The 144179-nt window shown below is 45.6% G+C and overlaps 3 protein-coding genes and 1 pseudogene across 6 annotated transcripts; 3 read left to right on the plus strand and 1 right to left on the minus strand.

Annotated features, from left to right (window-relative positions):
- The first annotated feature begins 7314 nt into the window (after nucleotides 1-7314).
- Nucleotides 7315-88453, plus strand: RIPOR2 (RHO family interacting cell polarization regulator 2). 3 transcript variants are annotated; one of them, XM_075540736.1, is made up of 22 exons: nucleotides 7315-7436; nucleotides 8776-8931; nucleotides 10066-10144; nucleotides 12661-12684; nucleotides 14032-14085; nucleotides 22697-22846; nucleotides 31874-31937; nucleotides 40781-40824; nucleotides 41787-41912; nucleotides 47779-47927; nucleotides 48644-48773; nucleotides 49154-49303; nucleotides 52936-53586; nucleotides 57128-57309; nucleotides 62526-62694; nucleotides 67563-67698; nucleotides 71277-71438; nucleotides 72870-73028; nucleotides 76584-76786; nucleotides 80912-80995; nucleotides 85028-85118; nucleotides 88057-88453. In XM_075540736.1, the coding sequence occupies exons 1-22, from the start codon at nucleotides 7336-7338 to the stop codon at nucleotides 88155-88157; spliced, it is 3165 nt and encodes a 1054-aa protein (XP_075396851.1). In that variant the 5' UTR covers nucleotides 7315-7335; the 3' UTR covers nucleotides 88158-88453. The 3 variants fall into 3 exon arrangements, with proteins under 3 accessions (XP_075396851.1, XP_075396852.1, XP_075396853.1); XM_075540737.1 differs by lacking the exon at nucleotides 49154-49303; XM_075540738.1 differs by lacking the exons at nucleotides 49154-49303; nucleotides 57128-57309; nucleotides 62526-62694; ... (5 more) ...; nucleotides 85028-85118; nucleotides 88057-88453 and adding an exon at nucleotides 55937-56620 and having other exon boundaries at nucleotides 7318-7436.
- Nucleotides 88454-97754: 9301 nt separating this feature from the next.
- ARMH2 (armadillo like helical domain containing 2) lies at nucleotides 97755-101748 on the plus strand. Its single transcript, XM_075543500.1, has 2 exons — nucleotides 97755-98025; nucleotides 101321-101748. The coding sequence occupies exons 1-2, from the start codon at nucleotides 97755-97757 to the stop codon at nucleotides 101746-101748; spliced, it is 699 nt and encodes a 232-aa protein (XP_075399615.1).
- Nucleotides 101749-112009: 10261 nt separating this feature from the next.
- LOC142442173 (N-acetyltransferase ESCO2 pseudogene) lies at nucleotides 112010-113309 on the plus strand (annotated as a pseudogene).
- A 5174-nt stretch (nucleotides 113310-118483) lies between these two features.
- Nucleotides 118484-127665, minus strand: GMNN (geminin DNA replication inhibitor). 2 transcript variants are annotated; one of them, XM_075540739.1, is made up of 7 exons: nucleotides 127513-127665; nucleotides 124525-124604; nucleotides 122355-122432; nucleotides 121082-121229; nucleotides 119921-120003; nucleotides 119509-119619; nucleotides 118484-118749 (listed from the first exon to the last, which is right to left on the minus strand). In XM_075540739.1, exons 2-7 carry the CDS (start codon nucleotides 124573-124575, stop codon nucleotides 118624-118626), a joined length of 597 nt encoding a protein of 198 aa, XP_075396854.1. In that variant the 5' UTR covers nucleotides 124576-124604; nucleotides 127513-127665; the 3' UTR covers nucleotides 118484-118623. The 2 variants fall into 2 exon arrangements, with proteins under 2 accessions (XP_075396854.1, XP_075396855.1); XM_075540740.1 differs by lacking the exon at nucleotides 127513-127665 and adding an exon at nucleotides 127000-127178.
- Between the last annotated feature and the right edge of the window lie 16514 nt (nucleotides 127666-144179).

Below are 144179 nucleotides of genomic sequence, written 5' to 3' on the forward strand. Positions count from 1 at the left end.
AGAGTGTGCACAGACAATTGGAAAAATGGCGCTGATAGAATTAACTGGGGTGGGGGAAGGGGGCTGCCACAAACCTTCAATTTGCAATATTTTTAAAAGCAATATCAGTAGAGTGCAGGGAAGCAAAGCACAATAAAACGAGGTATGCCTGTACATTATTTCTTGGAAATTGTTTTTCTCTTCTGAAAAAATTCTAAATATGAGCAGGCATATATATACAAGACTCTCTTATATATAGGTTCTTGTGTGTGAAGGTCCTACTCCCTACTATGAATAACTTCAAATGTCTACATTTTCATAGAATAATTTCTGGTTGCCTACGCAATACATGAGTCTGTTCCTTGACAAAAATTAAAATAATGCGCATCCTATAAAAGTCTGCTGACTACCATTCAATCCCACCCCTCCCCAAACGTGGTCTGAGTAAAATCCTGTGGGGTCCTGTACTGTCCTCCAATCCGTTGAGGAGCTAGTCATTGTGGTCCATGAGGTTTTCCTTAGAGGTATGAAAGTGAATCACTGGGCCTTTCTTCCTGACCTGACTCGGGCCTGGAGACTCTGCTAAAACGTGATTAGTATCATAGCAACACGACATTTCTACCAGTAGACACAGCAGCTCTGCATAAGCTTCACTGGCTGTGATTCAAACCTGGGTGAATAGAAGGCAGGCATTCCACCACTGAGATGCCCTGCTTTCATTTAAGTCTGTAAAATCAAACCAAACCAAACCCATTGCTGTTACATGGATTCTACCTCACAGGGACCCTCTTAGGGTTTGCACGGCTGTAAATCTTCATAGCAGCAGGCAGCCTCCTCTTTCTGCCATGGAACAGCTCAAAAAACTACCGTATATACTCATGTATAAGCAAAAAATGTGCTGAAAAACTGGAGTTTGGCTTATACACGGGTCAGTGGCATGAATGGATGTCATCTGGTCAAGCCCCACTAACAAAAGGAGGAAATCTCATGAAGCCTGACACAGAGTTAATAGCAAAGTGGGTTCCAGATGCATGGAAGACATTCCAGAAGACAGTGCAACGTGCCTTCTAGAAATGTAGTATTAGCAATGCTGTGGATGGCAGTGAAGACTGCACTTTGTATGAAAATGACAGCAATGCAATAATGGCGATCTCAGTGAGGATAGCGTCTACGATGACCTCACACCAGCTGAAGCTCTGCATTGGGATACGGATGATGAGGAATCCAGTTTTGAAGGATTTTAACTCTTTACATTTTAGCTTGGTTGCTGATTGAGCTCAGGGAATAGTACTCTTAAGGTATCATTGTTGATACCTTATTGTTTTTTTTGAACCTATTTTCCACTTACTGTGCTGGTTTACTAATGTTAAATGACTTGTCCTTTTATTTATGTTTTTCATTTAAAACAAATATTTAAATACATTACCCCACTGATGTCTCAATTTTTAGTAATTTTATTTTCATTTGTTTTGATTATTGAAACTCACCAATAGCTTCTGCATTTTCCACCCTAGGCTTTTACTCGAGTCAATCAGTTTTTCTGGTTTCCCAGGTAATAATTAGGTACCTCAGCTTATACTCGGGTCGGCTTATATTCGAGAATATATGGTAAAAACAACTACAGACTCATTGCCATTGAGGCAGTGCTGACTCATAGGGATGCTGATGAACTGCCCCTGTGGGTGTCTGAGACTTAACTCTTTATAGGGGTAAGAAACCCTGAAGCCACACCATACTCACTACCATCAAGTCGATGCCAACTGTAGTCATTACATCATCTGTTGTCCATTTGAGACTTAAGACTGAAGGGGTGAACTTTAGCCTGCCAATCCCGTTCCAGCTTGATGACCTCATTTGGAGGCGCTAAGGAGATAAAAAGCTCTCTGGAGGTGGAGACAGACTCACTACTTGTGAGACATTCCTGTGGACAAGACCCATGGAGCTACACTAGAGCCCTGGAGCCATGTGGAGACCTACTGCCAGCTCTGAGATGCTTACAACGTCACTGGAACCACAAGACTTCCCACCCACTGGACTGTGATCTCCCTGCGTTCGGCATCACTGCATGTGTTTTATGAATCTGAAGAGGAATTTATAGACTTGTATTGGACATTTGGGCTACTATTGGACTATTGGACTTATGGACTGGATCTGGACTGGGCTGGGATGTTTTGTTAATGTACAATTACCCTTTGATATAAAACTCTAACATATGAGTGCCTATGAATTTGTTTCTCTAGTCTACCCAGACTAACACACCGACTCATAGCAACACGGGCATTTCCACTGTCCATGGAAGTGGACTAATAGACTACCAGTCTGGAGATTAGCAACCTACCATCTACCCCACAGGGCCTCCAAGGTTCCTTAATGAAGTCCTCAGAGCTTGAAAATGAGCAGTGGAGCTTCCTGGATAGTGCTGCTGGGAGCTGGCCAGGAAAGCCCCCATTGGTCCCTAGGATGCCAGAAAATAGCTTGAAGACCTACAACACCAAGATGTGGGTGGTCAATAAGACGGTGTAGGAAGGGCTGGGGAAGCTAGAAGAATGGTAGCAAAGAAGTACCAGCCCCCTTTAGAATGAGAACCTGGCGGACTTGCTTAGAGCACAGGGGAGTGGGAGGTATGCTGTCCTCTGTGGTCCTTGCATGCCTCCAACTCCGCCCTGTCCCAATCTACTCCTTTTATCTCTCCCAGACCTGGTTTTGTGTGTGGCTAGTTTTATGGCCCTCCTTAGGGTCTCTGGCCACCTCCAAAGGGATGGATGGCAAGATGGTAATCTCAGCTAAACCAGCTCTCCTCCAAATTCTTTCTTGATAAGATCACTTCTGAGACCAGAAAGGCCAGCTGAGCATCAAGGAAGGCAAGCAACCAGGCTCCTAGGGTGCCTGGTGGTCTTCCTTTACCTTGTAGTAAAATCAACCAAAGGTTTCTATGGGCTTCCTTCTCCCCAAACATTTTACCATCTGCTCCCTTAGGATTTGTGCTCAAGCATGTTTCTTGCCTATTATGGGGCGGTGTGCATGAGTGTGTGCAGATGAAAAGTATTTCTCAATCTGGTTTGGCTCCCCTATGTTTGACTCTCCAATGTGTAACTCATTAGGGGAGACGCTTCTGTTTGGCAAAGAAAGGCTTGTGCCGGGCTGAGTCACATAGTCTCTAAAAGCTAGATTTTTGTGAGTTCTAATAATAAAAAAAAAAGTCATCGAGTCAATTCTGATTCCTAGTGACCCTACAGGACAGTAGAACTGCCCCCAAAGGGGTTTCTCAGTGTAAATATTGACAGAAGCAGACTGCCCCATTTTTCTCCCTTAGAGTACACTGGTGGGCTTGAACTGCAGACCTTTCCGTTAAGGTGAATGCTGAACTCCTCCCTGCACCACTAGAGCTCCAAATGACTATCGGCTGTGTTTATGATTGCGGCAAAAATACACACAACAACTGCTAAGCCAGGTCCACAATTTCTACCTGTGTACAATGTCTACATGCGCTGCTATTGGTTACACGCCTCAAGCTCTGCCGTCAGTCTTGTCGTCCTTTTCCAAATGATTCCTTCCCTCACCATTCCCATCCGCTCAGGGCCCCTGAGACTTCTCCCTGTCCCCCAGCCCTGCTAGCTATGTACAGGCCACGTCTTGCGTGTCCCTCACCTGTTGATGGATTCTGGTTGTCTGCACCTTTGGGTGAAAAGTGCTGCCTCGAATGCCTGTGGGTGGCAATAGGAATCCACAATCCATTTACCGAGTCCCCACTCGGATGAATGCCCCATTGAATTCCCTTGGCACTGATGACCTGGGCGTGGGCAGTCTTGCTCTCAGACAGTACCTTGGGAAGTGAATTTTGCTGTAGATGCACCACTACAGGATAGTGTCTGCCCATCGAGTCCATTCCGACTCATGGCCACCATACAGGACAGGGGAGAGCTGCCCTCTGAACTGCCAAGATTGCAACTCCATCGGAATAGGCAGTCCCATTTTTCTGGACTGGCGGGCAGTCCGATCCGTAACCACTACACCCCTAAGGCTCCCCCAGATATAACATGGTTAACATGAATGGATTTGCTTTTCCTACTGACCCGTTTTTAATGTGTTCTAGTTTCCACTGTCTTCTGCTTTCTCTTAGATTGAGGTTTCTCTCGGTTTCATTTTGTTGTTGGGGTTTTTGTATGGTTTTCTTTATATGAAATCCAAAGCTCCAACTCATTGCCATCCAGTGGATTCTGATTCTTCTTAGCCGCCCTCCGGAGCAGGCCAGAACCGCCCCTGCGGGCATCCAAACAAACTCTTTGCAGAAATAGAAAACCTCTTCTTTCTCCCAAGGAGCAGCTAGTGAGTGATTTCAAACACCGACTTGTGGTTAGCAGCCCCAAAGCGTAACCCACGCAGGCACTAGGTCCCCTTGATATGAACTCCAGGATCCTTTACTCCATAGAGAAAATAACTACATAATTCCGTAGAGTATGACAGGGGACGCTTAAGGGGTGGTGGTAGTAACAGGAAGCTAATGATGAGTACACGAATGACATGTCCTAGAATTAAATGTGATAGTGATTACACAACTCTTTACTATTGAATTGTATATCCATTAATGATATGTCAATAACACTGTGTGGTTTATGTGCTGCCGTGAGCAGGTTACCATAGCAGTTTTATTATCTAATGGAAATTTAAAATTTCCAACCAATACCGAATGCTATTTTTCCTTGCCCACCACTAGTGTGACTGGTGGCGTAATCAAAATCCGAAGGAGGTGGCGTTCCAATGTTACTGAGCATCAGAGTTGCCACTGGAATCTTTTGAAAATCCCCGGAGCTTACCCCCTGTCAGTGATAACTTCATGCACAGGTGGGAGCCAGGTATTAGTAGTTTGTAAAGACATCCCAGGTATTTCAGATATGCGGGAATGGTTAGAACCTACTGTCCCATCACCACCACCACAGTCTCTGTCTACTCGATTCCAACTTACAACATTCCTGTAGGACAGGGTGGAGCTGCCCCCATAGAGTTTCCAAGGCTGTAAATCTCTAGGGGAGCAGCCTGCCATCGTTTTTCCTCCCACAGAGTGGCTGGTGGGCTCAAACCACCCACCTTTTGGTTGGCAGCTGAGCGCTTTGACCATTGTGCCGCCGGGGCCCCAGTAAGTTGCTGAGAGAAGACACTCCTTGACTGGTTTCAAGATGACATTGCTAGGAAACCCAAGATAATTCCCTTGACACGGTTCTTCAACTAGTTCAAGGTCTCCTTTTCCTCTCGGCAAATGCAATAGACGAATTGAACAAGACTTTGCATAATCAGATAGAAGCGCAACAAAAATCGAGACTTTCAAGTGGGATTTTTTTTTTTTTAACGACAGGAACACGTTGTTGAGTCCAGGAACACCATAAACGATGGGGCTTTCTGGATGTTGATTTCAAGTGTGCATGCGGTACTGAGACAGCACGTTTTCTGAGCCCAAGCAAGGGGTTCTGCAGACACAAGGACAAACCCTGAGGTCACCCGCCATGAGCACTTAGAACCTCCTTAAGGGTTGAGGTGAATCATCGTGATTTTTGAGCCTTGGGACGAGTAATCAGAGACAGCCATCTTCAGCCATCTTTACCCGCAGTATTTTGTGTAGCTCTTCTTACACCAAATGGATAGTACTTTTGCTGGGCTTACATGCTTTGAGTTAATTGCTTTTAAAGTTCTATAGACTGTTTCTAAACCTCACCTTCCCATCCCCAGCTGGAATGGCATTTGCGTCTCATCCAGATCAAAGAGCAAGCTGAAAAGGCAGGTCTCTTGCAGCGTGAGTCAGCGCCTTGCCCCTTACCAGAACGTGTACAAACCCCAGAGCTTCTTTCTGGCAGGAAGGGAAAGAGGGGGGAGGGAGGGGCCTTAAAGACCTGCAGTGTGAGGGAGGGGACTGTTTGTCCTTCTCGTCCTGGGAAAGCCACTTTTCTCGCCCCTCTCCCCTTGCTAAACTGCTCAGGAGATCCTCAGATAAGGCCTTGTGATGCTGGTTCGGCCATGAAACCTGGATGGCTACAGGAGAATTCTGCTGCTAGAGTTCTTCTAGCAAACTAGTGGTGGGCCTGGGAGGGAGGGGCTGGAATGTTGTCTGTATTTTTTGGGTAGGGGGAACTGGTGTTTTTTATTTATTTTGAGTTTCCTTATATGTTGTTGGGTTATGAAAGGGCTGTGTTGGTGTGGTGCAAACACACCTGTGTTGTCCCAGCCCACGTCCAAGGTCTTCCATCTGGATAGTAGCTGCTTCCTCCGCCATCCTCCTGCTAGCCCGACTGAGGTTACTTGCTCACAAAATGGTACGTGCTTCCGACCCATGAGAGGGGATAGAATTACCCAACAGTTCTAGGACAGGCCTTCAGGGGAGCGGACCTTGGGCTTGGGTCCAGCAGAAGTGGCATTTAGACAATGCATCTTGGCTAGTTGTGGTAACTCTTCCCCAAACGCAAGAGAGCGAGTGCAGGCTGGGCCTGTGTGTGTTTTCTTCCCTCTCCTCTGGCGCTTCTTATCATAACCTAGATTATCTCTGCTTTTGTTCCGGCTCCCTTCTTAGTTTGCACGGCCCCAATAGAAGTGGCACCATGTTAGCTTTCCAAATACACTGGAGGAGAGAAAAAGGAGCGAGAACAAGTGGAAGCCAGTTCATCCCTGAAGACACCTACTGTTTCTGCCCTTAAGAGTTGTACGGGTAGAGTTGCGCCTAAGACCTGCGACTGTGGGGTGAATGTGGTTCAGGACGTCTCCGGAACTTGGCGTGCGCCTATCTGTTTCTGGGTTTGCGGGTGGTGTTGCCTGGAGGTAAACATTCAAAGTGTTCTTGGGGTCTGAAGGTATAAACAAAACAACCCCTCTGCCATTGAGTCAGTGCTGACTCATAGGGACCCTGTCGGACAAGGTAGAACTGCGCCTGCGGGTTTCTGAGAGTAACCCTTGGAATTTGGAGCTGAATAGGGGTTTTGAACTGCTGACCTTTTGGTTAGCAGCCCAACGTGTAACCAGCGTACGCCCAGGGTGTCTTCTGAAGATATACCTGGACCATATTTACAAAAAGAAAAAAAATCTCTGAAGGTAACCTGAAATGATTGCTAGTTTTGTTTAATTTCTATTTAATTGCATCTTGGAAGGTAGGTGTTTGAATTCACCTGAGAGCTGAGCCCTTTGGTTTAGAAAAAACGGCGGAGGAAAGGTGTCATTCAATATCTCATGGCCTCCCGACTCACTTCACCTGCGTCTCTCCCTGTCCCCTTTTTTCATGACCCGCCAAGCTTATTGTGCTTTCTGTCTGAACCTGCATTTACCTCCCCACGCTTCCCCCACTGTCTTACAGGTCTACCCACCAGACTCCCGGAAATCATGTTGGTAGGATCTCAGTCCTTCTCACCTGGAGGGCCCAATGGGATCATTAGAAGCCAGTCCTTCGCGGGTTTCAGCGGCCTTCAGGAGAGGCGATCCAGGCAAGTGGGGTGCTGATGGAGAAGGCAGGGAGCCTTGGTGTGGTGAAGAGGAATTGTGTGCATGCAAACTTGAAACACACGCCAGTGCGCGCGCGCGCGTGTGTGTGTGTGTGTGTGCGCTCTTACACAACATCCACAAAATACTATTTTAATCCTTTATCCACAGGGCGGGTGGGGGGTCTGTTAAATGCTCTGGCTTATTTCCTAAGGCACTCTGGTGGAGCGAGAGTTATATGCTGAGCTGTCAACCCAAACATTACCAGTACAAGCCCACCAGTGGTGCTGGGGGAGAGAGACCTGCTGGTGACTTGCTCCCATAAAAGTGACCGACAATAAAAGCCACTGGGGCTGTTCCACTCTGTCACACGGGGGGGGGGGGGGGGAGGTCTCTTGGAATTAGGATCAGAGACAGCACCAACACCCGCCTTTTCTCTTCTGTTCTTTTGGATTCCTCCGTCACAGCTTTGCTGAGGACTTAGGGCAAATGAGTGATAGGTGTGTACCTCTCCCCCTACCACTGCCCCCGAGTGACCGTTGAAGGAAGCTCATTTTCCATTCCGTGCAGATTTGGGAGAGTATGTCTGGTATGAAGTTATACGGTTGATAAAGACGTCCACCTCTGCACATTGAGACCAGGGAGGAGGTGACACTCACGTTAGTCCTCTAGTGCCCCCGACATGTCCGCTCACCTAACCAGCTTTGCCTTCGTCACTTAGTTCCATTGTTCATTCTCTGAGCACAGCCTTTTTTTCATGCACAACGCGCTTCAGGTTAATGCTGCCACAGAGCCAGTAGCCATCTAGAGCATTCCCTCTCATGGCGAGTGTGTGTGTGTGTGTGTGTGTGTGTGTCTGTCTGTCTGTCTGTCTGTCTGTCTGTCTCGGGGTATAACTGCTCCAAAGGGCTTCCAGTGGCTGGTTTGGGGAAGTGGATTGCCAGGCTTTTCTTCCGAGGGGCTGCTGGTTAGCAGCCAAGAGAGTGTATTAACCAGTTGTTGCAACTGAGGCACTTCCTGTGCCCTGCTCCCGGTTCATTGTTGCAACAAGGCAGTGTCTGTCCTTGGCTCCTACAAGGATTGGTGGGTGAGAGAGACATTTTCCACGCAGAGTGAAGCTAACCTGGATTCTGGGCAGAGCTAGCCAGCAATACTTTCAGACTTCAGCAGCTGACACATCTTAGGCCAAGAAGCTGAACGGAGGTCGGCTCAATTCTGTTCAGCTGTAATAGAATGTCATCTTCCCAAAGGATACGGAGACCAGATGATTCAAAGGGCCTTCCTTAAACCCAACGCTCTTGGATGTCCGGGCTGACCGCATCCTCTTTCCTTTCCTCTCCTCAGGTGTAACTCCTTCATTGAAAATACCTCTGCTCTCAAGAAGCCTCAGGCCAAACTCAAGAAAATGCACAACTTAGGACACAAAAACAGCAGCGCTTCCAAAGAGCCTCAGCCTCAGAGGGTGGAAGAGGTCTACAGGGCCTTGAAGCGCGGACTCGAGTAAGTACCTTCAGCCGCTAACGTGTCTGAAACTTCTCTCACGCTCAAGTAAAGCTTACTAACGTTCCCTGGGGAGGGGGAGGGTGTCAGAGAAAAGCTCGTCACGCACAAGAGGTCTTCACATGCCTCTGCTCAAAAAGCCAAACTCATTGTCCTAAGTCCACCCTGACTCATAGCGACCTGACAGGACCTGGGAGAACTGGCCCTGTGAGTTTCCGAGACTGAAAATCTTCATGGGAGTGGAAAGCCCCATCTTGCTCCCTGAGAGAGGTTGGTAGCTTCAAACTTCAGACTTTGGGATTGAAGCCCAACTTGTAACCACTACACCAACAGGGCTCCCTATGTGTCTTTGTCATAAGTAAGGGTTTTATTCTTACCCCAAGACCCAGGGAAGCCTTAAACGGGTTACACCCTTTGAAATAAGTTGAGGGCCACATCGTATCCATATCATTGGAGGAGACCCATACAAGCGACTTTGCTTATATGGATCTCTGCTCAGTATTTCATTTCGTTTCAATGGTGGTGAGGAAGGAGCATCACACAGTTGGTGGAAATTTTCTGTTACCCCTTAATTCCACCTTTCTATGACATTCTTGAAGCCCTCCGCTATTTAGAGATGCCGAGGAAGGTTCCTGCGTGTATTTCTGGGAATGCTTATCTAATATTAACTGCCTAGTGTAAGGACATGTCAGCAGTCAGTGTGTCCTTGCCGTCCTCGTCCTCCTCAGTAGGGTGTTGGTTCAGTCAGTCCCCACTCATCATGAACCAAGCGTTGCCTGGTCCTATGTGGCCCTCACACTGCCTCCTAAGTCTGAGCCACTGTCTCGATCCATCTTGTTAAGTGCTGTAGTCAATCAGGTGAAGTCTTAAGGGCCCAGACCGAATCCATAGATGTCTTTCTCCCTCCGCCTTCCCATCGCTCTTTCTTTTCCGGGCGTTTGCCTCGTCTTTGACCCTCTGCACAGTCTCAGATGCAGCTGCGGGAGCTTCCCAGAGGTTGACAGGTTGAGGAAGGACAGGACAGGGCAGCCCTCTGCAGAGCAAGCTTCCGGTCCTTCATCCCCCTTCGGAAGGAGCAGACGCCACTCGATGACGGTCGCAGAACTCACATCTTATGTTGTCGTCTCTTGGCAGTGCCTATCTGGACGGTCACCAGGCGGAGCTGGACAAGCTGACAACTCAGTTAAAAGATATGAAGAGGAACTCCCGTCTGGTAGGTACCATCGCCTCGGGAACATGTTAACACAAGCAACTCTCTCTTTTCAGGTAGGCTTCTTCCTGGTGGGGATGGTGAGGCACGTTGAAGAAAAGCAGGTCCCGGGGGTAATGTTCCAGCTGCATCCTGATGTGTATCACAGAAGGGGAAAGGAGGGGAAATGTAGTTCTTGATCTCTAAAACCTCCAGATAAACTTTGCCGCCAACATTCACGTGTGCACGAGGCCATTGAAAATGCCAAGGTTGGGCCTGGCACACCTTAGTTTTCCAAGTAACCTCCTTGCTCTTGGACACATGCAAGAGGCCTTGTACAGCAGTGACCATCTGTCAGTGACACAGGCAGGGAAAGGACCTCGGGGGTCACCAATATGTGAAGGTGGACCAGTTATACGTTGCATTGGTCAAGATGTCTGCAAAGCCCCTCGATTTGGATGAATTTCTGAATAGTCCCTGATTCAAGAAGTCCCTATTGTATAGACTAGTTTCAGTGACTTTGCTCATTGTACATGACACTGTGCCTTAACATTTAAAAGCCTCAAAAAGCCCAAGAAAAGTCTACCTAGACCTTAGGAGTGGAGCTATCGAATTATAGAAAGAAAATGAAAAAAACTAAACTAAAGCCAAACCCACTGTCATTGATTCGAAGCCGACTCCTAGGGAACTTGCTAGACAGGCCCTGGGGCTTTCCCAGCCTGGAACTGGGTATGGGATCAGGAAGCCTTGTCTTTCTCCCACAGAGCTGCTGCTGGTTTTTAACTGCTGGCCTGTGGGGAGCAGCTCGCAGCACAAACCATGATGCTCTCGGGGCTCCTCCTCCCAGCAACCCCAGTGTTCCCTGGAAGCTCTCCCAGTGGTTCTAGTGCTGCTTCAGAGCCTCCCTTGGTCTCCCCCAAGTTCAGTGGGAGCAGTGACTCTACCCAGCTCTACAGAAAGTGAGCTGGGTGCAAAAACAGCTTGCCCAAAGCACATCACCACCCTCAAGAACTCTTGACACATACCAATTCTACATGTTTAAACAGGCAGACACGGTGTTTTTAACACATATGTCACGGCTCCAATTTATGGCCACACCACTTTTTAAATTGAAAAATGGGCATTACCTGTGCTTCGGGGTGTAAGAGACGAGAGTTCAAAGCATGTGAAGAATCCACGGCCCCTGGGGACAGAGGAGATGGGGAAGCTCTCTGAGAACGTGGGCTTACAAGTAAATGCTGGCCTTTAAAAATCATTTTTTAACTGATATTTAAGAGGAGCCATTGGGGCACAGGGAGTTACCTGTTATGAGCGCTAACCACAAGGTCAGCAGTTCATGCCCACCAGCTGCTGTGAGTGAGCAAGATGAGGCTTTCTACTGCCATTGATTTATAGCCTCAGTTTGGGTTTGCATGTGTGTCCCCCTGTGTATGTTCTCAGTAGCCTCAACAAAAATGAAGATGAGCTGTATTTTTCTAAAGGGCAGTAGCCACTAGCAGAAACGAATGCAAGTAAGGCGCCAGGCCTTCCTGAGACCAGTGCAGGTGAGCGTGTGTCCACGTGCGGACCTCAGGGCAAGTCTAACTGTGGGCAGAGTGAGAGCAGAAATAATGACAAAGAAGATTAGTCTTCCTGACTCTGAAGTTGGGCAATGCTGCCCAGTGATGGTGGGCAAGGAACATCTCCTTTAAGGTAACCACGTTGCCCCCACAAAAAACAAGGGGGTATGTCCAAGTTAGAAGACCTGGGTCTGAAGTGAGCTCACCTGTGACTCAGAAATGCCTTCAAAAGAAGGTCTCAGAGCAAATGCAGGTCTTCGCTTCACCTCCAAAAAGGAGAGTTCACCCAAAGGAGCAATGGCTGTAGAGCAGCGGTTCTCAACCTGTGGGTCGCGACCCCTTTGGAGGTTTTTTTTTTTTTTTTTTTTGGGGGGGGGGTGTCGAATGACCCTTTCACAGGGGTTGTCCGATTCATAACTGTAGTAAAATTACCGTGATGAAGTAGCAATGAAAATAATTTTATGGGTTGGGGGGTCACCACCATATGAGGAACTAAATGAAAGGGTCACGGCATTAGGAAGGGTGAGAACCACTGCCTTAGAGAATCTCCACTGTGGGATCCGAGAACGCGTCCCAGGGATTCTGGGCGATCCCCCACATGAAGACTAGCCCGGTGTCACCTGGCAACTCCTGTCTGTCCACCAGTCATATGCTGAGAGGCAAACACATCAGCCTGTGCACCTTTTTTCTTTTCTAATCACCCCCTAAGGAAAGCATTGTTGGTGTTTAGTGTGTCCATGGAAAAACAAGTACAGTTCCTTTGCCATGTGCTTGCCTTTTACAATGTATATTCTTAAAATAAGCCAGCATCTTTTACTTCTTGAAAGACGATGTCCAAAAATCCAGCCAAAGTTCGCCTGGCTGCGCTGATCGTTGCCGCCCAGATAATGCGGAAACTCGGGTGACTTCTCGCTCGCTAGAGACGTCAGGACCCATCTGGAGAAGACGGGTTTTAACCAGCTCTCTCTTTTTCCCTTTTAGGGTGTGCTGTATGACCTGGACAAGGTACGCTTTCCTTCTGTCTTGGGGCACTGCTGAAAACACAAACCCTGCTGCCAGAGAAGGGCAGTACGACCTTAGAGAACTGATGGGTTTGCTCTCCTGAAAACAATCCCGGTTTTGCTGTAACCCAAATGAGATACATGCTACCCTGTATGATTCCAACATACTGTAGCTTAAGATCCCCGGGTGGGGGTGGGGGACAGGAGTGGGGTGTCAACAAACCCTGGTTGAGGGTTTCTCGTTGTTTTGATGTTTGGAGTTTCCTCTCTTTCTTCTCTGAGAATTAGGGCAGACAGTGATATTTCATCCGATCTGTGACTCCTTTGATTGGAAAGTGCATTCAGACTTTAGGCACATTTCTCTTTTTCACATAAACTGTGTAATTTATACTTTCTGATGTGACTCTTTTTTATTTTAATTTTTTCTGGTATTTTTTTTTCTGACATGACTCTTTTGGGCCTCTGTAGACGTGCATTCTTTTAAAGTATTATTATCTATGACGCTGTCTGGCCTCCATGCCTGTTTGTGTCCAGAATAGCCTTCAATTTTATTGCTGAATCATTGTCTAATCTTTTTGATGACATCTTAATGGGCAATTGAATTTAATGCAGGTAATAGCAACAATACATGCCAGTCAAATGAACAGATGACACACAAACCACCATGATGTTCTTTGAGCGTGCACAGACAAGCGAGCTGCTGCCTCCTCGCCAGCAGCACTGTTTAAATGCACGTCAGCTTCAGAGATGCTGAAGAAATGGGGGTGGGGAGTTTCGCATTGAATAAGCTGTTATCAAGCATTTTAAGCATCCTCCATGGCAGCACTGTCCTGCCAACAATTCCATGAATCCTCCTTGATTAACCTCCTTGGTGGTCCAGACTAGGATTCCAGTAATCCAGTCAAGGTCACCTCTCAGAATGTGTCTTCCACTGAAAACAAAACCCCAAACTTCCCAAGTTGATATTAGAGAATCTTTAAAAGGAGTCTTGACAGGTTACACGTTGAACTGCTAACTGCAAAGTCAACAGTTCAAAACCACCGATCACTTTTTGGGAAGAAGACGAGGCTTTCGACTTCTGTAAAGAGTTAGTCTGGGGAAAACATAGGGGCTATTCTACTCTGTCCTAAAGAATCACTAACAGTTGGAATTGACTCAATGGCAGTGAGTTTGAGTTTTATTTTGTGTGTGTGTGTGTGTGTGTGTTTGTTTAAAAATGAGAACAGCAAAGCTAGAAAGAATGGATTTAGCATGATCTGGGATTTAGGGATAGAAAGCATATCCTCAGACACCCAGCATGATTAACCTGTAAATGGCTGTACTTTTTCAAGCATCTTCTTTCTAATTCCAGCAAATTAAAACCATCGAAAGGTACATGAGACGCCTCGAGTTCCACATTAGCAAGGTAAGTGACATTCCTGTTGTTTGTCTTGGCCTCTGTCTCTCTGTTCACAACTGTTGATCAATCTACCTCTGGCCTGAGCTGAGCACCTACCCCATGGAGAGTCCCTTACTTAATTGACTCCTAAGTAGACAAGCAATTAAGGACTCCCACAGGCAAAAGGCAGAGAGCAGCATTAAGAACGAAGAGCTTGCTAGTCTAGCGCAGTTTTGACTTTGGTTTTTTTCTTTATTGTATGGGTGTTTTCTCTACCTTTTGCCTGGTACTGCCTTGATGCCGGGTGGTTAGCGATGAGCCAGAATCAAAATGACCTGATGCAAACGTCTCATGTCACATGGTGCGTGCTGGTCCTGTACAGTGCAACTTGGTACTTTAAGTCAACTGCCACACTCCCCCCCAAATCCTTCTGAAGTGCTTGGTTCCTTCTGCTCTTCCTCATATGGCCTGGCTTGCGGGGTCCCCCCCCCCAAACGACTCCCTTCGACAGGCACCAACTGGTCAGGGTCTCTGACAGCCAGCCCTGAGCCTTAGACATACCAGGGTGAGTCCAAAGGTTTTGCTGCAAGAGGGAAACCTTTCATTAAACAAAATTATCCAAATGGGAAGCTGTTGGTTCTCAACATAGCCTCCATCTGCGATCAAAACAGCAGTGTTTGCATCCCCGAAGGAATCCAATTGTGCTCCTTTTCAATGCATGTAAAGGTATATAAAGGTATAAGATAAGGGCTGCAAGGTGGATGGGGTGAGGTCTCCCCAAGAAATTCTCATAGAAAAAGCATCGCTCGCCTCGAAGAACAAAGAGGTGCATTGTCATGTGGGGAAACCTTTTTACCCCCGTCACAACTTTTCTAGCCCATTTTTCACTGATGCAGATTTCAATTTTCTTAAAATTTCTTCCTTCTGAGCCCCCATGATCATCCTGTGTCCTTTGAGAAAACCTATCAAGGTGACCCTTTCAGTCTCGAAAAAGGCAGTCACCATAACCTTCTGGGCTGACTGCTCCACCTTCAGGTGAGCCCAGCGCATCCCCTTGGAAACCACTGATCTGGGCGGACCTTTGAATTGAAGGTGCCCTTAATGAGATGAAGACAAATGTATTAATGAGAAAACCTATCGGCAGCCACCCACTGATTACAGAGACGCATTTCGAACCCTCGTAGTGATACTTTCATAGCCCAGCTTGCCTTCTGTGGAGCGCAACTGTGGCCCCCTTATTCTGGATACTCTCAAGAGCTACTGGTGGAGCCTAGACTTCAAAACTATTGCCATCAATACGAGGCTGTATGTCTCTTTACCAGAGTAGAAAGCTCCACCTTTCTCCCTTGGAGTAACTGGTGATTTCAGACTGTTGACCTGGTGCTTAGGAACTTGGTTCACTAGCACTACACCTGCAAGGCTCCTATTCGGCCTCAGATTCTCTTGCAAGTGAGAGGAGGGGTGCTAGGAGTCAGAAACCGTGGGTTCTAGTGCCGGCTCTGCCACATCTCCCTTGGCCATATCATCTGTTTGGGCCTTGGTCTTCCACTCTGTGGGACACATTCTCAATCTAGCTGAGCCTGAGAGTCCTTTCTGCCTTAATTTTGTGATGATTGATATAGGTGTCATAGTTGATCCTGACTCACGGTGAACCAATGGGTGCAGAGCAGGGAAGGTTTCAGAAACAGATGTCCAGGCTCGTCTTTCAAGGAGCCACTAAACTCAAAGTCATGGTCATAGAGTCAATTCCAACTCATAGAGACCTGATAGGACAGAGGAGAACTGACCCTGTGAGTTTCTCAGACCCTCACTCTACTACAATAACAGAGTGCCTTCCAGGCTCCAAACTCACTGCCATCACGTCGATGCTGACTCTTAGCAACCCATGGACTTCAAACTTCCCACCATGTGGATCTCAGCCCCTGGTGGCTTCAAACTGCCCACCATGTGGATTTCAACCCAACGTGCAACCACTACGCCACCAGGGCTTCTCCTCTGGGAGCCCTTCCTTAGTGGTGTTTAAACTGTCAGTATTTCCGCTACTAGTTGAGTTTGTAACCACCTGACCTGCCTAGGCCCGGCCACAGGAGGACATGTATATGCAAAGGCTACCGCCTTTGTACTTTTCCCACTCTGAAAGATATTTATTACCTAGGCCAATCTGAGATTCCCCTATTTCTGCGAAACTCAAACCATTAAAGGATGAAACCTATTAGAAGGTATTGAGGCAGGCAAGCCTCAACAAATTATTCTGCTAAGTGTGGAAAACAGAAAGAAATGCTCAGCTGTAGATTGGGTATATCTGTCACCTTGTGTATGCATGTTATATAACAGTCTCGGTGGCTTTGAAAGGTCAGTGGTACCACTTGCAGCAGCTCACATGAATTCCTGGTAAAATCACTTTAAACCACTCTCGGTTAATAATTTTTTTTTTTTTTGAGAAGCCCCCACTGGCTTGCAGGGAAGACACATACTTGTCTGCTACTGGATTGGTTTCAGGTCAGGTGATGCACATCGATACCTTTTGTTTCTATAGAAGTTGAACTCCACTTGTTTAAGATAGATTGATATTTGAATGAAAACAAAGGATAGACTTTTCTTTGTGTAAAAGTCATAAACTAAGCCATCGCAGATATATCAATACATTGGAAGATCAGGTGTAAAATTCTCACTTTGCCTGTAAGACATCTAGGCTACATCTACAGACAATTAGACAGCCCCTCACAGAAGGATTCTAAGGAAGAGATTAATGCAGTATAGAGCTGATGTAATATACAACTTACCTCTAGTTCTTTAATGCTTCCTCTCCCGCCACCATAATGATCCCAATTCTACCTTACAAATCTGGCTGGACCAGAGGATGTACACTGGTACAGATAGGAACTGGAAACACAGTGAATCCAGGACAGATAAACCCCTCAGAACCAATAATGAGAGTAGTGCTACCAGGAGGATAAAGGAATAGAAAGAGGAAACCGATCACAATGATCTACAAATAACCCCCTCCCTGGGGGAGGAAGACAGCGGTCAGTGTAAGACAGGAAAAAAATACTAATTTAAAAATTATCAAGGGTTCAAGAGGGAGGGGGGTGAGGAAGGGAGGGGGAAAATGAGCAGATACCAAAGGCTCAAGTAGAAAAATATGTTTTGAAAATGATGATGGCAACAACTGTACAAATGTGCTTGACATAATGGATGGATGTATGGATTGTGATAAGAGCTGTAAGATCCCCCTAAAAAAATTATTCGAAAAAAGAAACCGTGGCTGGCTTCTGACCAATACATTTAATATACTACCTCACCTCCACTACCACCACCAAGACCACCACCACCACCAAGACGACCACCATCACCACCTCCACCACCTCCACTACCACCAAAACCACCACCACCTCTATCACTACCACCACCACCACCACAACAACAACAACAACAACAACCACCTCCTCTACCACCACCACCACCACCACCACTACCACTTGTCATTAGGGGTTGGAATGTTGCCATGAGGTTTGATGAGCTTCTAGATTAGGATGGACTAGAGAGAAAGCTCTGATGGTATACATTAAGAAAAAAATCAGCCAGCTAACCCTTAGGTATCTCAGTGGTCTGACCCACACCAATCATGGGGGTGGCGCAGGAGCAGGTCAAGCTTCCTTCCATCACACGTGGATGGAGTCACCGTGAGTCAGGGTCTGCCTCAGCAGCAGCTGACACCACCTCCAATGGTCTAGTGAGTGCAGATTCCTGGTTGGGAAGATTAAAATCTCAGAGAAGTTGGAGGACCCAGGAGCTCCAATGGGCTGCAAGACCAGTATCCTGAGACCTCATCACCTGGATGAAACTGCATGGCCTGCATTGGAAGAGGTGTTGGCATCGAGTCTTTGAAAGTTTGGTGGGGCCCTTCCACATCAGAATTATCTGCAGTGTTGATTTAAAATACAGATTCTTGACCCAGCCCCATCCTACTAACTCAGCTGCTCAGAGTGGAGCATGGCATCAGCGCTGTAACATGCTCACCAGGTGAGTCTAAGCTTAGTTTCAAAGAGGGGGAGTCATCCTCTGTGCCAGTTAACAACACTGTATCCATGATAGGCCATCCCTTGAGTCTTGAACCTACCTCTTAGAAACAAATCGATTGGCCCTGAAGACCAAAGGTCGTTCTTATCGAAACTTGGGAACTCCAAGCACAGTTGAGTGGCTTGAAGAACTAAATAGCGACAAACAATCCTTTAAGTCAGAGAATAATGATCAGTCTTAATGTTCACATTCTAGGCTAAGTATTACTGACATCTCTATAAAGAAAGCGCTTATGGAAAACAATACAACTCTAATAAGAGTAGGGGGTGCCCTGCATGCATAGTGGGTTACATGCTGAGCTTCTAAATGCATGGTCAGCAGTTTGAAACTCCCAGTCGATCCACAGAACAGAGGAGGTTTTCTGCCCTCACAAAGATTGACAGGCTCTGAAGCCTCCGGGAGCAGTCCTATCCATCCTATGGAGTCACTATGAGTCAGAATCGCCTTCATGACAGTGAGTTTGGAGAACAGGAATAGGAGGATGGGGTGACCGAGCAGTTTGCCATCGGCTGCGGACCCAATGGTTGGCAATTCGAACCCACCCATTGACTCTGGAGGAAAAGGGCTTGGAAAACTATTTACACAAAAATCAGAGCAAAAGAAGAAGAAGAAAACCCTTTGGAGCAATTCTGAGTCCAGCGTCTGCTTGCCAGCTTCCAGCAACAGGGAGTAGAAATGCATTTTCGTGAACAGTCAAAAGTTTGCCTTCAGAAAGAACAACGGAAGGCTCTGGAATACCAAAAACCAGTATATTCACCACCATCTTCGTGTTAGACAGGGCTCTCTAGAGAAACAAAAGCCATCATGCTAGTAAGTACACATATAGATAACATAAGAAATAAACAGTTAACTAAATTATAAAGCAGTACAAATGGCTCAGTGCAACTCACTCCCGTGAGACAGCTGTGAGACACTGGCAGTCCTTCAAGGCTTGAGGGCCGCTGGGTAGTCCTCTGTAGAGCAATTCAGGCTATCCGGGCACAGGCAGCAAACAGCAAGGCAGGTCACCAACAGAGCCAGATGACAGGATCTGACAGTCCCCAGCTCAAGAGATGTAAATTCCAGTGGTGTGGCAAAGCAGGTCTTGAAGGAACCTCAAATTACAGCAACACAGTCCACGGGTTAGGTGTCCCACAGGTAGTGTAGCTTGTAAATTGAGGCACAGAACAAGCAAGGCAGCCGCACACTGGTCCGATGACCAAAGAGCAAGATACAAGAAAGGTGAGGCTCACTGAGCCATTTATCTCTCCGCCCTTCAATTAATCCCACATGTGTTTATTGGCCAGGTTGGCACAATAAACTACCTCAATCTTCTGCATTTGCAGAGTAAGCCTCCTTTTGAGGGGAGCAAAGTGTGAAGTGTAATAGACATTCAAGTGGTCCTGGGTAGGAAAGTGTCCTGTCCAGATAGAAAATGTTGTGTTTGCTTGTGCTAATCCCCGGAGAGGAGCCCTGGTGGTGCAGTGGTTACATGTTGGACTGCCAACTGCAAAGTCAGCATTTCAAAACCGCCAACTGCTTCTCAGGAGAAACATGAGGCTTTCTACTCCTGTGAAGATTTACAGTCTGGGAAATCCACAAGGGCAGTTCTACTCTGTCCGATAGGGTCATTATGAGTCAGAATTGACTCATGGGGTTTGGTTTTTAGAATGCCCAGAGAGGTTCGGCTTTGGCTTTGCTATCTGCCTAAACATTCCTATCATTTGGTTACAGTTGGTTTAGTGTGTTTACATTTGAAGATAATAAAAGGCCACAGAGATAAACAGCATCCAGAATAACTTTAGAACAGTCTGTATCTATGCCGGTGCAATGGCTATTTCAGGGTAGTTCTTGAATAGGCACAAGGGAGTTGCCTTGCTCTCTTTAGGAGGTTTAATAGCATGCCAGGAGCACCACCCCATTTGTGACTAATAAATATATATCTGGAGAGAGATGGCTCAGTGTCCCTAGTTCCCCTAGAAGAGAAAGGTACCCCCCATTGATTGGAAACACTGCCTTAGAAAATACCAAACCCCTGGTATTTCCCATGACTTTATCTGGATGCCAACACCGTACACCGAGTAAGAAAACCAAAGAAGAACTGACCACGCGTGTGAATCGTGGTGTTGGCACAGAATACTGAAATTAGCAAGAAGAACCCACAAATCTGCCTTGGAGGATGTCGACCCAGAATAGGGAGACTTCTTCTTTTTTTTAACTACTTTTATTGGGGGCTCTCACATCTCTTATCACAATCCATGCATTCCTCCAGTGTGTAAAGCACATTTGTACACATGCTGCCATCGTCATTTTCAAAGCCTTCTCTTCCCGCTTGAGCCCTAGGTAGGAGGACTTCTTCGTCTCACCTACTTTGGACATGTTCTCTGGAGAGACAAGTCTCAGGAAAAGGACAGCCCACTTGGCAAAGTAGAGGATCAATGGGACAAAAAAAGCCCCTCAATGAGCTGGCGTCGCCCAGCGACTACAGCCATGGGATCAAACGTAGCAATGAACCTTAAGGATGGCCCAGGAACAAGATGTGTCTTTGCCAAGGGGTCACCACGAGTCAGAACTGACTCAAGAGCGCCTAACAAGAACCTTAGCAGCAGGCAGTGTGATGGTCAGACTCACATCACTTTCAGAGGGTGTATTAGTGTCTCGAAGCATGAGTCTCATTTTCTTTCATTCCTTTGTGCCAGGGGTGTCAAACTGGTGGTCCGCAGGCCACATGCGGCACCCAGGGTAATTCTTTGTGGCCCACAATGCTCTGAAATAAAATGAAAATAGGAAAAAATTGCTATGAAGAAAATAGCGCTTAGGGGAGCTCGAGGCAATACTGTACACACAATTCCCTCATTACATTTTATTTCAGAGCATTGTGGGCCACAAAAAAATTCCCCCCTGGGGCCTCATGTGGCCCACAGGCTGCCAGTCTGATACCCCTGCTTTATGTTTTCGATCCTGGTGTGATGTAGCTACCAAAGGAAACCTGAATAGGTATGCATAGGCACAAGGGGCTATACTTAGAGCCAAGTGCATGCCGGGACTTCCCAAAAGCTCATCCAGTAACTGAGTTAAAAGATAATGGAGAACTGTGTGGTGATATGAGTTCTGTATTGGCTCCCAATAGAATGGTTTTGAAAAGCAAGACAACGGACTTTTGCTATAGGTCTTTCCAAGCCCCCTCATAGGGTGGACAGATGATGTTTCCGAAGACAAATTTAGATGTGCCGCAAACACATCGTGTTTATGATAACCCGGGGGCAGAAGCATGTAAAACAGGAAACATCAACCTAAACAGTTCGGTTCTGAAGTGTTCCGTTGGATAAGCTTTGAGGTTTTCCCCTCTTTGTTTTTGAGCCAAGATGTTAACAACAACAACAACAAATGCCTTCAATAAATAACATCAGGCTCTCTTTTCCCAGCTGCCTCGGGATGTGTGAATACCACCTTGTGATAAAGCCCCTAGTACAATGCTTTCACCTTGGTCTGAAGCTATATTCTCTTTCAGGCCTTGCTCTTCATGGCCCGACCATTGTCCCATAGAGTCCGCCAATATCCTTCTGCTTTTGAATAGTTTGAAAAGAAGGGTCAAAGGGGGAAGCCCCTGTCGAACTAGAAAGTGGCTCAGGTCTGAGCGATTGATGACCAATGGCCTGGTTTCTCACACTTTAGGAGTCTAGATTCTGAATTCAGGGTGCCACCTCACAGGAAGACTTTTTGGTGGCTCTGAAGGAAGACATTTGTGTCCTTTTGAGTTTAGCTTCTGGGTGATCTTCATGAGACCTGACCTCTCTCTCTCTGCTTACTCGCCAGCTCGTTTAGTCTTTGTATATAGGCAGTCCCTGATTTAGGACATACAGAACTTATGATGGAACCACACTTAGAACTGTCGGTTTGCTAGTTCTGTGTATCTTATCATTAGTAATATGTACTACATATTGTGTTGCCTTAGCTAATTTAATCTTATTCTTAGATATTTACATGCAGCTGTTCAAAGATTGCATTTGCAAAGTTATTGATAACGAAGGGCAATAATAATAAAAAATAAAGGTATTCAACTTAGAAAAAAATGGGCGATACTGGCAGAGTAGAGGGTGAGTGGGTTGGAAAGGGGGTACCGATTACAAGGATCCACATGTGACCTCCTCCCTGGGGGACAGACAACAGAAAAGGGGGTGAAGGGAGACTCCGGATAGGGCAAGATATGACAAAATAATAATCTATAAATTATCAAGGGCTCATGAGGGAGGGGGAAGTGGGGAGGGAGGGGAAAAAAAGAGGACCTGATGCAAAGGGCTTAAGTGGAGAGCAAATGCTTTGAAAATGATTAGGGTAAAGAATATGCAGGTGTGCTTTAAACAATTGATGTATGTATATGTATGGATTGTGATAAGAGTTGTATGAGCCCCTAATAAAAAAAATTTTTTTAAGGGAAAAAATGGGGATAACACTTTTGCCAGTCTCCCCTTTGGGACCAGAGACATCACGTGCCTTAAGCACTTAACAATAGCCTATGTAACTGCTCTCAAGTGAGCAAGTGTTGATCCCCCCGTGTTTCCTGTTTGCGTTCTGGCAGGTAGATGAGCTCTATGAAGCTTATTGTATCCAAAGACGCCTCCAGGACGGTGCCAGCAAAATGAAGCAAGCCTTTGCCGCGTCCCCTGCCAGCAAAGCTGCCCGGGAGAGTCTCTGCGAGATCAACCGGAGCTACAAAGAGTACACAGAGGTATGTGCTTACCTGTTCAGGTGCTGTTCAGAATTGCCGGTGCCTGCCAAGAACAAGGTGGACGGCGCCAGTCCTTCCATTCCTTAGAGAGAGACCTTTTCCTGTTTGCCTCCCGTGCGTATTTGGAGGGGGTTGGTGGCGTTTGTTTAATGACTCTCAGGTGACAGGCTCGGTTGTATCCTGCGGAGGGTGTTCGCTGGGCTTGAGATCCTGTGCCTTGGGGGATCCCTGAGCATCGGGGTACACCCCTCTGATTGCACCATGCTTGTTCACATGGTGTACCTGACGACAAGCGTTGTTTCCCACCCATCTTAGCAGTCGTTGTACTGTGGTACTGCTTGTGTGTCCTTGTGAGGAGGGACTCATTGCCACCGATATTTCACCCATCAGCGGGGTCACCCCCGGTGGACAGGTTTCAGCAGAACGCTTCCAAACAAGGAATGGACTAGAAAGAAGGAATTGCCTATTGACTTCTCAGGGATCTAGCCACTGGAAAACCATCCCGAAGAGCAGCAGGACTTTGTCGGATGTTGGCCTGAAGATGGGCCCCTGAGTTGGGAGGCCCTTGCAGGGGGAGGGGCAGAGGAAAAGATAGACCTGGGATGAGATGAATTGACACGGCATCCGCAACAACAGGCTCCAATACAACCACACTTGTGAGAAGGGCCCGGAGCTTCCACCTATTGAACACAGGGTTAGCGTGAGTCCGTGGAACTGAAAACAACAACAGCACAAGATTTCAGACGCTTGACATGCATTCAGCGATCAAATCGTACACCTGTTCATGCCCCAGACTGTCTTGCACATGCTGCACAAATGAATGACAGGTGATTGTTGAGAACTTCCGGGAGTGAGGAAGTCACAGCGCTCTTACTTTGGCAATATAGACGCCCCGCTCTGGGGTTCCATAGCACTGTTGTTAGCTGCGTGAGGTCAGCCCAAACTCACAGTGGCCCATGTGGTACACAACAGAACTGTTTGGATGTAATCTTTATAGACTCGGATCTTCACGCCTTTCTTCCACAGAGCCACTGGATGGATTTGAACCCGCCACTTTTAGGTTAGCAGCTGTTGCAACCTGCGTGCCCCACCCAGGCCTCCAGTCTCATCTCGATTTATCTCTGGGAGTTGAATGAACCCTGAGTTTAAATTAACCGCTCAGGGTGTCGGCATGGGTGTCAGCCATGGGTCCTAGGACATTGTCCTGTAAAGGCTTTCGCGGTGAACAGAATTGTGCCTTCCCGGGACCTGCCTCTGGGGCCCCGGCCACTGACATGGAGATAGACACTCCTCCTGGGCCACCTAAAACCATTGTCTCTGATGAAATGCCTGAATTATTAAAGCAGTGCTCTCACTGCCCAGGAGCCTTGGTAGGGAGATCACATTTCCTGAATGAAGTCATCGCCCATGAGGGGCTGCAGCACAGTCGCTGGAGCTGAGCATCAGCCTCCACCTGGGAGTGGAGGGCTTCTCGGATTACCCGTGGATGGGGGGGGGGGGTCCCTTCTTCCATAGAGTGTCGCATCATGGTCATCCCTTGTCTTAGCTGTCTTGTGCCGTGATTACAGAAATACAGCTGGGTGTCCTTAGCAAATGGGAATGTGTTCTCTTTGAGGTCCAAAGGGTGGAAATACAAATCCAGGGTACTAGCTCTAGAGGAGGGAGAGAGAGAGAGAGAGAGAGAGAGAGTGTGTGTGTGTGTGTGTGTTTTCCCCTGGGGGAAGGTCAATGTTTTTTTGGTTTCTATCCCTTGGCTCCTTGTTCATCTTCAAGTGTTATGGTCTCTTCCTCCCCACATCTTTGAGCTCTTTCTGCCTGCATCTTAATCTACTCCTTTGATATTTCCAGAGGCCACTTAAAACGTACCCTACACTAGTCCTGTCTCATCACTGTAATAAAGGCAACCCACTCAGTCCCAAGTGAGATTATATTCACCGCTGTGCTCACCGAATGAACACTCACTGCTGTGGAGTTGATGCCTACAGACCCCACGGGACACGGTGGAGCTGCCCCTGTGGGTCCTGAGACTGTAACTCTCTAAGGGAGTTGAAAGCCTATTTTTCTCCCTCTGAGCAGCTGGTGGTTTCAAACTGTCTACCTTGTGTCTAACAGCCCAATGCATAACCACCATCAGGGCACCTTATTATAATCACAGTTAAGACAAACCAAAAATCAAACCCACTGCCATCAAATCAATGCTAACTCCTCACTTAAAGAAACTCCCTACCATCGAGTCAAATCTACTCATCGTGATCCTGTGGGATAGAGTAGAGCTACCCCTCTGGGTCTCTGAGGCTATAACTATTTAAAGAGCAGAGACCCTCCTCATTTTCCCAGAGTGCCTGGTAGTTTCGAACTGCTGACCTTGTGGTTAGCAGTCCTACACATAAACACTATACTACCACCCTATATAAGGTTTCTGAGACTGCAAATCCTTATGGAAGCAGACAGCCTCATTGTTCTCCCAACAACCAACCAGTAGGCTTGAACCAACAACCTTGCTGTTGTTAGAAGCCCAATGCCTAACCCAAAGTGTCCTTAACTCAGGGCTTGGAGGTTGGGGTTTAGAACACATGTTTTGGGGGAAGGCAGGGGACACAGACGGTTCGATCGTATGATTTTTTTCTCATGACCTGAAGCAGGAGGTCTTAACCTAAGCCCCTGCCCCACCCCCACCCCCATCCACCCCACCTGCTTCCAGAACAATGCTTTTGTAAATGCATAAAATACATGGGAATTCAAAGGAAACAGCTCATTCTGAGAAGTGGGTATTTCCATCGTGTTGTCAAGGGAGTTTTCCAAATACTTTTTAAAAAATCAAATTTGAGATCTAGAGCTTAGCTGCTCCTTTATAACCATCAGGTTGTAAGGCTCAGCAGTGGGCCTACTGCCTCCTGGACTTTCAAAGGATTAGAAAGTACAATCCGTTTTTCAAGGTTTCCCCAACAAAGGCTGTGACTGAGAACACAGGGCTCCTATCGGCAGCCGAGTCGTGGGTCCTGCTCAGACTGAGGGGGCTCATTTCCTTTCTTGTTCCAGTGTTGATTTTATTGGTGGTCACCTTGGGATTACTCCCTAACTTCCCGGGCTACAAATTCACTTTCTGTTTTGTTTCTTTTTATTTTAAGAGTTTGATTGGCATTTACATCGCATATCATACAATTTAATCGTTCAGTCATATTAAGAAGAGTTGTGCAATCACCACCACAGTCCATTTCAGAAGGTTTTCTTCTCATGTTGCTTGTTTTTAACTCCCCCAGATCCCCCCAGCCTCCCCTCCGTGCCCCTGGGAAATTATCAATCCAGTTGCTATCTCTGTAGGTTTACCTACCCTGGATTTCGTCTCCATAAAATCATACAGAGCAAAAACAAGCAAGTAAAAGCCAACACAAATGACAAAGCAAAGCAGAGAAAACCCCAAGTGAAAGAAAGCAGAAAATATTAAAATCTGAAACCACTTTAAATGGGTCAAAGGGAGATCAAATGACAAGACATTTCATTTTAACCTAACTACGTCCTCCATCATCAACTTCGCAATGCTGTCAGTCTGACAAGCAGAGGAAATTCACCAGAGGTTTACTCCATGTGGGCACACCTTGCCAATGGATTTAGGGCTCCCGCTATCACCATATACTCTTCTGAAAACCGGGATTTCACAAGTTAACTTCCGATACCGTTCCCACCTTTGGATTTGAATTGTGTTATTTTCAATCCTTGGATCACACAGGCTGGTGTGCTTCTTCCATGTGGGCTTAGTTGACCTCTCACAGCTTGATTTCTGTAACAGTCCCACAAGATGTTAAACTCAGAATTTGATGAAAATAAAGATGTGATTTCTTTTCCCTTCCCCCTCTAACATTTTTATAAGAAGCCCAGGCAGTGTAGAGGTTACGCATTGAGTGCCAAGATCAGTGGTTCAAACTCACCAGTCACCACGCTACGGGAGAATGAGGCTCTTCCCACGTAAAGACCTACAGTCTTGGAAACCCAAAGGGGCAGTTTCTATTCTTTGCTATTGGGAATTGACTCAACGCCAGTGAGCTTGTCCTTGGAGAAGCCCTAGCTCATGAGGCTCATTTCTGCCCGTTTCTCTGAAATCAGATCAGCTTCTGATTCTCCTGGCAATTGTGGGGCAACAGTTCAGCTTTCGGCAGCTAACCAAAAGGTCGGAGGTTTGAGTGCAGCAAGGGGCCTCCTAAGAAGGTCTGGCTAGCTTCCTCCGGGTACTTCGCAGGAGCACCCCCCCCCCCCCCTTGGACCAGTGCCAGGCCACACAGAATCCTAACGACTCACGTGATCAAACACGCAGAGTGCAGACTGGACAGCGGAAAGGTTGCTGTAGAGAGGAAAGAAGTTCGAGAATTCTGCAGCTTCCTACCTCAGGGGCCTCCAGGCAAATTCAACTTTCTCTTGGTACCACCTCAGTGAAAGCCAGGATTGTATCACAAAGGAGCCCTGGGGCCAGCCAGATAGCCCTGGAGACAATCTTCATCGGGCCGCCCATGTGACACAGCAGGAAAGTCTAGCCATGGGTGGCCCCACTACCGTTAAATTGACTGCCCTCTCACCCCATGCTTTTCCATGTCACCAGGCAGGATCCTGGTGTAACCTCGATATCGCTGGCAACCGCACTGTGCTCTTGCACTGGGCTTGCTCAGGGTCCTGGAGAAAGGGCACTGGCTTACAATATGGAGGGTTTGTTTCCAGCGCTCTCAAGAAGCACAGGCCTCATGCCGGAGGGCATTTGGACAGCCAGGCTGTTGAAAGTCTGGCAAGCTAAGGAGCCAAGAGGGACTTTTTGTCCTCACTGTAAGGCGACCAGGGGTGGGTGGCTCCCCTATGTGTGGAGGCTTTGAGGCAGAAAGGTTGGGCTGGGTGAGCAGAGGATGGCCTGTGGCTGAGCCGCTGCACCTCCCTCCTGTGCTGGCTCAGCACACCCTCATAGCCCTCCAGGGAGCACTGTCCTGGAGCCGTCTGCCCTCTACCACTGGCGAGCCACCCAGGTCAGGGCTTCCTGGGAGAGTTCAGGGAACCGGCCACACACAGGCCCCACCAGGGCAGAGGCTTCAGGCCAAGCTCCGCCCACTTTGGGATGTCATTAAACTCACATTCCTGTCTCCCAAACACCCTCTCCCCTTCTCCCAATACCCTGCAGCAATTTTGACCTAAAGGAACAGGGAACCCCTTGGTTGGGTGCTGCCAGCATGTCTGCCCCGACGTGCGGCCGGAAGTAGCACCCCATGGACAGGAGGAAGCTGAGCTTCCCAGGGACCCTCCTTGAGGGAAAGGCCGCTCCACCGCCACCGCGGACATGTCGTCACCCTATTCTTGCACAAGTGAGTCAGACAGCAATTGTTCCTAATGTTGCGAATCTGCCCTGTCGGAGAATGAGGCAGCCCCCAAGGGGGCAGTGGGTGTATGCTTAATGTCACTGAATGGTAACCTGGAAACATGATCGAAATGATATCCAGGTGGCCAACAAACATATGAAGACATGCTCACGATCACTCGCCACTGGAGAAATGTAAATTAAAAGGACCATGAGATATGATCTCCTCCTGACATCAATAAAACCCCAAACCAAACCCACTGCCATTGAGTTGATGCGGACTCGTAGGACAGGGCAGAACTGCCCTTGTGCGTTTGCGAGACTGGAACTATTTATAGAAAGAGAAAGTCCCATCTTTCTCCCAAGGAGCTGCTGCTGGTTTTGAACTGCTGGCCTTGTGGATCTCAGCCTAGTCCGTAAGCACTAGGTCACCAGGGCATCGATAGCAAAGTTAAAACAAACCCAGAATGCAGTACGTGCCGGTGAAGGTGTAGAGAGACTAGGACCCTCCTACACTGCTGTTGGACAACCAGCGTGGAATCGGGGTGACACTTCCTTCAAAAGTTGGAACCAGAAGTACCATATGGTCCCCAAATCACAATTGCAAAAAGATGGAAACCACGCAAAGGCCATTCATGGAATGATGGATACATAGACGATGCTATCTCATGATTGTCGGGTACCATCGAGTTGGTTTCACTCCATCTCGACCTTGTGCACAACAGAAGCAAACACGGCCCCGTTCTGTGCCATCCTCACAATTCCCATGCTTGAGCCCATGGTTGCAGCCACTGTGTCCATCCCTCTCTGCCTCTTTCTCGCTGCCCCTCTACCAAGCATGATGTCCTTCTCCAGGGACTGGTCTCTCCTGAGAACATGGCCAAAGGATGTGAGAAGTCTGTCCATCTTTGCCTCTAAGGAGCACTCTGGCCATACCTTCTTCCATACAGATTTGCTTGTCCTTTTGGCAGTCCCTGGTACTTTTAATATTCTTCTCCGGCATGACAATTCAAATGCATCGGTCCTTTCCCTGTCTTCCTTATTTAATGTCTAACTTTCACATAAGTCTGAGGCAAGGGACAATGCCATGGTGTGGGTCAGGCCCACCTTAGTCCTCAAAGTAACATCCTTGCTTTTCAAGACTCTGAAGAAGTCTTGTGTAGCAGATTAACCCAAGGTAATACGTCATTTTATCTCTTTTTTGAAAATCATTTTATTGGAGCTCATACACATTTTCTCTCTTATCTGCTTCTTATCTTCTCTCTTATCTTCTGTGAGCATTGATTGTGAATCCAAGCAAGACAAAATCCTTGACAACATCAATCCTTTTTCTCTGTATCATGATGTTCCCTATCGATCCTGGCGGCTCTGAGGATTTGGGTCTTCTTTCCATTAAGTTGTCATCCATACGGAAGGCTGTGATCCTGAATCTTCATCAGCAAGTGCTTTAGGTCCTCTTCACTTTCAGCAAGCAACGTTGTGTCATCTGCATATCGAAGATTGCTAATAAGCCTCCCTCCAGTGGTGATGCTGCATTCTTCTTCATTCATCCAGCTTCTCTGATTACATGCTCAGCATCTAGATTGAATAACTCTGGAGGGGGGACACAACCCTGGCACCACCTCCCCTGGTTGTAACCCTGTAGGATTCCCTTGTTCTGGTCGCACAACCTCCTCTTGGGCCATGGACAAGTTCCTCATGAGCACAGTGAGGTGTTCTAGAATTCTCGTCCGTCTCAAGGTTATCCATAGTTTGGTAGGATCCACACAGTCCAACGCCTTGGCATAGGCAATAAAACACAGCAAACTGTTATGAGAACGTCTAAGGAAACATGCTATGGAAACCTTATGCAGAGCATGCCATGCACCCACAATGAACTACTACACGACATTAAAGACTGGATGAATCTGGGAAACATGGACCTTGGGGGCGTCATGCTGAGTGAAATGAGTCCATCACAAAAAGACAAATGCTTTCCTTTTTTTTTGAGATCACTAATGTTTTTTAAGTAAAGATAAGGTTTTCACATTAAAAGAAAACATTCATTGATGACTACCAGTGTGGGGGTGGGGTGAAGGTAAACTACTGGCTGGAGGGTAGACACGTGTTCCCTTGGGCATAGGGGTAGGCAAACAATGATAGAGGCGGGGGAGGACACTGGGATGTTTTAGAGAGTTGAAGGCGACAGGGGTACACACTGTTGCACACACAATCCTGCAATGATGGTCATCTAGGAGCAGGTGCTTGGATAGACAAACAGACTAACCAGGTAAGAGAGAGAGAGAGGAAGTATACTCCTGAAATATTTGTACAAAGGTATTTACCTTGGTATGCATGAATGGGATAGAACCCCGAGAAGAGAATCATGAAAGTGTCTTAGACCTAACCAAACAACTTCAGTGAAGCAATCATGGAACTGCAGGCTCAGGAGACACCAATGCACAAAGACCATGTTCTCCAACTACCTTGGTGAGTACTGACTGGGATCTTAATTGTGCATGACCAGCCATCTAGATGCATCGCTCGGTCTTTCCCTGTCTGGAGGGAAGAAAATTGAAGATATGAAAATAACTAGTCCAAGGGACTAATGGACCATGTGAACATCAGTGTGCAGGACCCTCCGTCCCGAAGAACTATATGGTGCCTGGCTACCACTACTGCCTGCTCTAAAAGGGATCCCTTTAGAAGGTCTTGGATGGAACGGGAGAAAGATGAAGAGCAAAACTCAACATCATTCCAAGGGACCAGGTTTAGGAATCGGGGGGACCCTAAAACTATGGCCCTTAGTCACCCTTCAGTTCCGGAACTAAACTCATCCCCAGGGGTCTCAATTTTCAGCCTAAGAGTACATAGGTCTATAGGGAGAACAATAGCCCCAGTGAGGTATACACATTTGAGGATAACTGATCATTGAAGAAAAGGGTAGTGTTTACCCAAGAACAGAGTTCAGAAGGGTTAGGCTAGATGGAGGAATGGAAAGAGGCAGCCAGGGAGGAAGCGGGGTAACTGATGGTCCATAGTGGGCAATGTTGCAACCAATGAGATAAAACCAAAGCATATGGCACAGATAGTTTGCAAGCAGCTACTAACCTAAAGGTTGGCAGTTCAAACCCACCCAGTGAAGCCCCAGACAGCAAGGCCTGGCCATCTGCTTTTGTCCCGATGACAGCCCCGAAAACCCCGGGGAGCTGCTGGCTCCGTCACACATGAGCCGCCATGAGTTGGAATCAACTTGAAGGCAACTTATTTCATGTAGCTGGCTGCTGGCCTTCTGAATCAGGATGCAGTCAGGGTTACCATGTTGTATTTGGTCATCATGTGTTTTCATCTTTTTCATTTAGATTTTTTTTCCCCCCATGATCCAGCCCCTTTTGGTTAGAAGCTGCGGCAGTGGAGAGATTAAGTGCCGGGTGGTGGTTGTGTCCAAGCATGCTTTTACAAAATAGTTCATATTCTGGATTTATCAGTGCATGATAAGATTTCAGTAGTTCTGAGCCCAAACGCCCTGTGTCCTAGGAGAGAGAGTTACTCAGCGTTCTGTCCAGAGTGCGTTGAAGGCAGTGCGCGTCTCTCCCTGTAGATGCCCCCCTGCCCCACTCCCCTGCGGTCTGTACAGCATCAGTTCCCAGTCTTGAGGAGGCCGTGAGCTGTGTGGGAAGGCAGGCGCTCTCTAACACAGTCTCCTGGTCTCTTTGCAGAACATGTGCAGCATGGAAGCGGAGCTGGAGAACTTGCTGGGGGAGTTCTCCATCAAGATGAAAGGTATCTATTTTCCCTGTTCACAGCCCCGCCCCAGAGCTCCTGGATGGGATGTTTGTGAACGCACTATTTTTATGTTCCTTGTGAGATCACTGAGCCACCCACTCTCAACCCTCCTGCTTACAATCGCGCTCAGAAGCTCCAGAACCTTCTCATCCCGAGATACGCTGAAACAGAGACGTTCATTAGGACAAATGTTCACCCATGCACAAGAGGGAGGAGAGAATTAAATTGAGCCCCTATAATCCCACCCCATAGACTTAATCACTGGCAAGATGTCCCTCACTTGCTTCTCTCTTTCCATGTATCTGGTTTTCATTCCATAAAAGGGTTTGAAATAATGTCTGAATAGGTCAGGCTCCCACTGTGTACTTCAGTGTACCTCCCATAGGGTAGGGACCTTTTCTTACCTCATCCTATTGACAGAACAGAACCAAATTCACTACCATTGGGTCGGTGTCGACTCAGCGGCCCGATAGGACAGGGTAGAACTGGCTCTGTGAGTTTCCACGACTGTAAGTCTTTACGGGAGTAGAAAGCCCCGAGTTTCTCCTGAGGAGCAGCTGGTGGTTTCGAACTGCTGACCTTGAGGTTAGCAACCCTGCCAGTAATCGTAATGCTACCTGGGCTCCTTCCATCCCATTTCCAAGGCCGCTCTTCGTCTCACCTCTAGCAACATGAATGGGCCTGCGTGCTTGGTTGAGAGGGCTTACATGTACTTTATTTGATAGTTCTTAAGGTTAGCAATTTTATCTGCTGTTGTTTCTATTTCCTCCTTCACCCAAGGGAGCACGTGGCTACCTTCTGACCAGTCATTTGCCCACCACCCTCTTCGACCTCTGGTAACCATCCAAGAAGGGTTCTTTTAGAGTGAGAAGTAGTTCTTGATAATAAGCCTTTGCTATTTATCAAGTCAAGAGGCTTTGCTGAGGTTTTGTTCAAAGCCAGACCCACTGGCCATGCTGGGTTGCTAAACCCATTTCCTGTTTTTGTTGCTGTGAGCCTTTGCTGCTGATAGCCCTCCAGGCAACAGCGTGAAACACTGCGACATCTCCAGGGTCGGCTGTGTGGTGGGACACAGGGCTTAGTGACATTCGGCTGGTTTTTAAAATCTTATCACCAAGCCTTTCTTTGTAGGCTGCCCCAGTCTGGAAGCTCCGCTGAAACCTGGTCAGCGTCATAGCGCATGCAGGTCTTCCATGGACAGACATGTCTCTCAGGCCTCCTTTGATCCTGCAGCAAATCCCCACCCCCTTCTCACCACGGACACAAACCATTGCTGTACCTACCACCCCACCGTCTGGCCTCTCTGGTGTCTTCTTTGTGATGTCACCTCAGTGGTCCCTTTATCGCTCGTGTCTTCCCTAAATACCTTCCTGGTTGTCCCACGAGGATGGTGCCTTTTCCTCGATTTCCCCCAGTGCCTTTCAGGGAGTCATTCCAGAAAGTTCCATTGCTTGAGGCCAGAGTACCTTGAGAATTTGGTGGTACGGTCGGGCAAGTGTTAGACCACTAACTGAAAGGTCTGCAGTTCAAACCCACCTGCTGTTTCACAGGAGCAAGAAGAGGCTAGAGGAGGCTGTCTACTTGCAGCCGCCCTGGGTAGTCAGTGCTTAGCAGGAAATACCGTTCTCCTCTTCCCCTGCCACGCAGACAGCAGGGCGGTCCAGCGCACCCACATCTAGCACGGCGCTGGCCAGGAGCCCCGTGTTCCCTCCGTCTCTGATACGCACTGCTATCCAGTGCTCCAGTGTCTGGTGCTGCGATAATCTCCCCAATGTATGGATGGGACAGGGAGGCCCGGGATGGCTAATGGGCTTTTCCCACACCGCAGAGTAAGCCCGAGACAGCCCCGGCTGCGATGCCTTCCCACCACCAACCGCACAATATGCTGGACGGCTCATAGAGCCGAGCGGACCCTCTAAGCCACTGCCCGAAGAAGGGTCTCGATGTTTATGTAGGTGTATGTTTCTGTCTAAGTATAAGGAGCCTGGTGGCATACTGGTTATGCATTGGGCTGCGATCCTCATGGTCGGCAGTTTGAAACCACTTTCGCCATGGGAGCAAGACTGGGCTGTCTTCTCCTGCCAAGTTAAAGTCTTGGAGACCCAAAAGGGGTTGCTATGAGTCAGCATTGACTTGATGGCACTGAGGTTCGGGCTTTTTTTTGGTATATGTATATCGATGTGTATATACATATATGTATAGCAGATATATTATACATGTATATAAGTATATGTGTGTAAAGGTTATAGATGTATAAGGTTATGTTGTTATATATATGTACAAGCATAAGAGATATATTGATATATGTATAAAGAAGAGATTGATATGTATAAAGGCAATATATAGATATATATCATTTCCAACCTAGCACACAGGCATCCTGGGAAGGGGTGAGAGCAAAAGAGTCCCCAGCCCACCAGACCTGCAGCTTCACACCTGGTGGCTAGTGGACATGATGGGCACCTGGCCCCAGGAACCATGGGCCTGGGTTACAGCGACAAGCCTCGGCAGACCCACACATTTCCCGCTGTCCCTGCCTTCCCTTCGCCTTCTCTGTGAGGTCATCCTCACCTGCCTGCTCTGCTTCCTGAGCTTCTGTCCGTCTGCTGGGTTGTCCCATGGGAATAACCTCTCAGACCTGAAGGTGACTTTCCATCTTCACTGATCAATTACTCTCCCTCCGTGTCCCTGATTCAACACGCAACTCAGCAGGCATGGGCGAAGCCTTCCAGTACCGGCCCCCCTGGAAATCTTGCTCTCCCTCCACCCAGGGAAAGGGAAGCCCCTTCCTGCTGTCAGTCAGTCCTCCACTTCTGCAATTAGCCACGTTCTTATCCGTTACTCATTCAAACAAAAACAACTGCCCCAACATGCATGTCGACAGAAACTGGGAATATTGCATAATGTTCTCAGCGGTGGTAACCCCAACTTCCCCTACCCCACCCTTCCACACTTCCCCTCTCCCCCACCCCTAGTGCAGAGAAAGGAAGGGGCGGGTCAGGGCACTAGCCCTCTCCTGCTAGCACCCAGGGGCCCCCTCAGCACCCCCACCCCCACCCTGGCTTTGAGCACTGGGATGTCTACTGCAGACCTGGACGCGGGAGCCAGGATGCTCTAATCTAGTGGTTCTCAACCTTCCTAATGCCTCAATACTATAATACAGCTCCTCGTGTTGTGGTGAGCCTCTCCCCACCAACCATAACATTATTTTTCATTGCTATTTCATAACTGTCATTTGGCTACTGTTATGAATCTGGTGACCCCTGTGAAAGGGTCGTTTGACCCCCCCAAAGGGGCCGAGACCCACAGGTTGAGAACCAAGACCTGCTCAGCCTACAGTGCTTCCTGATGCTGCAGGAGCTGGGGTGGGGGGCGAAACACCCCGCCCTGTAACCCTGGGATTAGAATGAGCGGGCACCGTTTCTCTAGGCTGAGGGAACAGCTTCGAAATGTGACCAGTCGCCCAGTAGGGCTTGTGGCGAGTTTGTCGGGGCCCATCTGTGAAGGGCCTTGAATGTCAACCTCAACAGAAAAGCCAGATGCATGAGTTCTTGACCAGCATGGAGGCCAAGAGAGCTGGTGTCTCAGGGAGAAGTAGGTCTCATCCCAGTGACCGTATTTCGCTCACCTGAAGCTGCAGACGGGTATGTCTGTCCGAAAGTCTATGCTGGCCGGAGGACGCGCTCCTCATGGGGTCAGAGAGGGATGCCCCCCCCGGACCCCCCTCCCCCTGAATGGCAAAGAGGTAGGAGTTCCGTCTGGTGGATGAATCCACAGGCCTCTGAGAAACTCTTCTCATCTGCTTGGCTGTTTCCCTGGGAGTAGGATGCATGGCTCCTGCAAAGAAAAGTCCTCATATTACTAGGAACGTGGACCAAGAGAGTTCTTCAGGCAGAATGGTACCCAGCCCAAGGAGGAACCAGCGGGTGGTTGGGTGGTGTAGCCTCTGGGCCTCCAAGTGAAGCCATGGAGGAGTGAGATTAACCAGCAGGAACTGGTTAATCACCCAGCAAGTCCCAGAAGAGGTACCCTCACCCCTATCCACTCTCCCCATGCCCATCCCACAGAGGTCAGCCTCCTGATGAGGCATTTTTGAGTGCCTTAATGAAAGTTTGTCAGACTGCAGCCTACCCACTGCTATGGAGTTGATTTCAATGCATGCCATCCCTACATAGGCAGACAGCCTCATCTTTCTCCGACACGGTGGCTGAAGGGCTTGAACTGCCGACTTTATGATGAGCAGCCCAGCCCATAAGACATGGGGTCCCTAGGGCTCCAACCACATACATCAGTCATCACCATACTGGGGAGAAAACATGGAAGCTCGTCCCGCCGTGAAAATCCTCACAGTCCCCAGCCTGGTGAGGCCAGGCCCAGGCTAAACCACCTGCTGGCCCCACAGTGAGCACCAGTTCATCAGCAGGACCAAGAGCAGGCTGTGAGCACAGCACTGAGACCTTTCCCGCCTCGCTCCTGTTGTTCTGGTCCTTTCTTGCTATAAGCAGGATATTCGTGATGCAGTTTTAAGAAATGTTGCTTTAATAACATGGGCCAAGGACCTCAGAAATATCACTCTCTCCCATTTGGTTAAGTTCTTTGGATCTGAATCTTCTGATCATTGTGAAAAAGGTAAGCATCCTAAAAGCATTTTCCCCTTTGTTCACCTTTAGCCGGCAACAATGCCAGGTCCACTATCTTTTCAGTAGAGCATCTGTTATAATCTCACAGGTAAACAGGCTGATACGTTCACCCTGAACTGATTCACAAAGGCTTTTAAAGAGCAGGTTGGCTTTTATGGGAATTGGCTTTGCCCAGCTTTGAGTTTGTAAGTTAGTCAGTTGTGCTTGCTTTCAGAAATCTTAAAAAATATATTTTTAAGATCGACTAAATGCTCCAGAAATTATTAGTGACTATCCTCGTAAGTGGCTTTTTATGTTCTGTTAGCAAAAAAAAAAAAAAAAGTCCCACATGTTGACTTCCTGGGAAGGAAGGAATGGCAAACTGGTGAATTGCTGCCATCTCGTGGCAGGTTAAGGTAACAGCAAGTGCCCTTCTAAGAGCCCTGCTGACAATGTGTAGTGTAGTGGGTTCTGTGTTTTGCTGCTAAGCACAAGATCAGCAGTTCGAAACCATTCGCTGTTCCGAGGAAGAAAGATGAGCTTTTCTACTCCTACAAAGCTTTCCCCACCTCAGAAACCCACAGAGGCAGTTCAACACACTCCTATCGGGGTGCTATGTAACAGAATTGACTTGATGGCTGCGAATGTTTTGAATTGGTGATGCTGTGAGCCAGAATTGACTCAATGACAGTGAGGTAGATTGATGCCTTTTGGTAGCTCTATAAACCCCCCCCCCCGCCGGCTGTGGAGTTAGTTACACACTGAACTTCTCACTACAATGTCAGCAGTGTGAACCTACTAGCAATGCCATGGGAAAAAGATGAGGATTTCTGTTCTGGTAAAGATTGACAGCCTCAGAAACCCTAGGGAGTTCTATTCCATGCCACCGGGTCTCAGTGAATTCGAATCGACTCAATGGTAGTTGGCTGTGTGGCAATCAGCCTACAACTGGACGGATCCTATGGGGCAGTTTGTAATTGAAGGGAATAATTATAGATGTCCTGATACTATGACCCGTGGGTCCCATGCAGCTCACCGAGGACATTTATCCGGGCCGGCTGGGTGTTTTTGCCACATTTTTTTTCGCTTCAAAATGATATGTGCAGTGTGCATAGGAATGTGTTCATAGTTTGTTTGTTTTTTAAACTATAGTCCGGCCCTTCAACGGGCCTGAGGGACAGTGAACTGGCCCCTTGTTTTAAAAGTTTGAGGACCCCTGAATTAAACAGACATCAGACAAGGTATGCAAGGACTCACCTTTTCCATGGAGCCAGGATCCAGAGAAAGGGAGCGCTGATATGTTCTTTTAAAGGCTTTTCTAGTCTCAGGAACCTGCAGATCTCGTTAATTACCCAGGTAACAAGGTGGGCAGTATCTCAATCCCAGAGGTCCCTGAGCTCTTTGGGGGGAAACCTAATACTAGCATTGGGGGCAGACAGAGGGGAGTTGGCTGCGCCTTGAGCAGAGAGCAGGAAAGAACCACATCTACTCCTATAGCTAAAGGCCTCAGGATGTACAGTAATCAGCCAGGGACTGGTAAGAGGTAACATTAAGGTAGCGCTGTTACTGGAGGGTATTGTGGGATGGTTTTCAGATAGGAGAATGTGACTGAGACTCCTCTCCAACTCACACATGTGAAGGCCCCCCTCCACCAGAATCCTCGCTTTCCGGGCTTCTTAATTATGAGCATAGAGAATTTGTCCGCACACACTCTCGTCTTGGTCCTCGGCTTCCCACAGGTCTGGTTTGGTGACTATGGGTTAGGTGTTGGGATATTAGCCACGAGATTGGCTGTTCACGTTCGCCAGGCACTCTGCAGGAGAAAGCTGAGGCTCTCTGTTCCAGGAAAGATTTCGAGTGGTAGAAGTCCTGTCTAGGGTCACTATGATTCAGAACCAAGTGGGCAGCAATGGCTTTGGTTCGGGTTTAGATCTTTGGGTCTTTGCTAAGGGTCCCTCGTGGTACCTTGGATTAAATGGGAGACTTCTAACCCAAAGGTCAGCTCATTGAGGCCGCCTGCTTCTGGAAAGAGTATACCCTTGGAACCCCTGTGCTGTCTTCGAGGATCACTCACTAGCAGCCAAAATCCACTCGGTGGTAGTGCACTGGGTTGGAGGTTTGCTAGGAGTCTCCTGGTGGCTCAAATGGTTAACTGCCTGGCAACTAAATGAGAGGTTGGTGGTTCCAGCCCACCCCCCGGACAAGGCACCTTGGAAGAAAGACTTGGTAACCCCCTCCCAAAGGGTCACAGCCGGTCCTACTCTGAGACACGAGGTGTGGCAGCCATGGACACTGGTGTCTTGTACCTTCTCTGCTCTCTTAACCAAGCTCCTGTCCCTTAGCCCTGTTGTGGCAAGATGATTCTTTCAACCTTCGCACAATTTATTAACAGGGCTCTTCGGTCAAGCACGTCATCTGACACCACCCTCATCATCTTCACGTGGGTAATACCACGTTTAATGTAAAACAAACCCCAAACCAAGCCAACTGCTATCGAGTCGATGCGGCTCATAGAGACCCTATAGGACAGGGTAGACCGGCCCCCTTGAGTTCCCAAGACTGGAACTCCTTATGGGGGTCACAAGCCCCTTTATGGGGGTAAAAAGCGGCTGGTGGTTTCAAACGGCTGAACTTGAAGCTAACAGCCCAACCCATAACCATGGCGCCAACCCAGAACCAGGACAAGTCCTAAGTGGTCACTTGAGGCGGCTGAGGAACCAAGGGACCTGTCCGCACTTCTATTTGGCCTAAGAAAGGATGTGGCAGTCTGTGTATGGAAAGGCTCACTGGGCAGCCTTCCTGTCTGATACTCCACAGTGTTTCCTGCCGGCCCGGTTCTGTGAACCGTCGGGTGTGAGCTGAGATGATTTTGTTTGTCTTCTCGACTCTCTCTTCCATTCTAAGTTCTGTTTTGAAACATTGAGAAGTCTACAGAGAAGGGCTGGGGGATCAGACACCATTGCTCCATCCAGCGCTAACCTTGGCCGACGACGTTATTATGGATACCCAGCCGACCTGTACTCGGTGTCTGTGCTGTCTGTCAGTGTGGCTTTTCAACTATCTTTGTTCTTTTTTATTATAAACAAACAGTCGGTGAAAGAAGCTGCTGTTCCAAAGCAATGCTAGTAAACCGAGTTGCACAGGCTGAAAAAACAAAACAAATACTTTGATCTTTGAAAAGAGTCATGGAAATATCTATTTGGGCCCAAGAAAAACTTTTAATCCCACCCTACCAGAGATGATTCTTTTTAATCGTTTGGTATGTTTTCCTAGACATTTTTCATGGATATGTTTTTATATAGCAAAGTCATACTCATAATTTTGTCTCTTTGATTTTCCTTTACTTCCTATTACATATAAAGGAGCCCTAGCATCATGCTGGACTAACTAGCAATACCGACTCACTCACTGCCATCACACGGTGGCCAAAGGACCACAAGGTCAGCAGTTCGAACCCACCAGCACTGGAGAACAGGCGTGGGAATCTGCTCCTATGAAGATTATCACCTAGGAAATCCAAGGGGGCAGTTTGTTTTCTTAAAATCATTTTATTAGGGGCTCATACAATGCTTATCACAATCCATACATACATCAGTTGTGTAAAGCACATTTGTACATTCATTGCCCGCATCATTCTCAAAACATTTGCTCTCCGCTTAGGCGCCTGGCATCAGCAGTTTTACTTTGTCCGCTATGGCCTCTCTGTAAGGTTTTCCAAGACTGTGCATCTTGCTGAAAGGGGACAGCCTGACCTTTCTGCAACAGAGCAGATGAAGGCTGACAGGGCTGCCCTGGCGCCTCACTGTGAGTGGGAACTGACCCAATAGCAGTGAGTTATAGAGTTCAACGCAACTCAGTAGCTCTACCAACCACACACAACACCACTGTTGCGAACACACACACATACACAATTAACAAATCCGCCAATTTCTGCATGTAGAATGCAGTGTTCTTCATGCCGGATGACCCTTATCTCTGTCCTTTTCCAAATCATCCTACCACCACTGACGTAAACTCATTGCCCTCTAAGCAGAAACTTCCTTGTTCTGTCTCCGTGCTCAGAAGCACGGATAATCGGTGGTTTGTATCTATTTGCTTATTTTAGCAGTGGGGTCATATCCTATCTGTCCTTTTGCTCCCTGGATTTCTAAGGCGTGCTTGTGTGGGGCTGTAAAAAAGGGCAGTGTGCCTGCATCTCATGTCCTCTCTGCTTGCTTCCAGGTCTGGCCGGCTTTGCTCGTCTCTGCCCCGGAGACCAGTATGAGGTAAGCGTGTGTGTCCTCTCAGTGCTCACCCTGAGGACGCGAAAGGGGGAGCCCGTAGTGATCATGTTGCCTCTTAAACTGCCTTTATTTCATTGTTTTCCTTTGGAAGGAAAAATTCAGGCCAATAAGAAATTTTTGGAAATCGGTACCAGGTGTCCTTTCACCTAGGTCACCGATGGTCAATAATATGCCACATTTGCTTTAATTAATTGTTGTTGCTATTGTTGTTAGCTGAGCCATTTTAGAGTCAAGTACAGACATTGCGATCTTTTATCTCTAAAGTCTTCTCCTAAACTTGGAAGAGGCGGGGGGAAGGGGGAATTCACCATATAGAATCTTTGTGCAGTTCTCAACACCAGCAAGTTTCACCCTGGCACTTGGCCTAGTAGTTAGATGAAAGTGTTAGCAGGAGAGACCAGCCCCTGGAGAAGGACACCATGCTTGCTAAAGTACGGGCAGTGACAAGAGGAAGTCCTTGATGACCAGATAACCTGTCGACACAGTAGCTGCAGCAAGGAGCTGAAGCAAAGCCACACTAGGCGGTGGTCCCTTCCCGTGTACAGAGGGTTGCTGAGCTGGAACCAACTAACAACAACTCACTGAGCGCCACTGAGTCAATTCTGACTCACAGCGACCCCCAGTGGGCTGCTCAGACTGTAAGTGTTTCCGGGAGTAGAAAGCCCAGTCTTTCTCCCTTGGAGCTGCTGCTGGTTTTGAACTGCTGACCATGTGGATAGCAGCCTAACGTGTAACCACTGTACCACCAAGGCTCCATCAGAACAACCAGAGTTTACCTAAGGTCATTTAGTAAACTGATGTCTCCTGTGTGGAGTGATGGAGGTTGGGGGCGGGGGGCAGAAGAGACACTCGCTGTATTTAATTGCTCTTTTGATCATGGTGCTGGGTTTGGGCCGATGGGGGAGGACAATAGAGCATGAATTCCCTTTGGTGTCTTCTCCCAGATTTTCATGAAGTATGGCCGACAGAGGTGGAAACTGAAAGGGAAAATCGAAGTCAATGGCAAACAGAGCTGGGATGGAGAAGAAATGGTTTTCCTGCCCCTGATAGTTGGGTTAATTTCCATCAAGGTAGAGTATTGTCATTGTCTTGTCTTCCCTGGTGCCATGCTGGAAGACCTAATGGTGTGACCCTTTACCCCTAACATCTGCCTGCTACCTCCACCTCTCGTCCCCCGGATGTCTCTCTGCACTCCAAGTGTCTCTCTGCCACTCCAAATGTCTCTCCGCACTCCAAATGTCTCTCTGCACTCCAAATGTCTCTCTGCCACTCCAAATGTCTCTCTGCCACTCCAAATGTCTCTCTGCACTCCAAGTGTCTCTCCGCACTCCAAGTGTCTCTCTGCACTCCAAGTGTCTCTCTGCCACTCCAAAATGTCTCTGTGCACTCCAAGTGTCTCTGTGCACTCCAAGTGTCTCTCCGCACTCCAAGTGTCTCTCCGAACTCCAAGTGTCTCTCCGCACTCCAAATGTCTCTCTGCCACTCCAAATGTCTCTCTGCACTCCAAGTGTCTCTCCGCACTCCTCGTGTCTCTGTGCACTCCAAATGTCTCTCCGCACTCCAAGTGTCTCTCCGCACTCCAAGTGTCTCTCCGCACTCCAAGTGTCTCTCCGCACTCCAAGTGTCTCTCCGCACTCCAAATGTCTCTCTGCCACTCCAAATGTCTCTCTGCACTCCAAGTGTCTCTCCGCACTCCTCGTGTCTCTGTGCACTCCAAATGTCTCTCCGCACTCCAAGTGTCTCTCCACACTCCAAGTGTCTCTCCGCACTCCAAGTGTCTCTCCGCACTCCAAGTGTCTCTCCGCACTCCAAGTGTCTCTCCGCACTCCAAGTGTCTCTCCGCACTCCAAGTGTCTCTCCGCACTCCAAATGTCTCTCTGCCACTCCAAATGTCTCTCTGCACTCCAAGTGTCTCTCCGCACTCCTCGTGTCTCTGTGCACTCCAAATGTCTCTGTGCACTCCAAATGTCTCTCCGCACTACAAGTGTCTCTCCGCACTCCAAGTGTCTCTGTCCACTCCAAATGTCTCTGTGCACTCCAAATGTCTCTGTGCACTCCAAATGTCTCTCTGCACTCCAAGTGCCTCTCCGCACTCCAAGTGTCTCTCTGTACTCCAAGTGTCTCTGTCCACTGCAAATGTCTCTGTCCACTCCAAATGTCTCTGTGCACTCCAAATGTCTTTCTGCACTCCAAATGTCTCTCTGCCACTCCAAATGTCTCTCCGCACTCCAAGTGTCTCTGTCCACTCCAAATGTCTCTGTGCACTCCAAATGTCTCTCTGCCACTCCAAATGTCTCTCTGCACTCCAAGTGTCTCTCCGCACTCCAAGTGTCTCCCCGCACTCCAAGTGTCTCTCCGCACTCCAAGTGTCTCTCCACACTCCAAATGTCTCTCTGCCACTCCAAATGTCTCTCTGCACTCCAAGTGTCTCTCCGCACTCCTCGTGTCTCTGTGCACTCCAAATGTCTCTGTGCACTCCAAATGTCTCTCCGCACTCCAAGTGTCTCTCCGCACTCCAAGTGTCTCTCCGCACTCCAAGTGTCTCTCTGCACTCCAAGTGTCTCTCTGTACTCCAAGTGTCTCTGTCCACTCCAAATGTCTCTGTGCACTCCAAATGTCTCTCCGCACTCCAAGTGTCTCTCCGCACTCCAAGTGTCTCTCCGCACTCCAAGTGTCTCTCCGCACTCCAAGTGTCTCTCCGCACTCCAAATGTCTCTCTGCCACTCCAAATGTCTCTCTGCACTCCAAGTGTCTCTCCGCACTCCTCGTGTCTCTGTGCACTCCAAATGTCTCTCCGCACTCCAAGTGTCTCTCCACACTCCAAGTGTCTCTCCGCACTCCAAGTGTCTCTCCGCACTCCAAGTGTCTCTCCGCACTCCAAGTGTCTCTCCGCACTCCAAGTGTCTCTCCGCACTCCAAGTGTCTCTCCGCACTCCAAATGTCTCTCTGCCACTCCAAATGTCTCTCTGCACTCCAAGTGTCTCTCCGCACTCCTCGTGTCTCTGTGCACTCCAAATGTCTCTGTGCACTCCAAATGTCTCTCCGCACTACAAGTGTCTCTCCGCACTCCAAGTGTCTCTGTCCACTCCAAATGTCTCTGTGCACTCCAAATGTCTCTGTGCACTCCAAATGTCTCTCTGCACTCCAAGTGCCTCTCCGCACTCCAAGTGTCTCTCTGTACTCCAAGTGTCTCTGTCCACTGCAAATGTCTCTGTCCACTCCAAATGTCTCTGTGCACTCCAAATGTCTTTCTGCACTCCAAATGTCTCTCTGCCACTCCAAATGTCTCTCCGCACTCCAAGTGTCTCTGTCCACTCCAAATGTCTCTGTGCACTCCAAATGTCTCTCTGCCACTCCAAATGTCTCTCTGCACTCCAAGTGTCTCTCCGCACTCCAAGTGTCTCCCCGCACTCCAAGTGTCTCTCCGCACTCCAAGTGTCTCTCCACACTCCAAATGTCTCTCTGCCACTCCAAATGTCTCTCTGCACTCCAAGTGTCTCTCCGCACTCCTCGTGTCTCTGTGCACTCCAAATGTCTCTGTGCACTCCAAATGTCTCTCCGCACTCCAAGTGTCTCTCCGCACTCCAAGTGTCTCTCCGCACTCCAAGTGTCTCTCTGCACTCCAAGTGTCTCTCTGTACTCCAAGTGTCTCTGTCCACTCCAAATGTCTCTGTGCACTCCAAATGTCTCTCCGCACTCCAAGTGTCTCTCCGCACTCCAAGTGTCTCTCCGCACTCCAAGTGTCTCTCCGCACTCCAAGTGTCTCTCCGCACTCCAAATGTCTCTCTGCCACTCCAAATGTCTCTCTGCACTCCAAGTGTCTCTCCGCACTCCTCGTGTCTCTGTGCACTCCAAATGTCTCTCCGCACTCCAAGTGTCTCTCCACACTCCAAGTGTCTCTCCGCACTCCAAGTGTCTCTCCGCACTCCAAGTGTCTCTCCGCACTCCAAGTGTCTCTCCGCACTCCAAGTGTCTCTCCGCACTCCAAGTGTCTCTCCGCACTCCAAATGTCTCTCTGCCACTCCAAATGTCTCTCTGCACTCCAAGTGTCTCTCCGCACTCCTCGTGTCTCTGTGCACTCCAAATGTCTCTGTGCACTCCAAATGTCTCTCCGCACTACAAGTGTCTCTCCGCACTCCAAGTGTCTCTGTCCACTCCAAATGTCTCTGTGCACTCCAAATGTCTCTGTGCACTCCAAATGTCTCTCTGCACTCCAAGTGCCTCTCCGCACTCCAAGTGTCTCTCTGTACTCCAAGTGTCTCTGTCCACTGCAAATGTCTCTGTCCACTCCAAATGTCTCTGTGCACTCCAAATGTCTTTCTGCACTCCAAATGTCTCTCTGCCACTCCAAATGTCTCTCCGCACTCCAAGTGTCTCTGTCCACTCCAAATGTCTCTGTGCACTCCAAATGTCTCTCTGCCACTCCAAATGTCTCTCTGCACTCCAAGTGTCTCTCCGCACTCCAAGTGTCTCCCCGCACTCCAAGTGTCTCTCCGCACTCCAAGTGTCTCTCCACACTCCAAATGTCTCTCTGCCACTCCAAATGTCTCTCTGCACTCCAAGTGTCTCTCCGCACTCCTCGTGTCTCTGTGCACTCCAAATGTCTCTGTGCACTCCAAATGTCTCTCCGCACTCCAAGTGTCTCTCCGCACTCCAAGTGTCTCTCCGCACTCCAAGTGTCTCTCTGCACTCCAAGTGTCTCTCTGTACTCCAAGTGTCTCTGTCCACTCCAAATGTCTCTGTGCACTCCAAATGTCTCTCCGCACTCCAAGTGCCTCTCCGCACTCCAAGTGTCTCTCTGTACTCCAAGTGTCTCTGTCCACTGCAAATGTCTCTGTCCACTCCAAATGTCTTTCTGCACTCCAAATGTCTCTCTGCCACTCCAAATGTCTTTCTGCACTCCAAATGTCTCTCTGCCACTCCAAATGTCTCTCCGCACTCCAAGTGTCTCTGTCCACTCCAAATGTCTCTGTGCACTCCAAATGTCTCTCTGCCACTCCAAATGTCTCTCTGCACTCCAAGTGTCTCTCCGCACTCCAAGTGTCTCTCCGCACTCCAAGTGTCTCTCCGCACTCCAAGTGTCTCTCCACACTCCAAATGTCTCTCTGCCACTCCAAATGTCTCTCTGCACTCCAAGTGTCTCTCCGCACTCCTCGTGTCTCTGTGCACTCCAAATGTCTCTGTGCACTCCAAATGTCTCTCCGCACTCCAAGTGTCTCTCCGCACTCCAAGTGTCTCTCCGCACTCCAAGTGTCTCTCTGCACTCCAAGTGTCTCTCTGTACTCCAAGTGTCTCTGTCCACTCCAAATGTCTCTGTGCACTCCAAATGTCTCTCCACACTCCAAGTGCCTCTCCGCACTCCAAGTGTCTCTCTGTACTCCAAGTGTCTCTGTCCACTACAAATGTCTCTGTCCACTCCAAATGTCTCTGTGCACTCCAAATGTCTTTCTGCACTCCAAATATCTCTCTGCCACTCCAAATGTCTCTCTGCACTCCAAATGTCTCTCTGCCACTCCAAGTGTCTCTGTGCACTCCAAATGTCTCTGTGCACTCCAAATGTCTCTGTGCACTCCAAGTGTCTCTCTGAACTCCAAGTGTCTCTCCGCATTCGTGTCTCTCTGCACTCCAAATGTCTCTCTGCACTCCAAGTGTCTCTCCGCACTCCAAGTATCTCTCTGCCACTCCAAATGTCTCTCTGCCACTCCAAGTGTCTCTGTCCACTCCAAATGTCTCTGTGCACTCCAAATGTCTCTCTGCACTCCAAGTGTCTCTCCGCACTCCTCGTGTCTCTGTGCACTCCAAGTGTCTCTGTGCACTCCAAGTGCCTCTCCGCACTCCAAATGTCTCTCCGCACTCCAAGTGCCTCTCCGCACTCCAAGTGTCTCTGTACTCCAAGTGTCTCTGTCCACTCCAAGTGTCTCTGTGCACTCCAAGTGCCTCTCCGCACTCCAAATGTCTCTCCGCACTCCAAGTGCCTCTCCGCACTCCAAGTGTCTCTGTACTCCAAGTGTCTCTGTCCACTCCAAATGTCTCTGTGCACTCCAAATGTCTCTCTGCCACTCCAAGTGTCTCTGTCCACTCCAAATGTCTCTGTGCACTCCAAATGTCTCTCTGCACTCCAAATGTCTCTCTGCCACTCCAAGTGTCTCTGTCCACTCCAAATGTCTCTCTGCACTCCAAATGTCTCTCTGCACTCCAAGTGTCTCTCTGCACTCCAAGTGTCTCTCTGCACTCCCAGTGTTTCTCTGCACTCCAAGTGTCTCTCTGCACTCCAAGTGCAGCATGAAGACAGCCAGTCTGGTGTCCGAGAGGTAGAAGTAAATAGAAGGCAGGCTTCTGAAAGAGTCACTTTGAGTGCAGATATAGGAGTCCCTGGATGGTGTAAAGGTTACAGTGCCTCACTGCTAACTGAAAGGTTCGAGTTTCAAGTCCAGCCAAAGGCACCTTGGGGAAAAGTCTTGCTGATCTATTTCCCAAAAACCAGCCCCTGGAAATCTTTTGGAACACAGTCCAGACTGGAGAGAGCCCCACCCATCCTGTCTCCGTGGAACCCTTTCTGACTCAGGGCGACCCCGTGTGTGCCAGGGTAGACCTGCAATCCATAGGGCTTCCAATGACTGGCTTTTCAGGCCCATTCTCTGAGGTGCCTATGGATGGGCTCGAACTGCCGATCCTGCGGTGAGCCGCTGAGCATGGTCCTTGTCGGAAAAATACAAATAAGACCCCAGGCCAAGGAGGCTTCTGAAAGGGGGCAGGGAAGATTCTGCTGTCCTTTAATTCATGGGGTCGCACGGAGTTGGGATCGACTTAACAGCAACCGGTCAACTGGATTTCAGATAGGGTTCTGAAACACCCCAACCAGCCCAGCAGAGAAGGGAAAGGATGTCCTAGCATTCTCCTCTGCTGTCATGTATGACCTTTCACCCCCTCTACTAGGTCACCGAGCTCAAGGGGCTGGCAACTCACCTCCTGGTGGGAAGCGTGACCTGCGAGACCAAAGAGCTGTTTGCAGCCCATCCTCAGGTGGTGGCTGTTGACATCAATGACCTTGGCACCATCAAACTGAACCTGGAAATCACCTGGTAGTAAGTAGCCCTTTCCGTGTTGTCTCCTATGAATAGCCACGGCAGCTTGGTGCCGCTCAAAGGGTGGTCCGTGGACCATCAGCATCCCCTAGGAGCTGTTGCACGGTCCCAGGGTCCGGTCACCAACCTCACCAGGAAGCACTCATGAACCCTAAAGCTAGAGAAGCCAGGTGGCCTTAATCACGTCCGTCATGTTGTTTGCCCACCACTCTGAACCACGACCTAATTTTCCCCTCACTCTTAACAGAAGCTCAGTGTCTCCTGAGCATCGTGTGCTGTTGCGTTTTAACTCTCGCTCATTATGTAACAGACTTCGCAAAACTTTCTCCTTTTGTTCCATTTTTCTTTAGGACTGAACCAGAATCTGTTCATGTCTTATAGTATTGATGTTTCTGTCCCTAGAAAGTTGGCGGGCTTTTTACTTTCCTTCTGCGACAACTTCTTGTGGCAGAGCCAATGACTATGTCCCTGGTCCTATCCTAGGGGACAAAACAGGTACATCAAGGACAGATGGCCAATAAAGTGTGTTTACAACTGGGCGGTATTCTGGGGTCTCTTAGGTGGGTTTCAGGTTCTTTTGAGTTGGTGGGCTTTCTGATAAACCCATGTGACCAGAAACAGCCCATTGGGTTGACACTTATCCAGTCGAGCGAGTTGGCCTGTGCTGTGGTGCTCCCGGGTGATTTTCTTAACAAAAGGTCCCTACTGTCTTACAGCCCCTTTGACGTGGAGGATGTGACCCCTTCCTCGGGCACAGGAAACAAGGCAGCTGCCCTCCAGCGGAGAATGTCCATGTACAGCCAGGGCACCCCGGAAACACCCACCTTCAAAGATCACCCCTTCTTTGTAAGTTCAGCCTGGTCCTGGGAACTGACAGTGCGCCCGACCCAGTACCTGCTCCCCAGCTTGAAAGAAGTGCTCAGTGCCTGCCTGTGAGGGCAGCCCGATACTCCCTAAGTAGTAGTGTTCCTGACAGTTCACTCTAGTCTCATAGTGATGACGGCACCCCTATTCCAAGAGGCGTACGGTGGTGAACCTCCACTGCCGGTCCTCTGGCCTCACCCACTGCCCTGGTCACTTAGGTAATGCTATATGGACGTCCTTGAACATCCTTTAAAGAAGTTGGTGTGAAAAATAGTGCCCCTCCACCTTGTAAGCTGGGTGCTAACAGCGCATGGTAACCTGTTGCTTCCCACTAACTCCCCGTCTTGCTTTGCCTTCTGAAGAAATGGCTGCATCCTTCACCAGACAAGCCAAGCCGGCTGTCTGTCTTGAGTGCCTTGCAGGACACTTTCCTTGCCAAGCTACAACGCAGCCGCTCTTTCGCTGACCTGCCCTCCCTCCGGCTGCACGCCAGGCCTGGGCTAGGGCTCTATGTGAGTGGGGCTGCATGAGTGTGATGCGTTGGACTTCGGGGGCTCGGGGATGGGTGCTTTGGCATGGCTCTTTGCCTCTGCTTGGCTTGTTGGGTCCGGGGAAGGGTGACTTCGTCTGTCCTTGGGCGGGAGACTTGGGTGCGCATGCAGCTCTCTGATGGTTGGCCTTTTGGCCTGTGTGCTGTGATTTTTTTCCACCACGGCGGCAGCTATCCATGATAACAAGATTTCCATTTTCAACAAGTGCAATGACTGGTAAGGTTAAAGCGGATTGTGCTTCAGAAGTTGTGTGCGTTGCCCGCTGGCATTGGCCTGTAGGTACCATTTTAGAGTTCAGAAAGCTCACAAGGACACAGGGAACTCACAAAAGGTCGAAACCAAGCATGTTGAACTGTTTTGGTTTTAAAAGGCTCCTAGTCATGCATTGCGGTAGTCACAGCCATGCTATAAATGGGGGACTGTGGAGCTTGGTGGAAGTTCAATTTGTTAATTTTTAAAATAATTATATTTATATAAAATCCACATATCATACACTTCCATAGTTAAGTCACTTTTAAAAATGGTTGTGTACACATCATCACAATCAGTTCTAATGCTCCCTCTCCCCTCCCACATTCACTATTTGCTCCCCAATTCCCCTCATCTTTCCCACCCCCACCCCATTCCCGATAAACCATTCCATCAGTGATTGTCTCTATGCACCCATTCCTTCTGTGTTTCATAAACTGGGAAAGCTAGCAGAAACAATAAAAACAAAAACAAAATGAAATAGAAATAATAATAAGAAGAATATTTTTTTAAATAACTATAAAAAATAATTTTTTAAAAAGCCAGAGAAGAAACTTCTGTCATGGAACAAGCAAGAAATATTTAAACCTAGAGCAAATCAGGTTGGGTCAAGAAGAAGTTCATCACACCAGGTATCATATTGCGCCATAGATCCATCCTTGGTAGAAGTTTGAATAGCATCATTTCAATAAGAGCAATATTAGGAAACCCGAGTGGCTCCTCTTCTGAATCCCTCCTTCATAACGGCTAAGCCCTCTGATCCGGACCAGCTCGGCCCCAGGCCGAGAGCTCACCTCAGCTCTACTGTCCCTTGTCTGGTAGATCTACTCCGAACATCCCAGAATCTTCCAAAGGCACAATGACCCTTCCGGGCCTCCGCCCTTTGTACACAATTTTTCTTTCTAGACTGGCTCCATCCGCCTCCTCCTGTCCTATCCTCGCCACCCCCCCCCCTGCTATTCTAGCCCCCCCTTTTTCTCTGACCACGGCTGCCCTCTTACCTTATTCTCGCCACACTCACCGGTAACAGGCATTGCATTGTGCTGTCTCCTGGTAGGCAGTAGGTCCCCTTGGGCAGGACATCTTAATTATCCTAACACAATATGTGCCGCTTATGTGGGTGCCAATCAGGGTCGGGAAATGTGGGGGTCAAGAGAGCTGGCTGAGGAAAACTCCAGAAGTGGAGGAACAATCTTGACCCACCAGTCCTCTCGCCATCACCTGGGGCTGTCCCTGCCCTCAGAATCACCAGGATGTATGTGGTGAGAGGCTCACATGTGGCTGGGCTGGTCACTTAGAGAACCAGAACATTCTGAGAGATGCCTAACAGACTCTCACAGAGAAGGCCAAGGGAGTCACACTCCACACTTCCCACATCACTTTCTTAAAAATGTGTATCCTTCCCAGAAGTATAAAGCATAGGGAAAGGCATCAAAATTTTTGTGGAAATGTTCCATTACCTCCCGATTTATTTTTCCACAAATTTTTGAAATTCGTTATATTTGTATGGGAGAGATTTCCAATACAGGAGAGAGGAAATAAACATGGAGGTGCTTTGCTGGGATGCAAATAGTTAATGCCCTCCACTACTAACCAAAAGGTTGGTGGTTCAAGTCTAGTCAGAGACACGTTGAAAAAAGGGGCTGGTGGTGTACCAAGCCCTGGTAGCTTAGTGGTTCTGCATTGGGCTGCTAACCATAAGGTTAACAGTTCGAAGACACCAGCCACTCTGAGGGAGCAAGACAGGACTTTCTGCTCCTGTAAAGAGTTACAGTCTCTGAAACTCACAGGGACCAGTTCTACCCTGTCTTCCAGAGTTGCCCTGAGTCCACTTCTACTCAATGGCAGGGAGTCTGGTTTGGGGTTTGGGATCTCCTGCTGAACAGTCAGCCATTGAGAACCCTAGGACCCAAGTTCTGCTCTGACACACACAAGGTCGCCTCGGCTGCAATGGGTTTTCTCAGCTGGAAGGGGAGGAGGCGAGGCCTAGAGCCCAACCTTCTTTTTGGTTCCTAAGGAGGGTCGACCACTTTAAGACTTCATGGAGCTGGATAACCACAACACACTTCCAGGTTCAGAGGCAAAGAGGAACCTGGAGAGTTTTCTCAAGCAGCTCAGAAATGCGTCCTTTTACTCATCTGGTGTGTGAAAGTCACCATCAAACCAAGCAGCGGGGACAATCTGGGCTAAACCACCTGTGCATGTCAGAGTCTAGAAGCCTCGGATCCCGATGCAGCCACAGACACTGCCTAAAGGAGAACAGGGCCCCTTGACTTCCTCGTGCTTCCTGTTTCACTTGCTGGAACTTGTTCTTGCTAGGCTTATCCCCCGCACCAGAGCGACCATTCCCTGTTCCACATGGAGTTGGCCTAGGGGCTAGCTTGCTCCTTCCCGCTGACGTTAAAACTCTCGCGAAGAATGCGAGTGAAATGACCCAGCATGAAGTGGTTTGTCTCCAGTAACCACAAGAGGTTTCCCACAGAGCAACACTTGGCTTTTAAACACTATACATGGACCCCCGGGTACAGAAGATGACTGAAAACCTACTGCCACGCCTACCTAAGAAATGATGCAGGTTACCTGGAAATGTATGCCAGTCTCCTGAGGGCTCAGCTTCCTGAAGTGCAGGCCAAGGGAGCCCTGAGGTGTGCATGGCAGTGAGACCAATGTCTCTTTCTTCATGTTTTTCTACCATTGTTATAGAAGCTATGCAAATGCCCGGCTGTCCTTGAATGATTGATAGCATGGTAACTAAGTTAATCAGACATTTTCAAGGGCTTGGGATTCATGGGTGGAGAATTTTAAATAATAACTTCTGAGAGCCGACGTGGCATTGAAGCATCAAAATATTGGCATGAAATGGCATGGTTGTCAAAAGCCTGTTAGGATAGATGCCAAGGTGGGAAGAAGGCAGGACAAAAACCTCAGTAGGCACATTTCAGCACGATGGCTACCAGATTCCGTGAGCTCCTAAGATCCACAAAATGAACACTTCCCCCACCCCCTTCAGCAACCTTTGGTTCTGAATAAGTCCAACCTCTATGCAAATTGAAAGGACGGGCTCATCCACTTGAACTTGGATTCAACAGTGGAGACGAGATTATTAATGGCTCATCTCTTCTCTCTCTCTCTCTCTCTCCCTCCCTCCTTCCCTCCCTCCCTCCCCCTTATCCCTCCCCACCCCCAAACACACCCATGTCAACAACTAGCCTGCTAATATTATGAAAGTTCTGGTTTTCCAACATTTTCATTGCCTTATTTTTTTTTTTACCAGAAATAGGACAGGCCAACGACACCGTTTGCCTCTAAGTAAGATCATAATGAGGTTGCCTTTTTCCCCTCAGTCGAATCTGCCTGATGACATCTTTGAGAATGGGAAGGCCACCCAGGAGAAGACGCCACTCTCCCTGAGCTTCAGCGACCTGCCCAACGGAGACTGCGCCCAGCCTTCCCTCGCAGGGGGCTCAGCCTCCAGGACGTGCCCGGCCAACCCGGAAATCACCATCACGCCCGCAGAGCAGAGCCTCGGCAGCCTGTCCTCGCAGAACGACGGCACCGACGACACTAGCTCAGCATCTTCCAGCAGCTCCTCCGCCGAAGGGCCGCCACTGCCAAAGCGCTCCGGGGAGGATGAGGCCGAGCCAGCGGCTGAGCCCCCAGGCCCGGCTGCCCAGCAGCTGTTCATGGAGCGGGATGTTGCGGAGACCCTCCTGCAAGAGTCCGACGAGGCCTCCGAACTCAAGCCCGTGGAGCTGGACACTTTGGAAGGGAACATCACCAAGCAGCTGGTCAAGAGGCTGACCTCCTCCGAGGTGCCGGGGCTGCTCTTGGAAGGCTCTGTCAGCGGGGAATCTGAAGGCTGTCGGTCCTTCCTGGACGGGAGCCTGGAGGATGCCGTTAGCGGGCTTTTCCTGGTGTTAGGGCCACACAAAGAGCAATACAAAGAGTTTCAGAATCTGAACCGAGAAGTCATGCATCTGGATGACATTCTAAAAGTGAGTACCCCTTTCAGGAACTTGGATCGGGTTTGGTGGGAGAGGGTGGAACTGATGTACCATCATTTTCATCCAGTCCCATCAGAACATTGTTGGGTAACGAGTTGTGGCAATGCCATTCATTCTGAATGTCAATAGCGCAGACTGATTTCCCTTTTCCTGAAAGGGAAGCAATCTAGATAAAATAATTAATAGGGGTGAGTTAATAGGCCAAGGGAATGTCGAAGGAGCCCTGGGCACAGTAGTTAAGAACTTAAATCTACCAGGGACTCTCCATAAGAAAGACGGGGCCATATGCATCCATAAAGATTCACAGCCTCAGAAATCCGTTACTGCCCTGGAGGCGCGCTGTGAGTCAGCATCAACTCTGCAGAACACAGCAAGCACAAATGTCTAAAGCCTCTCGGTCCACTTAACCATCCTGTCTCCGCATGGGAACTGGTAACATTTTGGTCATCAGAAGATCCCAGAGATACTCCTGGGCTTCCTGGGAGGATTAGGGCAATAGGGGACCCGGTTCCTGATTGAAGTCAGTTAGTCAGCCCCATTGTGAGAACCCCAAGTGCCTTCCCACCCAGGGCAGTGGCTGCTAGAGGAGCCCCGCCTCCTGGATTGGGTCCCAGTCAGCATATCAGCAGCTCAGCTGGTTCCTAAGGGAATAATCATCAACCATGGCTGAGAAGCTGGGAAGTCCCAGAATCCACCCACACTTTCTCCCTCACTTCTGGGTGGTCAGAACAGCCAGGGTAGATGTGGGAAGGTGAGGGTGATAGGAATGCTTTTCTTCTCCTGGGAGGGCCTCTGGATCATTATTTCTCCAGCTGGGAGTATTTGCCTCCACTTACAGACAGAATTGTAAAAAACACTCCAGACCAAACTTGACCCTGTATCTCAGACCCCATGGGCCCATCTCATATCCTAGTCTGCACCACTCTGGTTTGCATTTCTCTCTAGAGAAGAGCTTGGATACTTTTCTTGAAAGAGCAAGCCTCTGAGGACCCATTCTAGAAAATATGCACGGAAGGAATGTTTCCGTAGCAACCACAAAATCAACCCACCGAAAGCAGTAGCATCCCTTTGTGTGGTTGTTTTCAGATGAGGCGTCCCCCCACACCCCCGGAATCTGAGACTTTTATGACAACCGCATCCCTCTCCTGCAGCCATGCTAAGACTAACTCTGGTAGGGATTTATGCCTAAGCAGACGCTAATTCCTGCTGAGACCTTCCAGACTTTAAGCTCAGCTGTTGGCATCACATCTAAGAAACAGGGGAGCATGCTCTGGGTGCTGTCTGCAGCGCAGAACTTAAAAGCATCATCCACTCAAGGCTGCTTCTCTGGCATGCCTGTGCACGCATCTTTTTCTCCTCTAGACAAGCCTGGTCTACCCTGCACAGTCGACTGGCTTCACCTTTTGTACAAGAAGTCTTAGTTTCAAAGAGCTGAGACACAAATTGACCCCCAACCTAAAGAAAATAACCTCAAGAAAGCCAATGGTGATGGCGACTCCTATGACCAAGCACCCTTAGTGGTGCAAATGGTTAAGCACATCACTACTGAGCAAAAGGTTAGCAGTTCAAATCCCCTCCGTGGTTCTGTAGGAACAAGACCTGGAGGTTGGTTTCCGTAAAGATTACAGACTAAAAAAAATCCTACGGGGCAGTTCTACTCTGTCACATGGAGTTCATAGAGCCTGAATCTAAGTGACGACACCAAACAAAAACAGTGCAGATAAATGGCTTCATCTCCCAGGACACACTAAACGGGTCTTCTGTTCCTATTATACATATAAACCCCGGTGGCCACAGCTTCCTCTCCAGATTTTTTATTTTAACTCTGCTGTTGCTCCCAAACTAACCCGCCACTAAAGTCCCCAAGTAGACCTCTCTTTGTTATGGTGAACTAACCTAAGATCATAAATAAATAAAAACCTGTTATCATCAAGTCAGTTCCAACTCTTCGCTTCCCTTATAGATGGGTTAGGAGACCCCAGGTAACACAGATAGTTGAGCATTCGACTGCTAACTGAAAGGTTGGTGGTTCGAATTTACCTTGGTGGGAAACAAAAAATTTTTTAAAACCTGGTGATCTACTTGCAACAAATCCATTTGTTCCCTGTGGAATAAAGTTCTACTATGATGCACACGGGGTTGCCCTGAGTCAGAATTGACTTGCCAGAACTGTTTTAGGGCTTCCTTTAGAGGTGGATTGAGTCTGGCCAGGCTCCTTCTCTCTCCGGAGATTTCTACCTCATCAGAATTTAGGTCTGGGGCAAGCAGCTTTGTATCCAGCCAAAAATAACAGCACCAGCTGGACAAAGCTTTCTCTCTTTTTCCCCCTTCACATTCCTAGGATGCTAAACATCTTGATGATCAGAAACTCAATGACGCTGCCTCTTGGACGGAGATCACTGAGGGTGAATGAAGCAACGGTGCTTTAAAAGGCTGACAGACGTTTCCCCATGTGCGTTTGTGCCATCTTGAGGGTCTGAGACAGAGCCCAGCAAGGCCCTCCCCACCCTGTGCTAAGACATCCGCAAGCAGGACCCACCACCTGACTTGATGGAAGACATTTAGTTCTTCTTCTGTGCAGGACTTGTCCCCTTCGATCCACCACAGCAGCGTCCTCTTGAATATTGGAAAGTGCTCCTTTCTTTGGTGGTGCCCCCAACAACTAGCGTTATTCTGTCTGTAATGTTTCTGTTTATGGCCAGCAATACAGGATTCTTCAGGCCATAGAGTGAGTTTGCTCACCTAATTCCAGGGCCCAGTCCAAGAGGAGTAGGTCTGGTTCCTTCAAAGACAGAACTCAAGACTTTCATTTTCTTCTCAACTCTCAAAGGAAAAAAAATACAATGTAAAATGCATTATTGAGGGAGCATGAAGTAGCTGGATTTGAGCCATGTTTTGTTTGTGTGTTTCTGGGATTTATCCCGTGACTCCTTTAGCGTAAGTGCCTTGGATGGCTAGCTCCTATCTTAGGACACTGAAAACATTGCCACTTGCAAGTAGATATTGGTAGTACCTGGCATTGACCCCGTGACTCTTACAATTTGTTTACTGGTTGGAATTTTATTTGGGGTTGAATACTGTAAGTGGAGGAAGGGCATCAGTTATGTCCCTCGAGGTTTTCTGGTTGTAATATTTTTAAATTGTCAATTTTGGAAAGTGTCAAACCGAAGTAGAGAGAATCATGTGATGAATGCCAGCAGGCCCGTCCTGGTTCCATCATTACCAACTCACGGTCAACCTTGTTTCATCTCTTCGTCTCCCTGCTAACTTCCTCCTAGATGGCTTTGGGATAAATCCCAGATACAGTGTTATTTTATCCCTGGATGTACTACTTTTTGTTATGTTTTATTTTTCATATATATATGAAGGTTTTACATACGTTGAAAAGTGCCAACCCACCAAAAGAGTGAAAATAAAAATTTGAAAAAAAAAGAATTGAAAGTGTTTCCATCTTAGATCCTGGTGTCTTGTGTTCACTTTCTTCTTTCGAATGTGTTGATATTTTCCTCCTTGGTGCCTTCTGCCTTTGCAGTGCAAGCCACCAGGAAGCCGAAGCAGGTCTTCCAGTTTAAGTCTTACAGTTGAAAGTGCTTTAGAAAGCTTTGATTTCCTGAACACCTCAGATTTTGATGAGGAGGAGGATGGTGAGGAGGTTTGTAATATTGGAGGCGGAGCTGACTCGGTATTTTCAGATACCGAGACTGAGAAAAATAGGTAAGTCCGAAGTTAGTATCTGCTTATCTTTCTCCTGTTATAGGTGAAATGGTTCTTTGCTTCTAGCAGAGAGAACCTGAACAGCACATTGCATCTTCAATATGAATGATAAATTAGGTTTACAGTTCCTGGTTATTATTGAATGCCACTTATTACTATTACCCTGCTCTCTGGGTCACTTAAGGGGAAATGGATTTGTTTTGTTTGTCTTATAAACAGAGGGGATATTTTTGCGTGAGTATGCATGTGTATGTTCCTACTTCTGTATATGGTTCAGTGTCGACAACTTAACCCCAATGTAATTAATTGCAAATTAACTAGCTGGACTGTGTTTCTGGAGAAGTCTGCCTTGATGAACTAGTTGCACCGATGTGTCCCTGATTTGGAGCTTCTGGCTAATGCCTTTGCATGATTGTGCTTTGTTTTTCTCCACCTCGTTATCTAAGAAGCCCTGATGTCTCTGTGGGGGGAAAATAATGGCCTCCTAACCAAGAGGTCACAGTGCGATCCCACTGGCCCCTCCATGGGAGAAAGCTAAGGCAATATGCCCCAGTCATGTAACCTGCCAAAGCCTGATAGACCAGTTCTACTCCAGCCTACAGTCTTAACAACTCGTTGGTAGTGGATTGTCTCTATCTGTCTTTTGGTTTCCTTGAACCCAAGGAGTCTCTGCCATCGATTAAGCTCGTCAACCACATTCAAACTCAATGCCATTGGGTGCGTTCTGATTCACAGCAACGCAACAGGACAGGGCAGAACTGCTCCTGTTGGTTTCCCGGATTGTAACTCTTCACAAGCGGAGAAAGCCTTGTCTTTCTCCTGGGGAGACACTGCTGGGGTCAAACTGCTGACTGTGATTAGCAGCCCAGTGAGCAGCCACGACACCAGCAGGGCTGCCGGATACCTGGACCAAAGTCAGGCTCAGAGGTCCCTTACAGTGGAAGGTGGATGCCTGAGAACTGATGAGTACCATTCTTTCTGCAGCCCCCTAGGTAGACAGTGTAGCCTTCTGAGTGGTGGGGGGTATGAAAGACTAAGGAATAAGGTTTACTTCTCAAGCCACACCTGGCTTTAAAACTAGAGCCTGGGTACAAAACATGGCTAATTTTGGAACTTTAAGTCGGGCAGAACAAACCCAGTGCAACATTACAACCCTCATCAATTACTATGAAAGAATACACATTCACTTTCCCACATGAAAGGGTGGCTTACAAGCCCTCTTTACTTTTGGCACATGATCTAAACAGGTTTACAACATGCAACAAGCTATGACTAGTCAACCTTCACGCTATTCAAACTTTTCTGTGGGAAATTTTAAGATCGTTGGATTTTATTGTTCCTTATGGATTTCTTCTTCCAAAATGAAACAAGGAAAAATATCTGAAACAGATTTTGTTCAAGCTTTATCTTGTGAATGTGAAGATGTACAAAGCAAATACTATTCCGTTCAATGGTACAATGCATGTTTTGTTTTGTGTCATTGACTACAATTCCCACAATGCAGCATCACTTCTCTCACTTCCTCCTTCGTTCCTAGCCCTTCTGAACTTTGTCTTGGGGTAAATGCTCCCCTTTTTCTCTAATGGCTGGTTATTCTAAGGAATGCATTCCTCCTCCTGTTCACCCTGCCCTTATAGGCCTGTCCATTATTTGGTTGACAGTTGAGCCGTAGGGGTTAGTTCAGTTCATCTTAAAGAGTGACGAAGGGCAATCAACTCAGGGATTCCACTAGTGTCTCCCCAATTAGTAAGTCTGTTTCTTTTTGTTTTTAGTTTTATTCCACTCATTGCTCCCACTGGATCAAAACAAAAAACCAAAAAACCAAACTCATTGCCCTAAAGTCAGTTTTGAGTATGGTAATCATACAGGGCAGGGTGGAACAGCCTCTGTGGATGCCCCAGACAGTCATTCTTTTTACATATATATAATTTTATTGGAGGCTCTTATCACAATCCATACATACACCCATTATGTCAAGCACATTTGCACATTTGTTGCCATCGTCATTTTCAAAACATTTTCTTACTACTTGAACCCTTGGAATCAGCTCCTCATTTCCCGCCCCCCACCCCCTCCCTCCCTTCCTCCCTCCTGAACCCTTGATAATTTGTAAATTATTATTATTTTTTCATGTCTTTAACTGTCCAATGTCTTCCTTTACCCCCTTATCTGTTGTCCATACATCCCCCTAGGAAGGGGTTATAGGTAGATCATTGTGATTGGTTTCCCCTTTCTCCCCCCACCTTCCCTTTCCCCTCCTGGTATGGTTACTCTCAATATTGTTCCCAAGGAGTTGATCTGTCCTGTATTCCCTGTTTTTTCAGCTCTTATCTGTACCTATGTACATGCTCTGGTCCAGCCACATTTGTAAGGTAGAATTAGGGTCATGATTTTGGGGGGGAGGAAGCATTAAAGAACCACAGAGAAGCTGTCTGTTTAATCCGTGCTATACTGCACCCTGACTGGCTGGTCTTCTCCCTGAGACCCTTCTGTAAGGGGATGACCAATTGCCTACAGATTGACTTTGGGCTTCCACTCTGCAAACCCCCACACCTCCATTCACATTGACATGATTTTTTGCTCTGGGTTTTTGATGCCTGATACCTGATCCCGTCAATACCTCATGATCACACAGGCTAATGAGCTTCTTCCATGTGGGCTTTGTTTCTTCCTAGCTAGATGACTGCTTGTTTATCTTCAAGCCTTTAAGACCCCAAATGCTATTTCTTTTGATAGCCGAGCACCATCAGCTTTTTTCACCACATTGCTTATGCACCCATTTGTCTTCAGCGATTGTGTCAGGAAGGTGAGCATCTCAGAATGTCGGATTATTAGAACAAAGTGTTCTTGCATTTAGGGAGTATGTGAGTGGAGGCTCAATGTCTGTCTGGTACCTTAATAGTAAACCTATAAATCTCTGTACATAGATTTATTTCCCCATCATCATATATAAATATATTTACATATGTACATGCCTGTATTTAGACCTCTTTAAATGTCTTTTGTCTCCTAATTCTGTCCTCTATTTCCTTTTACTGTCCTTTTGTCCCACTATCACACTCAGCCTTCATTTGGGTTTCATTAATTCCTCTCAGTTACATTGCCCTTGATCAAGCCCTGCATGACCTCCTACACCCTCCTTGCCATCAATTGTCAGTCACTTGTTGTTCCCTTGTCCCTGGGTTTGTTAACACTCACTTCCTTCCTCCCCTCTCTCCCATCTCCCCCTCTCCCAAGTCCCCCCAGAACTGTTGTCCCATTGTTTTCTCCCCCGACTTTTTTATCCCATCTATCTTATCTAGAGAGATATGCAGAGATAATATGCACAAACACAAGACAGAGCAAAACAAAACAACAATAGAAAATAAAACAATAACTCCAACAACAACAACAAAAGCCAATGAAAAAAGAAAAGCCTGTGAATTGTTCAAGGTCTATTTGTTGACCTTTATGAGTGTTTTCCAGTCAAGTCTGATGGGGTTCCATGCCTTGGCCCCACGGTCTATTTTTTTGTATTCCCTGGAGACTTCATTGCTCTGCTCCCCTTGCTGTTCTGTTGCACGCCCTTAGTGTTTCACCTCAGTGTGGTGGGATCAGATTGGGCACAATTCCCGCAGTGTGTCTCCAGTGTTGTCCCCCATAGTGCTATGGGTCAGTGAGGGAGACAGTCACCTTCCTCCCCCAAAGTGGCTAGTGGTTTTGAACTGCTGGCCTTTTAGTTAGTGGCCCAATAAGTATAACCACTACACCCCAGGTGTTCTCTTCACTCTACCCAGGACCTTCTACTGTGATCCTGTTCTGAGCAGTAGCAAGTGCTAGCCAGCATAATACAGATTTTATTCCTTGAGCAAATAGGGGGCTGGAGGGGGGCAAAGCAAGAGGAAATTTATTAAATAAACATTCTGTTTACATTCTTCAGGGTCCCTGGGTGGTACACATAGTTAAACACTCAGCTGAACCATCAAAAGGCTGGTGGTTCAAGTCTACCCAAAGGTGCCTCAGACGATTGACTTGGTGCTCTACTTCTAAGAAACCAGCCATTGGAATCTGTCTGGAGCACATTTCTACTCTGGCACCATGAGTCAATGTCAACTCAAGAGCGACTGGCTTTGACATGATGCACTCAGATCTGTCTAGCGTGATTGGATTGATGAAGGATTTCTTAACAAATATCTTTGTGTAGCTTATTATCTTAAGCTATTCTATGATATACTGAGGTCAAGCAAACATCAATCTAAACCTTTGTCATTGTGGTATAGGAAGCAATTTGGGAACAAGAATATTATAGCTTTTATATACTTTATAGAGCATCCATAGTAAATATGTCTAATTGATTACACTTACTATATTTCATCAGATGCAATCGAGAGAATTGTGTGTGTGTGTATACATGGGTATGTGAGTGTGTGTGCATGTATCTGCCTTCTAAATTTTTGTTGACTGCCAGGTTTTCCCCTTAGAGGCAACTATGAATCAGAAAAAAAGCTTTCAAAGCCACTAAGCCCTGAAGTGTGATCTTTAAATTGGGGAGCCTGGGGAGTGTGAGATTAGAAGGAGCCCTGTCTGAATTCACTGCCTGCTTGAGCCAGGATAACATCCCTGTTAGCCAGACCCCCTGGGTGTGAAAATACCACAAATACGTCTCTCCCCCTAGCACATGGATTCATTTTAAAAGTAGAATTAAGTAACAGGCACAGTAGATTTTTTAAAATGTAAGTGCCCGGTTAAACCAGGATATTGTCACGATACATCAGGTCTCTCCTCTCGCCAGCTTTTCTTTTTCCGATTCAAGTAGCAATTGATCCAAGGCCAGGACAAGACGTGACAAATGTATTTCTTAATGGCACTGCCCTTGGGAAGCCACAGGTACCGGGGGGCGGTTTAATCCTACAAAATTTGTCAAATTACCTCATTACAGAGCACAAAAGAGCAGCAAGGGCACCCTTCAAAGATTTCTTGGCAAATGCCCTGCACAGATGGTTCACTGTGCTTGAGAAGCTAATAGAAAACACAGGAAACAAGTCCTTTGTGTCGCCTTTTACCATTAGGCAGATTTGCAGCCAGGCAGAATTATAATGTAGCCTTTGAAGGTATATCGCTTCTTAAAGGCAGATCTTATGTTCACTGGGGAGTCTATAGCCACCATATTGAGTTGACCTGTGCATTCTACACAGATCTAAATAAATAATGCTTCACCCACCTTCCTACGTCAACAGTTACAGGTCAGTTCATCCGGAAGCCAGGGGGCACCTTAGCGAAGCACTCACTGAAGACACGGGAGTCGGGACCAGTGTGGCAGGAAGCCCGCTCCCATTGACCACAGGAAATGAGAGCCTTGACATCACCATCGTTAGGCACCTGCAGTACTGCACCCAACTCGTCCAGGTAAGATTGGAGACAGCTGCTCTTTTACACATCTCGATTGTCTGTGTACTAGGAAAGGGTGCTTCCTTTCTGAGCTTAGCCAGTCAAATGAGAATTGCTGAGACTGGTTCTACAACTTAGAAAAAGTAACCCGTGCCTCTGAAGTGTGCACATAGACATTGTAATGTTAGCACTGTGTGTCTTGCTGTGTATCTTTTCCATAATGACAAAATAAAATATTTTAAGTGCAAATGAATAAATAAAAACCACATGCTAAAAAGATGACAAACTGAGAATTCAAGAGTAAGAGAATAGTTCTCTCATTTTCATTGAGTCAGAAACTGATGGGTGTTGGCACTCTGATGCTCACGAACATGATCGCTGAAGACAAATGGGTGTATAAGCAAATGTGGTGAAGAAAGCTGATGGTGCCCGGCTATTACAGATATAGCATTTGGGGTCTTAAAGGTTGAAGTTTAACATGCAGCCCTCTAGCACGGAAGCAACAAAGCCCAGCCAGATCTTTTAGGTAGTACCACATGAATAATGTAATCAATGTCGTTGAGTTTAACATCTGGAAGTTATTATGTTGATGGATGTTTGGGTGTGTGTGTGTGTGTGTGTGTGTGTGTGTGTGTGTGTGTGTGTGTTTTTACTGAGAGAGAGAATTGTGCTCCTGCAAGTTGCTTTAGCACAAGCATAGGACTCACTGGGAGACAAGAGTCAGGTTGATGAGTCAGGGGTCCTGAAGGAGGCCAAGAACAGGGCACTATCTCTTCATCAGTATTACCCTGGAAACAAGGTGTAAGGAAATATGCTTTTTCTTCACTAATAAATAACCTCAGAGTAGCTTTCAACAATTCATATACTACAGACAATTGGCAGGTGACCATGACTCTTCCTGTTTGGTTGGCCAACACCTTAACTGATCTCTCGTTGAGTTTTTAATTTATAAACTATGATACTAAAAATGAATCTAGTGGAGGTGCCATTTTTGTTCTGACCTAAATGGCACAGATTTTTATTTACTTAAAACATTCTGTATCTGGAGCGAGGGTGGTTTACGTGGAAGAATCCTCATCTTCCATGCAGAAGACCTGGGTTCCGTTCCCAGCCAATGTACGCTCACACCGCCATCTGTCAGTGGGACCTTGTGTGCTGCTACGATGCTAAAATCCAGACTTGGACCGACTAGAAAGAAACTGTTTCCAGAGTCAGTCTGGTCCAAATCTACATGGGATCACCATGAATCAGGGGGCTTCCTTGATTCAGCAGCTAACATCAACAGCATTTTATAACCACTGCCATTTGAATGAGGCCTATATTGTGCTCATTAATCCAGGTGCTTATTTTTCATGTAGTTATTACTTGGGGGTGGAGAGAATCCTCTTCCCTGAGAGTGTGAACATTTTCTGCCCCAAAGATTGCCATGCACTATTCAGTGTAATGTTTCTTCCTATAAAATGGGCATGGTTCCATGGGGAGCTGATATCAGGGGCTCAAGTGGGAAGAGAATGCTTTGAAAATGATGATGGCGGCATATGTGCAAATGTGCTTGACACACTGGAGGAATGTATGGATTGTGATAAGAGATGTGAGAGCCCCCAATAAAAGTAAGGGGAAAAATGGGCCTGGTTATAACAAATCTCCATTAAAAATATTTTTAAATTAATATTAGAAAAACAAAATAGGGGATAAAGATGAAAAACAGGGAATGAAAGTTCAAAACTAATTTCTAACTCACATCGACTCCTACCAGTACATCATCAGTGAATTCATTTGGTATATAATTGCAAAGAGATACATTTGGGAGTTCTTAAGAATCATAATAGCTATGATCATTTTTACTGAAGTAATACCTTTCATTGTTGTTCACTTACACAAGAGGCATTAATTAGTACATAACTGCTACTTACACTTTTGAATGTATCAATCCTATTTTAGTGTCCAAGAGCTTCAAAGAGTATAGTTAGTGTATGCTACAGGTGGGAGTCCACTATGTGCCTATCACAAATTGGTCGTATTTGGGTGGGTGCATGTTGCTTTCATCCTGGAAGGTATGCCACCACTATTTCACACACCAGCAGTGTCATCCCAGATGGGCAGGTTTCAGTAGGGCTTCCAGACTATCAGGAAAGCTTGTTGAGCTATTTCTAAAATTAGCCCATGGAAAGTCCATGGATCCGAACAGAAGATGGTCTGATCTAGTGGCGGAGGATGAGTCCCAGAGGCTGGTACCCAAAACACAAACCCACTGCTATCAGGCTGATCCAACTCATAGCAACCTTATAGGACAGCGCAGAATTTCCCTGTGGGTTTTCCAGACTGTAACTGTTTACGGTGATATAAAGTCGCATCATTCTACTGGCTGGTGGATTTGGTCGATTCGAACTGCTGACCTTGTGGTGAGCAGCCTAACATGTAATCCACTACACCACTAAGCCTCAAAATACACCACGGCCACAAGAATGGACTTCAAGTTGGCGCAGGGCGGGACAACCTTTCATTCTGTTGTATACGAGGCTGCAGTGAGTTTGACTCGGTGGCAACTAACAACAATATTGACAGGATAGCGGCAGGGTCTGTGTCCTGCATCCACGCCCACCAGATGCCAAGAACAGGTGTTTGAGAGCTGCACAAAGGAGCAGAACGCCAACACCTCAACTCCGTTGTCAGCCAAACAATAGACATGTCCATAAGGAGAGCTGTAACACTGGGGTGGTACACGCAGCCTAGAAGAAGCAACCATTTGAGGTCAAAAGGAAATCATTGACTCATGGACAAAACTCAGGACGGTTGGGAAAGCAGGAGGCTCAGAGGGAACGTGAGATAAGTAATACTGCATGCAGAGGGTTGCAATGAATGGGATGAAACAAAGCCTGTATGAATTGTTGAGTGGAAAACCGATCATCTGGTCTGTAAATCTTCACCCAATTCACAATAATAATGCTAAGAAGGAGCTAGAACCTTGAAACAACAAGTGACTTATGTACTTTCCTTTCTCAGGCCCCCACATGCACGTGGCCAGCACACAGTAAAACCACTCGCAGCTAGTGTGACGTTGGGCAGGTTGCTTCACCTCGCTGTGGCTCAGTTTCCTTGTCAGCAAAGCAACGGCAGCAACATGGAGGCCGTGGGCAGTTATACGAGCTAACTCATGTTAACCTCTCCGACCAATGCCTGGAACATGGCAAACACTCCTTCATCGTAACGAGATAGTTCTGACCACAGTTATGATTCGTATACCTGCCCTTAATTTTCAGCTTAAATGTATCAAAATAAAGCCCATGCTGTGAAAAATTGCTGCACCTGTAAAATAAATCTCTTTATTTATTTATTTGGCTTTCACACCAAGACTTACTTTGAATGTGTCTTCTAGGTTTCATAGAGATGATCCAACTGGAAGTACACAAAAGGAAAGGCACGTGTATTTAGATACTGTTTACACAAACAATGGGAGTTGTTGTCAAGGCAGTTTTACAATGATATTCACTGACAGTGTCAGTCACAGCTTTGCCAGAATAATGTATATCTTAATACACCACATGGGGCACTGTTGTAGTAAGTCAATGACCATCCACCTGCCAATGGTTCAATCCTCTTGGTGGAGCAGTCTTCTGCTTCTTCAAGCACCATGACTGCTCAGTCTTAAGTCCTCAGGTGACAAGTGTGTTTGGGGTAGCATCCAGTTCACCTAGTGGAGTTTCCGCGCCGGACCCTCTGGTGCGGCCTTTGGAGTGTGTTGTGCACCTTGAAGATCCAGGATTCAGTGCCCAGTGACTATGGCGCTTGACCTGGGTCCCAGGATGTGTCCAGAAACTTGGGCCACTGGTGCTTACATGGTACATCTTACTAGGGATCTTCCCCACTAAGGAACCTTGAAAGCATTTTTAGTCAACCCCCCACCACTTGGGAGTCTGTCTTCCCCCCTTTTCTACCAACAGACATGTACTTGTCTTCTTGCAGACATGGCTGCTCTGTTTCTGCTCTCCTGATTTGACTTTCCCTTCAGTACCCCATCCCTCTGATAGGATGTCTGCCTGTTTGGGGGAACTTAGCCATAACTTTGCATAGTAGTCACTAAGTAGTCAACATCACACCCACCCCCCTCCGGACAATTTGATCCCAGTTGACGTGAGGAGCCCGCCACCAAAGTGACTTTTGAGATACAAACGTAGAGCGGATGGTGTATGGCTTATTGGCACCAGTCAGCCTCTCTGCCAGGCTGTCTGGTCACCTTGGACAGGTGACGGCAAGCCTGAGCTTGTGTTCAGTCTGTTGCTTGTCCCTACAGCAGTATCGTCATATTGTCACTTTGGTGATGGACTAACTTCCCTCGGCACAATGTCTTCCAGATCCCTCCATGCTGTGAGGTGTTTCATGGTTTCCTTGCAGATCTTTGGGGATATATAGTGCTCCATTGTAGATACCAGAGTTGTTTAATCCAATCTTCTACTAATGGGAATTATGCCTTTTTTTCAACTTCTTACTATGGTAGACCGTGCTGCAGTGAACATGGGGGAGAATATGTCTGCTCACGATCTTCTTATTTCTCTGGGATATATGTCTAGTAATGGTATTGCTGGCTAATATGGCATTTCCATTGCCATCTGTTTTAGAAATCGGGAAAGGATCGTTTATAATAAGCTTGCAGCTCTGGCTCCTGAGAAAATTTCATAACTTAGATGGTCCCACAGAACATGTGAGGCACAAACATATTCTCTTACTGGTATGGAAGGCAGAAGGGTATACAGCTGGAACCAAAGCTGTGCACAAGTTCATTTGGCATCACCACGACATTTGGGGAAGGGGGAGGCTGGGTGGGGACAGTGGTTTGCATCCCATGAACAATGACATAATCAAAACCGTGGTTGTGTTCCTTTCAACAGCAAATTGTATTTTCAAGCAAAACCCCGTTCGTTGCAAGAAATCTCCTGGAGAAACTTTCTCGGCAGATCCAAGTGGTGGAGAAACTCTCCGCTGTCAGTGACGAGAACATAGGAAACATCGGGTCGGTCGTCGAAGGTGAGTGGCTGCAAACCCCCCTCCAATCCGGTGCTGGCACTTACCCACACCCTTCGCTGGACCTGCCCTCTGCCTTCTCAGGACAACAGAGGAGCATGCCTGGGCCACAGAGAAGGCTACATTTGCCACACTCATGGCGTCATGGGGCACCATGCTCCAGCCTTCTGAGATAGCCAATGGAGGCAAAGCTGTGTTCATAGAAACCTCTAGAAGTAAAGACACTAGCGTGTGAAGAGAAACAGCCAAGACCTCAGCAGCGGTGTTTCACAGACAGCTGGTGCCTTTCCCTTCATGGACAGTGATCAGCATGGATCTCCTCCATGGATCTGCCTAAGACACTTCCCACAGCAGCTAACTGTTCGGTGGAAAAGGCTTCTAAATTCTGCTGGGAACCAGGTAGAAGCATGTGAATTTGAAGGCCTAGTGGAGAGCCCTAGTTCTGAGTTTTAAATACAGTTTCTACTGGGAAGATGCCTTTGAATGACTCTTGCAAAGACAAGAATATGCGTCCTTAAAAACCTGGGATAACAGGTTCAAGAGAAATAGTGGGTCATATGCATTGGGCGGCAATCCACATGGTCAGCAGTTTGAAACCACCAGCAGCTCCATGGAAGAAAGACTGGGCTTTCTACTCCCGTAGTTACTTAGGGTCTCAGAAACCCACAGGGGGTGACTATGAGTCACCATTGGCTCAGTGGCAGTGCATTTGGTTTGAGTCTTCTGAGGCAAACAAATAGTTTATGCTTAACTACTAAGTGATGCTTAACTACTAAGGTTGATGGTTCAACACCCCCCCAACACACACGCACACACACACACACACACACACACACAAATAGACACAGTTGCAGTGCATTTGGTTTGAGTCTTCTGAAGCAAACAAATAGTTTATGCTTAACTATCAAATGACAGGTTGGTGGTTCAAACCCCCCCTCCCACCAACACACACACACACACACACACACACACACACACACAACCCTTTGTGGTTTCACAGGAGAAAGATCTAGTGACCTACTTCCTAAATATCACAGTGGTTGAAAAGCCGACGGAGCCCACTTCTACTGTGACACACATGGTGTTGCATGAGTCAGGTCAATGCCACATCAGCTCGTTTGTGTTATAGTTTCTTTAGGGTATTCCAGGTCATCTCAGTTTAAGTCTAAACGTCTCACTCTCTACATTCCTGCTTCCTCCATCCATTCCCACCAGGAGCAGGTGACCTGGCAGGTGAAGAGGCATGAAAGAGGCATGGTGAAGAGGCATGAAAAGGGGCAGGACATTCAGGATGCAAATAGTTGCCTTGGCTTCCCCCAAGTCCTCCTCGTTGTTACAACTGGCCCCTGTGTGCAGAGCCGGTCAGTCTCACTAGTGCAGGCTCCCCAGTCCTTTCTATCCAAGAACCACTTGGGCAGGGGACGCAGTCCCCATCGACCTACTACCTTCTGCTCCACTCAGGAAACTCTCTGAAGTTACAGTGTCTGAGTCTTTGCATTTTGATGCTCTAAGCACACAGGAGGTGTGATGATCTAACACATCTCCGAAGAGAGGGCTGCTGGGATCTCTGTCACTTAAAGCAGACCGCATGCTGTTGCTGGGTTCCTTCCCTCCCGGCGACATGGTTCCTCATCACACCATCGTGGCCGGTTGGACTCATCTGCCAAGCACAGGGGATTGCATAGCTCAGACTGAAAACCAGAGTCCTTATAAAACTAACACCATAGGACCTACATCTCTGCTCTACTCTCAGTAGAGGGTATGTTACTTCCCCCTGTGAGAGAGAGCCCCTACGTCTTTGGCATTTCCCCAGTGATTGGAGTGTCTTTATGAGATCTCTAGACCACAGCTATGGAGCCCTGGTGGTAGAGTGGTTATATGTTGGGCCGCAATCGGCAAGGTCAGCAGTTCAAAACTGCCACCCTCTCTGTGGAAGAAAGATAGGGTTTCTACTCCCATAAAGAGTTACCATCTCAGAAACACACCGGGGAAGTACTACTCTGCCCTACAGCATCACTAGAAGTCAACATCAGCTCCATAGCAGTTAATTTTTGTGAGACCACAGCTCATGAAATAGTTTACAGCGATGAGGTTACTCTTGGGTGGGGAATGGCCAGGCCAAGAAAAGGCACCATATGATAACAGCCTCTTAGAAGGAGGGGGATCAGGTTCATCCAGCCATGCCTATGTAAAGGAACCCTAATTAAAGCTTTGGACACAGAAGGCCCTTGGGCTTCCTAGTGGACCAAAGACATTTTTCTGTGGGTTTGGGGGACAGGAAGGCTCCATGTTGGGGACTTTCCCTGACCTTGTCCTGTACAAGGGGCTTCAAAAGTTTATGGAAAAATCCATTAGCTTTTAGGTCTACTTATCCACAAACTCTCTGAAACTTGCTTCTTTATATTGGTGTTGAATTATATAGAGCCTCTTTACTATAACAAAGCTGTGCAGGGAGCTTCAAACGTTCTTGGGAAAACTGCATGAACTTTTGAAGCCCCGATGTAATTCTGGGGGAGAAAATAATGGGTGCACCTATAAATGTGGTGAAGAAAGCTGATGGTACCCGGATACCAAAAGATACAGCATCTGAAGTCTTAAAGACCTGAAGATAAAAAGCAGACATCTAACTGAGAAACAACAAAACACACATGGAAGAAGCACACCAGCCTGTCCCGACTCAATCACTGAAGACAAAGCAGGTGCATAAGCAAATGCAGTGAAGAAAACTGATGGTGCCCAGCTGTCAAAAGATATAGAATCTGGGGTCCTTTGGGCTGGAAGATAGACAAGGGGTCATCTAACTGAGAAACAACAAAGCCCACATGGAAGAAGTATACCAGCCTGTGAGACCACAAGACATTGAAGGGATCAGGTATCAGGCATCAAAGACCCCCCGACCCCACCCCCCAAAAAAAGCATAGCATTGTGAATGAGAGGGAGTGTGGGGTGGGGACCGAGGACCTGTCTGTGGGAAATTGGACATCTCCTAGCAGAAGGGCCATGAGGAGGAGACGAGCCAGTCAGGGTGCAGTGTAGCAATAATGAAACATACAATTTTACTCTAGTTCTTGAATGCTTCCTCCCCCCAACTATCATGATCCCAATTCTACCTTACAAATCTGGCTGGACCGGAGGATGTACACTGGTACAGATAGGAACTGGAAACACAGAGAATGCTGGACAGATGAACTCCTCTGAACCAGTGGTGCGAGTGGTGATATCGGGAGGGTGGAGGGAAGTCATGAGGGAGAAAGGGGGAACAGATTACAAGGATCTACATATAACCTCCTCCCTGGGGGATGGACAGTGGAGAAGTGGGTGAAGGGAGACGTTGGAAGGTGTAAGATATGACAAAACAATAATAATTTATAAATTATCAAGGGTTCATGGGAGAGGGGGGAGCAGAGAGGGGGGGAATGAGGAGCTGATACCAAGGGTTCAAGTAGAAAGCAAATGGTTTGAGAATGATGATGGCAACAAATGTGCTTGACACAGTGGATTGTGATAAGAGTATTATGAACCCCCAATAAAATGACTTGTTTTAAAACAGAGAGATGTAATGAGGGATTCTTCTTTTTCAGCCATACCGGAATTCCACAAGAACCTATCTCTGCTCTCATTCTGGACCAAGTGCTGCAGCCCCGTTGGGGTCTACCACAGCTCGGCAGACCGAGTGATCAGGCAGCTGGAGGCCAGCTTCGCCAGAGCTGTCAACAAGGAGTATCCAGGACTCGCAGACGCAGGTACAGGCCCATGGGAGGGCCAGCCTTTGCACCGTCGGGTGTGAGAGTGAGCATTGGTCAGAGCACACAAAAGGCCATTTCTGAGAAGCCCTTCTCTCCAGGGAAACAGCAATGATAGCAAGTGAGGTTTAAGATGGGTAAAGCGCTGAGCATGCTTTAATTCACAATAGCAGCCAGAACCCACTGCCACCAAGTCAATACCAACTCACAGCAGCCTGACATAGGGTTTCCCTGACTGAATCTTTACAGGAGAGGAGAGCCTCACCTTTCTCCGATGGAGAGACTGGTGGATTGGAACCCCCAACCTTACGGTGAGCAATCAAACCCTTACCCCACAGCACCTCCAGGGCTCCCTAGAGGAACAGCAGTGATGGTGACAGGACCACAGGTCAAGCTTGGCAGTGAGAATGCCAGGGGACCCTGGAGGAGCAGGGGTTAAACACTAGGCTGCTGACCAACAGAAAGTCAAGGCTCTCTGCTCCTGTAAAGATGGATCATCCCCGAAACCCTAAAGAGCTGGTCTCTCCATTGTACAGAGCTGCTGTGAGTTGGCCCTGAAGACAGTGGGTAGATGGAGAGCAGGTATGTTTTTCATTCCAATCTCTCCAGTTTGGATTGTTATGTGGTACAGACACCTGGCATACTTGGGCATTTCTGTGAAAGTTGCATATCCTTACTCTGTGTGACCCTACATAGATCAACTTAATGTATCAAATACAGCAATTCAAGTCCTAAGTCTATCAAGAGAGGCTCAGTGCTAATCTCATACCCCAAAAAAAGATGCTTATAAAGAAACATTACAGCAGCTTTATTCATAAAACATAAAAATTAGAAGCAACTAGAAAGCCCATCAACAGGAGAACTGACCAGTTTCATATTCGCTTATAATAGGGTATGACACAGCAGTTTATGAAAGTGCTCATTAACCAGCATTGAGATGAATCTCAGGCATTTTGTTGAATGAGTGCAGTCAGACATAAAAGTAAACACCGTCCAATATTAGGGAGTTCAAGGACAGGCTGCAATATTCGATGTGGCCACAAGTCAGGTTACTGGTTATCTGGTAGCTGTGGCTATAGCTATATTGGTGACTTCCGGTTAGTTCTAGGTAACGGCTACCACTTGGTGGCTACACACTAGGAGCCACAAGACAGCTTTCTGAGGTGCTGGCCATGTTCTGTATTTTAATTTGAAGGCTGTTACGTGTGTGTGTGTGTGTGTGTGTGTGTGTGTGTGTGTGTGTGTGTGTGTGTGTGTGTGTGTAAAACCCATCCAGCCGTTCAGTGAAGATTAATTCACTGAATTCACTTCCCTCTCCATAGCTTACACTACAATAAGAAGGCAAATAAACGAATCATTCATTATAAAATGAGTGGATAGGTGGATGACGGGCATGTCTCTTCAACGCTGTTTTGGATCTTCCTCTTCCAGTGTTCCGGACCCTGGTGTCCCAAATCCTGGACCGGGCTGAGCCTCTCCTTCCCTCCAGCCTCACCCTGGAAGTCATTACTGTTTTCCAGTATCACAGCTACTTTGCCAGCTGTGGTGTGAGCGACCTAGAGAGCTATCTGATTCAGCTGGCCAAGCAAGGTAGGACACGCTCTTTTGTCATGCCATGGTGGGGACTGGGGATGGGATACTCATCTTGTGTTATTTTTTATATTTTTAACCATAGTTTTTAGTAATGGTCGCCTCCCACCCTCATCCAAGTCAAGAATTTAGCTGAGTTTTGATTTTAAATGACTTCTTGACTTTAACCATCAGCAAGTCCCTTGTTGATGAATCAAGGATTTAGGAAGAGCACCCTCTTCACTCAGGAAGCAGGCTATTAACAGGAAGTCAGTCAATGTGATGTCCTTCATAAATCGATCTCTTACTAATAGGTTCAAACCGACAGGGCATGCTCTCTTAGATCATCTTTTCTGATGGCGCTCACGCAATAATAGGTGGAAACGGCGTTCACAGTCAGTAGGTTGGCCCAGTGGGAAGGAAAAGAAAGAGGAGGCAGAAATCCAGGCCTAAGGATGCATCCCCAGGATGTCAGTGCAGGTCAGCCTCGCCCGCTAACAGGGCACTTCCAATATTGGAAATCAAATAACTCTCTAGTATGCCTGAAAGCGGTCCCTGGATGGTGTGGGTTGTTTAACGCACTCATCTGCCAACCAAAAGGTTGGAAGCTCAGGTCCACCTCCAAGTGCCTCAGAAGAAAGGCCCGGTGGTCTACTTCTCATATCCCAGCTGTTAAAAACCCTGCTGAGCACGGTTCCCTCTGACACCCTGAGGGCCCTTATGAGTCAGGGTCTACTTGATAGCAACTGTTTTTTTTAAATAAGCGCACACCTCTTTGGGAGTGGAGCCAGGCCGCGAAGGCTGCATGTGGTTCCCAGGTGTGCACTCCAAAATCCACAGAGGCTGGGCAAGGCAGGTCAACTGGCCTGGGAAGAATGGGCGGCTTCCTTGAGAGCAGGCAGAGCTTGGCACTGCACCAGCAGCCACAAGGTGTCTGGCACAGACTCAGGCTGTGACCATCTCTTTCCAAAACATTGAACGCTGTGGCAACATGTTCGCCAAGATAAGAAACTCTTCCTTGTCTTGGCAAGGAACCAGGAGGATGGAATAGAACTGCCCATAGGGTTTCCAAACTTTAAATACAGACTGCCTCATCTTTCTCTAACCAAGAGGCTGGTGGGTTTGAACTACCCAACTCTAGGTTAGCAGCCCACTGCTTGCCCCACTGCGCCACCATGGATGGCTCTTATATCCTCTTTTATACTACTATGAACTCACTGCCATCGAGTTGATTCTGACTCATAGTGACCCTGTAGGACAGAGTAGAACTGCCCCTGTGGGTTTCTGAGATTGTGAATCTCTATGGGAGTAGAAAGCCTCATCTTTCTGGGTCAGAACCAGCTTGATGACAGTAAATTTGGCTCTGGTTTGTTTCTCAGAGTGACCGGTGGTTTCTAACTGCTAACCTTGCGGTTAGTGGCCCACCTAGATACCATTGGAGTTCCTGATATCATCCCTTAGGGCCTGTAATTAGCATTGAGCAGAGGTTGGCGAGCTGCGGTTCTGGAGCCATATGCCGCTCTTTCTGGACATACATGTGGTGCAGGAGTAAAACTAAAAATAAAACCATCATAGTTTCATGTAAAGGAGATCATTCAGATCAAATGTATCTTTAAGTCTTGAATAATTTTTAAATTGTTGTGAGAAATAAGATGAACTCTTCTATCTCAAAAGTTTGTCCACCCCGGGCATAGAGGTTTCAGACAAGAAAGTTTCAAAAGGGAGACACCCTTTTAGATCTACAGGCTCTCATTTTAATATATTGTTCACTTCTTGATATTTCTCTGTGTGGGTCATTTTCCTGAGTCAATTTCTACTGACCAGTCTGTTTATATCTCTTACTGCCTGGTCCCAGAGGAGGCTCCCACTCATTTACAAGTAGGAATGGGAGTGACAAGGAAAATCCCTGACTAGTTCATGCTTGTTTAACATTTTGGTTTGAAAGGAAAATGCCCTCACTGGAGAAATTTGAGACATATCGAGAAACATTCTTCCACCATTAAGATAGAATGTGATTTTCAGAATAATTTATGTGGGTTTAATTTTCAAAACTGAGATTGTTTATTCTACAGTGTTAAATTCTAATTTTTAATTTGCCATTACCCCAAATTATTGTATAAAAATTTTCCATTGGTTTTAGGATAATTCTCCATTGGGATGTATAAGGGGGTACCCCCAAAATAATGGGGTGGAAAAGCTCAGCTGGACAGAGCTTTTGTAGTAAGCATTTTTCTCCTCTAGGCGAGCATTGAGCAACTTGTTCTGAGTTAGTGCACCCAGTGGCATCACCTGGGAAGGTTCTCTCTGGTCACAGTGAATTTTTTTATGAAAGCATTTTCACTGGAACCTTGTTTTTTTTTGTGATGGCAGATTTAAGAGAACAGTGTGCATCCGTGAAATTTTGTTTCCTGCTCAGGAAAAATGCCACAAAACTGTTCTGATGGTGAACACAACTTACAAGAACAGCGCTATGGGAAAAACTCAAGTGCACAATGTTGTATGCATGTATCACATTTGTGCATATGTTGCCATCATCATTTTCAAAGCATTTTCTTTCTACTTGAACACTTGGTAACAGCTCATCTTTTTCCCTCCCTTCACCCACCCTCCCACCCTCATGAACTCTTGGCTGTAAATCTTTACAGAAGTACCTTGCTGCTACAGCTTTCTCTTTGGGAGCAGCTGGTGGATTGGAACTTCTGACCTTTCAGTTAGCAGCCAAGCACTAGGTAGAGGAAAAGCAGAGCGGGGTTCATCCAGGCCTAGGCTTTTGTCAGGCAGGCATGACTAAAAATCAAAAAGAGGGCAACCCAGCCTGCAATCTTGGGAAGGTGGTAAAGCATGATTGCTTGTACGTTCTTCACTGTATATCTGTACATTTTGTTGTTTAGCTGTATTTTATAAATCATTTTGAGTTGGTTACCTAGCTTATTGTTTTCCACATTTGATAAGTTATTTGAATACACTGTCCTTTCCCAGGGAGCCCCTGCAGCGTAGTGGTTACAAGTTGGGCCGCAATCCACAAGGGCAGCCGTTCGAAAACAAGAGCCACTCTGCAGGAGAAATTCTTCTCTCCCTTAAAGGGTTACAGTTGCAGAAACTCACAGGGCACTTCTGCCCTGCGCTGGGGGTCACTGTGAATCAGCATCACCTTGATGGCAGTGGTTTGGTTTTGGTTTATGGTCCTTTCCTCACTAATACAAAAAGCCATTCTGCTATACTTCCATATCTATGAGAAGGGCTTCATGAAGTTCATGGAAAAACTGAATTAAAGGACACGAACATTTTCCTCGTGGACTTTTTGAAGCCTCCTTGTCCCTGAATCTTATTGGTATTTTTATGGACATGCTGCAAAGAAAGATCATGTCCATCTGCTCACCAAAAACTTGGCAGTCGAGCCCACCTATAGGAACCTCAGAGAATGGGCCTGAAAAGCCAGTCATTGGAAGCCTTATGGGGTACAGGTCTACCCTGGGCACATACAGGGTTGCCCTGGGTCAGAATGGGTTCCACAGCGACAGGGCGGGTGGGGCTCTCTCCAGTCTGCGCATGCACATGCTGTCTCTTGCTCTCCAGTTGCCGTGGTTCAGACTCTGCAGTCCCTAAGCGAGGACAAACTGCTGCAGGCCATGGCTGACCTTGCCCCGGACAAGCTCCCAGCCCAGCAGGAAGTACTCAGGACCCTGGCTCTGCTGTTAACCGAGGATGACAATGAAGTGCGTGATGCTGTGACGCTTGGCTTGGCTGCAGCCTCCAAAAATGAGCACTTCAGAGAAAAGGTAGGCCATGGGACCACGGGCCTCAGGATGCAAGCTTGTCTCCCCAGCCGCTCCATAGCACCCAGAGAAGGCTAACTACTACTGTGGTGATACTTTCTTTTAGAAGAATTAATACCAGCCTAGTAGTCCCAAGGATTTGGAGAATAAAGAGGTCCCACAGGTCCAACAACTTTCACCTGATGCTTTCTTTCCTGCTCCATTTACACACACACACACACATACACACACTTCACATCCTTGTGTTCGTCGATTCAATGCAACATCCATAGAAATTCAACGAGACTTTGAGGAAAGGGTATCTGTGGTAATGGGTGCTGTTCCATCACAAATCTGAAAGTTAGGTAGAGGTGAACCAAGTGCAGCGACCAGATCCAAAAGCCAAATATGTCCAGACTTTAAAGCAGAGCTTCGGGCTTCCACCAATGCTCAGTCAGAAAACAGAGGTCACACAAAGGAAGATTTGGATGGAGGCGTGATTTTCATCTTCCAGCAGACCAAACCCCAAGGAAAACGTAAGCCACAGCTCTGCAGGGTAAAGTTGTCCCCCCTTTAATCCTGTAACAAAGAGGTCAGACTTCACAGTTCATCGCACAAAGAATGATGGCAAGAAGGCCACCTAATATCTGAGCTCCCACAAAGACTGTGAACGTCTCCGAAAACCTGGGAGTTGGTGTCCACTCAATGGCGGTGCTCTTCTCTTTAGTTTGATCCTTTTTGTTGTTAGCCGCCCACCTGGCCCATGACCATGTCATCTGTCACCGAGCAGATCTTCTCTGTTGGGGTTTTCTTGACTGGACTCTGCAAGAGCATTAGACTGTTTTGCAGGTTAAATACCATCTCTTCTGTTCCCAGGGCAGAGATTATGTTGCTATCTCTCCGTTTAGTTGAGTTTGGGGTCTATAGCACAGCCACCTGTAAGTCCTGTGCCTTTGAGGGGTCCCAGCTTGTATGCAGTCGGAGTTGTTACTGTTAGTCTCCGGGGAGTGGATTCTGACGCATGGAGCCCATCATCATCACCACCATCACCCTTATTACCATCATCATCACCACCACCACCACCACCACCACCACCATCACCACCACCACCACCACCACCATCACCACCACCACCACCATCACCACCACCACCATCATCATCATCACCACCATCACCACCACCACCACCATCATCATCACCACTATCACCACCACCACCTACACCATCACCATCACCACCACCACCACCACCACCACCTCCACCTCCACCATCACCACCATCATCACCATCATCATCACCACCATCACCACCACCACCATCACCATCATCACCACCACCATCATCATCACCACCATCACCACCACCGCCACCACCACCACCGCCATCACCACCACCACCACCACCACCACCACTGCCATCACCATCATCACCACCACCATCACCATCATCATCACCACCATCACCACCAACACCACCAACACCAACACCACCTCCACCACCCTGTGCAGAGTAAAGTTCAGAATTCTGCGTGTCCCCACTGTTGCGTTTTCTTGGACAGCCACTCTGACTAAAGTAAACCATGTGATGGTTGCAAGATACAGGGACAGGCCAGATACCTTCTTGAGGGAGGCATCCACAGTTCACGCTGCAGTCCGCAGGGGGATACGGTGGTGAGAAGCCACGTGCTCAGGGTCTCAGTGGTCGTGGATGAGTCCAGCGCCATGTTAGAGTGACTCCTGAGAGATGACTACCCACGACAGAAGTCACAGGGTCAGGAAACAGCGCTACAATGAGCAGACAGGTTGCCCCTGTCATCTGGCATGTTAGCCTAGCACATGATAAGGGGCTGATTATTTATTCATTGGATAAAGAAATAAACGAGTAAATGAATTCATGTTTTCAGATAAGCATACATACACGCATGCTTATAATATGCTTTCCCAAAATAGGCTAGACAGAAATCATCATTTCCAACCAAGGTCACCGAATTGAATGCAGTAGGACCTTTTGCAGTTTGCACTGTTGTGAGGTGCCATGGAGTTGGTCCTGACTCATACTCACCCCATGTGCCACAGAAAGGAGGACTGCCAGGTGCTGCTCCAGCTGCACTGTCCTTGCTTTGTCTGAGCCCACTGCTGCAACCATAGTGTCAATTGTCTCATCAAGGGCTGACCGCTTTACCAAGTATGATGTCCTTCTCCAGGGACTGGCCTTTCCTGATAACTACAGTTTGCACAGTGATCACTAGCTGGTTCTTGGGTAAGCAAGTTATGTCTTGGTCCAGTAATCCATAACTAGGGGACACCCCAGGAGCAAACACATCATCTAGCAGGTATAATCATACCTTCAGGTGGTCTCACCCTAAGAACTCTGGGGCTGCTAACCCAAGGCCAAAATCATTCCAGGTGCTGTAAGGGGCTACATAAGCTTATGTATGAAATATAAGGTTCTAGATATATCATCCTTAGGGAGATTCAGTATAAGTGGCTCAGCATGGGATCCTTTCTCTTATAGACACATGTATATGAATACACAGATGTATGCCAGAATAAAAAAATAATATTATGTTTACCAGGATCTTACTTTGTGCCAGGCAAAGCCTTTTACATGTATCACCATATTTATAAGTAAAAATATATATAATTTATATATAATAATAACATTCAATTATTATTATTATGAATAATACTTATTCCTGCTACCATTTTGCATATTAATATACTAAGGCACAAGCAATTAAATAACTCAATTAAATGACACACTAGGAAGTTGAAATGCATACGAGGGGGCTTGAAAATTCATGTAAATATTCATCTATCTTTTTATCCCATTTTTTCATGAACTTTTTTTGGCCCCTTTTAAATGGAAATGTATTTATAACTCTGAACACAGATATGTATAAGTAAAGACAGTTCATGTAAAAAAGACCAACAGGGGCCCAGCATCCTCAGTGAGCCGGATGGCCCAACAGCTTGTAACAGCGGATTCTCAAACCTGCCGGTGATGGTGAGGACGACCCTCAACTGGGCAAGATTTCCCCCTCTTGTAGGCAAGGTGGTCTTGAGTCAAACTTGATTTAGTTATAGTTAACAACAATAACCAATTTAACAAAAAAGCAAAGAAAATATAAGTGCCCGTAGCTTCTTAACTAAGGATACTTCTGCCTCTTGCTTAAGTGACATTTTCTCCCCCAGTTTCCCAACTGAAATCTAGCCCACCCTCAGTGCCCCTGTAACCCTCATCATTGTCATTAAATCCATCCCAGATCTCCAGCCAAGACTCCCCCATCTCACTGACTTCTGTCTTGTAGCTTTCTCATGACGCCTAATACGTACATATTCCTTCAAAGGGGAAAGTGCCTTCCCATCTCTTTGGCCACTAAACCCACAGGCCCTTTGAAAGCCAGAATGATCGTAGTATTTTTCCCAAAGCCCTTACCTGGTGGAATACGCCAAAACCAAACCTACTACCATCTGGTTGATTCCAACTCACAGTGACCCTCTAGAAGGATTCCAAGCCTCGGCTTTCTCCAGCAGAGCGGCTGGTGGGTTTGACCGGCCGACCATGAGATTAACAGCCCAACACTTACCAAACAGTGCCACCAGGGCTCCCTTGATAGACTGGAAGGGAATAAGTCAAACCCATTCCGTTGAGTTGATTTCCACTCATAGCAACACTATAGGACAGAGTAGAACTGCCCCATAGGGTTTCTGGGTCTGTAAACCTTTGCAGAAACAGCCTCATCTAACTCCCAAGGTGCAGCTTATGAGTTCAAACTGTTGACCTTTCGGCTGCCAGCCAATCGCATAATCACTGCACATCAAGGATGGTGAATACATAAATGAGAAGCTGTTTTAAGCATCAACATGAATTATATATAATTATATATATTTTACTTATAAATGACATGTATGAATCACACTAACATATAATATCAAACCTTGAATAGAAATGTTTTGATCATTAGATTTTTCAAACTATGTAGACATTGCCTTCACCCGGTAAAGCAACGATGTAGTCTTTTTAATCTGAAGGGCGTGCAAAATGTCTGGGTTAATAGTGTGCATTCTGTCTGGGAGTAAAAATGGTATGCATTTCTTTCCCTACAAGTGAGTGGACACGCCCTCACACTGTCCTGTCTCTTTCAGGCCTTGCTGTACTACTGCGAAGCACTGACAAAGGCTGCCCCCCAGCTCCAGAAGGCCGCTTGCCTGGCCCTGAAGAGCCTTGAGGTAAGGTCCTGTCTCAGAATCCCCCTCCCCACCCCTCACACACACAGAGCTCAGCTGTGAGAAAGGCTCACACCAGTGTCTGTGGAAGTGCCCCTGACTCGTGGCAGCCCCACGTCTTTCAGAGGAGAACTGTACTTCATCAGGTCTCCGGTGACAGACCTTTGGCAGCAGGTCGCCAGAGCACCTTGGGCTGCACTTCCAGCTCCCACCTCTGGTTAGCAGTCTGCTCCACCCAGGGACTCCCTGAAGCATCAAGCCCATTGACCTCTGTCAGGGGGATGTACTGGGAGCGAAAGAGCTGAGATGTCAATGAAAAAAGAAGAGGCTGGAGAATTTCCAACATTGTGAGGATGGAGCAGGACAGGACTGTGTTTCGTTCTGCTGCACCCAGGGTCACTCTGACCCAGAACCGACTCGATGGCATCAACAAGAGTTTACCTTTTGGTTGATGAGATTTAATACCTCGCCTGCTTCCATCCCCCAAAGGAACACTAATCGGTTTTAGGCAGCCACACCTTAGAAGGTGCTAATACCGTGGCTAGGCCCCCCGGGGTGAGCGACAGGCACCTTCGAGCCTAATGGGCTAAAACTAATGCCACATAAGAGAACGCTAGTGATCTGTGAAGAAAAAGGGCTCCAGGAAATGGTCTCTTCCTGGCTATTTTATTATTTTAATGTACTTTATGTGGCCTCGGGCCCACCAGCATTATGGGTCCTGACAGGGATGTATTGGTGAATGGTGCCTGTGATGTGAAGGCACCTAGTCACTGACCTGAATGCAGGAAGACAGGAGGGTGTGGTGGACTGCATGTGGTTTTATGGCCGTAGGAGCCACCAAGGTGAAGCAGAGGGTCCAGTTAAGCTCGGGTACATCCCACATGGGGGGACACCGAATTCATCCCCTGTGCTTGGTTTTCCTCCCTTGGAATCGGAAAAGAGGACGCTTTGTGCCCCTGAAGCTCTTCCATGCTCCCTGCTGTCCCCAAAGGCCATCTCTGCCATGGAGGAAGGACCTGGGGGCAAGGGGGAAGGGAGAGGGCAGGAAAGGGATGCAGACTCATTTGATCATCCAACCAAACAACCAACTTTTGCTCACTTGTTGAAGAAAATTAACTTAAGAAAAGAATCACATGCAGACAGCCCATGTCTTTCATTTCAGTTATCAGTCTGGAAACGACCTTGAGAGATCAAGGACCTCAAATGTGGGGTCTCTCATCACACATAGGAACAATTGTGAGGCTGGCGGAGGACCGGGTAGTGTTTTTTCCTGTGCACACGAGGTCACAATGAGTTGGAACGGGCCCAAGGATACCTCACAACCACCGCCGTCCATCTGAATGGTCCCCACTAACCAACCCATCATCTACCTATCCCTGGATGGTGCAGATGGGCGACATTTAGGTTGGAGGTGTGAGTCTCTCCAGAGGCACCTTGGGGAAAAACTCTGATGAGCTACTTGTGAAAAGGCAGCCACTGGGGACTCTCAAGAGCACAGGAGAGGGCTCAGAGTCAGCCTCCATGATGAATAATTGAAAGCTCTCTCTGGCTCGCTGTCCTCCGGCTCTCACCCCTGCCACTTCCTGGACCTCGCTTTCTTCCGACAAATCAGAAAGCAGGATTTGTTACCCTTCCTCCCCTCCTCCAGGATCGGATCGTAGCAATCACATGCATGTTGTGGAAGGCAGGCTCCGTGTCCTCAGTGTGCTCCACACAGGGATGCTCTTAGAGGCTCTGCCCCAGCCCCTTTCACGCCACATCTTTCTCCTGGGCAAACGTCTACCCCCCAGGGATTCCATAGCCGTCCTCATGCTGATGACTCCCATCATTCCCAGTCCAGGCCCTCCCTTTGCATCCACATATCCAGCTTTTAAAACTCTTTACTAGGAAAGCACTTCAAATTTCACACACACCACCACCACCACCACCACCCACCCCACATACCCACCACATACAGGAATCTGCTGCATCTTAGTGAATCATGCAACCAATCCACTAGTAGCTCATGTCAGCAACGTAAGGGCCTTCAGGGACCCCTCGCACGCCCTCATCCTCCACGTATAGGCATTTCCTCATTATTCTTAGCAGCTGGGAACTGACCTCTGGTCTCTTTCCCTGCTCTCCTGGACTCTGCGTCTCTCACCTGGACAGAACCATGTTCCTAGCAGCTCCCTGCCTGTGTAGTTTTCACTCCTTTCAGCCTGTTCTTTCCACTGCAATTAGAATGCACATACTAAACACATGTCCTGCTTAGCATGTTTCCATGAACTTTCACAACCTGGGGATAAAGTCCATGACCCTCATGCCTTGTAAGACCTCCTTGTCCTGGCCCCTGCCTCTTTTTCCGAGCTCACATCTTCGGTCCTGGGCTATATCAACAGCTGTTCCTCTTGCCTGGACTTTCTTTGATCGCCCATGCCCCCGGCCATGCTTACACCCACACACCTACCGACCTTGCACCCAAACCTCCTAACCACTCTAAGACACCTCTCCCTCCATGTAGACTGACCAGACCAAACCATGTTCCATGTTCATGGCACTTTGCCAAAGCCTATTATTAACACCGTCTCTCATTATACTAATTACTTTGCTATTCGCTAACCTGTTGGGTTAGTCCAGGTGGACTAGAGAAACAAATCCAGGGAAACTCATATGTGTATACTAAAGAGCTTTATATAAAGTGTAATTGTATATTAAGAAAACATCCTAGCCCAGTCCAGATCAAGTCCTTAAGTCCAACCTTAGCCCATATGTCCAATGCCAGTCTGTAAATTTCTCTTCAGATTCATGCAACACATGCAATGACACCAAATGCAGGAAGATCACAGGCCCGTGGGAGGAAAGTCTTGTGGATCCAGTGGTGGTAGAAGCATCTCAGTGCTGGCGTGGTCTCCACGTGGCTCCTCCAGCTCCAAGGCTCTATCAGTATAGTTCCATGTATCTTGTCAACAGAAATGTCAAGCAGAGAAAGCGTGTGTGTCTAGCCTCCAGTGAGCTATTTAAATCGGTCATGCCTCCAAATGAGGTCATCAAGCGACATGATTGACAGGCTAGACTCCACCCCTTCACTCTTAATAGTCTCAAATTGACACCGATTGTGTAACTACCGCACCTGTTTTTCCCATGAGATTGTCAACTCTTGAGGGCAAGGGTCATGTGTTGTTTAGTACTGAATTCCTCCTGCTTCGTGCACTGAGCTTCAGAGAGGGCTCAGTAGTTTGTGGAGTAGAGAGCTAGCTTTCCATTGCTGACCTTTAAGACCCTCCTTTATTTCAGTAACTAGGCCAAATATTATTCCCTGGCAGCGAGTCGATGCTGATTCATAGTGACCCCATGGGACAGAGTAGCTCTTTGGGTTTCAGAGACTGGAAATCTGTAGAGAATCAGGCAGCCTCCTCATCTTTCTCCCACCGAGTGGCTGGTGGGTTTGAACCCCTGACCAGCGCTCAACCCACTGTGTCAGCAGGCCCCTTAAGCCTAATATTCAGATCTCTCACCTTAGAGCTATTTTGGAAGCAGTGTGACAAAGTGCAAAGAAGCGGGAGAATCACTGCTTTCCTGGGAAAGCAGGCTAATAATGTCACCTCTCTAGACCCACATGCCTGGGGTCATCAGGGCGCCTGCAAGCAGAAGCCCAGGAGATTCCAACTGGTATGCACATCGGGAATGGAGTCCCAGAATCTACACTTCCAATGGACTCCATAAGCGACCCTGACACCCAGTTAGATTTGGAAGTGTCTATGTAAGAACGGAGTCCTGGTGGTATCGTGATTATGCATTGGGCTGAGAGCTGCAAGGTCAGCAGTTGCAAACCACCACCCTCTCCTTGGGAGACAGACAGGGCTTTCTACTCCCCTAAGGAGCCACAGTCTCAGAAACTCAGTTCTGCCTGTCCTGTGGAGTTGCTCTAAGTTGGCATTGACTCGGTGGTAGTGAGCTTGGTTTTCAGACCCACTTGGAAATGCAAAGTGCCAAATAACCTTAAACGTAAATGTCACAGCACTATATTATCTCCCGCACTCGCACCCCCCACAGGCTACTGAGAGCATTAAGATGCTGGTGATGCTATGCCAGTCTGATACAGAAGAAATCAGAAACGTGGCCTCAGAAACCCTCTTGTCACTCGGTGAGTTCTATTAAATGATTGTTTTCTTCTGAGAGCCCTGCAAGGGAAAGATTCGTGTGTTGTCTCATAGCAAGTGTGTGTGTGTGTGTGTGTGTGTGTGTGTGTGTGTTCTTGTGAGCGATCTAATTACTTACCCACTTACCCATACGTGAGATCCAGCCTCACATCCAGATGGGTCTTAAGGGATGGTTGCGTAATTAAAGAGAAGCAACTAAGAGACACACAAACATCTTGGGGTGCTCGCCTCTGCCACGGTTTCAGGAACCAGCTCTGTGTGGAGAGAGAAAATTCTTAACATCAATTTATATAGTCTCAGGGCATGCAAGCCCCCCTTATTACAGGTAACCACAATCATAACAAAGTGGGCTGTACCCTAACCCTAGAGTCCCCTGAGTTTATTGGAGGAGTAACCTAAGAGCAGTGCAGGTCTGGGGGAGACTGTCCCCCGAGCAGGGAGGGCAAGAGCAGCACATCTCCTCCGATAGATGAAGCTGCCGGCCAGGTAGCACTCAACCAGGTGCTTGTAAGAGGTCACTTTAAGGCAGAACTACTATGAGAGGAGAGAGTGGGGATTAACCTTAGTTTTAAGAATGCGATTGGGACTCATCTCGAACTCACAAGTGCGAAGGCCTCCCTCCACCCAGAATCCTGGCGTCCCAGGCTTCTTAAAATATGAGAATAAGAAAAATGTCTGCATACACTCTCTTCCCGTTCCTCACTTTCTCTCCTTCTCTCTCTCTCTCTCTCACACACATAAACACACACACACACACACACATACACACACGCGCACTGGATAAGGAACGGATGGATGTCCATCTCTTTAGTCTTTGCACAATACCAAAGGCAAATAATGAAACAGAATCCACAGGCAGACAGCAAGGTGAGGTGGCAAGGTCAAGTGTGGCCCTGCCTGGAGTAGAAGGGCTCAGCGCCCAGGGAAGTCCATAGCCCAGCCACACCCTTTCTCTCTAGTTGTCTGTCATCCTAACTCATAGCACCTGAGCCCTGACACCAAAGGAAAGGAACAAAGTGTTTTTGACACCCAGGCATATCCATGTAATCCTACTGTAAAAAAAATCCTACTACATAAATATTATAAAGTGTCACTTTATAAATAGTCGTGCCTTACACGTGCCACCGTTTTGCACGTGTTTTACACTGCTTTGCACAGCTCAGATGCTGGGGACAGTCTTTCTTAAATCTGCATTAACAAGTACAAATAAAACTCCAAAATTTTCCCAAACTCACTGCCATCGAATCCATTCTGACTCATAGCGACTCTGTTGGCCAGGGTAGAATGACCCTCTGGGTTTCCAAGACTTGAAATCTGTATGGGAATAAGCGGCCTCATCTCTCCTTTGGAGCAGCCAGTGGGCTTGAACCATGGACATCGTGGTTAGCAGCTTGCTGTGTAGTGCACTACTCCTCCAGGGCCCCTAACAAGTATAAATGGTTGCTGTAAACACTTTTCCAACTACAACATACTCTTAAAATGTAAAACCTGTTCATATTACTGGAAACCTTCAACATAATCCGGCCAATCATACAACTTGAAGGAAAGTAGTCACTTAACAGTGTGAGGGGGAATCTTAAGGAATTCATAAGTCACCGTGGACATCACACCCATTGCTAGGATTCTTTCTTATAGTTGCTGGTATAGGAAGGCTTCCTTCTGCTGTTGAATGTATCATTCACTGCTCAGACATGTTAGCTGGCATATGTTTTTGTTTTTAAAGAAATAGCCTCTTGGCTATTTTAAGCCTAGATACTACTTAAGCCCCTAAAACTGTACTCAGGGAGCGATAAAGTTGAATTCTTTATCCCTTAGTGTTCCAAAATAACACTGAATATGGGTCAAATATTCGTTAGGCACAACAAAGCATGTTCATGCTTTCAGCATCTCCTTACTGAACATACCTTAAGATTCACTCCCGCTGCCCACCCAGTGGCATCTCCCAAACTTACCATCACCCTGCTTCACGACACCTCTTGGTGTCACTCCAGCCCCACCCGCTCTCACTATCAATTCAGCGCTTCTCTGCCTTGCCTGAACACCAGACTCAGCAGGGATTGGATATGCGATGACATATTCAATTCCTGGTTCCACACCCAAGGTTGTTCATTATTGCCATACGTGTCCCAATTGTTTTAAATGTTCTACCAGTGGTGCTGACCAACCTGAGCTGATTATTTGCTAGAGAAGGTTCCACTATGTGCTTACAAGGCAGGCTCACTTTCTCTGAGGTTTGAAATTCTGACCTTAATCCACACCCAACATCGTTTAAAAGTATCAACATATAATATGTATTTAAACCTAAAACTTGTATCAAGGTTCAATGCACCAAGGTCAAGGGCCAGCCATATTGAAAGCACTTAAAATGTAAACCCTCGACTTCCTCAGGAATAAATCTGTTGTGTGAAATTAATCTCCACCAAATGACTGTAGAACTTCCAACTCTCTTTTCTACATTGGCATTCTTTTGGCCTCTGGGGCTGAAGTTCTGAGTTGTTTTAAATGTTATGGAGAAAATAGTTAAGAATGATGTGCTAATCAGTTGCCACCAAGTTGGCTCCAACAAGAAAGCGCTATCTTATATAAAGGGGCCCTGCTGGCACAGTTGACCCAGAGTTGGTGGTTCGCACCTACTGGCTGCTCCTCAGCAGAAAGATGAGGCTGCCTGCCCTGTAAAATGGTTCAACCTCGCACACCCTGAATAGGATCACTATAAGCCTGAATCAGCAGTACAACAGTGGGTTTTGCCGATTGTTTATCAATTTAACATAGCAAAGTGTGGCAACCCGTATCTAAATGACCGTATTATTTTTTTCAACACCAACTTATAATTTAGTATAATAGCAATTATGTTTTTATCTAAATGATGAATTGAAAAAGTCAAATACCAAAAGGTCTTCATGCTCCGTGATCTTTACCCAGGAGAAGATGGACGGCTAGCCTATGAGCAGCTGGACAAGTTTCCTCGAGACGGCATGACAGTTGGAAGTCATCACGGGACTGAAGTTGCCACCGCCTTTTAATCCCCCGTTAACTCCGCCTAACAGCTAAGTGTCCTGCTATCCGGCCCTTGGCATCAGGACGGTGCTGTTGTTCAGTGGGGAGTGGGGGGGTGTTTAAAATGTGAAGAGTTCTCGTAACGTGTGCTAGACAGAATACAAAGTCCACTTGTACAGTACTTCCCTGTTGTGTTGTAACCAATACCGTAGGGCTCTGCATAACTCAGTAGGTTACATCAGAGCTTGTTTCTGACGATACATAGGAAAAGAGTCCATCTTAACCAATGTGTATAAAATTTCAAAATAGCCATCTGTGTACGTTGGGGCAGATCTTCCATAGTCATGTGACACTGTGATACATCCTAAGCCTTGCAGTTACTCTGTCTTGTTCTCAGGGTTAGGTGATCGATCCCCTTAGGGTCCCCATTTTGCTTCAAACCCAAAGCACAAAGCATTCTTGCTTCCAATGAAAGTTTGCTTGCAAGGCCTGATAAAATGCCCTATTTTAAGAGTTTGCTGTTTTTCATTTCATTTTTTTAAAGCACTCTATAACTTCTTTTCTCGGTCCTCGAATTTCCAAATTCACGCTTTGATTGTCATTGAAAAGAAGAACCTTAGTAAGATTACATGCATAGTGTTTAAATAATACTTTAAGAAAGAAAACCTCAAAGCTTTGAGTTTTGTTTTCTTTTGGTGTTTTGTGTGTGTGTGTGTGTGTGTGTGTGTGTGCGCGCGCGCGCGCGTGTATGTGTGAGAGACTTTTTCAATGATATTTAGGGGTATTTTGCTACTAAGAAAAATCAAGATGCAAAGTCATGGATAAAGAAAACGTTGATGATCTTTGATAAGAGGTTGCAGGAATCCTGATGGGTGGCAATGGAGAGACATGCAGGGGTCTCTGGTCTCTGCAAAAATGTTCTTGACATCAGGAAGAAGGAGTCAGCCTTGAGGATGGTACTGACCCTGAGAAATCCACCAATGGCGAGAAGTTATTGGCCAAAATGTTTCAACAACAGACTCCAGGATTGCTTAAGGAGCAGGATAATAAGTCCCTTAAATAAAGTCCAAAACCATTCAGTCGCTCTTATTAAGTAGCTTTCTTTCCTTTTAAATGTGTGCAAGGTGGGGTGTGCCAAGGGAGAAACAGCATCTGTGTGAGTGTAATTAAAACTGTGGAATATAACAACAACAACCAAAAAATAAAAAGCCCTGTGGAATATCAAATGTACTATGGCTGTGTTTGTAAAAACTATCATTTCATTGTCATTTTAAATATTTACATTTTAACAAAACTTCTGAAAAAAGAAAGTTTTGGGTCATTTCAAAGTGAACATGGTTCGTCAGGCTTCTTGGCAAATGTATGTTTCAACTGTGAAGTTTTCTTGTACATAATTGTAAATTTATAAATAGTAAATATATGCTTGTCATAATTTTAAGAGTACAGTGTACAGTCTACAGCACTGTTAAATGGTGGAAATAGTTCTTTTTACCGGTGTCACATTACAGATGTTATGGAGGGGGAGGGGGCTTTTTCTTTGTTCAGGTATTTTGAATATTGCATGATTCATTAATTATATATCTTTTGTATTCCCTTCTGCATTTTATTTTTTGTTTCGGTAGGGCTGCTTTTAGTTATGTGGCATTTCTATTCATCAGTCTCTCAATCATGTGAGTTAAAATAAAAATTATTTTTGAATTACTAGTCTCGGGTAATGAATCTGCGTTTTGAATATGCCTTTCCTGAGTTGGTATCTGTACGGCACACTATACTTCATTCTTAATTTGAGTTTGTTCTCATCATGACATATTTGTATCTATAAATGGAACTAGGGAAAGGGGAGTGAAGTCAGTGTTTCAATCTCTAACGTCATAAGGGGGGAGAGAAACTAGGTACCCAGCATTGATCCTTCTCAATTTCTCAAGGGAAGACAAATCAAGGTGATCAGTGTCACCCCATGAGGCAGAAATCAGGCATGAAATAAACCCTCTTTCCTCCTTTACCAATCCTGACACAACCCGTCCGTCCCAAAGCACTCTCTCCTTGATGACAGAATTCCTCGCAAGGCCATACAACTCACACGGTCCATACTCATAATTACAGGGTTTCTTAGAGAAGATCACAGGTTAATTCACTATCAGGAATGCTCAGGACACAGTTCTTTGGTCAGGACCGCTTTTGCTCTGCCAGATCCAAGTGCAAGCTTCTTTCTGGTCCTTGACACCTGGGCCTACCTTCCGCCCTGCTCAGTAAATGCCCAAAGGGAACTCCAATCCGCTGTAAGCTTCAGCCAAAGGTGTTCAGCTCAAGCTCCTGGGTCAGCAAGCCTTAAGTGCCTAGAGGCTTCCTGCTCAGCAAACAAGCCTTCTGCCCAGGGCCCGCAGCTCTGTTCTGCCGTGCTCTGGCCCTTGGCTCTGCTGCTACCATTCCTCTGCCATTCCCCTGCCATTTCTCTGGTGTCACAGCTTTCTGTCCCTGAGTCAAGAAAGTTTAACGTACAGGAATCTTGGGGCCCAAAGGACGTGCTCTACTCCTGGCTCCTCAATCTTAACGGCATTGAGGATCCCGCCTGTCACTGCTGAGATGGCTTGTCTTACAGCCGACCCCCAAACTCAGAACCTAACTCACTGCCATACAGTCCACTGTGACCCAGGGCAGAGCTGCTGGCAGCCTCTGGGTTTCCAATGCTGTGAAGTCGTCGAGGGAGTAAAAAGCTTCCCTCTCTTCCAGTTACACCCAGCAAGGTGGCGAAATGGACCACTCCTCGTGTTAGAGTCCCAATCAGAGCACCAATGAAACTCACCACATTCCCCTGGTTCCTTCAGGCTTCCTCACCCCCCACTATCATGACCCTAATCCTGCTCATCACTGGGGCCTAGGTTGAAGTACGTAGACAGGTACAGATGAAAGCTCATGACACACAGAATCCAGGTCAGATAAACCCCTCAGGAACAGAAATGGGAGTAATGATACCAGTAGGGTAGGGGGAAGGTGGGGAGAGGAGGGGAGAAGAAACCATGGGGGAAGGGAGACAGGGGAAGGTGTAAGATATGAAAATAATAATTTACAATTTATCAAGAGATCACAAGGGTGGGGAGGGGGAAAAGACGGGAAAGGAAGGAGCTAATACCAAGGGCTCAAATAGAAAGAAAATGTTTAGAAAATAATGATGGCAACATGTGTACAAATATGCTTGATACAATTGTTGTATGGGTTGTTAAAGGAGGTGCAAGAGTCCCCAGTAAAAGGATCTTTAAGAAAAGATTTTATAATCAAAATCAGTCCTATTAATAATCACTCATAATGGAAATATACAATCCTATGGCCATGTCCCCCCACTGTCTCTTACCCAGAGTCGTTGGGAAAAAGCTATTTGGTGGTAGTTAGCAAAACAAGTTTCAAGAGCCATATCAAATAATGCACTGCATTTCAGGGGATAGTAATATTTCTCAGGTTTGCTGTAAAGCAACCTGGGACTGAGGGTGGGAAGAGCTATATTTTGGGGTTGGTATCTGTACACAGATTGTAAGCTTCTTGGGGACAAAAAGAACTCTCATCTATGTTTGTGTGCTCCCAACCTGATTCTTCTGGTACCATCACACAGGTACCCCAACACCCCAAACTCTGATCAGTGACTCATTGAATAGCAGCAATTGCTTTAACTGAATCAACAGGAAAAACATTTTCCCCTAGAAGATGAGCTCCTCGTTTTTCAACATAAATGCCCTAGTTACTTTATGTTATAAAGCAAAACTGTAAACCTAAACTCAGGAGAAAATGCAAGGAGAAAGTTCTACTTATATTTTATGCAGGGAACTATAGTTATTTGCAAAATACCAGATGTCTAACTTTCATTCATTCAGCACGTGTTTATTGCATACTTACTATGACCAAGGCATATTACAGAGACTGTTCTCAACCCTGGAAACTCAGCAACGAAGATTAACAGGTGAATGAGATTAAAAGAAAACCCCCCGTTATCACTCAGGAGTTCTATTGCTGGGAGTTGTATGCATGCGCGGGGGAGGGGCTAGGCAAGGGGTGCATGAGGGACTATAAGTCGGGGAAGGGGAATAATGATTGCACAAGTTTAGGAAGGATGATAAGTGAAGAGGTCACAAGTTTATAGATTGGTCAGGGCAGGTCACACGTGGAAAATTACATTTGAGGACTGACCAGAGCAACTAGCGGGCTGAGCATGTGGGTGTCTGTGGGAAGGGCATTCCAGGCACAGGGAACAAGAGCGGAGGCTGGGAGGAAGGCTCAGCTTTGAGCTCTTGTTCCCCTAGTAGGCACATTTTTTTAAGTAAAAAGAATAGAAGTTAATTTTAATAATATATTGCATTTAACCTAATATAACCAAAATATCATCTGAACAGGTCATACTATAAAAATTACTGAGATATCTGCGATAGTTTATTGTGCCAGCCTGGCCGATAAACACAAGTAGGATTAACTGAAGGGCAGAGGGATAAATGGCTCGGTGAGCCTCACCTTGGTTGTTCTGTGCCTCAGTTTAAAGGGGTACACTACCTGTGGGATGCCTGGCCTGTGGACTGTCGCTATAAGTTGAGGTCCCTTTAAGCCCACACGATTGGAAGGTTCATCTCTGGAGCTGGGGACCGACAGTTGATGACAGTTGGGGACCTGCCTTGCTGTTTGCTGCCTGGGTATATATAGTCCAGCTCTCTCTATAGTAGGGGACTGGCAACTGGCAGCTCTCAAGCCTTAAAGGACTGCTAGTGTCTCACTGCTTTATAATTTAACTGTTAATTTCTTGTATTATCTATCTGTATATAATTTAATGGTTCATTTCTTGTATTATATATCTATCTTTATAAATATATTTATATATAATTACTAGCAATCTGGTTTGTCTCTCTGGAGAACCCTGTCCAACACAATATCTTACATTCTTTTCTCTATACTCTAAGTCTTTGAATTCTGATGAGCATTTTTTTCAGAAAATGTTTTTCTTTGTTTTATTAATAAATCATTTTATTGGGGTCTCTTACAGCTCTTATAACAATCCAGACATCAATTGTGTCAAACACATTTGTACATATGTTGCCATCATCGTTTCAAAACATTTTCTTTCTGCTTGAGCCCTTGGAATCAGCTCCTCTTTTATTCCTCCCTCCCCGACTTCCCACACTCATGAACCCCTGATAAATTATAAATTTTTATTTTCATATCTTACACCATCTGCTGTCTCATTTCACCCACGTTTCTGTTATTCATCCCCTCTGGGGTGGGGGGGTTCTTCATTCATTGCAATCAGTTCCTCCTTTCTCGAACCACCTTCCACTACCCTCCTGGTACTGCTACTCCCATTACTGTTCCTTAGGGGGTTCTCTGTCCTGGATTCCATGTGTCGAGAGCTCTTATCCGTACCAGTGTACATGATCCAGTCGAGCTTGGGTCATGATAGTGGTGTGGGGTGGGGGTGCGGTGCATTAAAGAACTGGAGGAATGGTGTGTGTTCCCTTGGTGCGATGCTGCACTCTGGCTGACTCCTTCCTTCTTTGGGACCCTTCTGTGAGGGAATGCCCAATTGTACAGATGGGCTTTGGGTCTCCACTCCGACCCTCATTTATATCAATATATTTGTTTGTTTGGGGGTCTTCAGATGCCCCATACCTGATCCTGTGGACACCTTCGTGATCACACAGGCTGGTGTACTTCTTTCAAGTGAGCTTCATTGCTTCCCTGCTAGATGGCCCCTTGTTTAACTTTGAACTTTTAATACTCCAGACATTATATCTTTTAATAGCTGGGCACCATCAGCTTTCTTCACCACTTTTGCTTATTTACCCATTTTGACTTCAGTGATCTCATTGGGAAGGTGAGCATCACAGAATGCCAGGTTATTAGAACAAAGTGCTCTTACATTGAGGGAGTACTTGAGTTGAGGCCCAATGCCTATCTGCTACCTTAACACTTAACAAGTAAATATATGTACATAGACCTATATCCCTAGCATTATATAGTAATATATTTACATATGTACATGCCTATATTTCTACCTCTATAAATAGCTTTTGCTTTCTATTTCTTTCCTCTGTTTCTTTTTACTTTCCTCCTGCCACGCTATCACTCAGATCTTAGTACTTTCTCTTGGCCACATTGCACTTGATCAAACCCCACAAGGAATTCTATGCCCTCTTTGATTTTAGATCTCTTATCGTTCCCTTGTCACTGGGTTTGTTGGCTACCTCTTCTCTTTCTCCCACCTCCTCTCCCACTTCCCCCATTATTCTCTCCTCAGGATTGTTTATCCTGCCTATCTTATATGGATAGATGTCAGAAAAAGCAGGGGGAGGCCTATAAATAGTCCAGATCTGTCTGCTGACCCTTATGAATGTTTTCCAGTTGGGTCTGGTGAAGTGCTAAGCCCACTAATTCCAAAATCTACTTTCAGGATTCCTCGGGGACTTCATTGCTTTGCTCCCCTTGCTGCTCTCTTGCACTCCCTTAATGCTTCACTCTGGCATGGGGGCTCTGACCGGGCACAATCCCCACACTGTGACTCCAGTGCTGTCCCCTGTAACACTGTGAGTCAGTGAGGGGGCGTTGTGTCTTGTGCTGCGGCCAGCCCTACAGTCCTCGAAATCTGGTGTGCATTTTGCATTTATAGCACATCACAATTCCACCTACCATACATACTGGTATATAAGCTGAGTTTCTCAGCACAAAAAATGTGCTGAAAAACTGGGGTTTGGCTTATATACAGTTCAGTGGTACCCCAGCAAGGTGTAACATCTCGCAGGTGACTGCCGTTCCTCTGCTGTTCATTCAAAGTCCCACTGACACTGCAGGGCTTTGAATGCTTGTTTACTCACATCTAACCAATCAGAGCCGTCCTATGACGTGGACGGCTCCAATTCGCAGAAGCACCCTTAGTGATTCACTTACGCCGGCAGCTGAACTGGTAAGGATGTGTCTGTGGCTGCTCTCCGTCTCTCCCCTCTGGTCTCTGTGTTCATTCACATCCTGTATTTCCCACCTCCTAGGCTTATACTCGAGTCAATCAGTTTTTCTGGTTTCCCAGGTAATAATTAGGTACCTCGGCTTATACTTGGGTCGGCTTATATTCGAGTATATACGGTAGTTACATTCCAAGAGCCACATACAGCAAGTGGGTATTCAGAAAACAAAGGTATATATTCCCCCAATTATCCCAGTCATGACCTTGATAGTGCATGGTGGACTGTAAGAAGATAGAGCTTATCAATCCTGAAAGAAGTATAGTCAGTGTGTCCCTTAAAATAACGACATCTTCATTTTTCACCAAGCACCTGGGTATATTTTACATCAGAGCCAAGTTTACCCAACACCCTCTTGGCATTTCCACACGCAAACCCAGGATTTACAGCACTCAATCAGGCAACTTGCACAGAATCGCAATGTTTACCAGAGAAGCCTTGTTCCCCTCCATGTCCCTCAGGGCAGCGCTATTCACAAAGCCGATGCAATTGGAATGTAAAGTCAGACTGTAGCCAAGCAGCTCAGAATAGAAGATTCCACAAGAGGCGATGCTGTTGATCCAAGTGGAGACGGCTGAGTGGACACCGGAGCAGAGTGAAGACAACCAGAGTGTCTTCATTGCACCCATTCAAATGAGGCTATTGTGTATTCCATCACTCCTTTATGTATTGAAGCTTAAAGGAAAAATAATATTGCTTTTTACCTCTGTTGTTGATAATTTGCAATGTTGCGACATTAAAGGGAAAATATCCTGTCATTTCATTCTTAAAAAAAAAAATTCTGAGGGTGGGTTGGAAAGGGGGAACCTATTACAAGGATCTACATGTGACCTCCTCCCTGGGGGGTGGACAACAGAAAAGTGGGTGAAGGGAGACATCGGACAGGCCAAGATACGACAAAATAATAATTTATAAATTATCAAGGATTCATAAGGGAGGGGAAAAATGAGAACCTGTTGCCAGGGGCTTATGTAGAGAGCAAATGGTTTGAGAATGATGAGGGCAATGAATGTCCAAATGTGCTTTCCACAATTGATGTATGTATGGATTGTGAAAAGAATTATATGAGCCCCTAATAAAATGATTTAAAAATTTTTTTAATTTAAGGAACTATTTTGGAACTGATAAAACAATTAAAAATCTCCTTGCAAAAAGAAGCAATGACATCTCATGTACTTTCAACACGATATCAGGGACCAATCCTCGTGGAAGAGTGTCATGCATGCTCGGCAGAGTAGGTGGCCAGTGAAAAACACATCCCTCAATAAGACAGATTGGCGAATTGGCTCAAACATAGGAAAGATGATAAAGTTGGCATAGGACCGCCTAATGTTTTCTTCGGCTGTACAGAAGGTCGCTGTGTGTCAGAACCAATTAAGGGGAACCTACCAACATCCTCTATAACATATGTGTTAGGTTTCTCGGGTGGAAATACCTTGTTCCTTGGCTTCCCACGAAAAAGAATTTACTCCGAAGCCTGGTTTGTGATCCACGTGAGTTTTGTAAAGGACAGAGGTTGTTTCGGGTTTTAAAGTGCCTCGGGGCACTTCTCACCCGCACGTGGAAAACTGAGGACCCAGAATAACTCGAATAACTGTAGCCCTGCCACCGAGCAGCTGAAAAGGAGCCGGGGCTTCGGATTCTGGCTTTGTCAGGCCTTCATTGGGAGACGTGGTCCATGGGACTGGTTGAACCCATTGGCTGAATTAAGTCTATCTGACCCAGATTGGGGCCCACCCAGGTCTACCACCCACTTAGGTTTACCGCCCCTTCCTGGTTCTGAGACTGAATCTGATGCCTGCCCAGTGAACTCCTGGTCCCTGTTCTACCTAATATATGTACATACAAGCATGCGCGCATGCACACGCACACACACACATACACACAGGTGTATACATACAGGACCCCACCAAGGATTACCTGTTGAATATACTTGTCCCGTCCCTGCAGGTGTCTTTGCCCTACAACACTAAATCATACTGCCTCTTTTTTATGGGGGAGGGGGTGTCCGAAGACATTTATATATTTGAAGAGTACTGGCAATTTCTTATAAAAATCTGATATTGGGGATATATTTTTAGAAGAAGAGGCAATGGAATTTGCTGATAGATTGGACATGGGATGTGAGATAAAAATAAGTGAAGAATGAATAAAAAAATATTTAACCTGAGAAACCAAGAGTTTCTTCTGTGTTGAAGACCATCAGCAAAACAGAGAAAACTAAGAAGTTAAGAAAAGGAAGCAATTCTGTATTGGATATAGACAGCCTGAGACGCTTCTTAGATATACAAAGAAAGACATCAAGTTGCAGGCTGAAAATGCAACTGGAGTACAGACAGTTGTGATCCATGGGGTTTTATTGTCTAGACATCCTTCCACTCCACCAGGAGACTCCACAGAAACCCCCTTCAGTGCCATAGCAGGAACACCCCTCCACTGACAGGTGGATTTCCAGGAGGTGAACAGGCAGGGAATCAACCCAGGTCTCCCACATGAAAGACAAGATTTCTACCACCAAGCCAATCCTTTCAATGTCATTCTACAGTGTTGCTAAGGGACGCATTCCAGAATTCTTGACTATGAACTCATGTGACCGCCACAGCAACATACCTGAGACACCATTGGGCTTTTCACACAATGTCTATGTGCCATTATATTTATGAACGATGCTGTACTTTTATCTGGATTTATCTTTATTTTGTGGATCTGTATCGCTACTTCCTGAAATTCTGGAAAGACATTGTCATGATATTTTTTGTTAAAAAGAAGTTAGAACATATCCCTTCCACGGAGAGCATTTTTCACAAAGAAAAAATTGTGGTCCTAGGTAAGATGCTGACGACCACATCTCTCACCGTGGAGAAGCGAGCTCAAGCTGCCTACAGAATTGGAATATTGGCCTACACAGGTACTGACTCAACCAGCGGTGCTGAAACACACACTTCAAAATCCTCTTGCTTGTTATAACCAAATTCACCACTGTTGAGTGAATCCTGACTCCCGGGGACACCACAGGACAGAGTAGAACTGCTCCTGTGGGTTTCCAAGATTGTAACTCTCTACAAAAATAGAAAGCCTTGTCTTTCTCTCACAGAGTGGCTGGTGGTTTCAAACTGCTGACCTTGTAGTTAGCCGTCCAGTGCATAACTTTACTCTTAGAATTGCATCAATCTATCCTTTGCTTAAACGATCTGTTTGGTTGTGTCCCTTTGCAATAGCAAAGTTTCTGAAAATTATGTTATACTTACGGTTTCTTTGCAAAAGAATGTGTTCATTAAAGAAATTACTAATTGTCTTCCCATTTTATTAAAAGTATATGTAGTATCAAAGTTTTAAAAAAAAAACCAAAGACTCTATACTGAAGTGTTATAATCCCAACTAACTGATAGAAGTCCAATTCAAACTAAATATAACATTTTATTTTTTTATCTTGTGAACATAAAATGTATCGCTCAGGGAAAAAAATCAATATGAACTTAATGCTTGTTTGTTTTTCCAACAGTTTTCTTGGCATCGAATTCCCATACCATACAAGTCAGTCATTCAATCACACCAAGACTTGTGCAGTCACCACCACAATCCGTTGTAGAACACTTTCTCCATTCTTATGCTCATCGTGATCGGCTCCCATATGCCCCCAATCTCCCCACCACAACCCCAAAGAACCATTCATCCAGTTACTGCCCCTGTAGATGGGCCTATCCTGGGTTTCACAGCCAGAAAAACATTTGAAAAACAAAGAAAAACTAGTAAGAATAACAAAGAAAACAGATAAAGAACCTCAACTGAAAAGGAAGTGGAACATACTAACAACTACAGCAAATTTTAATAGATCATAAGGGAGATCAAGCGATAGAGTGCTATATTTTAATGTAACTGCATCTGCAACATCTGCTTTCCAGTGCAGTCTGCTTGTTAGCCAGGCTGTTCACATCCCTGGTTCATGGTCAGAGGGAGTCCACCAGGAACTTAATCCACGTGCACTTCCCAGTCACTTTGGTTTTTCAACTGAAACAGCTTTAAAGTGGGTCAAAAGTAAAATCAAACGATATTTTTTACCTCACTACATCTGCCATAATTGACATCACAGTGCTCTGTGTCTGATAACAGGGCTAGTCACATTCCTCAACTCTGATTGGAGGACATGCACCAGAGGTTTAATCCATGTGTGGATCCTGCAGATGGATTTTGGGCTTCCGCTGTCATCCATTGCCATCTGCAAACCAGGTGTTCACCATTTAAACTCTGATGCCATTCCCTCCTTGAGATTTATAGTATATCATTTACAATCCTTGGATCACAGAGGCTGGGGTGGTTTTTCCATGGGGACTTGGTTGACATCTCACTTGGATGGCTGTTTATTTGAAAAACAAGTCTTCATGAACTTAATGTTTGTATAAGACCAACCAGGCAAGCCACTAGGTGCACTAGTGAAAGATATCATTAATGTATACCTGCTTAGAAAAGTAAGTAGTAAATCATCTTAAACACACACTGCTGGACTGGTTGTCCAATCCAAATTCACTCCACAATTTTCCCCTAAGAAATATCAAGATATGCATAGATATTTCATAGACAGTTCTCAAAAACACATCTAATAGGAGGCTCTGGCTGGCAGCTACAAATACCTTAGCTGAATTGCCTTAGTGTTGTTGTTAATGTAACCAAGAATTACTTAGATGCAGTTTGGCAGATAGTCCGTTGGTGACGCAGATGGTTATGCACTTGGCAGCAACCAGTAGGTTGGTGATTTAATCCCTGGCAGAGATGCTTCAAAAGAGAGCCTTGGCAATATACAACACAGATCACTGCTATGGAAAACCCTCTGCCGCTCAGTTCTATACTGACGTAGATGACGTCCCCAGGAGTCAGAATCCACTCGACAGCAATTGGTTTGGTTTTCATTGTTGTTTTGCAGCTCAATGTAGAGCCAAGTACACCGACCCGTGCTCCTTTGTTGTTTAGAAGACTCAGTCTTCCCACGAATGGTGTTCATGGGAGAAAACAGTAACAGGGTGTGTTAGGCCAGGATGACTAGAGAAACAAATCCTTTGACACTCATATGTGTCAGAAAGCTTTATATCCAGGAGTGATTGTTTATCAAGCAAACAGCCCAGCCCAGTCCAACTCAAGTCCATGAGTCCAGAACTAGTCCATAAGTCCTGCTTAAGACTCACGCAGTCACAAGCAATGATGCAGAATGCAGGAAGATGACAGGTCGCTGGGTGTAGAGCCATGTGGATCCAGTGGCAGTGACCAAATCACAGGCTCTGACAGCAACCAGGGTCTGCCAGCAGGAAGATGAAGGCAGAGAGGGTGAGGAAATGTTCCCAGGACCCTTCTTATGAGAAGGCCACTCCCACAAGGAGTCATCATTAAGCTGTGACTTGATTGAAAAGCTAGACTCCTCCCTTACACTTTTATATCTTCAAGCCGACATGAAATTGTGTAACTACCACAAAGGGTGTTTTAGTGTCAAAATGGTTGGGAACTACTGTCAAAGCTGGGGGTGATACAGGAAGCTCGGAGTGCTCCCACGAGAAGGTCAAATGCGACCAAGTTCATCACTCAGAAACTTCGTTTATTAACTTTTATTATGAGTGGGGCGAAGGTGTACTGAGTACATTGGTGTTCCAAACACGCACATTTGGTCTCATGCCATTGACTGCTCTCCCGCCATGTAGCATCACTCACCTCCCTTTCGCCCTGTGCTCCCTGTTTCCTTTCCTCCTTTCTGACCTGTGTCCTTGTGTAAATGCTGCCCTTTTGACCTCCAAGTGGTAATTATTCTAAGATGTGTATGCCTCCCTAGTGTTATTGTTTCCTGTATTGTTTGACCTATTGTCTGGCTGGAAATTGAGCCATAGAGCGGACTTGTGATTTTTCAGAAACAGGTGTCCAGGTATTTCTTCCAAGGAACCTGAGTGGTCTCTAATCTTGCAGATGGCAGCCAGCCAATTAGCCATCGACACCACCGAGGGACTCTACTTCATACACTCCTTCCTTATCAATGCACACTTCCTACTTCAGCATGCACATTCTCGTCTTCACAGCATTGCAAGACATGGGGGGGGGGGAGATGGGAAAAGTCAAGGTCTCCCATACCCCCCCTTCCTAGCAACAAGACTTAAGAGCACTACAAGATGCTGACTACCAAGTAGGTATAGCAAATACTTGTGGAAATGCTAATGATTGTTTTACAGGAGGACCCACTGCTGGGAAATTTGCAGCTGAGTACATGAAAGAAGTGCACAACTTGCTGCAAAACCGCATGCTGGTGCCGAACACGAAGATTCTGCTGCTCCAAAGTGTAGCCTGCTGGTGCTACTCCAACCCCACCAGCCAGATAAGAGCCAAACTCCTGAATTTCATCCCTCTTCTTGTTGGCTTCCTTGAGGAAAAACACGAGTCTGCTACCAAGAGTGAAGCAAGCAAACGCCTCCTCGTTAAGTGTTGGTCTTGCTACGTTCTCTCTGTCATCACGTGCAATAACATGTCTTGCATAAAGGTGCTCAGGGAGTGTACCAATGTCAAGTATCAACTGCAAGCTCTGGCTGTTGAGAACTGGTCTGGATGGCCCGAGAATTTTGCAGAGGTGCTGTATTTCCTAGTTGGATTTCACAAGATTTAATTTCTCGGCGCCCTTGACCTGATGCACCTGTCTATACACCTTTGCTCTGTCCTGGAAAATGGAAATAAACAATAAAAAGCAATACATTATTCACCAGTGTTTTCTTCTGGGTAGTTGAAGGGTTCACTACAAATGGTCACACAATTGCTCTAACAACCATTCTTGGGGAAAGCACCACTGTTTAAGATGACCCCATGGATTTTGTTGGGTTTTTTTATTCTAAAGACAACATTTATTCCAAGAAGGTCATACATATTTTAGCACAACACAGTGTTGGGTTTCCATTTTCAATTTTCAATACCGTTTTGTTGGCATACAATCCACATATCATAGAATCATTTGTCCTGATGTAAACAGGAGAGATCAACCACACCACTATATTAATAATTAAAGCCTTTATTAAACAGCTGGACCAAGCCTAGCCTAGCACCTGGAAACCTGCCAATTCAGATCAAAGAAATTCCAGAATTGTTATCGGTTAGAATAGGGGCTGAACTCAAGGGGAGGGATATTCTAGCTGCTACATTCTTATCAGGTGAGCAGGTTAACAAGCTTGTAGGGGAAGACACAGCTGCAGTTGCTAATTCAAGGTGTTACAAGCTAGTGTACATTGCTGGCTAATCGGGCAGGCAGAGTTTGACAATGTCTCAGAAGAGTTAAGGTCTTGTTTGGCCAGCTGAGATTGCAAAGAAGAAAAGGGGCTAACTGCTAGCAGGGGTTAAAGGCAGTTTGAAACACAATGGAGTGCCTCATGTTAAGTAAACTAGGTCACTACAGTCCAGTCACATCTAGAATGGTACAATCATGACCACATCAATTTTAAAATATGTTCTTTGTTTGAAATGGGCACTCACTGTATGAGTTAACCTGCAGCCTGCATTGCTTATTCCTCAAATCCCCTCCTCTTCCCCACGTCCCCTCCTCCTACATTCCCTACCAAGGCTGCCATCGGGTCTTATGTCTAGCTATCCACTGCTTCTGTGCAGCCCAAACTGGCAAACCCAACAGCAACTGTACAGAAAATGAACTAACGTGATAAGGATACAACAGTAGTGATATAAAGATAAAAATGCAGACAATGAGTGAAAATGAAAAGGCCACCATCAATACTGTAAAACCAGGGAAGACATTTCTGTCGTGGAACAAGCAGGAGATCCTGGCACCTACAACCAATGCAGGTCGGGTCTAAAGGGAGACCCGCTGAGCCAGCATCCAGCTGACCCTGCACAACCAGGACTGCAATGATCTATGTTCTATAGTAAGCTTGTTCCTGACCTTTGCCTGAGGCTAGAGGGGATCAGCCTGCCGCTTAATCTGACTCTAGCTGGGTTTCGGACTCCCAGGATCCTCTATAGCCTTCCACAAACTGGGTGTTTATCTTGTTAACTCTTTTCCCTTTGTTCCATTTGAATTTCAAATGTTTTTAAGGAGAGGATTCGCTGGAAGACACATTACGCATGTCACTGTTAGGTGAGCTAGAAATGGTGAGTTTGAGAAGACATTCCGCCAAGATATCCAGAAACGTCGAATCCTCACCCTACACCCCCTTGCAGTAAGTATAGTCCTCCCACTCATACCCTTCAAAAAAAAAAATCCAAGCCAGTTGACAAGAAGGTGACTGAGGGTCATGGCAAGTGCATGTTTTTCAGAGTAGAACTGTGTCCCTTCTGAGGTAGACCTGACCCTCCATCGTGTCCATTACCCCTGAGGACACTAGTGTCTGCACTCCCAGGGACTTGCCAGATCTGCTCTGATGTCACCATCGCATGCATGACTTCATGCTGCCATCTCCTGGGCTGAGAGCTTCTCCCAGCCCATGGCCAGACATGATCCACCTGGACCAAAGATGTCCTGGAATAGCAGGGAAACCAACACGCCCTGGGCACAGCCCTCGACTGCAGGGGGCACAGCTCTGGATGGAGAGATTCCAGGTGATCAGATACAAGACAGCCCAAAGTTGGGCTTTCAGAGTTTCATACAAAAGAACTTCACTCTTCCCACTCTTTATGTTAGTGACTGTGTAGCAGAACTCCTGTACTTGAAGTTGGTGCTTACCAGACTCATCATTTTTATTACAAACAAATCATTACAGAAAACTTCCCAAGGATATGTGCATGTCTCGCTCTCTTTTATCATGTTACTTACTTATATCTTATTTTTAAATAGTTATATTAGAAGTTCATCCGCATGCCACACAATGCCATCACTCAGTCACACCCAGAAGAGTTAAACAATCATCACCACACTCAATTACAGAAAATTTTCTTCTCCCTTGTACTCGTGATTCATGTAATCACCTCTTTGCAAATTGTGCCAAAAATATAAACAACAAAACATTATCCAATTCAACAACTTCTACATGTATAATTCATTGCCATTGATTAAACTCTTCATGTTGTATCACTATAATTGATATTCTATTCCAAACTATTCCACCACCATTAACATAAACTCAATGCCTCTTTCACTGAAGGGAACCATTGCTCATGATTGGTTTCTTTTTTTTTTTCAAGTAGTTTTCTTGCTACAGGATTCACGTATCATACACTTTCCAACTGGGATTTTTCTGTTTTATTTTCTTATTGTTGTTAGACTTTTTGTTTTGTATTTTTCTATGGCTTTCAATATATGAAACCCAGGATGGGTGAATCTTTAGAGATGGTCCTTGGATTAAGGGTTCCTTGGTTGTGCGGCAGGGACATGTGGGGGGAATGAGGAGCTAAGAACAAAATTGGACAACACTTATTGATGTAACAGAGCTACTGAACTTGATGATGTTTGGACTATGTTCCTGTCAGGGGAGCCTGCCCCTAACAAATCATCACAGGTCTGGTAGGCACAATTGTACAATGACAATAAGTAAAGATTATAGCAAATTCATAGAGAATATGAGAGACTGAAATAATGGAGTCAGATACATTTATGGTAGCATGCTCACCTCAGCTCCTCTTGGTGGTACAGGGCAGGAGAGAGAGATATTTATTTCAAACCAAGTGATACAGTTAAAGTTTATTGTGCCAGCCTGGCTGATAAACACATGTGGGTTAATGAAGGGGCGGAAGGATAAATGGCTCAGTGAGCCTCGCCTTTCTAGTTCTTGGGTCTCTTGCTTTGTGATGGTTGGACCAGGGTGCAGCTGCCTTAGCCAGTTCTCTGCTTCAGCTGGCAAGGCTCACTTCCTGCAAGACATCCCCAAGGAGTAACCGCATGGATCTACTCCAATGCAGCCCTGGATGCTGGAGTAGCCGTGTGGAGACCCCAGCCAGAGCTGAGATGCTCACACATTCACTGAATTGGCTATCCTCCTGCAGTCGGCATCATTGCGTGTGTTTTGTGAGATGGAGGACTTTGTGTACTGGTGTCAGACATATGGGTTAATGTTGGCCTAGTGGGCTTGGGCACCACTGGGTTGGGATGTTTTCTTGATGTACACTTAACCTTTATATAAAACTCTCTCTTATACATATGAGTTTCTGTGGATTTGTTTCTCTAAAATACCCAGACTAACACACAAAGCTTATATGTCTTTTGGGGACATGCAAGCCCCCCAATTACAGGGAAAGACATACATCACAGGAAAGGGTTGTACTATAGGTAATACAGCAATGGGAGGGGGACAATCTAGAGGTAGACCTGCAATAGGAAGAGGAGGGATTAAGGCTATACCTGTAACAAGATGGGTGGACCCTAGATTCAGGATGGCAGCCTAACCTTGATTGCCCTAGAGCTGAGACTTGATTTAGCCTAAGCTTTCAGGGGAAGCAATCCACTGTCCCTAACAGCAGGGAGGGAGCCCTGCCTATTGTGGGAGAAACAATGGTGTCTGCTTGCTCTGGATGGCTGGAGTCTCCAGGGAGATAACTTGACAATTATTTACCATTAGTGGTAAGCTATGTCCTAGGTCTAACAGATATATTTGGGGGAGTCAAGCAGGGGAACACTGTTTTGGTACCCCACATGTTCCACTAAAACTATATACATATATAGATATATAGTTTTCTTATTACGTGTGGAGGACCCAGTTCCTACTCAGAGCATCCCCATGTTCAAAAACATGCCCCACTGCCTGGTTCTGTGTCGTCTTCACAATTGTCATGGCGGAGCCCACTGGACCGTGATCTAGGAATCGCTCCGGGCAGTGTTGCTCTGCAGTAGGCCGGACAGGAGTAAGCGTGGGCTTGGCAGTGCTCAACAACAATAACAGGGGGCGTCCAGAGCTGCCCGGGTTTCTGCTCCTTCAGAGGCACTACATTCTCCCCGTGAATTTTCTGTTTCCTTCTTAGAACCTGGTTCTATTGCCTTTAAAGAGCGTGATCAAATCAAGCAGCAGCATGACACACTCAAGGATTTCTTTCTAGGGAAAAATAATCACGTCTTTCAGGAAGAGTTTAATTTTCTTATGTCTTCTTCCACTCAGCCCTCTCAGTTTTGCAACTGGTTTGCTCATCAGCAGAAAAAGAAAAGTAACTCAGGGTTCTTCATCAAACGCGCTCCCGAGTGGCGCACATCGTTCAGTGCTCAGCTACTGGCCACAGAGCTGGCGGACGGAGCTCACCCAAGGCCGCGCAGGTTCGGGCAGTCTGTTTGCAAACGCTGTGGGGCAGCTCTGCTCTCCTCACACGGGACCACCACGGGGCAGGGCTAACTTAACAAAGGACAGTTCTCAAATCTGGCCATTTAATTTTTTGTTTCCAGTTTTTCCTGGATTTTGTATATGTAAATGAGCTCTTTTCCTCTTTTCTTCCCATAATTATCCTCTTTTCTGGAAATACTGAGCCAATCAGAAATATCCAAGGCAATTCAGACTTATGGTCCATCTTCCTTCTGGATCATGGAACTATTTCTTAAGTATGAGGCATAGTTTTCAGGTTTTTTTTTTTAATTTTCCTAGCTGTATTGTTATTTTTCATTTTGTTTTAAATCATTTTATTGGGACCTCGTACAACTCTTATCACAATCCATACATCCATCCATCCATTGTGTCAAGCACATTTGTTGCCATCATCATTTTCAAAACCTTTTCTACTTGAGCTCTTGGTATCAGCCCATTTCCGCCCCTTTCTCCTCCACCCTCCCTCCCTCACAAACTCTTGATAATTTATAAATTATTATTTTTTCACCCATTTTTTTGTTGTCCACCCCCCAGGGAGGGGGTTATATGAAGATCATTATGATCGGTTCCCCCTCTCTCCCCACACCTTTCTTTCCCTTACCCCTCTGGTATTGCTACTCTCATTATTGGTCTTGAGGGGTTTATCTGCCCTGAATTCCCTGTGTTTCCAGCTCTTATCTGTAGCAGTGTACAGCTGTATTGTTACTGTACACGAAATTCCAGTCAATTTTTTTCACTTCCAGTCAATTCTGATTCATAAGCTCACTAAGGAATTTTACCAGAAAAGGGTGTTAAGGTTTTTGGTGGGTTTTTTTTTGCTTTTAATATTAATTTTAAGCTTAATTTATTCCCAAGCCATGAGTTTTTGCTTCTTCAGTTTCTTCTGGGACATCTTTTTCTTCTGTGCAACCTCCTCTTCTGGTATGGGAATGATCTGTTCCTTCTCAGTCAGGATCATGTCAACGTGGCAGGGGGAGCTCATGTGTGCGTTGATCCGACCATGAGCTTTGTAGTCCGCGGCGCATCTTGGGGACTTTGTTCACCTGGATGTGCTCAATGACCAGAGAATCCACATCTAAACCCTTCAGTTCAGCATTACTTTCTGTATTTCTAAGCATGTGAAGCAAAAATTCAGCACTCCTTTTGGGCCACCAACCCTGGGTCCAACCCCACTGTTTGGCCTGGTCACACCTACCAACACCACCATTTTACCGTCGGAAAGGCACACATTGCTTCTGCAGAGTGACGTCTTTCAAGTATTTGGTGGCTTTCCGGATGTGCATGCCTTAGATGGCCTGGGCAGTTTCACGGGTGTTCTTGAAGTGGACCCAGAGGTTCGACCCCCTTGACTTGCAGGATTTTGTAGGGTTTTCTGGGTCAAGTGAGTAGCGAACCATTTTGGCAGGTCACCTCAGGCTGCTACAGTTAGAGCGAAAGGGTTTATGAGCACTCTTTATCTATCTATTGAGATAGCATATACTCATTTCCCATTAAAGAACTTCAACTGTTTGTTTTAAAGCAGCCCTAACCCCCTGAGATACACTCTAACTTGGTCATCAACTTTTATCTTAATATACAGCTGGATTGGATTTGCTACTGTATTCAGAATTTCCCATCAGTACAAAGTATATAGATTCCTAGTTCTCCCGCCCCTCTGTGGCAATCCTGGTGGGGTTTTTTTGGTATCAGATAGTTAGCTTTATAGAACTATAGAGGGCCAGCCTCCACAACCGAATGGGTTCAAGGGGCAGTTGCGTAATTGAAGGGTAAACTAGAGTCATCAGACATGCAAGGGCTCACCTCTCCCATGGGGACCAGAACCAAGTTTATATAATCTTGGCCTGCAAGCCATGTTGCACACAGATGTAACAGGAAGGGGTTATATTAGCGGTACACAAACAACAAGAGGGGATGAGCTAGGGGTATACACACAATAGGAAGACATACATGTGACAGGAAGGTACATATATAACAAGATGGGTGGGTTCCAGAGTTAAGAGGGCAGCGTAACCTTGGTCATCTCTGAGCTGGCTTGAGATTACGTGTCCCTGAGCTCTTCTCCAGGGGACCAATCTAGGATCCTTATCAGAAGGGAGTGGGCCCTATTGAGGGTGGGACAGGCAATAGGGTCTGATTGCCCTCAATGGCAGACAACCTTCAGGCACACAGCCTTCAAGCAGTTAACCTTCAAGCTTATATAGCGTAGCAACCATGTGATTACAAGCAGTACCTTAAAATTGGCGTTATCATGGCAAGGGGTGGATATGGTGGGGATTCATCTTAATTATGAGAATGTAATTGGGACTCATATCTAGCTCACAATTGTGAAGGCCTCCCAGGCTTCTTCTTTAATGTGAGAAAAACGGCTCTGCACACGTTCTCTTCTCGGTTCTGTTTCCTACACAGAACAAACTGTAGTTAGTTCAGTCTGATACAAGCTTCACAGAGAATCCTTTTGGGTTTGTTTTTTTAATCATTTTATTGGGGGCTCATACAACTCTTATCACAATCCATACACACATCAATTTTGTAAAGCACCTGTGTACATTCACTGCCCTCATCATTCTCAAAACATTTGCTCTCCACTTAAGGCCCTGGCATTAGCTCATTTTTTCCCTCCCTCCCACTCCCCCCTCCTTCATGAACTCTTGATGAATTATTATTTTGTCATCTCTTGCACTGTCCCATGTCTCCCTTCCTCCACTTTTCTGTTGTCCATCCCCCAGGGGGGAGCTTATATGTAGATCCTTGTAATCAGTTCCCCTTGTCCACCCACCCTCTCTCCACCCTCCCAGTATTGCCACTCTCACCACTGGTCCTGAAGGGATCATCCGCCCTGGATTTCCTGTGTTTCCAGTTCTTATCTGTACCAGTTTACATCCTCTGGTCTAGCCAGATTTGTAAGGTAAATTGGGATCATGATAGTGGCGGGTGGGGGCAGGGGGTATTTAGGAACTAGAGGAAAGTTATATGTTTCATCATTGCTACACTGCACCCTGACTGGCTCATCTCCCCACAACCCTTCGATAAGGGGAATGTCCAGTTGCCTACTGATGGGCTTTGGGTCTCCACCCCACACACCCCCTCATTCACAGTAATATGATTTTCTTTTTCTGAGGATACCCAATACCTGATCCCTTTGACACCTCGTGATCACACAGGCTGGTGTGCTTCTTCCATGTGGGCTTTGTTGCTTCCCAGCTAGATGGCCACTTGTTTACCTTCAAGCCTTTAAGACCCCAGATGCTTTATCTTTTGATAGTCAGGCACCATCAGCTTTCTTGACCACATTTGTTTATGCACCCATTTGTCTTCAGCGATAGTGTCGGGAAGGTGAGCATCAGGGAATGCCAGTTTAATAGAACAAAGTGTTCTTGCATTGAGGGAGTACTTGAGTGGAGGTCCAATGTTCCTCTGCTAACTTAATACTAAACCTATAAGTAAATGCACATAGATCTATTTCCCCATCATCATATATATATTTACATATGTACATGCCTGTATTTCAACCTCTATAAATGTTCTTTGCCTCCTAGTTCTTTCCTCTATTTCCTTTTACTTTCCTCTTGTCCCACTATCATGTTCAGCCTTCATTTGGGTTTTAGTAATTCCTCTCGGCCACATTCTTCTTGATCGATCCCTACCAGGCCTCCCAAACCATCCTTGCCACTGATTTTGGAACAATGGATTCTTCACTTTTTTTCATTTTCCTTCATTTCTCCATTTGCCTTCTTTAAAAGAACTTTAAATAATTCCCTATCCAATTCGCTAGGTGTGAGTGACCTCTCAAACCCTTTCCCCAAGACATTTCCACTGGCACCTTCCACTGACATCGGATGTTTTACTGGAAACCAGACTAATGATCTTCCAAAGGGAATTCTCAACTTCCCAGTTCCTAGGACCTGACCACAGTTATCAAGCAGATCCCGACTCTTAGCGATGCTCCAGTCAAACTGCCCCATGGGTCCGGGCTATACCTCGACAGGACTTGCGAGCCTCCCCTGTCTCCCAGGTGAGCGGCGGGGGTCCAAACTGCTGGTCTGCAGGTGGTATCCCGGGGAATAACACACTATATTACCAAGGGTTCTCAGACAATCAACCCACAAAAACACAAACAAAAAAAAGACAAACCAAACAAACAGGACCTCATGAAAATTTAAAACTTTCGTTCATCCAGAATTTACCAAGAAAGTGAAAAACAAAAAAAACAAAGATAAAGACTGAGAGAATATCTTTGGAAACCAAGTGTCTGATCCGAATTAAGGCCTGACTGAGGAGAGGTTGCAGGACTGTGCGGAACAGTTATTCAGTGAAGAAGATGGCAGCTTTTAAAAATTATTATTATTTTAATTTTTTTACAGTTTTCATAAAGGCCTATTTCATTATTGATGGATAGCACATTTAGTTAAATATGTTTAAATTATGTATAGGTGATTTAATTTAATTTAAATTATGTACAGCCTTTACTAACCCCAAGGGAAAGAAAGCAACGTCCTTTGAACTGTAACAGTTCATTATCAGACATTCCATCAAAGAAGTGAAAAGTGGACTTCGCTGAAAATATATTTCTATCATCGAATAAAATGCATATCATCGAATAAAATGCATTGCAAAGCAATGATGAAGACGAAGAAAAGATGCATTACTCCTCCAAATAGGAACATTTCACTTCAAGTCCAATTAATACCTTAATTCCCAACAACTAAAAAAAAAAAGAGAGAAAGATTGCCATCTGCAAATGAAGGTTCATCATGTAAATCCCCGTGTCCCCCTGTGTCTTTTACAACAAAGGTGAGTGGTAGCTCAAGTCACCGGAGAGAAAGCTGATAACAGAGTAGAGCCACGTGCCTCAAAACAAATAGGGAAGATCAATCTTTCCTGGTCGGATGGGCAAAGGCAGGGGAATCGAGCCTGCCCCGAGAAGGTGAAGGAATGAAAAGCCCCCACAGAGTCTAACTGCTAAATATCCACCAAGATATACGGGTAGCAAGCCTGCACCAGGGAATTCTAAACATTGCAAGCAAGCTAGAGAGATCCCTAAGCCCATTGCGCAGAAAGAGAGCATAATAGACGCTCAGCTGAAAATAATCTGAATGCTCCTGGAGTTTTAAGCCAAATTTAAAACTGCAAGTTACACACCAGGGTGGAGCAGCGTTTTCTGTTAGTAGGGAAAGAAAAATCTTCCCTTTGGAAAATGTGTTATTACTGGAACCCACTGGGAAGGATACACCAGAAGTGACTCAAGATTCTGAGAGAGAGAGATTGAAGTTGAGAGAAAAACGCTTGAGGCGAGAGAAGGGCCTAAGTGCTTGTTAGAAGAACCGAACATGGAACTACTGTGTGAAAAAAGTAAGAACCACAAAAAACAAACTTGCCTCCTTCAAGTCAGTGCTGAACCACAGCGGCAGCTCTGAGGGTTTCCAATGGAGATGAACCATGTGCAGGATTAGAAAGCCCAGTCTCTCTCCCTCAGAACTGCTGCCCATCGCTGCCCATCACGTAGGCTGACCATCGCAGCCCGTCACGTAAGCACTCTAGCACCAGGACTCTCCTCGCAAGACGTGAAAACGAAGGGAAACTAACACAAAATTTATCAGGTCCAGTAGTTTCTTCAACGGGATGTGAACCTGATGAAAATGTGTTTAGAGGATGCCATCAATCGTGAGCACAGGGCCCACTGTCAGTGTGTCCTTAGTCAATGCAAAAGAGTCTCTAGCTGAAGAACAGTCTTCTGTGAGCTCCAGCTTGAAAGAGACCACCGCACAGAAAAACACCAAGGGCCCTAATAAAGAGATGAGAGCAGTTCATCGTTGATGCAGGTCAGAAACATTTGGGCGCTACTATGTGTATGTCTGGTGGCAACACTGAACATGGACCTCCACCCTGAAGATGTTCAGGATCATCAGAGATTTCTAGAGAGACTCAAATATACAGGTTGGAAAAAAAAAATGTAGTCGTCCAGTTTGGAGATGGAAAAGATCGTTTTATTTTTGCCACAGGATCCAAACTATACAATCAGAAAGGTAGAAGATGTCCAAGAACTTGTCAATAATGAACTAGGATTCCATCAGGTTTATTATTCCCCAATGTCCAAACAAAACCAACACTTTTCTCTTGACATCTGATGCAAAGAAAGTAGTTGGATGGTTCCTTGCAGTGCCTATCAAACAGGCTTTCTGCGTCCTTTCTGAACCAAGTGACCCAGGATCCTCAAGCTCTGAAGAATGTCACCACCGGGCTTGGCAGTGTTCAGATGTACCACAGCCTGCAGTCTGTGGGATAAGTAGAATGTGGGTCTCTAGGCTGAGGAGAAGAAAAGGCAATGCAAGACGACTGGTCTCAGGAATTGCTTCTTGTTTGGCTGTATTCTCTGCATTGATGAGCTTATAATTTCTGACCCTGCTCCAGATGTTGATTTATTTGTAATCAATTGTGTGGATAAGTATACACAAACGGAACTATTTAAACCAGTGGTTCTCAACCTGTGGGTTGCAATCCCTTTGGGGGTCAAACAACCGTTTCACAGGGGTCACCCGATTCATAACAGTAGCAAAGTTACAGTGATGAAGTAGCAACGAAAATAATGTTATGGCTGGGGTGTCACCACAACATGAGGAACTGTATGAAAGGGTTACGGCATCAGTGCGGTTGAGAACCACTGATTTAAACAATATTAAACAAAATACTAACACATACCTCCCTGCCCTTCAGTTTTCTTCCTTATGAATTTGGAACATTTGTCACAATGTTCCTGGAGCTCCAAAGAGAAGAAAAGCACTGAATGCTGTATGCGATGAGCAGGCTGAGTCCTCAATTATGGAACGCAGTAGCATGACCTGGAAAATTACCTGTTTGTTGGCAAAACAAGGCTGTTTCCTACAGAGATATGGCCCCTTATTTTTCATAAAGCACACTTTTATATCAGGAATATCTCATGCTGCACAAGTAAAATATGACAAATTAAAAACTCAAATATTTTCAAGTCCAGATTTTAAAGTAATTCCTGATTTCTATATACAAAATCCTCACTTTCATTTTTGGCTGGAAGAAATTTAGCAATGTTTGAAATTTCTAATTTGTAACAAAGAAATGAGAAAAGATATCCTTTTATGCAGAATTGTATACTTTAATGCTTGAATCTCCTTAAAAATCAAATAGTTAAATGTATACCGTCAGCAAGTTTAATTAATATTTAGTCATTGTCCTATTGTCTTTTCATTAAATTTTATTCTGTGAAAATGCTAGTTGGGCTACTTTAGTGAAACTGTTAACTAGCAATTAGGCCATTAACAAAATGGATCAGAGGATCTGATCTCTTTTGCTTGTTTAGAATACACCTTCCATGTTCTTGAACATCGGCAAAATACCTGACCTATAATAGTTAATAGAAGCAAGGTTAGTAAATAGATCTTCCCATGGGCCAGGGATTATGACCATAGTATGTAATCCAAATATGCACACATGTTCCTAGTAGATTCTAGATACGTACTTCACAAACAATGATTCAGACGGTTTTAAATCTTTAAAAATCACTGCTACCTGGGAATAAACTATAAATAGCTCACTTCTGTCTTCAAGATTATAACTGTGCAATCTACTCACCTTTGCTTGGAAAGAAACACGGGTCCAATATGTAAATGTCCCGTTTTCACAACGCACGTGGAAATGATCAGATGTGTATCCTTACATGCACATTGAGTGGTATTTTCTGTACTGCTGCTTGTTTCAAGTATTTTATCTGAAAATTTTTATTAACATCATTATTAACATTATTATTTATCCAATGCTTTTCTGATTAAGCAATTAAAATTCTTTTTAAAAAAACCAATAACCAATATGTGTGTTCATCGCATTTTACACAATGGCCAAGAGGGAGAAACAACCCTGATGCGTCCTCAGATGAAGGTGTACACAAACTGGGGTGCACACGCCATGGGAAACTAGGTGGGCAATAAACAAATGAAGGCGTAATGCCTGCTGAAAAATAGCAGATCGAACTTGAAGACATTCTACCACATGAAATGTCAGTGACCAAAAGACAAACACTGCGTGACCTCACTTGTGTCAAAAGACAAGAGGCAAATGTGTATAGATCAAGGATGTTTCGTGTTTACCATGGGCCAGAGGGAAGGGTCGGGGATGCGGGCTACAGCTTGTGGAGCAGAGTGCTTCAGTTACTCGGCTCTGCCACACTGTGGCTGGTGGTTTCAAACTGCAGTTAGCAGCCCACCTGGTAACCCAGGGCACCACCAGACTCCTGTTTCAGGTAGCAGCCATAGAAAAGGCACATTAAGGTAGGACTGCACAGCTGATGAGTGTAACTGTTTGCAATCCGTTGTCCACCTATGAAGTCGAACTGGCGCAAGTTATGACAGATATGTTTTAATCAATGTCCAAACAAAGGAGCTGCCAAGGTTTCTTATGCACAAATACCTCATGGGGTTGGGGCTCCTTGATTTGGAGGTTTAGGTTTATACTGAACACTGTGATCCAAGATTCTATAGGAGAAACTTCATTGAGAGAAGGAAAAATGCAGAACATAATTTCAAATAGTGATGGAATCCAGAATTTCTGGAGTCTGGACAAACCTCTGAAACTACTGTCCTGAGATAATATTTTTTAACATAATGGGTTCATATTTAGTATAGTACTTCTTACCTTGGGGGTTATTAATCACTTAATTGATATAAAGGTTCATTTGGCTTTGTTAAAACAATAAATCTTTTTCTCAATGTATATATAAATATCTTTTTCTCAACTTTTTTCTCCAAAGATATATAGTCTGCACTATTTCAGTATATTTTCTGATGTAAAAAGAACAGTTCCCCCCTTAACAGACAATTTTTTCCCATGTAGAGAAAACATCGACAAAGCAAAATTACTCCTACTTACTAGGTTGCTTGGGCAACTGTCACACATCAAAGCTCTGTCTTGATAACGCAAGAGCACAAATGTTTTTGAGGGTCGGGTTTGATTCAGGAGGCCCTTCAAACGCACATCTGTCGGTGACTGGTTTGTGTCTATCAGCCTAGCAAGTAGACAGCTGTGATGCTGACACAGCAGCACCCAAGCAGGACCACGGCTGCTGTGTCGGAACTCAGGTCCTGATGCCTGAGATGAGTGCATGCTGATGGCTGGTGGTGCTAAAGAAGCGGAGTGTGCCTATGTGATTCTGTCTGATTGAAGCTCCAGACCCGGCAGCTAAGAGGTTCCACAAGATGTGCCTTCCAGGAGGCAGCCTTTACAGGAATGGTGAGGAGGTGGGGTCCTGAGTTAATAATCTTTAAACCTTCAACTAAAATATCCCTTGATGTCCTCTTAAAACCAAACAATAGTTTAGCCGAATTGGTAAAAAACCATCTGCCTTGAGCATTAGGCTCTTTGAAGAATCATCTAAATGGGCTCCCATTGACAAAAACAACTCACAGGATCTGATGGGAACCTTCCAGGGCGATGGGCGTACAGGAACAGAGGAAGAGTTCCTGAAGAGGGGGCAAGAAGGGCGGCACAACTCACTTAATTACACTTGCAGAAATTGGAATTAGTTTCCTTTTGCACTGCATATTCTTAACAACAAAAAATTTTCATTTAAATCTATCACCTGCATAAGTTTCTTCCTAAAAATGCAAGCCTAAAATCAGGCAACCCAAGCCCCAAGGGTAACCATTAATTCCTCTTAATGAATTCACAATATCATTTTATATTACAAGCAAATAGTATATATTCTCTGGTTAATTTCAATCAGCACTTTAAGAATCACATGTTGTGTCCATCAAAAATCATTCAATCGACATTCAGTGTAGGAATACACAATTTATTTATTCACCTGCTGATGTCCAATTGGAGTATTACAAATAAAACTATTAAGAAGTCTCCATACTAAAGCCCAAACCAAACCAAACTCACCACCATTGAGTCAACTCGACTCAGCAACACTACAGGAGGGTGGAGATGGCCGTGAGGGTTTCCGTACCAGGTGTACTTTGCCATCATCACTCAATGTCACAGGGACCTCACAGGACAGTGAGCCCCCTCCCCCCCGCTGTTTCTAAGACTAAATCTTCATGAGAGTAGAAAGCATCTTTCTCCCATGGAGCACCTGGCGGTTTACAAACGGCTGACCTTGTGATTAGCAACCCACCTCAATCTGCTCCACCACCAGGGCCCTAGGAAAGTTGGTTTCTCCACATCCTCAATACTTAATATGGTGAAGTTTATTAAGTATCAGCCATTCTGATAGGTGGCTCAGGAGCTGCGGTGGCACAGCACCTTCTGAGTTCAAAATCAGACAGGGCAGTTCTACCTGTCCTAAGAGGTCGCCAGGAGTAACTGTTAACTTGGTAGTGTTTGGGTCTTAAGTTCAGTGTTTAGCCATATCTCAGTGTATCTTTAAATTACGTTTCCCTAGTGCCTGATATTGAGCAGCTTGTATCCTCTTGTGCTTTTCATCTGTGCATATCACCTTGCAGTATCCAACTCACTCCTCCATGATAAAAATCAGACTGTCCAGTGGTAAGGGTTCTGTAGATAAAGGAAACCTTTTTCAGACATCTACGAGGAGGGGGCTTCAAAAAAGTTCCTGGGCACATGGAATGAAAAGATAATGGGATTTTCCCACTAACTTTTTAATTTTCTTTATAAATTAACCCATTAACTTTTAAAACTCCCAACCTATTTTCTCCTAGTCTGTGGCACACCCTTTACTTCCCTTACAGGGAAGTATCCTCAGAGAGAAATTTTAGCTTTCCTGAGTCTAAATCATCGTCAATTCTTTGTTTTGTTCCCTAATCATCAAATTCTGGAAGTCCATTTTTGGCATTTTTCAGAACTTTCTGGAAAAAAAAAAGGCTATTTACAAAAGCATTCCACACAGCTTTCCAGATCAGTCTCTTCTCTGCCCGCTCCAGAACATTCCCCTAAGTCTACCCATAGGCTAGTGACCCAGCTACGAGAGTTGCACTGTCATATATAATAAACATCCGGCTTCAATTGACAAGGTCAACAGTTCAAAACCAGCAGCCACTCCTGGGGAAGACAGATGGGGCTTTCTACTCCTGCAACTGTTTTTTATCTCGAAAACAGACAGCAGGGGATTGCTATGAGTTGCCATGACTCGATGGCAGTGAGTTTGGTCCAGTACAGTAGCCACTAGTCTCCTGTAGCAGCTACTCAAACGTATATTAAAAACTCAGTTCCTCCTTCACTAGTCCCATGTCACATGCTCAATAATCACATTAGTGTCTACCACACAGAACACAGATTTTTCAGCTTCTCAGAAAGTTGTTAGATGTTACTGCTAAATACTAGTAATAGCTTCCAATGATGCACAACTTGGTTCTGATCCTTCATCTAATATGATGAAGTAGGTTTCAACTTAATATTAGTTAGGAAAACTAAGGCCCTATAAAGGGGTTAATAACTGCTTGATCATTTATAGTTTGACATTGTCAATTTATTCAAATTTTAACTGGGTGCTTCTTCCAGCTTATTCGATCCCAATGTTGCACACTTTGCAATTTGTATTTTGTCTTTTTTCTTCCTTCAAAACATGAGGGGGCTTCAAAGTTCTTGGGGAAAAATGCATTTATTCATTTTCCCACACATTTCTTGAAGCCCTCTCATAGAATCGATAATCCATTGCACTCAATTACACCGGTATCAGCATGTGCGTATGTGAACTCAGAAAGCGTCAGAACCCTCAGTTCTGCCTGCAGGTCCTTCCTTGGAGTTTCACCCGCCCCTCCCTTTGCTCTCCGAAGGCTTGTCGCCATCACCATCATTTTAAGCACCCAAGAGGAGCCTGGTTATCCTAGCAATCAAGCCTTCATCTGCTTCATCAGATTCACCCAAGGAGCTCTAGAAAAATATTCTCAGGCTCCATCCTAAAAGCTACTCCAGATGAAATCCAGCAATTAACAGTTTTTCCAGGGAGTGTGAGCTATAACCCGTGTGGAAGGGCAACCTCAATGAGCTCAGCCTCATAAGGAGACAATGATTTCCCCTTGTTCCCTCCAACCTGGTTAAGAGAGGAAAAGAAAAGTAAACAATAGAAAGTACAGAACGAAACATTTTCTACAGACCTTTGAACTTCACACTGTATGAAGACATACACAGTGCTCCTTAAGATCAGGTTGATGTTTATTTATCATGTACACAAGTCATGCCAAACAAATGAGAAAAACGCTATTTACATAAAACAGGGAGTAAAAATACATAGTATTTGTATTTTAATACAAAGGGACCCAGGATGCAAACAGGTCAGTCTAACAGGAATTTCTTCGGCCAATTTCTGAATCTTCCACTTGGGAATCCTCACCAGTTTCCTCTTCAGACTCAAATGCCTGACCATCCAATGATTCGAAGTCCTCCAGAGGGCCACCACTCAGTCTCTTTTAAAGAACAAACCAATAGTGTTTTATGACTTTAAAGCCCAAACCCATTACCAACATGCAAACATAGTGGTCCCTCCAGGTGACAATAAGAGAACACTGGTGGTGCAGCGGGTTAAGCGCAGGGTTGCTTACAAACAGGTCAGCAGCTGGAACCTGAGCAGCACTGAGGGAGCAAAGGAGGCAGTCTACTCCTGTGAAGACTGACAGTCTCAGACACTCTGCACAGTTCTTCCCTGTCCTATAGGGTCGCTCTGAGTTGACATGCACTCATTATGACTGGGGTTGGTTTTTAAGTACCTAGAGTAACTAATAGAGTAATTCTTGTACAGATATTAACTAATTCCAAATCTTTTAAAAGAGACAAAACCATCAAACTTATCTAGGTAATATACTTTAAGGTTTGTGCTAACTGCAAAGCACAATTTTCCAGTTCATTCCTTTATATAAATCTATAAGAAAATATTTTCTATTGCTTCACGAGAATAAATAGCTCAGTTATTGAGCTCTTACTAAGTGCCAGGCACTCCTCAATTTTCCATTTAATTCCCAAACAAACCTATGACGTCCTTTCACCATTCCCATTTCACAGATGAGAAAAATAAGTCCTGACAAAATAAGGAATTTAATTCGACTTAACACAAGGAACCTTAAAAAATTTGTGGGACCAGAAAGTCTGATTTTAGATTGGAAACACTAATCCTATCCTGCTTTAGTTTCATAGAGAAATGAATGACTTTGAACATTAAAAATACCTACCTCTATCATCTCAGCCATATACTGTACGTGTTCTGCTACTTCTGCCAATTCTTTATTCTCTTTTTTCAGACGTGCAATTTCACTGTCCTTGTCTTCAATTTCTTTATGAAGCTACATGAAATAAAAGCAGTTCAGTATGTCATATATATGACTAAGCCACAGGCCAAACCTTAAGCTTCCAAGTAAACATCTGATAAAAGCCCTTCGCCCAGGTGATAACGTTCTCAAGCCAGGAGGCTCTTTGTGAAATAGTTCTGGTCACAGAGTATCTTTGCAATTATACTTCGGTGAGGCCACCATGAACGCTCGCTTGTGCTGCTCTAGCCAAAGAAATGTTCATGGCAGCAGCAAACAATAACCATCGCAGAATGGTTTTTAAGAAATGACATAAGCCATTCTGGTGAATACGTACTTTCTCGTTTTCCTTCAGTGTATCATAGAGAGCCTGCCTTCGTTTTTCTGCTATTTCCTTCCAATATTGAGAAGATGGAGTTTCTGAAATAGATTGTTTTACATGCAGGCATGTTACAGATTACCGTAAAACAAAAAGTTAATAAATTTTCTATTTAAAAAGCATTTCCAATCTTGGAAAAATGTAATTAAATCACAATCCTTTTCAGAAGACAGAAAACAAAATCAATTTCTTGTGTATTTCACCTTTCCCGGTATTTCATGTTTAAACCTTTCAATCCTTCAACAGAGTTGCATCAAAAGTTCAATAAGCAAACACATTGTCTTTCAGGGAAATGGATTTTTTAATCTGCACTATTTGTTTTGTGTTTATTTGATTGTGTTTATCTGGCCTTTAATTTAGAATGGCTGGGTCCTATGCCTGGATTCAGACAAGGCGTATGTGACAGGAATACTACATAGTATGCTGTGTCCTACTCAGCACCTGATGCCAGTTTGTCACATATTGGGAGTATTGCAAAACTGAGAGCTACACATTTTCAGCATGTGTGAATATTATGATGATTTCCACAATGACTTTTCACACCATTTTAATTCTAGACAAGGTTCTTTTCTCTAGGCTTCCATCTGCTCACTAGATAGACAGCAAATGACTTATGGACAGTTCAGAAGTAGTAACCTTCCAAATTTTTTTTTTTTACATTTTTAGTTTCCTCTTTTGATTTCCACTGCTATTCCACTAAAAACTAGTCATTCTCATAAGCACAATTCTCATTCACCTTCACTGCCCTTAATCTGGGGCCAGGTTTCTATTAGTTCTCTTCATATTTCTCTCCTCTTACTTCACATTCATTCTCTAAAGATCGTTCTTCTGGAAAGTCTCCTATCTTCCAAACTATTTTAAGTTAACTCAGTAACAGAGCTGCCATCTTAACAACGATCCTTGCCTTAATACATAGTCCCTTTATAGCTCATCCACATTTAGAACTTAATAAATGGCACTATCGAGCCAAATTGCAAAAAAGCACAAAAACTAGGTGAAGCCTCTTACAGTATCCCAAATTAAGAGGCTATGGGCAGCATTCACAACAGTGAAACAGAAACATATTTCCCTTTCACTAAGGTTAATATTTTAAAATAAAAGTTATACATTTTTATATACCTTTAATCATAAGATCAAATGCTTCTTGGGTGACTCCTCCAAGGTTCTTATTTTCACTGTGTTCAGGGACAATATCTGCTCCAGACCTGGACGTTTTAGCTGGTAACTGGCCATTTCCATGTTTCTTTTTGGATACGCTTTTGGGTGACTGTAATGAAAGCACACAGATCAATCTCACCGTGGTGGTGACATGAGATCATGTCCACATGAAGCTGGATAACAGTGTTGGGGTGGTATTCAATCTGTCCATCAGGTGACAGTCTGATGGTGCCTGCTAACGGGCATGGCCTTCTCACGATGAGGGCTCTGGAAACTGCCCCTCTCCCCTCTCTCTGCCTTCACCTTCCTGCTGGCTGACCCTAGTGGCTGCCAGAGCCCTGCAGATGCACCCACTGCCATTGGATCCACAAGATGTTGTACCCAGAGGCATGTGATCTTCCTGACTTCTGCATCACTGCATGTGGCTGCGTGAGTCTGAGAGCCTCTTAGGGACGGATATCGGACTTATGGGCTTGAGTTGGACTGGACTGGGAGGGTTTCCCAGTACATAATTACTTCTCGATATAAAGCTCTGTCTTAGACATAGATGAGTGTCCCTGGATTTTTTCCTCTAGTCAATCTGGCCTTACACACTTATATTGATCTATGAAACAGGAAAAGTTGATTATTACGGCATTTATTAAAAAGAGAACTCATCTTTTTATGTCATTGAATCTCCTTTCTTAAAATGACACTACGTATAGCTGTCCTTGATAAATTTGATTTGTAGCCACTATGTGGCATACAGCTGGCTCTAAAGCTTAAGTGCCATGATTTATTACTTATAAGTTACAGAATTCAGCATCATGCAAAGGCAGTAATTTGAACTGGCAGAAGTGCAGACACCCTCATTTGTGATTCTATTATTAAGCAGAGGGATTCCACATGTACATGAGTATAAGCTGACCCAAATATCAGCCGAGGTACCTAGTTTTACCACAAAAAACGGCATTAAAAATGTGCTCGAGTATATATGGTAAATAGAAGAATCTAACATTTTCATCTCAAAGCATCATTATTAGCATACAGAATAACTCACAACTTTCATCATCCCAGTATCACTAAAGGCAGCTATACAAAGTTTGAATTTCCCAAGTTGAATAATTAAACAAGAAATACTTCTTAACCTAGTTCCAATAATTCAGGGTTTGCTAACCAAGGAAATTTGGGCAATATTTGTAAGACAGAGAAGAGTATTATTACATGGACCCGTTTCCCACATAATAATACACACCTCACATTCTCTTCCAACAAGAGACCCATCTGCTGAAGGCTGAATCATCTTCAGAGTTCTTCTTGGGACAGGACTATTCTAAAATTCAAATGAATTCATACTTTGGTTAGCATCTATAGGATTGTAACTGTAGTGGTTCTATTATAATCTGAAGGAAAAAAATAACAAGAATAGTAACATTTTACTTGCTATATAATAGTATTACATAGGGATAATGAAGGTATTGGCTAAATCGATCAGGAAACCAATTATTCCTCTAAAATTCAAGAGTTAAAAAAATTCTTAAAATTAGTCAAATCACCCTAACTCAGTATAAACACGTTTTCTCCTCCCATTTTAATCCCTACTCTTCTTACAATATGATCATCTTGTCAACTAATTATTTGCCAAAAATAACCAACTCCAAACTCACTTCATTGGCTAAATTCAGACTCATAGTAACTCTATAGAATAGAATGTCCCAGTGGGTTTCAGAGGCTATAAATCTCTATGGAAGCGGAAAATCTCATCTTTCTCCCACAGAGTGGCCGGTGGCTTTGAACTGGTAATCTTGCAGTTAGCAGCCCAATGCATAAGCTACAGGAGGGTTCAATAATCCTATCTAGGGAAGATAAAAATAAAGCAACATTTCTAAGTAGTATTTGTTAGTTCAGACCCGTATGCGATGACACTCCTGTTCCACACAGTACCTATAGTCTATAAGAAGCTGTTACAAACACAACCTAAAACTGCCCAGTACTCTGCTTTTATAAAACCCAACATGGCACATAGGGGAGACATTCACCAAAGAGTAAATGGGCGGAGGCAAGGTTAATCATTAACATTGCAAAATACGTCTTTCCATAAGCAAAAGCATTAACCTCAAACTTCTTTTATTCACGAACAGTCCCTGACACATTCCTATGTATCCATAAAAATATATTTAATTTTGAAGAACATGGTTTACATAAAGCATGTACATTTGTAATAGATACCCCTCCCCCACGAAACACGACCTGCTTGTAGGAGCAACTCGGCTTCAAGGCCATTCATTAGGAGAAAGCTGCAAGTTCAGTGGGGAGATATAATGAAAGTACTCCTATGTGCCCAACCTAATGCTTTGCAAAAAATATTGCCTTCCTTTTCATATGTAAACAGCTTCCAGGATATTTCCTTATCTGAAAGCTCTATTTTTGCAAAATTCACTAGTTATACTGCCACCACGGGACGGCTAACAATGGTGAATACTCAAACGAGGTCAGCAAGAACATGATACCAGACCAGCGTGAGAAAGTTACTGATTCCACACTACTTCTCAGGGCCAGAGTTCACCTTTCCCACGGTACAGTTTCTGCTGATTACTATCTCACTATTTAACTAAAGAACAAATGCCTGCTTCCAAGAGAACAAATATTACACCCACATTTCAGATCACTTAGATTACAGATTAGTCAACAACCGCCAGACAAATGGAAGAAAATATAACATTGGAGCCTTAATAGAAAGTATTCACTTATTTAAATGCTTATTATTAGTAATAGCCCAAGAGAGTAGCTAAGTTGTCACATAAGCACACAAAATGACCATTCCTAAGATTTTAATTTAGACATGTAAGCTAATAGTCCTAAACATTTTCATATTGCTGTTACCATTTTCTTTATACAGATTAACGGAACACAGTCCAGAAACAAACCTTTCTGTTTATAGCCAAGTGGTTTTCAAATAAGGATACAAGACACAGGAACTTGTCATTAGCCAATATTTTCGGTAAGAATAATACATCAGATAATCACAAGTTCTAACATTAATTTATTAGATTACTAGTGACACAGCAACAACATTGGATGGCTTTTAGAAACAGTACCACTGAGCAGCAAGAGGCCAAGTCGAATCCATTGCCATTAAGTTGATTGCAACTCACTATAGGTCAATATGGTTTCCAAGGCTGTAAATCAGTATAGAAATAGAGTGTCACACTTTTCTCCCAGGGAGAAGTCGATGGGTTGAAACCAGAGACCTTTTGGTTAGAAGCCAGGCTCTTAACCACTGAGTCATGTTCCTCTGATATGTTCTCTGACTGAAAATACAGTAACTCAAGGTCTATGAGCTTTTAGGCAAATAAAACTGGGTTATGTCAAATACTTCAAATCATATGCTTCCCACAACAGAATACCGTGACTGTATCACATACCTTTATATTCTCTTGGAGTTCTTCTTGTTTCTGCTTCATACTGGGATTCATGATACAGCAGGCGAAGGACAGTCTAGTAACTGAAAAACCAGTACATGGTTAGCATTTGAGGGTTGTTTTACTAGTGAAAAGACAATCATAAAAATCTGACTTCTGCATGGTAGAACTACTTAACCTTTTCCCTACTCTGCCCACTCTCAGCCCTAATGATGAACAGGGTGTTTAACAACATGACTCTTGACCCACAGAAACATAATTCTGGATCCCAACCCTCAAGGTACTCAAGTTGCAATGAACTCCCATTCCAGTCATCCACTTGTATAAATTAAAATACATCTGTAGGTTTATCTATGTTTCAAACCACCCAAAACAAATAAAGATCCGTTTTATAGATGATAATAAAAGGCAATACTGAAAATTAATGGGTGAAAGATAGTCAACTTATTCCAGGGCTTAATACGAGTGGAGTCACTGAAACGAAATCCTATTCTAAATGGAGTATTTAAAAAAATGTAAATGTTGTGACTGTGTCCTAGCTTCACTCCAGGTCTCTCAAAGATCTAAGAAACCATCACCAGGAAAAGCAAAACACAAATAGATCTGCCCAAAGAACAGCATCCTAAGGTAGGTAGGTCTTAAGTTTCAATGCAATGAGGTTTTGCATTTGTAAGGAACGCTTCCCCAAGACCATGAGGAGAGAAACTAAGGGGTACAAGGAAAAGAAAGGGAAGGTGGAGCAGGTATGTGGTGAACTAGACCACTCTGAAGGCAATGTCTGAACACCCCGTTGTCTGTGTCTTTCTGCTAGATCTCCTTGATGTTTCCATGCTTTCACCCAATCTAATGAAAGTTGGGGCTACAGACCCACCCCTCAAGTGTACTCTAGCACACACACAAACGAGGCGGCTTCAAATAGTCCATGAACCATTTTTTTCTGTTAAGACAATTTTCCCATATAATTAAAGCCCACTGACACAACCACAAAGGAATCAGTTTCAGAAACAAAACTATATGACTATGTGGGGCACACGGTTCATTTCCACTCCAATTCACGTTAAGATACTGTTAGTTGGACCCCATCCACTGCATGCATCCAGGGCAACGTTTTTCTCAGGATCTCTGTTAGGGCTCCCGTGGTAGAGAAATATAGCTCGGTGCTAGGCTTCCAGCAAGAAGGAATTCACACCCAAGTGACCCAAGTGAGTTTACAGAGGATAGAAGCAGTTTCTGTAAATGGAACACACTCCGGACAGAATCCGTGGTACGGCTGCGCACACCACAGCCTGGCCTGCGCTAGGCTGTGCAGCCCAGCCATGCAGAACTGTTAAGTCGGAGCCACCGGGAGAGGCTGCCAGAACAAACTTCTGGGTGCTCAGGCCCCGCCCCACGCGTTGATAGGCGTGGTTAATGGTACTAGTCGACCCCATTGGCTGAATCAAATTCACCTGGCCTAGATGGGCCAATCCAGGTGTACCGCCCACCTAGGTGTGCCACCCCTTCCCGGCCCATTCGCACACCATGTATTCGGTGGTATTCATCATTTGAAAATATGCAACGATACAGAATGAAGCCGACAGACAGTAGAAAACAATGCAGGGCACATGAGGAGAGAAACTTGTTCGGTCAGGCGTCTCGGTGAATGACGTGGCTGGGTATTTGTAAGCAGCCGTGTAGTATTTGTCTCTTTTTGAAAAGGTCTGAAACAGCTGACCAGTGGAAAGCATCCTTCTCTTTAACCTCCTAACTCGCTGCCATGGAGTGGATGCCTACTGGGCGCCACCGGATCGGGCAGGGTAGAGCTGCCCTGTCACTTCCCCAGACTGCCACTCTTCACAGGAGTAGAAAGCCCTGTCTTTCTCCCGCAGAGCAGTGACTGGGGCTATCATAGTGCAATCTTACTGCCTGCTCTCAATGTCCAGGGTTGATTCCTCCACACCTGGACTAAACTCTGGCGGAAGGTGATGGATACACAACAGGATGAAGGAACAAAGGCAGAACTCCAACATGTAAAAAATGTTACAACTGACCAAAGCTCTTTCATGTACATTTTTGAACTACAATATTTTTACTTTAAATCATGAAACAAAAATTTATTTATTTATTTAAACGTTTTATTAGGGCCTCGTGCAACTCTTATCATCATACATACACCAATTGTGTAAAGCACATTTGTACATTCATTGCCCCGCATCATTCTCAAAACATTTGCTCTCCACTTAAGCCCCTGGCATCAGCTCCTCATTTTTCCCCTCTCCCCTCTCCCCCTCCCTCATGAACCCTTGATAATCTATAAATTAGTATTTTGTCATATCTTGTGCAATTTTTAAAAAACAACTTGAGCAGGGGGCCCGCCCAAAGAGATCAGCGTCTCAGAACTCACTGCCATGGAGTCAGCGCTGACTCACAGCGAGCCCCGCGCGGGTTTTCCTAGCCTGTAACTGTGTCCGGGAGTAGAAAGCCCAATCGTTCACCCACCGGGACAACTGCGGTTGGTTTCGAACTGCCGACCAGGCGAATCGCAGCCCAACGCTTAACCACTACTCCGCCAGGACTCCCGTCAACCAAATCCAGGGTTCGGAGAGTTACGGCACTGACAAAGGAGAGGCCGGCTGCCCGCCGCCTCAGCCGCGGACCCCCGGGACGACTCCCCCACAGTCGTTGGGGCCCCGGGACCCAGCGGTGAGGAGCGACAGTCCTGAGGCGCGCGCAGGAACGCGACCGCGACGCGCGCTCCCGGGGCGGTGCCCACCCCCGCCGACGGGGAGCGCGGAGAGAAAAGCGCGCGAAAGCAGCCTAACGCACGGGAGGCCGCCCCGCCCAACCGCCCTCCACTGCCCCAGCACCGTCCTCCCGCTTCCCGCCGGCCTCGGCCGCACGCGCGACGGGGAGAAGCCGGCGTCGGGCAAGCAGGACCGGAAAGTGGCTTTTTTAGGAACAATATACCGTGGGCCCCCGTGTCGCTCCTCCTGCCCTCTCATTCCCACTTACGGGGCCCCGGGCGGGCTGGAAATGCTCAATGGAAGCGGAGAAAGCAGGCGACGTAGCTCCCACAGCGCCGAAAACCAACCCAGGTCCGTGCCTACGGCGGCGGAGAGGTTAACGCGCGCCGCCCGAGGTTCCCTACGCAGACACGCCCCCGGCGCCCACGTGACACCGACGTAGAAGGGGGTGGGGCCACCGGCAAACAGCACGTAGTGTCGCGTCTCCGCCCTCTTTCTTTCTCCTCCTCCTCCTTTTTTTTTTTTTTTTTTTTGCCAAATCCTGCGCCTGCGCGTTAGGAGCGAGCAGATAGTTGAGAGGAGAAATTCAGGGGTTCTGGTTTACTAGGGGCTCCGAGTAACGTATGTTTAGTGTGCAGTAGTTTAGCCCTTTAATGTCTGCCTTCAGTAAGTGGAAACCTGGGGGTCGAGAATAATGTACCCATAAGGTTCCCCTTAATATTAGCCTAAGGCCCTATTTTTACTTGGGTCTTGATGTGGTAAGAGTTTCCAAAGGCCTAATTTGGTGATCAATTAATCCTATAACTATTACATGTGCACCCTGCTCTGGGTGCTAGGAATACAACAGGCATAGCAAACGCCAGGAACCGAGAAACCTCAGTAAGGATCCATCATCTAGCTTTTTCGTGTGTGATGCATTCACATTTATTGAATTTAGCTGGTTTCTATACTATCCATAGGAAGTACAATGATGAATAATAGAGATCATACTTTTTACATTTCACGTTTCTACTAATGGATTGATTTGTAAAATTTTTTAAAGCTTTTTCATTTTTAATACTATAAAGTTCTCCTATACCTTATGAACATAGCACATCCCAGCGACTCCTTCTTGGGAGAAAGATGAAACTTTCTGCTCCCTTAGAGATTTACAGCTTCGGAAGCGTAGAGTCCTTCCACTCAGTTCTATAGAGTTGCTCTCCGTTGGAATTGACTGCTTGACAGTGAGGAGTCTACATTTACTGTAAATACAGAGTCCCTGGGCGGTACAAACACTTAGGGGCCTCAGAAGAAAAACCTAGCAACCTGCTGGAAGATGACCCATCACAAACTCTCTGGAACACAGTTCTACTCTGACACATGAGAGCATCATGATCAGGCCTCCTTTGGAGGACAACCAGCTACCATAGATATTGTTGCTTATTGTCATTGCCATCCAGATGACCCCTACTGTTAGCGACGCTGTAACTAGAACTGCCCCATAGTCATTGGTGGGAGCGAGGTTATGGGAACCAGGTGTTTTGTTGCTCAGAGCCGCTGAGGGGTTGGACAGCCACCTCTGGGTCAGCACTGTGCCGCCAGGTCTCCTTCCATCCAAACTAGGACGTGTCCATTGTCGCCTTTTTGAACTTTTCATGGGATTACCGTTCTCTGATTAAGGAAATATCTCCTTAAACTCTAATCCCAACACCACCCAAACTTTCTCAGCTGGGACCCCTGTGCCTGCCTCCTGTACGGTCCTTATGAGTCCAAATATACTCAGCTAAGAGCTTGAGCTGAGCACAGACTCCATGTCTGTGTATTCACAGGCTGTTTCTTCTCATCTTGTCCAGCATTGACAAAAGGTTTATGAAAATAGGGAAAGAAATGAAAATAAAGTGAAACATTTAGCATAGCTCAAACTGTACTCGTAAATCCTTATGAATCATTAATGAAGGCAATAGAACCACTTGATATGACAGAATAAATGTCCCTCTTCTTAATCTGCTATCATTTATTCAGTCTAAGCTGAATCCCCTAGGTTTTTAGCCAGCATGCAGAAAAACCCCATTCTCAAATTACCTCTGTTCTTCTGAAACGGTCATGGGAGGAAAGTAAGAACTCACTGCCATCTTATTCAAAAGGCTTCAATGGGAGCATTTGTAGAGAACTACATGCCACACCATTCTCCTGCTATGAATGGTAATCACATAGCTTAACCAAGAGGTGTTCCTTCAACTCTTTACATGCAAGAGTTCACGTGGTGCAGTAGGTTAAGCTCAGGGCTGTTAAGAGCCAGGCGAGCAATTCATAGCCCCCAGCTGCTTCCAGGGAGATGATGATGTCCGGAACTGGGCTAGGTTTAGCTGTTGGTCTAACATGTACATTGTTGGAAAAAATAGAGGGGGGAACAAGTCCAAACTCATTCACTATATCCAGTAACATTTTAATTGAAATAATTCAGCCAAATGGATAATGATAGTACCAAGCAAATAAATTACATGCAATTAATGTAATCCATGATGAAACTTTTTACTTAAGCCATGTTAATGCCTCTCCTCACTCTATTTGTATTTTGAAAGTGTGCTCTGAGATTTCACTACATCACAAGCATATATAAATATCCATTGGCAGGATCTTCTTTCTCATAGAGGGAAAGCTTCTCAGCTTTTCCACTCTGCTCTCCTCGCTGGCTTAGTCCTCACTGCACACAGAGTAAATGGGAGAAGAGAGAGTCAATTTCAGGACGACACAAAGGAGCAACCAACAAAGTTCTGCCATTTGTATGGTCTCTTTCCTCTTTATGGCCTGACTCCATTGCCTTGGGAGCGCTGTAGGCAGTTTGGCTGCTAACTGAAAGGTTGGAAGTTTGAGTCCATTCAGAGAAGACCTGGTTGAAAGGCTGGAAAAATTACATCTGAAACAACCAGCCATTGAAAACCCTGGGAAACCCAGTCCTACTATGACACACAAACGATCCTTGAACTAACTACAAGCTCTTCTTTCTTGTTGTGTTTTGTTTTCATTGGCTTGTCGTTGTTTTGTTGTATATTGTTGCTTCGTTTTGCTCTGTCTTGTTTTGGGCATGTTATTATCTCCGCAGGTCTGTCTAAATAAGATAGGCTGGATGAACAATTTGGAGGAGAAAACAGTGGGACCGACAGTTCCGGGGGGTACATGGGATAGGAGGAGGTGGGGGGAAAGGAAGAGGTGTTAACAAATCCAGGGACAAGTGAACAAGTAATGCAAATTGGTGGTGAGGAGGGTGTGGGAGGCCTGGTAGGACATGATCAAGGGTAATGTAACAAAGAGGAATTGCTGAAACCCTGGTGGGGACTGAGCATGATAGTGGGACAGGAGGAATGTCAAGGGAAATAGAGGAAAGAGCTGGGAGGCAAAGGGCATTTATAGATGTCTAGATAAAGACATGTATATATGCAAATATATTTATATATGAAGATGGGGTGCTATAGTTTATTGTGCCAGCCTGGCCGATAAACACAAGTATGATTTACTGAAGGGCAGAGGGATAAATGGCTCGGTGAGCCTCGCCTTGCTTGTTCTGTGCCTCAGTTTAAAGGGGTATACTACCTGTGGGATGCCTAGCCTGTGGACTGTGTCGCTGTAAGTTGGGGTCCCTTTAAACCCGCACAATTGGAATGTTCATCTCTGGAGCTGGGGACTGACAGTTGATGACAGTTGGGGACCTGCCTTGCTGTTTGCTGCCTGGGTATATATAGCCCAGCTCTCTCTACAGAAGGGGACTGGCACCTGGCAGCTCTCAAAACTTGAAGGACTGCTAGCGTCTCACTGCTTTATAATTTAACTGTTAATTTCTTGTATTATCTATCTGTATATTATTTAACAGTTTATTTCTTGAATTATATATCTATCTTTATAAATATATTTATATATAATTACTAGCAATCTGGTTTGTCTCTCTAGAGAACCCTTTCCAATACAATGAGGCAATAGAACTATGTGCATATATTTATAGGTTTAGTATTAAGGTAGCAGAAGGACATTGGGCCTCCACTCAAGTACTCCCTCAATGCAAGAATACTTTTTTTTTAATTTTAACAATTTATTGGGGCTGATACAATTCTTTTCACAGTTCATACATATACATACATCAATTGTATAAAGCACATCTGTACAGTCTTTGCCCTAATCATTTTTTTCTCTTTTCTTCTTTTACATTTTATTAGGGACTCAAACAACTCTTACCACAATCCATACATATACATACATCAATTGTATAAAGCACATCCATACATTCCCTGCCCCAATCATTCTCAAGGCATTTGCTCTCCACTTAAGCCCCTTGCATCAGGTCCTCTTTTTCCCCCCCCTCCCTCCCCATTCCCCCCTCCCTCATATGCCCTTGGTAATTTATACCTCGTTATTTTGTCATATCTTGCCCTATCCGGAGTCTCCCTTCCCTCCTTCTCTGCTGTCCCTCTCCCAGGGAAGAGGTCACATGTGGATCCTTATAATCAGTTCCCCCTTTCCAACCCACTCACCCTCCACTCTCCCAGCATCGTCCCTCACACCCTTGGTCCTGAAGGTATCATCCACCCTGGATTCCCTGTATCTCCAACCCTCATATGTACCAGTGTACAGCCTCTGTGCTATCCAGCCCTGGAAGGTAGAATTCGGATCATGGTAGTTGGGGGGAGGAAGCATCCAGGATCTGGGGGAAAGCTGTGTTCCTCATCGATACTACCTAACACCCTAATTAACCCATCTCCTCTCCTAAACCCCTCTATGAGGGGATCTCCATTGGCCGACACTTGGGCCTTGGGTCTCCACTCTGCACTTCCCCCTTCATTTAATATGATATATACATACATATATACACATACATATATACATATACACATATATACACATACATACACACACTTATATCTTTTTTTTTTGCATGATGCCTTATACCTGGTCCCTTGGGCACCTCGTGATCGCACTGGCCGGTGTGCTTCTTCCATGTGGGCTTATTTGCTTCTGAGCTAGATGGCCGCTTGTTCACCTTCAAGCCTTTAAGACCCCAGACACTATCTCTTTTGATAGCCGGGCACCATCAGCTTTCTTCACCACATTTGCTTATGCACCCATTTGTCTTCAGCGATCCTATCATGGAGGTGTGCAGTCAATGATATGATTTTTTGTTCTTTGATGCCTAGTAACTGATCCCTTTGGGACCACTCGATCACACAGGCTGGTGTGTTCTTCCATGTGGACTTTGTTGCTTCTGAGCTAGATGGCCGCTTGTTTATCTTCAAGCCTTTAAGACCCCAGTCACTATCTCTTTTGATAGCCAGGCACCATCCGCTTTCTTCACCACATTTACTTGTTCACCACTTTGGCTCCAGCCGTTGTGTTGGGAGAGTGAGCATCATAGAGTTCCAATTTAATAAAAGAAGGTATTCATGCATTGAGGGAGTGTTTGAGTAGAGGCCCAAGGTCCTTCCGCCACCTTAATACTTGACCTATAAATATAGACACATAAATCTATTTCCCCATCCTCCTATATATATTTGCATGTACATGTCTTTGTCTAGACCTCCATGAATGCCCTTTGACTCCTAGCTCTTTCCTCCATCTCCCTTGACCTTTCTCCTGCCCTACTACCATGCTTCATCGCCACCTGGGCTAGAGTATACCTCTTCTCTAAGCAACCTTACCCTTGATCATTTCCCACCAGGCCTGCCACTCCCCCTTCTCTACCATTTGGGGTCCCATGTTTTTCCCTTGTCCCTGGGTTTGTTAACACCACTTCCTTACCCCCCTACCCCCCCCACCCCAAGTCCCCCCGGAACTGTCGGTCCTGTTGTTTTTCATCCAGATAGTTCATCCAGCCTGTCCTATTCAGACAGACCTGTGGAGTCACTAACATGCACGAAAACTAGACAGAGGAAAACAAAGCAACAGTATACAACCAGACAACAAAACAAACCACTGAAAAAGAACAGAACAAAACAGTTCACAAGAGAAAAGCTTGTAGTTAGTTCAGGGATCATTTGCTGGCCCTTAGGAGCGTTTTCCAGTCCAGTCTGTTGGGGCACCACGCCCTGGCCCCAAAGTCCACTTTCAGCATTCCCTGGGGACCTTGCCACTCCATTCCCTTGCTGTTCCGCTGCACTCCCCCAGTGATTTGCCTCGGTGTGGTGGGATCAGGTCAGGTGCAATTCCCACACTGTGTCTCCGGTGCTGTCCCCGGTATCGCCCTTAGTCACTGAGGAGCATCATGTCTCATAGTAGGGCCAGCCATGTTGTTCTCTCTGTGGACTGGCTGTTCTACTCAGGAACATCATCATCACGGCCTAGTGGGCCAGGCTGTGCTCCACTCTCTCCTCCTGCCCCTTCATCTGCTCCCGTGTGCTCTGATCAAATATGTCCATCTCCCATAGCTGCAGAGTCAATGTCGTCCTATGGAACAAATTCTTTTCGGGGGAGGGGCAGGAATCCACTTAATTTATGGTGCTGGGGCCAGCCTCCCAGACCTCTCCACCGGTTCCCTCCTCCACGCCGGGATATTGCATTCACACCTTGCGACACTGGGTTGAAGTCTGGTCCCACTTTCCCTGTGGAGATATAAACAATACCCTCCCCTTGGGTGGATTAATGCCCCATGACCACACTACCCTTTTCTTCCTTGTATTCATCCTTTTGTTTTCCTTTCCCCACCTCCTCCACCATTGTCTACCTTGTACATCCCTGGTTTTGGTATGGTCTCTTCCATACTACACCGTCTTCACCCCTAAAATGTTTGTATACAGTAGCTTTTTCCCTATGCCACTTTTGCTTTTAAAAAAAATTGTTTTTTTTTTAATTCTTACCTCAGCGGACTCATGTTGTACTTGTCCTTTTGTGCCTGACTTACCTCGCTTAGCATGATTTCCTCCAGTTCTTCCCATGCCGCTATGTGCCTCATACGTTCATCACTGCTTTTTAGTGATGCGTAGTATTCCATTTTATGTATATACCACAGTTTTTTAATCCAATCGTCAGTTGATGGAAATTTGGGTTGCTTCCAACTCCTTGCAATTGTGAACTGTGCCGCAATGAACATTGGAGCACAGATGTCTGGTCTTGGTTTGTTTCTTGCCTCTTCTGGGTATATGCCCAGTAGGGGGATTGCTGGGTCATATGGTAACTCTATTTCCATCTGTTTTAGGTATCGCCAGATTGATTTCCATAGTGGCTGTACGTACTTACAGTCCCACCAGCAGTGGATGAGAGTTCCTGTCTCCCCACAGCCCCTCCAACACTTGTTGCTTTCTGATTTTTTGAATTGGGCTACCTTTGAGGGTGTCAGGTGGTACCTCATTGTTGTTTTAATTTGCATTTCTCTTATGGCTAAAGATCGGGAACATTTTCTCATATGTTTGTTGGCCATTCGGATTTCTGCCCCTGTGAAACTTCTGTTCAAGTCCTTTGCCCACCTTTCAAGTGGGCTATTGGTTTTTTTCTTTTTGGAAGCTAGCAGAGTACTGTAGATTTTAGTAATAAGGCCTTTGTCTGATGTGTCATTGCTAAAGATGTTTTCCCAGTCTGTGGACTCTCTTATTACTCTCTTGGTGAATTCTTTAGATGTACACAAGTGTTTTATCTTCAGTATATCCCATTTGTCGATTTGTGCCTCTTCTGTGTTTGTGTCCTTCCCTATTTCTGATAGCCTGTGTATTCCCTGCGCCAAAGTTCTCAAGTTGGTCCCAATTCCCTCATTGATGGCCCTAATAGTTTGGGGTTTAACTTCAAGGTCTGTGATCCACCTTGAGTTTATTCTTGTGCATGGAGTGAGATAAGGGTCTTGCTTCATTTTTCTGCACGTTGATATCCATTTTTTCCAGCACCACTTGTTAAAGAGGGCATCTGCTTCCCATTTGATCTTTTTGAGGCCCTTGTCAAATATCAGCTGTGTGTATGCTGATGCTTTTATTTCTGGGTTTTCAGTTCTTTTCCATTGGTCTGAGTATCTGACATTGTACCAATACCATGCAGTTTTGAGAACTGTGGCTGTATAGTATGTGCCAAAGTCAGGTAAAGCAAGCCCTCCCACGGCGTCCTTCTTCTTGAGGAGTTCTCTGCTAATTCTGGGTTTCTTCCCTCTCCATATGAAGTTGGTAATCAGTTTTTCCATTTCTTTGAAGAAAGATGATGGTAATTGTATCGGGATAGCATTAAACTTATATAGTGCCTTTGGCAGAACTGACATCTTAACTATATTAAGTCTCCCAATCCAAGAGCATGGAATATTCTTCCATTTGTTGAGGTCGCTCTTGGTTTCTTGTAATAGTGTTCTATAGTTTTCCCTATATAGATCTTTTGTTTTTTTCAGTCAAGTGTATCCCTAGATATTTCAGTTTGTGTTTGGCTATTGTGAAGGGTACCACATTTTTGATCTCTTCTTCTGTGGTCTTATCTGATGTGTATAACAGTTCGATGGACTTCTGTTTGTTGATCTTGTATCCTGCCACTCTGCCAAACTCCTCTATTGCTTCCAGTACTCCCCTTGTGGAACTTTTGGGATTTTCCATATATAAAATCATATCATCTGCAAATAACGATAGTTTCACCTCTTCCTTCCCTAGACGAATACCTTTGATGTCACTTCTTTGCCTTATGCTGTTAGCTAAAACCTCCAGCACGATATTAAATAGGAGTGGAGACAAGGGGCATCCTTGTCTGGTTCCCTTTTTCAGTGGGATTGTGTTAGTCATTTCTCCATTGACTACCACTTTGGCTGTTGGTTTTTCATATATAGCTTGTATTGTCTTGAGGAACTTTCCTTCCATTCCTATCTTTGCTAGTGTCTTAAACAGGAATTGGTGTTGGATGTTGTCGAATGCTTTTTCTGCGTCTATTGATATTATCATCTGATTCTTATACTTTTTCATGTCAATGTGACGAATAATACTAATGGTCTTTCGTATGTTGAACCATCCCTGCATCCCTGGTATGAATCCCACTTGGTCATGGTGAATTATTTGTTTTATATACTTTTGTATTCTGTTGGCTAGTATTTTGATAAGGATTTTTGCATCAATGTTCATTAGGGATATCGGTCTGTAGTTCTCGATTCTTGTGGGATCCTTGCCCGGTTTGGGTATCAGAGTTATACTAGCTTCATAGTAGGAGTTCGGGAGTTTGCCATCTTTTTCTATGTTCTGGAAAAGTTTGTGTAGGATTGGTATTAGTTCTTCCCTGAATGCTTGGTAGAATTCTCCAGTGTATCCCTCTGGTCCAGTTGAGTTTTTTTTGTTGGTAATCCCTTGATAACCTTTTCTATTTCTTCTATTGCGATGGGTCTGTTGAGGTTCTTGATGTCCACCGAGGATAGTCTAGGGAGGGATTGTTTTTCCAGGAATTTGTCCATGTCTTCCAAATTGTTGAATTCATTGGAGTACAATCCTTCATAGTATTGTGTAACTATCCTTTTGATTTCATTAGGGTCTGTTGTAATGACCCCTCTTTCATCCCTTATTCTTGCTATTGAGATTTGTTCCCTCCTTTCTTTGGTTAGGTTTGCCAATGGTCTATCGATCCTGTTTATCTTTTCAAAGAACCAACTTTTAGCGATATTAATTTTTTCCATAGTTTTTTTATTTTCCCTCTCCTGAATCTCAGCCCTGATTTTTATAATTTCTTTTCTTTTGCTATTAGTAGGGTTGTCCTGCTGACTCAGCTCTAGTTTTTGTAAATTTTGTGTCAGCGTATCCATCATGAGTCTCTCTTCCTTTCTCAGGTGTGCTTGTATTGCTATGAACCTTCCTCTGATGACTGCCTTTGCTGTGTCCCATAAGTTTTGGTACGTCGTGTGCTCATTTTCGTTGGTTTCGAGAAATTTCCTGATTTCGTCTCGGATCTGCACCAGTATGCACTCCTTTTGCAGTAGAGAGTTATTCATTCTCCAATTATTTGCTCTTATTTTCTTTGTCTTCATTTTGTTGATTTCCAGTCTTATGGCACAGTGGTCAGAGAGAGAGGTCTGTATTATTTCAATGTGCTTAAATTTATGTAGATTTGCCTTATGCCCTAGCATGTGGTCTATCTTCGAATATGTGCCATGAGGACTTGAAAAGAATGTGAAATTTTTTGTATTTGGATGAAAAGCTCTGTAAATATCTATTAGGTCAAATTGTCTAATTGTGGAGTTTAGCTCTCTAGTCTCCTTGTTGAGTTTCTTTCCCTGTGATCTATCTTTCTCAGTGAGTGGTGTGTTGAAGTCACCCACTATAATTGTCGAGTCTGTGATTTCTTTCTTAATCTTTTGGAGTGTTTGGTTCACGTATTGAGCTGGTCTCTCATTCGGGGAATATATGTTTACAATGCTTAGTGGTTCATTGTCTATCATTCCCTTGAGCATTATATAGTGTCCCTCCTTATCTCTTTTTATGGTTTGCACTTTGAGGTCAATTTTATCCGAGATAAGGATTGCAACCCCTGCTTTTTTTGGTATTACTGTTTGTTTGGTAGGTCCTTCTCCAGCCTTTGATTCTCAGCCTATTTTTGTCTGTAGCCTTGAGGTGTGTCTCCTGTAGGCAGCAAATTGATGGGCTGTGTTTTCTAAGCCATTCTGCTAGTCTCAGTCTTTTAATGCCTGAGTTCAGGCCATTGATATTCAGGGTTATTATCTCCATGTGCGGACTCTGTGATGCCATTTTATACTTTTTGTGTTGGGAGTTTTCCTACTTTCCTTTCTCATTAGTGTGTGTTTTGTGTGTGTATCATTCTTGACTTCTTTCCATCCTTAAGCCATTGCTATCTTGGGGTCTGTTTTCTATTTGTTGTGCTCTGGGTGAGGTTGTTCTATGTGCTGGTGTCTTATTTGTGCTTGGTGAGTGTTGTTCTTCTGCCCATACTGAGTCGGTGAGGATCTTTTGTAATGCTGGGTTTGTTGTGACGTATTTTTTGAGTTTTTCCTTGTCTGGGAAGACTTTTACTTCTCCATCGATCTTGATCGATAATTTGGCTGGGTAGAGTATTGCAAGAATACTTTTACTATTAAATTGGCATTCTATGATTCTCACCTTCCTGACACAATCGCTGAAGACAAAGCGGGTGCATAAGCAAATGTGGTGAAGAAAGCTGATGGTGCCCAGCTATCAAAAGATATAGAGTCTGGGGTTTTAAAGGCTTGAAGGTACACAAGCAGCCATCTAGTTCATAAGCAACAAAGCCCACATGGAAGAAGCACACCAGCCTGTGTGATCACAAGGTGCCGAAGGGATCAGTTATCAGGCATCAAAGAACAAAAAAATCATATCATTGTGTGCTCACCTCCACAATACGGTCGCTGAAGACAAATAGGTGCATAAACAAATGTGGCGAAGAAAGCTGATGGTGCCCAGCTATCAAAAGATATAGTGTCTGGGGTCTTAAAGGCTTGAAGGTAAACAAGCGGCCATCTAGCTCAGAAGTAACAAAGCCCACATGGAAGAAGCACACCAGCCTGTGTGATGAGGAGGTGTCAAAGGGATCAGGTATCAGGCATCATCAGAACAAAAAATCTTACCATAATGAATGAGGTGGGGAGCGCAGAGTGTAGACCCAAAGGCATTTGTAGGCCACTGGACATCCCCTTGCAGAGTGGTCTCAGGGAGGAGATGAGTCAGTCAGTAGCAACGATGAAAAATACAACTTTCCTGTAGTTCCTAAATGCTCACCCCTGTCCCCCCACTATCATGATCCCAATTCTACCTTGCAAGTCTGGCTAGACCAGAGAATGTACACTGGTAGAGATAGGAACTGGAAACACAGGGAATCCAGGGTGGATGACCTCTTCAGAACCAGTGGTGTGAGTGACTATACTGGGAGAGTAGAGGAGGAGTGGGTTGGAAAGGGGGAACCGATTACAAGGATCTACATGTGACCTCCTCCCTGAGGGACGGACAACAGAAAAGGGGGTGAAGGGAGACATTGGACAGGACAAGATATGACAAAATAATAATTTATAAATTGTCAAGGGTTCATGAGGGAGGGGGAAGTGGGGAGGGAGTGTGAAAATGAGGAGCTGATGCCAGGGGCTTAAGTGGAGAGCAAATGTTTTGAGAATGATGAGGGCAATGGATGTACAAATGTGCTTTACACAATTGATGTATGTATGGATTGTTATAAGAGTTGTATGAGCTCCTTATAAAACGATTTTTAAAAATGTTCTGAAGGCGAAAAAAATTTTTTTCTTTGAACCTCTGTCTTCCTTGTTCTTGACAAAAAGAAAGAGGAATTTTAGGGAAAGCATTGATATATGAGGAATCTAAACTGCTAATAAAATGCATCACTGATCTCAGGAAGGCCTTTCCTCTATAGTAAAGTCTTTATGAATAAGCAAGATGCAAACTTGTCACCTATAGGAGGCATCAGGTTTCATTCAAGAACATTAGGGAAATGGCGGGTGGGGGTGGAGGTCATGGAATATGAGTGAAAATCCTAACTTGTATATTAGAAACGCATTTGGGTTTCAGGGAAAGCATGAGATTGGCTAAAAGAAAAGCAGCCTGATTTGTGTATGGCGCTGGGAAGAAGGTCTTCTGGGCGTATGACGTCCTGATACAGGAAGACGTTTGGTCAAATAAGCTAAATGACACTTTCCACCCTCAGTAACTCTTGGGGATAGGTTTCTAGTAGCCTTTAAAGAGAGCAATTCTATTTTATCTCTTGGGAGAAGCTGCAATCATTAATGGAGAGTTTGGTGTAAGAAAGAATCTGTGCTTGCACGTTGTTGGCTCACATTAACATAAGAAAATGGGGAAGCCCATGAGCTGGGAAACCCATTCTGAGCTCATGGAAGAGCTCAGGAGACCCCGATAGTGGGGGTCCTTAGATTGTGTTGCCAGGACCCTGCCATTAGTATGGACCCAATGAAAGCCCCCAGGCCCCTCCTGTCCACATGGCAAATTCTGCATGGAGAGAATCTGGTGGGCTCAATTTGGGTCAGGTGATTCCATATGTTCTGGGCTGAGTGTACATGTAGAGGTGATTGAGATAGCCCAGAGATAAAGGGGGTTTTTTGGTTTCTTTTTTTAAGTTTTATTAGCACGCCGTCCACATGACATCCAACTCAGTAATTCAACCATATCAAGAAGAGTTGAACAATTCTCATTATACAACATTCTAGAACACGTTCTTTTTCCTGTAGTTGTTAGTCATGGAATGTTCTTTCTCTGTTATTCTCAGACAACGGTTGGTAGCTCCCCACCCCTAGTCTAGAGGGTGAATTCTGAAGATGAGCAAATTCCTCCGAACTAGGCAGATATTCTAAATCTAAGGAAATGAAAAGGGAAAAAAAAAAAGAATTCTGAACATCACCACTCTTTTTTTTTAACGTTTTATTGGGACTCATACAACTCATCACAATCCATACGTACATCAATTGTGTAAAGCACATCTGTAACATTCATTGCCCTCATCATTTTCAAAACATTTGCTCTCCACTTAGCCCTTGGCATCAGGTTCTCTTTTTTCCCCCTCCCTCCCCACTCCCCCTTGCCCCATGAGCCCTTGATAATTTATAAATTATTATTTTGTCATATCTTGCCCTGTCCGACATCTCCCTTCACCCGCTTTTCTGTTGTCCGTCCCCCAGGGAGGAGGTCACATGTAGATCCTTGTAATCGGTACCCTCTTTCCAACCCACTCTCCTTCTATCCTCCCAGTATCGCCACTCACACCTCTGGTCCTGAAGGTATCATCTGCCCTGGATTCCCTGTGCCTCCAGCTCCTATCTGCACCAGTGTACATCCTCTGCTCTATCCAGACTTGCAAGATAGAATTCGGATCATGATAGTTGGGGGAGGGGGGAAGGAAGCATTTAGGAACTAGAGGAAAACTTTCAATTTCTAAAATGCACAATATCTGTGGAGAGCAGTAAAGGCAAGCATATGAGGACTAGGTGTACCTGTAATTATAGAGTGATCCCAAGGAGGCTACTTCACCATTTAGTGGCATAAAGAACAGTGTGTGTGAAAATGCCACCTGCCATCTGCCACTCTGGGGGGAAATTGGGCAACTCCATGTGCAGCCTCAGTTTTAGAGAGGGACCTAGTCTTAGAATGCATTGCAGTCAGATACCCTCATTTTCAACTAACGTGGGGGGTAAACTGACTCAAACATCCTGACTCCCAACAGTAGTGTTATCCAGTATGAATCACTAGCTCTTATCTCGAAATATTATTAGTTCTTTCTCCTCCATTATATCTTATATTCAATAAACACAATTTTCACAGTGCTTTCACATACTTCAACCCATTGAAGCCTAAATCAACTCAGTACAGTGGTCAAAGAAGTTATTGTTCTTGCTCTAATAAGAAATAGCATGGGACTCAGAAATGCTTCTTTCTTTCTATGAACAACTTTAGTGGCACTTCTTACAGATCTCAGGAATGCTGAATGAAATTACCAAGGCAGAGTAGCGAACTCTGGGAATACAGTGCGTTGACCTTCCAAGAATTCTTTCTTTCTCTTTTCAAATGTGGAAAAGTATCAGGTTGATTGTATCTTGGTGAATAACTGACAGCACTGACAAGTAGACAGAGACCATGTTGCTATGATTTTGGTGTCAGAGTTTCAGAATTCTATTACACCAGTTACTCTAGACTTAGTTTTAGCTTTTTAAAAATCATTTTATTGGTTACCACTCTTATTAAAATCCATACATCAATCCATTGTGTCAAGCACATTTGGATATTTGTTGCCATCATCATTCTCTAAACACTTGCTTTCTACTTCAGCCCTTGATATCACCACCTCATTTCCCCCTTCTCCCCCACCCTCCCTCCCACCCTCCCTCCCTCCCTCATAGACCCTTGATAATATATAAATTAGTATTTTTTCATATCTTACTCTGTCCAAAGTCTTCCTTCACCCATTGTCTGTTGTCCATCCCACAGGGAGGGGATTATATGTAGATCATTGTGATCAGTTCCCCTCTCTCCTCCCACCTTCTCCTTCCCGTCCTTATACTACTACTCTCATTATTGGCCCTGAGGGGTCTATCTGTCCTGGATTCCCTGTGTTCCCAGCTCTGTTCTGTACCAGTGTACATCCTCTGGTCTAACCAGATTTGTAAGGTAGAATTGAGATAATGATAGTGGGGAAGAGGAAGCATTAAAGAACTAGAATCAAGCAATATGTTTCATCTTTGCTACAATGCACCCTGACTGGCTCCTCTCTTCCCTGTGACCCTTCTGTAAGTTGATTTCCACTTGCCTACAGATGGGATTTGGATCTCCACTCTACACTACCCTGGCCCCCATTCACGATGATATTATTTTTTGTTCTATGATATCTGATACCTGATCCTATTGACACCTCATGATCACAGAGACTGGTGTGCTTCTTCCATGTGGGCTTTGTTGCTTCTCAGCTAGATGGCTGCTTGTTGATCTTGAAGCCATTAAGACCCTGGATGCTATATCTTTTGGTAGTCAGGCACCGTCAGCTTTATTCACCACATTTGCTTATGCACCTACTCTGTCTTCGGCGATAGTGTCGGGAAGGTGAGCATCATGGAATGCCAGTTGAATAGAACAAAATGTTCTTTCACGGAGGGAGTAATTGAGTGGAGGTTCAATGTCCATCTGCTACCTTAATACTAAACCTATAGATATATGCACATACATCTATGTCCCCATCGTCATATATAAATATATTTACATATGCACATGCCTGTATTTAGACATCTCTAAATGTCTTTTACCTCCTACTTCTTTCCTCTATTTCCTTTTACGTTCCTCTTGTCCCACTATCATGTTTAATCTTCATTTGGGTTTCAATAATTCCTCTCAGTTACATTGCCCTTGACCAGGACCTACCAGTCCTCCTACACCTTCCTCACCATCGATTTTGTATCAATTGTTGTTCCCTTGTCCCTGGGTTTGTTAACACCCACTTCCTTTCCCCCACATCCCCCTCTCCCATGTCTCCCTGGAACCATCGATCCTGTTGTTTCCTCCTACAGATTGTTTATCCCACCTATCTTATCTAGATAGCTCTGAGAGATATTAATATGTGCAAAAACAAGACAGAGCCAAACAAAGCAACAAAAGAAAAGAAAACAACAACAAAAACCCAGGACAAAAAAGAGAGAAAAGAAAAGCCTGTAATTAATTCAAGTTCTGTTTGTTGACCTTCAGGAGTGTTTTCTAGTTGAGTCTGATGGGGTGCCATGTTCTGCCTACAAAGTCTATTTTTGGTAATCCCTTGGACTTCGTGTTGCTTTGCTCTCCTTGCTGTTCTGTTGCACACCCTTATTGTTTCCCTTCTGTGTGATGGGGACAGATCAGGTGCAATTCTCACACTGTGTCTCCAGTGTTGTCGCCCATAGCGCTATGGGTCAGCGAGGGATAGGGCCGGCCCTATGGTCCTCTCTCTCTGCTTTGGATGCTTTGAGTGGGAATATGGTCTTCAGGGCATGATGGACCATGATGTGTTCCACTCTCTCCCTCCCCTTTCATTTGTTCCCATGTGCTCTGATAAGACATGTCCCTCTTCCTGAGCTGTAGCTTCAGTGCTATCCTCTGAAGTGATTTCTTCCGTGGGGATGGGTGACTGTCAATGTATTTGGGGTTGGGGCCCTGATTCATGCCAGCATGCTGCATTCACATTTTGGAGCACCTGGTTGAAGTCTGCTCCCCTTTTCCCTGTGGAGATATAAACAATACCATCCCCCTTGGGTGGGTTAGTGCCCTGTGCCCCTGCTACCCATGACTTTTTTTCTTTTTTACCCCCTCCATTTTAATTGTTTACGGTATGTATACCTGAATTTGATCTGGCCCCTGCCACACAACCTGTACCTCACCCCAGGAATATTTGTATACAGTAGCTTTTCCCTGATGTTCCCTTTGCATTTTTAAGCTTACCTCAGTGGACTCATGTTGCACTTGTCCTTTTTGCTTGGCTTACTTAGCTTAGCATTATTTCCTGCAGTTGATCCCATGCAGCGATATGCTTCAT

Source organism: Tenrec ecaudatus, chromosome 1, assembly GCF_050624435.1.
Source record: "Tenrec ecaudatus isolate mTenEca1 chromosome 1, mTenEca1.hap1, whole genome shotgun sequence".
NCBI classification, from domain to species: Eukaryota; Metazoa; Chordata; class Mammalia; order Afrosoricida; family Tenrecidae; genus Tenrec; species Tenrec ecaudatus.

Coding starts and splice junctions, on each gene's coding strand:
- GMNN (XM_075540739.1), bottom strand. CDS start 124,575: ATGAATCCCAGTATGAAGCAGAAACAAGAAGAACTCCAAGAGAATATA. Junction 120,004..121,081: donor ATTTGATCTTATGATTAAAG/GTATATAAAAAT, acceptor AATCTATTTCAG/AAACTCCATCTTCTCAATAT. Junction 118,750..119,508: donor ATATGGCTGAGATGATAGAG/GTAGGTATTTTT, acceptor GTTCTTTAAAAG/AGACTGAGTGGTGGCCCTCT.
- RIPOR2 (XM_075540736.1), top strand. CDS start 7,336: ATGTTGGTAGGATCTCAGTCCTTCTCACCTGGAGGGCCCAATGGGATC. Junction 22,847..31,873: donor GCTACAAAGAGTACACAGAG/GTATGTGCTTAC, acceptor GTCTCTTTGCAG/AACATGTGCAGCATGGAAGC. Junction 85,119..88,056: donor AGAAACCCTCTTGTCACTCG/GTGAGTTCTATT, acceptor ATCTTTACCCAG/GAGAAGATGGACGGCTAGCC.
- ARMH2 (XM_075543500.1), top strand. CDS start 97,755: ATGTCTATGTGCCATTATATTTATGAACGATGCTGTACTTTTATCTGG. Junction 98,026..101,320: donor TGGAATATTGGCCTACACAG/GTACTGACTCAA, acceptor ATTGTTTTACAG/GAGGACCCACTGCTGGGAAA.